This window comes from Meleagris gallopavo, chromosome 5 (genome assembly GCF_905368555.1).
Source record: "Meleagris gallopavo chromosome 5, MGAL_WU_HG_1.1, whole genome shotgun sequence".
In the NCBI taxonomy this organism is placed as follows: Eukaryota; Metazoa; Chordata; class Aves; order Galliformes; family Phasianidae; genus Meleagris; species Meleagris gallopavo.
Window position 1 is genome coordinate 20,931,846 of NC_139408.1, and position 144,179 is coordinate 21,076,024.

General features: G+C 42.9%; 2 protein-coding genes across 2 annotated transcripts; both read left to right on the forward strand.

Moving 5' to 3' along the window:
- The first annotated feature begins 35,239 nt into the window (after positions 1 to 35,239).
- API5 (apoptosis inhibitor 5) lies at positions 35,240 to 50,667 on the forward strand. Its single transcript, XM_085224593.1, has 14 exons — positions 35,240 to 35,451; positions 38,528 to 38,689; positions 39,669 to 39,762; positions 40,672 to 40,737; positions 41,068 to 41,219; positions 42,142 to 42,348; positions 42,865 to 42,969; positions 43,619 to 43,708; positions 44,289 to 44,470; positions 44,621 to 44,714; positions 45,502 to 45,558; positions 46,493 to 46,569; positions 46,928 to 47,064; positions 48,555 to 50,667. The coding sequence occupies exons 1-14, from the start codon at positions 35,383 to 35,385 to the stop codon at positions 48,632 to 48,634; spliced, it is 1,572 nt and encodes a 523-aa protein (XP_085080719.1). The 5' UTR covers positions 35,240 to 35,382; the 3' UTR covers positions 48,635 to 50,667.
- An 820-nt stretch (positions 50,668 to 51,487) lies between these two features.
- On the forward strand, positions 51,488 to 103,765 carry TTC17 (tetratricopeptide repeat domain 17). The gene is made up of 25 exons (XM_085224592.1): positions 51,488 to 51,718; positions 63,440 to 63,529; positions 65,258 to 65,427; positions 66,371 to 66,482; positions 67,603 to 67,734; positions 68,383 to 68,492; positions 68,758 to 68,902; positions 69,280 to 69,419; positions 69,650 to 69,810; positions 70,408 to 70,520; positions 71,598 to 71,738; positions 72,108 to 72,223; positions 72,736 to 72,910; positions 73,463 to 73,540; positions 75,578 to 75,802; positions 77,749 to 77,935; positions 90,768 to 90,935; positions 91,348 to 91,595; positions 92,190 to 92,355; positions 94,870 to 94,990; positions 95,310 to 95,469; positions 95,948 to 96,031; positions 98,120 to 98,239; positions 100,101 to 100,244; positions 102,654 to 103,765. The coding sequence occupies exons 1-25, from the start codon at positions 51,503 to 51,505 to the stop codon at positions 102,783 to 102,785; spliced, it is 3,654 nt and encodes a 1,217-aa protein (XP_085080718.1). The 5' UTR covers positions 51,488 to 51,502; the 3' UTR covers positions 102,786 to 103,765.
- Positions 103,766 to 144,179: the final 40,414 nt, after the last annotated feature.

Here is a 144,179-nt window from a genome sequence, read left to right on the forward strand (position 1 = left end):
TTTACACAAACTTGATGTTGACTTCATTTTCCTGGTTAGTTAACATGGGAGTTTTCTATGTACCAGCTACCATTGCTACTACGATGATCAAAATCGTTAGCTCAAATTATATTTCACTAGCAGCAAAAGTTGCTGCTCAGCTGCTCGTAAGGGAAAGACCAGAGTGGGATCTGCATTTACGGTGTTGAAATATTGGCCTCTGAACAGCCTGGAGCAATAATATGATACACAGAAAAGTACCCAGCTGCTGGTTGTGAACAGAATCTCAAGTGAAAGATCATGCAAATAAAACCTGTTTTATCACTGGCAGTATCAAAGATTACAGAAGGAACATTCACTGTGCTATACAAAGCTGCTCAGTCCTGTGGATGCAGAGGAATTAACCACAGGAACATTAACTGACAGAGAAAAGCTTTCTCTCTTGCTAAAGAAGTGTATTTGTCTAGGTGGCTGAAAAACTATCCAGAGGACTGTAATCATGTCTGTGGAAAATATTTTATATTATCCATAGATATCTATGCTTCAGTTCATATTTAATTTCACTTAAATTAGAAATTACAGCACAGTGTTGAAATACTAGATTAATATTTATAGATGTTTACTTAGCATTAACAGCAAGTAACCGTGTTGAGTATATCTCTTGTGAATATAATAAAGGCTTGCAAAATCAGAGGCGAAATTGAACTCATTCTGTGTGAAGACAGCTCAGAGTGGGTTCCACCTATTTTGTGTCTTTCATTCCTCAGGTAATGACAGAATACCTTCAATCACATTGTACGCCTCTTCAGTCTCCAAGAGAAGCCTCCCCCATCTCTTCAATCAGAATAATTAGCTTCTTCTTTCTCCGCTCTCCTCCACTATCAATTTCCTTAGTCTTTTCCCCGAAGGTATGAAAAGTTGGGCACTGCCTAAATAAGTACTGCGGTATCTTTTTGAAAATGTCTACACATGTTTCTTCATTTGCTCAAATTCTTCAAGGTGCGTTTAGAGAACACAAAACAATCAGTCACTGTCAGCAATAATCAGAGGTACAGCTCTGTTTCTCTTTCCTGTGTCCAATCAAAGCTCATGGATAAAAAAAGGTGATTGAAGTTGAATGCAGACAAGACAGACCAAGTGGCTGACAGCACAGCTCATGGATTACGCCGTTATGGTGCAGACAACTTAGGCAACCGATATAAAAGCACCTTTGGTGAAAGGTCTGCATAGAGAATTTTCTATGTCCTCACTCACATATGCTGAATTCTCACAACACTTCTTACAGAAATCCAACTAGTAAAGAAAGCTACAGTACATTACCTCAGCCTCAAGGGTTATGGGAGATCCACCTACCAGTCTTCAGCTGTGTACATGAGCTTCCCAGAGGACATAGAATTAGTTTTTAGTATCGGTCTCTATCCTGAACTTGTTCAATGATTTGAGGCCAAAATAAGCTAGAAGCTAGGCACCCAGAAAATGAGAAACACAAATGCTGTGTTTAAAAGAAAGCAAAAACCTGGTTTAAATTACTTGTCAATTTCATAATAGAAATTTTCTATTAATATTTTTACACAATAGATGAAGAAGCAGAGGAGCAAGCACAGAATCTGCTTCTGTGCTACCATGAAAATTTCCATTTCTTTATGACACTTGTCTTATTGACTGCACTTAGGTTAGCATTTCAACATATGACAAAAGCACTGTACGTGAAATGATTTCATGCACTGTTTAAGCCTGACTCAGTCTACAAGCAGGGCCCCTGTTGTGCAGTGAATGAGATTCCGTGAGAAAAGGTATGCCATATCATCATCAAAGAACACATCCTAAAACATAAAAGAATTACAGACAAGATTTCAAGGGCAAGTTTGGTTACATCTACTTTTCTTGCTGGGGCTAAACCCTGTATCCAAGCTTTCCTACTTATTTTGACAACTTAATGACATACAGTCAAAAAGTGAGCAAATACTATACAATACAGAAATCAACTTATTTGGTCTTGAGAGTCACCGAGGCCCCAATTTATTACAAAAAAATCCAATTTTTTTCAGTATTTCCTAGTTCTTTTGTTACCTGAATTCACAGGTTTACTGTTTTTCCTGTCTTGTGTAGTCTCAAACTTTCTTCAAAAAATTGTTACCAAAGAGCAGTAGCTGTAAAGCAAGTTTTTCTGTGGAGGCAAAGCCAGGTGCTAAAAGAGAATGATCATCCACCAAGGCTGACAAACTTCTCCTAAGAACCTTGTCCCAGTCCGTAAAATTATTACTTTTTCCTCCTGTATCTTAAAGATATCTTCAGATACCTTTAGATCTTCAGGTACCCTCAGATACCTCTTCAACTCTGTCAGATACCACTTTACACAGGATAGACACCTTACTAAAACTTGTTTGAACTCTTTCAATTCATCTAAATCTTTTTAAAATTTATAATTTGAAACTCCACATGCTGCTAGTATACAGAATCAAAGGTTTCTGTTTCTCCTGTCCTCCATTCTCTATGTTTTCCTTCATATCTTCTCTAGGATATGTCAGTGCATTGATAGAGCAGAAAACAGAAAATGTCCAAGGTACTCAAGTGTCTCCAAATTTTTATTGCAGAAACAGGAGGTAATAATCATGCCTCTGCGCTCACTGAAACAACTGAGTCTAGAGGGATTTACCAATCAAAGAAAAAGGCAGTAAGTAATTTCCCTAACCATCTAAAGGAGTTTGTGTCTTGGTGACAGCATGTTAGAAATATTTCAGAGAAGCTGCTTGTATAAAATCACAGTATATCAGGAGCATCTTTTTTCCATCCAGTGGTGTGGTTCTAGTTGTTGAGCTGCCTTTCAGCCTTCTTCTAGTAATGTACAGCAATCCTCCAGCGCTGAGCCTCCCTCAAAACCTTTCACACTATGGCCAGCTGTTCTGACCATGATCTGCCAGATGCCAGTTCTTTCCTCACTCTGCTCCTGCATATTTTTTCCTCACTGGATGAGTGCAAGGGTGCTGTGATTCCTCAGCCCAAGGCTAATAACGTCCAGTGTCAGGCTGAGAACAAATGTTGCAGCGTATGCCCAGCACTCATGAAAGCATAACATTTGCTCCAAACATAGCAAATAACTTTGGCTGTATGTAGCATGTCTTGGCAGAGTAAATACCAGTCACTGAGGCTAGTGACATTTTGTCTGCCACTTCATACAGATGCTCACTTGTTACAAGAGTTGTGTTTGTCTCCCGCTTTGTATTATTTGTCTCTTTGCTTGGATTTCAGTGAAGTGGTCTGAAAAGACACAATGGTTCATAGCAAGAGAGCGACAGCTTAAGAAATGGGTTTGATGTCAGCCCAAAGAGCCATTAGAAGCAAAAGAAATGCCAATCCAGAGCTGGCAGGGTGTTATGAGTGCTTTGAGTGCACACAACTGCGTGATGGACATGACAATCAGATGATGCCCCAGTCATCCTTTCTCATTGAAAAAAGCTTAAATGCACCATCATTCTCCGGGAGATAAAACTATTCTAGGGCAAAAAGGTTTTGTTTGAGGGTTGAGAGGATACTGAACAAGATTAAACTTATTTAAAAAAATTATTCATAACCATTGTTTTTATTAGAAATTTGCAAGGGAAGATGAAATATAGCAAGAAGGTGCTAAAAGCATACGCATGAGTTTAAACCTCTACTGAGATAAGAAAGCAAGCTTATGTAGCTTTCCTGATATACCTGATATAATTTCATGTTTTCATGAAGACCAGTCCCTAAATCATTTTGGTTATCCCGGCCTCCAGAAATGCATACAAGAAAAATAATATTTTTTATCAATAAAATGATGTTTTTTGATCAGCCTGTGAAAATTTCAGATCGTAATGTTCTGAATACTACTATGATGATTTTTTCTAGAACAACTCGTAATTTGACCTCATTACCTAGAAAGACTACTGAACCCTGAGACAATCTCATGAAGGGCCTTTTAAAACTATTTTAGCTGACTCTGGCAAGGAATTCCTGGAACTGCTGCCATCTCCACTGAGCTTCTCCAGTTGTCCCTGTGGAGCCCTCTCTGGTATATGGCAAAGGAACAGATGCCCACACATATTCTTCATCCTTCTGAGGGAAGAGCTATGCTGCTATAAGCACAGCTGTGGATTGAGTATACAGCAGGCATGGGCATATTCTGATTTGATTGAATGCTGAATTTTGCTGAGCAGAAAAATATGTGTAAAAATATCTTTGGCAGAACATCATCCTACAGTGTTAATCCTCCCTTCCATCTCTCCATATCTCTGCATCTGAGGTTCTCGCCAATGTTATTCTAATGCCAGAAATCTTGCTCGTGTCACAGAGCTTTTAGAGAAACAAACACAAGTGCATGTATGCATGTGTAACAAAACTTGGAATATCTCCATCATTGTCCATGGAAAGGTATCAAGAAGGGGAGGAACTGGTGAATTAATCACCTTTACAGAATAAAGTATTTGCCAGAAATTCTCTTCTTTAACACTCCACAGCCCTCTCCTTCCCAACCTATGTCAGCAAAATGTGCTTAATGGATCATACTGAACCTTTACATAATAGCAGCTGCTCATTTTACAGATTTAATAAATTAAAGGACAGATTCAACGTGCTATGGGTCTGCTAGCACCAGACGTTAATTGTTCCAAAAGCACATGCTAGAACGCTTCTGTGACTTTCTTTTTTCCCAGACTACTGGCCAAGAACTTGAGCTAAATGGATAGCCACAGCAATAATGAATTGAGAGTTCATCAAAATCAATAAAGAAGGTCCAACACTTGGAAACCAAGCTCAGTCATATTCATTTTATAGTTACAAGGTATATCCCAGTTTAGGAAAAAAAAAAAAAAAGTCTGCATTTATTTAACAAAGGACTTGTACTATTTTCAGTGGATTTTGAAAAAATATTTTTTTTCTGAGAATTGCCTGAGTCTCTCTGGTTATCCACTCTTGAGCTGGGTTCTTAGCCAGAGAAGTCTGTGTGAGCTAATAATGATTTTGGTCCAAGGAAGCACTCAATCACATCCTAACTTTGATATTATGACTAGTCCCATTAGAATCAAATGCACAGCTCAAATGCTCAAAGGTAGACACACATAAAAGTATTTTCCTGCCTAAATCTTCCAAATAAAGAGCTAACATTTATAAACAGTAGGCAAGCTGAATAAAAGCACAAAGAGATCCAAAAATGGAGACTGGCAAATGCAGTTGCAAAGTGTTTCCAATCAAGAAAGAAAGTAGAGAGAGACTGAAGGGCTGCAAGACAGATCTCTAAATGTAGAGTAGGTGTAGTAAATGAACTGCTGTAGTACTGACTGTACAGCTGAAGGACAACTTTCCCCAAATGCTTGGCCACAGTACTGCCACTGAGGATGTAAATAGAATTAGATTAATAGGAATATGAATGTCCCCTTTGAAAATATAACTGCTCACGTACACGCTTGCAATTATTTTGTGTTTAGCAGAGAAGAGAGATTTGTATGTGAAATTAGCAACAAGGAGAACTATTGCAAAATAAATAGGATGGGAAAGTACAAACTGCACAGTCAATGCAGCAAAGATCCTGTGTTCAGCCTGTGACTCAAGGAATGAAACAGAAAAGTTAAGGGCTCACACCATGAGCTCCCAGCAGCATGACTGTTTATGTGCAACAAAAGGACTAAGTAAATACAAGGAAATGGGGAGAAAAAAGTTTCATTAGCAGTTTTTAACCATATGTTTTCTAATGGAACAACCTGTCATGGAACTTTAGCTCCACTTACTGGCTGTAAATTAAATTCTTCATACATACACACTCAAAGGACAGTTGTCAATTTTTACTGCTTTCTGTCTGAACTCCCTCACTGTCTAGCTGAGCCACCCAGACTTTCCTTGATGCAGCACTCTTCAGAGGCACAGCAGCCAGCAGAAGTCAGTGAGGTCCACGTGTGACTGGTCATAACAGAATCCATCATATCTGTGGTGCTCTGAGCCCCCCTATGCTACCTTCTGCTATTAAGTGAGTCCACGATTGGCAAGACAAAAGAGCATGCCTGGGTATGCAACGTTGCAAAGGCAAGGCAGGATGGATGCAACCACAGTTCATGAAACAGAGAGATCATATAAAAGCCCTCATGCAGTTGCAAGACATCAGTGTTTATCAGCATGATGCAGTGGCCTCATGTACTCAGCAGAAAGAATCATAGAATCATGGACCGGCCTGGGTTGAAAAGGACCTCAGAGATCATCTAGTTTCAACACCCCTGCCACGGGCAGGGTCACCAACAACTAGATGAGGCTGTCCAGAGCTACAAAGAAGACAAATCCCTTATGAACTAGGGAGAGTTGAGAGAAAAATACAAGCTATCAGTGGTCAGTGTAGGGGCATTGCGTTATCCTAATTAAGATTGAACATCAAAGGTCAAAAGTGTTTTTACAGAGCCACCTTTACAAGCAACATAAGGTGGACTCAGAAAAGACTGAGACAAACTTCTGCCATAAAAGCACACCCTTGTGATACCTGTTACATCATCCTTGAGAACAGAAGCAACTTGCTTAGTCAACGTCCTGCTCTTCATTACTGTATGTTCTGGACGTGTGTAGCTTCACAGTTACCAGTATTCATAAACTTTCTTCTGACCTTCAGAAGGGAAAAAAGGAGAGGAATTTCCCGATACAGACTCCTAGCTGTGCCCTGTGGGAGGAATCTAGAGTGAATTAACCACCTGCTCTTTTAGCTCACACTCACATTCACCTCACAAGTGCCTGACGCCTGTTGCAATTTGGGAAGCTGTGGTGGTATGTACAGGCAGCAGGTGAAGAAGGAGCATAGGTGCTAGAAAGCACTGCTGTTATGAACACTGTAGGGAGTCAAGACTACCTCTTGACTTGCTCAGTTGAGGTAAAAAAACATTGCAGCACAACTACATTAGGAAATTGGTCGTCTTTATGTCAGAGTTAACTGCACCCAACATACCCTTATTTCTGCTCATTTTTCTATCCTAGAAAAGCCCAAAGGAATGATGCAAAGTAACATGCACTAAGAGGGACTACCTTGCAAAGGTTACCTCTTCATTTAATCATACATTTCAGTTATTGCTCAATTAACATACCTCATGCATTTTCATTCCTTTATTACAGCTGCAGTAGCTTTAGACTTGAAGTTGCATGGCTCTGTGCCAGGCATTTACTGTTATCTGTTCAAATAGGTAAATCATTTTCTTTTGTGTAGACTGTCAGCATGTATCCTTTTGAAATGGAGATTAATTTCTGTGGTCTTTTATGAGGAACTATGTCCGGTGTGCAGCACAGTGAGAGAACACCTGCTTCTTGTCAGCTCCGTCTGCACTAGGGTGGGGAGTATGCCCGACTGTATGCAGGTTTGGGACCCGTAACAGAGTAAAATCCTCACCTCTAAGGTCTTCTGCACATCAAGAATTTTTGTCTCTACACAACTGGTGGTATCTAACCTCTCTGCCATTTCAATGAATAAGACTCTTCAGAAGTTCAGAAAGAATGATCAGGAATTTCATAAGCAGAACATCTCTATAATACATCAAATTACCTCAGGTCACGGAGTGAAAGATTTTGCTTGCTTATACAATAGTTTGTCATCATGACTATATTGCATCACACACTAGAGCACACAAGTGAGAAGAGATCCCTAGGCAGAATAGTTTGGCAGAACTCTGGAGAGAATTAGCTATACTCATTCTGAGCTTCTTGCTAAGGTGGTCGAGCTGATGTCAGGGCAAAAGCCAGTATCTCCAGACAGGGCTGCACAGCAATACAGCCTGCTCATTGGTTATGCAGAGACCTCAGCCCACACTGCAAGGCATTGTAGATGAGACTTCTGTTGCTTACGTTCTCAGTGAAAAGCATTTGTAACCAGGGCAAGTGAGTCACAGTTTTTGTCTAAAGTGAACTCTGGCAGCATAAACTGTATTTAGGGCATCTCCTTTTTCCTCTCCCAGTGAGGCTCATCAGTCACTTCAAATTCAACCTGTCCTGTATCATGCACGCTACAGCTACTGCCCTAGCTGCTTGTCACTGTAAGAGGCTGAATCTTAAATGTGGTGCTATAGAAAATATAAACTGGGTTTAAAACAGGAATTCTACAATATACGGTATTCATCCTTTGGAATATCATCTTCCATAGGGAAGATCCATAGGAAAAAACTGCACATTAAATAATAGATGCACAGTGATGCAAAGCTACTTTGCACAAGCAACTACTGTGTTCAGACCCACAGGGCTGTTTGACTCCATTGCTAAATTTGAGATGATGCTGTTACGGGGAATGGCTTCTATGACTCCATATGCAGAATTGAAGGCCTAAATCTTACATCATTTTCCTGGATAGGGCACAGAGTTTTTATGCTAGCAGTCTCCACAGGGAAGAATTATCCTCAACAAAAGCCAGGACAAAAAACACAATCACAAAAGTCCCTCTAATAGAAATGCATTGGCATAAAGGAGAAGAAGAAAAAAACTTTGAAACTGAAGATGGCTTTGCTTGCCCAGAAATACTTAGCCATTTAATATGAACCCTCAGGAAGGAAATGCAATAATCTACAATATTATCACTGAACTGCTGTATTATCTAAAGTATACATTAAAAAGTCACCCTGCTGCGAGACAAAAAATCATTAACTTCCTGATCTTTAGAGCAGCCAAGTCCTGCAAGGGATACTTAATATCAAAGCAAAACATATCTCTTTCAGCCAAAACAACGCTCTACAAAGCATGTGAGAAAAACAGGCCTTACTTCCATTAAGTATGAAAGCTGAAAACTATAACAGAAACTTTTGATCTTCCCATAGCTCTGAAATAAAATAACAAAAGAGAAAGAGAACAACTTCATCAAGAAATGGTCCATCTTTTCCTTTCTTTCAGATTTACTTTCTTAGCGTTTGAAATATCAGTTTTCAGTTGGGATATAATTTTCCTTTTCACTTTCTTTTTTTTCCTTTTGTTCCTTCCCTGTGCATTCCTTCTGGTGTTTCAGATAAAGTTAACAGTGATGAAAATGTGCCCATTAGGTGGAAAAGCCCCAGGAATGAGTGGAGGAAAGAATGGGATTCCCTAGGAGAAGATGAGTGAAATAAATAGATTGTAGGGCACATACTTCACTACTTATGAATAATTAGTTAGATTGTGATTCAACTGGCTCAGAAATTGAGCTTAATGTCCTTGAACTGCTTAAGTCTTACAATGAGTATTAAAATCACATAGCAGCTTTGAGCTGGTCAAGTGCACAGCCATTCATTCTGAACCCACTTCCCACCACCCTGGTCTTCCACTGCAGCATCACAGGTAGCACCCTGCCTTTATTCACCAGACACACTTCTGCCAAGTAAGGTGATGCACAGAAATAAAAGGGAGAAAATAGAATTTTGTATGAATATGAGGCGCTGTTCCATGAAGACTGCTCAGAAATGTCACAGTTTGTGAAAAGATCGTGGTTCTGTCTTGATTATTACTAATAATGTGGAAAAGACTGAAATGAATAATACAAAGATGGAGCAAAAGAAAGACTCGGTTCAGAAACCAGCATAAAGAATGAATGAACCATCTTTGTATGCCACCTGCCAAAGCAATTTGCAGCAGTTATGTCACAGCTCCACCACAGCATCAGGAGCAGTACTAGCTGACACTAGTTAGCTAAACATGAAGGCTTTTCTCTTCTTGAATTCTTGGTCATGCTTATGGCTGCTGTATAGCTCTCACTCCTACAAACTGAGATCTGACAGCCAAAAAAGGGCTGTGGATGAATTTCACTTTTTTATATAAAGTCTCAGCTAATTCTTCAGCTGTCACATGGGACCTGAGCAGTACATAGACCTTTCAGGGCTCTCTACAAAGAACAAATATCACTTTTTGGTACTGTATAGTTTACTGTGGCTGATTCTGCCATTCATCTGAGAAGTCAGTAACAGAACTATTAATAATGGAACTATTAATATCAGTATAAAATAAATATGAATGGAAATAGGAAAGCATCAGGAAAAAAATGTCAGGAAAAAGGTCAAGGGAGTTATGTGTGTTAATTGTTATGGTACACTGCAGCTGTGATTTTGTGCAAGTGGACAAAAAAGGAAGAGAAGACATGTTTCAACATAAGGTGGAGATGGGAACAGTGCTGGAGCCATACAATTCTCAGATAAGTAAAAGTCAAAATTCATGAGTTTTATCTAAAGCACATATAGGGCCAAGAAAAAACATGAGTCAACTGTTATGAGCATTATGCACTCCACATAAAGACACATGTGTTTCTTACATTCCTACAATAACCTGACACTGCCCAAAGGTTTCAGAAATAGTCCATATATATTTACTTCCTTACTCATAAGTAAGTCATTTTCTCCTTCCCTTTATTATCTGGTCTCATTCCAGCCTATCAGCATCCTCTCTTTTTTGGATGTCAAAAAGAGGAAGAAGTATTTCCAGAATTCCTTCTGTACACACTCTCTTCAAAAAACATACTCTCTCATCTCCTTGGGTAGTTGCTAGGTTTGATGCATAAGTGGGATCCTGTAACAGCAAACAAGTCATCCCCATCTCAGTCCAGTCTAAACAGACGAGCAGCCAGCTGCTAGGGAGGTGGAGGCACAAGAAGCACTCCATTTTCCAGCCTTGTGAACTCTGGGAGAAGAAACCATTGAAGTATGCAGGAACAAATGTGTACGTGCCTCCAGGTGCAATACGCAGCCCATTGCTTTGCTGTTTCCGTCTAGCACTGGAGCAGTTAAAGAATTGGGACCCTTCAAAGCAATCAAGTAACAGAAGACATTGTTAAGTTTCTTTTAAAGATATAATTGAAGACAGAGTGGGTTTGGATGGCAGGTGAAACACAATTCATTCAGGAAAGAAACTACTTATCCCACTGAATGTCATGTTATTCCGGCCCATGAAGGAGACCACTTATTGACTTAACAAAAGAATATCAGGAAAGCAGTGGGTTAGGAGCAAGACTGAGAATGATGGGAGAAGCAGAAGAGATTGATCTCTCTGAAGTCCACTGCCACTTAACATAAGGTACTCAAACTGATGAATGGAGCACATTGTCACAATGGCTAATGCTAATGGCTATTCCTCTATCTGTAGCTACTGCAGTAATTCAAGTTTTGACACCGTGGCTTTCTTTCCTTTTTGTTCTAGCCAAAGCCCAGGCAGGACACAATGTTCCTGCAAATCCACAGGGTGCAAAGAAGCAGATGGGGACAGGCCTGTTCCTCCTCAGTCCTGATGTTCTTGGTTACCACATCCTCTCCTGTGCTTTGCTTTGTGCTGTTAGAATTCCTACAAGGAAGAGACAGTTGCTTGAAACACCAGCATAGCTCGTGAGCTCTGATTTTTGTCTTTATTTCCAATCCAGATACCTGAGTCATAGGATATATGTTAATTCTCAAAGCAACTTAACCGCTTCAAAAGTAACACTTTTGAAAATTAAATCTTCCATTTCTTCCATCAGTTCAGCTCTTCAGTATCTCTTTTAGATTTTTTAAATTTTTTATTACAGTTCAAATCAAGACAACAGATTTACTGTCATGACAAGATGGAAGACTGACAGAGACACTCACACAAAGGCTGGTTCCTCCATGCTTGGACTGGAGCTGGATTTCTTTCTTTTTCAGTGCAAGGTTATATAAAGTAATACACATTACCCAGTTGGAGAAGTTTTCATGAGGAAAGCCCATACTGAATACCATGGCATGCTTTCTGCCACAATTCCCCAGCTGGTGCTGTTTTCACATCTCTGTAGACTCTTGGTGACACTAACAGCATGGTAAATCCAACAGAATTACCTTAGTTTCTGAGGTATTAGAAAGATGGCAGTTTTGCAGCCTAAGCTCACTCTTTTTGTACATTTTAAGTCAGCTTCTTCTATTTTATTCTGGGATATGGAACAGAAGGGAGAATACCAGATGATTTGCCAAATGGAGAGGAATTAAACTGTGCCAAGTGCTTTCTGGAGTTTACTCACAGACACATACGCCCATTTCACAAACTGTCTTGTGGCAATATTTTTCCACTAAATCTAAAAGTGGTGCAAGAGGTGTTACTGTGCATTTCTTCATAGATTACATGCTTCATATGCACTCAGATGCCATTATATTGGTAATATGTGCCCTGCTGTTTTGAAACATGCATTGATGTGTCAGAATGTGGATGACATATATCAGTAATGAAAGCGTTAATGTCTCAGATACAATAAAGCTTCAGAAAAGTTAGCACCTTCACCTACTCAAGTTTATTCCTTAGAATGCAGATAATACTTTTCTGATCATTTTGACTAAATTCCTCAGAGTTCCTTTACAGGAACCCAGATTTTTTATGCACCACACCTCAGCAGCAGCTGATCACATGCAGTGGTCACCCCTCTGTCCTGCAAATGAAGAGCATTTGCAGGCCTATAAGTATATTAGAGATGGCTGGGCTTTCTAAGCTGGACTTGTTCAAATGCATAGCTCATCTTGTAATTGACTGTCAGTTTGATTTACAATGGCAGTTTTGATGGGTTTAGAGACTTCAATCCAAAATGCACTCTGAAATAAATGAAGGGAAAAATCAACCCAGTGAGGCAACTTGATTTGTTAATATCATCAAAGAACAGGAAACAATTTAGGCAACACATCAGCCCCAAACAAAAAGCACTCAGGATAGAAGCAGCCCAGAGAGAGGCAGTTTATAAAACAAACCACAACTGCTGTAAAAATTAGAAGCAGATGGAGGAAGGAAGGTCAGAAAGGGGAAATAAAAAATCTATCTATTCAGAAGTGAGGAAAGAAATGAGCAGCAATGTTTAAGTTCTGAAAATTTTGACTTTTCAAATGCCTTATGTCATTTGTGGAAAAAGCTCCATTTAAAGAAAAAAAAGTATACATTATGTATACATTATGGGCTTGAATTGGTGCATCGCAAATCTTCCAGTCAACCACATTTTGCTTCAGAAAAATTGTGCCTTACAATTTAATTTTTGTAAAATGCCTGGAGCCCTGATTATATATTAGGAATAGAAGTAAAGGAGAAGGACAGAAAATGCTAATGAAAAGTTCCAAGTTCTTTCACTGTTCTCTGGAACAACAGCTGTCGACAATTTCTCCATCTCAGACCCTATAGTAATACTTTGCCTGATACTTCTGTATGGAAGCAACCTTTCTTTATGAAGGCAGCTAAGGAGCGTTTTCACATTGGTCTGTGAAAAGATAAGAAGCCTAAAATGAAGTGATTTTTGGAAGAGGAGCTGGGTTATTTCCAAATGCTTTTCCGTAAGTCTACAAGTACTCAGTAAGTGAAACAATTAGCCACATCAGCAAGCAGCTGGCTGGAAATAATACTTAATGCACACCAGTTTTGAACTTGACATTGCAAACTGCAAGTGCTGTGGTTTGTGTTTAGGTGTACCAATCCTATCTGTCAGGCAGGTTCACCTCTTTGGTAACTAAAGCACACACAAACAAACATTTGCTTTCAAATCGTGAGTTTCTCCAAAGTGAGCTACTGAATAACAGGGTCACCTTTGTTCTCCTGCCACCAAAGAAGGAGGACTTTTGAATGCTTGATTTCAGTCAGAAAGGGGACTGTATACACATGCCCTGCATACAGGGCAAAGTCCCATTCCTAGTTTCTGTCTTTCCTGCATACCAATGGCACTCTTCTCACTCCTTGGGAAGGATTAACTATTTCTGGCTTTAAAACCCTTCATCTTCTTTCTATTTACTCGACTGAGTTGTAAAATTCTGTCCATATTGTTTACAGCGACAATATTTACATATACGTTTTTCTTTCAGCTAAAAGGAGTGTATTATTTAAAGCAAAAACATTCTGTTCCAATTTCTGTTGAAAAATATTTTACCTTTCGAAATCAGAAGTAAACATAAAACACAAATTCTGTGAAAATGTGTTTCAAGTAAACCAAAATATGAAAAACAGATGGTGCTTTTCATCAGTCTTAATTCTTTCTTTACTTCAATTTCATCCCTGTTTCTCTCATTTCCAGACAGCCTAGTACAAGTTCATTCAACTGCATGACCATTCCCTTTCCATGACTGCCTATCTTCTTGGCTTCATTAAAAATTCTTTTACCTTTCCGCTCCTTTCCACCTCCTATTCTTGTTTTGATGTCTCTGTGGCCCTCTACAGCCAGTGCCGCTCAGTTCAGGTAAAAAACAGTGTTCCTAGCTTTAAGGTTCTATTACAGTTTCTCCAATTTGTATGAGCTATGGCAATGTTCCCTGTAATACAAAACCTGATCCATAACTAGACATTTTCTTGTGATGCCCTTGACCTAACTCACTGAATTTGGCCCTTAGATATTATCACTTACCTGGCAAAAACCTACAGGATTTCACTAAAATTCTTTTCTTTTGCCCTTCTTCCCAGAAGAGAATGTAGGACAACCATATTAATTAAAATATAGATGGATCCCAAATTCCCAATAACATACCCCATGAGGAACGTGCTCATAAAATTCCATCCATTCACATTCCTCAGGAACTGGGTTATTTTTTCAGCTGCCTGTAGCCCTCCTGGGATTGTTAGCTGGGGACTGTCTCTGAGGAATGCAGGAACTGCTGCAGCTGCATAATGCTACTGAGACAAATCTGTTAGCGCATTTCCATACATGAATTACTTTATTAAAGTCATTTAAACAGAGCTGGAGAGGCTGAGGTTGAAAACCTCCTGAGTGGTTCAAAAAAGCACTAAGATGAATATGGGATTTGACAACAGTGATCTTCAGGGCACTATTACAGAAAGGAATAATGAAAAGATTCAAGAATGGTACTTTGGGATGGTAGAGAAACAAAGGAAAAAGTATAAAGGAAAAGAATAGGACAGAAGATGTGGCTAAAATGGAAGTTTCTAAAAATACTAGAAATCTTTGGAGACGATCTGAGTGAACATACATCAAACATGGCATCATCTGTGTGTAGGGATCAGGGGGCTGACTTAAATTAGATTTAAATATGAGAAAGTAGATGCTCCCTCCATACAGTTGTCCTTTGGAATCCAAAGAAAATTAAGAGAAGGGGGAAAGAAAAATGAGAATGGATAAAGAATAAAATACCTAGAGTTCCCTGAAAAGATGAGATGTGATGAGACAAAGCCACTCTGGGAAAGCTTTCTTTACAGGTTTCTGAAGAGTCACTGCTTTTTAACAGAGAACTCTGCTCCCCAGGAAACTCCACTACTCAGGTCTGTCAAACCTGCAGCCTGGCTAGCAAAGTGCAGCTGCCTAGAAAGTAAGTTTCACTCTGATGCTGAAAGAAGGGACAGAGTTCCTACTCTAACCGTGCTCTGTTCAAAAATGCAAAGAAGTGTCTTGGACTGAGGAACGCTCCCATAAAAGAGTGAAGGATTTCAAAGGGATGCACAGGAAGCCAGTAAGAAGGAATGGATGGCCAAAGCCTGCTCTCCACAGAGTACTGGAAGCCTTTGAAAAAACTTGGAAAGAACACTCATCATGTTTGGTAACATGAAGATCTGTGCAGGAAAAATTAACCTTTAAGTTCCTTACCTCCTTTGGATCTATCTGCTTGATTACTGCATCTAAGTTGTTACTTCTGCTGAAAAGATGAAGAGAGATACAAATGGAAGTATATGCTCTACAGAAGGTTATTTTGAGCATAAAGGAGGGAGAACTGAGGGCCATGAATTAGCTCAGTGCTCAGGAACAAAACCAAAGTTATGCCATTGGCAACTAAATGAACATTCCTTATTCTGCTGCCATAACTGAGAGCAGAATCCAGCTTCAGCCAGTGATGGCCAAAATATCATCTGCTGTAAATGTGTGTGCCAGTTCTGGGCATGTCCATCATCATGGGACAGAGTCTGCACTGTGATTCCTGTTTGTCGGGCAGAAAATAAAAATAATCTGAGGTTTCTGAAGCATCAGTTTTCATATGCTGTCTCTACAGGAGTCATTGCTCTCCAGCTGAGGCAGATACTCTCTTTTATAATAAATGGAAATGAATGTGAGCCAGCAACCTGCTTTTCCACCTTCCACTCATCCTTCCTTCTACTCATCTATGTGAAGTACAGTAGGAAATCCAAAAGGAGAGGGCAATTATAGAAACAGAGTAACAAAGCAAAATCCTCCTGAAGAGGTTTGAAAGTACACACAAGGAAAACAGGCAAATGATAATTGCCCTAAGGTTCTACCTCCAGCAAGGGAGGGAACGTGGCCAGGATGCACTGGATGCTGTAAAGCTGAGCCTTTATTGCCAGAGGGAATTTGCAGTTGTGGCTAGAGGTCTCCCAACCCAGATGTTCCCAAGCACAGCTCTCATCCTCTCAGCATGTGTGTGCTGTTCCACTGCCTTCTTGTCTCCACAGGAGGATTTCTGCAACATATGGGAGCATTCCTGAGTGGGGAGCTGCTGGAGAGAGCAGAACAGAGGGGTTTGTATCTGACACTGAAACAATTCACCAGGTGCTAGCTTGATTTTAGGGATACCACAAGCTTTTTTTTCTTCTTTTTTAAAAAATTATTTATTTTATTCCTCTTACAAAAGAGAGTGGAACTTATTCAGCTCTAGTGGAAATCCACTGACTCATTCTAGGGATAAATTTGCCTCTTATGACCCAAAAGTAAGCAGACAGCATTCTGGAATGATGCAAGGAAACACGCCTGAACTGAGAGCTGAAACCATGTCCTCTGCTCCGGTACTTACAGGATCTCTGAAAGTAACATCTGAGTTTTACCAAGGGCCTGTAAAAGCCCTTTTAGCTAGTATGAAGCTTAAAAGATTAAGTTGTTGATTAAAAGAAACACTGTTGAGACTAGATTGAGATTCTCCTGATTCAGCAGTACTCAGTGTTCCTGAAAGTGCTTATAAATTTCATCACTCAGCACCTACATGGATGACAAATGGAGATAGACAGACTGGTGACAGCAGAGGTGGGAGGTGCAGTATTTCTCTTCATTTTTTGCTCCTCAGTGAAACAAACGGCAGCTAAATAACACGCTCCAAACTCCCTCTTTTCTGCAAGGTAACAGCAGCTGCGGGATGTACTTATTCATTAGCTCAGTGGTTTGAAATGTAACTCAAGGGTCGGCTGGTATTTTTCACATGGAATGAGGCTAGAAAATATAATTGGAAGGCTTGGTGACTGCTTGAGCCTGATCTCTTATTTCTGTGATTTCAGCTGAGAGCTAAGTGCGACATTTTGCATACAAAATTATATTATAGAAATAATGCAATACAGGTGACTGTGGAGCTTTTAAAGAAGCAGAAGGCAATGAAACCTTAGTTCTCACATGTTGGAGTATTATTAGTTCTCTTGATTAACTTGTATTATTGACCACTTTTGCCAGTATACTAATTTTGTACTGGTAAAACATAACAGAGCAAGATTCTTGTAACTCTGAATCCTCTATCAGAGAATAAATAAGTAACGTGCAGCAGCAACATGGCCTCTCCATCCTTCACTATTATTGTTTTCTTATTTTCTTTTGTGCAAGAAGCTGCAAAACAACCTCTATCCTTTCTTTGGGCTATATATATCCTCAATGGGTTCTTTGGGTGCAGAGTGAGAAATGCCAGGTTTGCTCCGTCCTTTAAGTTGCTTCTCCTTAATGAACTGTTTTTAACCCATGGTCCAGCTGTGCTGGCCTGTTGTCTACATCCTCTTCATTCTCTGTGTCAAAAACACTTGCTATAGGTGCCCAAAATAAGTCTGTTTGTCTTTTTTCCTACTCTGGATAGTTGCATTCTCCCAGCTTCTTCCTCTGTATCTATGCATCTGTTATCATTGACCCTGTCACTTTCTACATTTCATTCACCGTGAGCACATTCATCATATAGTTATGGCAATTGTGTTTCTTCATATTCAGCAGCTGTATCTCATCCCAGCAATGTCTGCATTCTGCAATCTGCATCTATGAAAACACAATAGTAAGGGACAATAGTAAAAAATCTGTTGCTGTTTGCAATGGATCTCATTTTCTGTACTTCATTGGGTTTTCTGCTCCTGAAGAAATTATTTTCTTTGCCTTCTTGGAAGATAAAACTTTGCTATTTTTATGGTGTTCTTTTGCTCATCTCGGTAATGGTCTGTTGTTATTTCCCAGAAGGGAGACCCAGGTGGGACCTAGGCCTGAGACATCAGCTGTTTAAACAAGCGGAACGGCTGTCATTAATCTTTGCTTCTGGAGCTCATAACAGGAAAATGGAGCAAGCAGGGAATTGGTTCTCAATAAAAGAAGCGTCCTTCAGCCTTGCACAGTTTCATGTCCAGCCACTAATCAATATATATTGTTCCCATAGATCACAACAGCAGCAGGTGAGAAATTGCTTGGACTAGAGGCTTGTGTATAGTGGACATGTGAGGATTTCCCATGCACACTCCAGACAAATCAATCTTGTAGAATAAGACTCAGAAGAAGTGTCAGGAAAAGGCAAGAGATGACACCAAGGATATTTGAGAACAGACCCCTTGGGGGAAATATTAAGACAAGAAGAAAGCCTTGCTCTTCTCGTAAGAGTTCTCTTGTACTGCAAAAATCAATACAAATATGTTAGAAGATAAATCTTTGCAAAACTATTGGTAGCTCAGAGCTAACTGAAAAGTGTCACATGGCTGCACAGTAGGATCTCTTTGTGTCAATGACTTTCTGGCTAGTACCTCCAACAGCTGCACCTTCAGGCCCACAAGGAGTATCTCAAGCCGCTCTTTGCTCTGACCAGCTCACCCCTGCCCCTTACTTCTCTCTCCACCAACTCTCTCTTTTCTACAACAATGCTACATTCATCAATAAAAAGTGATTCTACTTGCTCAGGACAGTTCCTGAGTGCTGTGAGCTGACCCAGCTTTCTTTCTGCACTCATAAACTAATGCAGTTGTTGAAAGTACAATTTACAGCAGACTATGAGAACAGCCCTGAGATCCAAAAGGCCCACAGTGCTTAGATAATGGAATGCAATCTTCAGGATACTGCTCTCTGAGAGCAGAGCTGGATTCAGTGTGGCTGAAGCAGTTCCCATCATGCTTCTGGTCCTTTTTTAACAGAAACCAATTCTCTAGAGTTTGTGTACTACATTTCCTATTAGAGACTTTGGCTAAAAAATAACTAAATGAATGAATAACCACCCTGCATCATTTAATTGGATTGAATTGCTGATGTCACTCTGTGCAGTGAAACGCTATTTCATGGCCCATGGTCCGCTGTTGGACAGTAGCACAAGTCAGAGCTAGCATGCACTGAACTGAGCATCCCTGCAGGAGAAGTGTAATGGGCCTGACGTCTGTCTTTTCTGTAAAGAAGAGAGGGCACCTTACAGTGGGCCATGATGGAGAAGAAAGGTTTTAATGGCTAAAAATGTGCCCAGTGGGTAACACAGCCCCTGTGGTTTTCTTCAGCTGTTGCACAAGAAAGGTTAAGGCAACAGGCATTTCAATTCCCAGAAGGAAGAAGGCATTTCTGATTATATTACCAAGAGAAATAGTGCTGTGAAATCAGTTCTGAGAGACAAGAATTGGTCCTGAACGACTGACTGAGTAAATTTTCAGTACAATTCAATTCATATGCTCGTTTGGTTGTGTGTAAGTCTTATTTTCTGTGTGCATGAACACCTCCACTCCTGTTTTAATCCTGTCATTATTTCACAAGGGGTAAGGCACCCAGCATGCTGGGGACAAGGACTAAGCCATCCTTGCTCCTCTGCTTTTGAGCACTTTCTAGCAAGCACTGAAAGCAGGGTGCCTTGACTGCTGGGTTGCTAAAGCAAGCCTGAACCCTGACAGTGGTTTTGAAGAAGACATTTAACCTTTTTTTTGCTGAATGTTGTGCAATGAATAGTCAGATATGGAATTATAGAATCATTAAGGCTGGAGAAGACCACTAGGATCATCTAGTCCAACCACCAATACATCCCACCATGCCCACTAACCATGTCCCTCAGTGCCACATGTCACTTGTCACATGTCACTCATTGCCACATATCCTGCAACTGTTAATATAATTGAACTTGTTCATCCTATAAATGGTAGATGGTAGCACAACCTTATCTCATATTTTTAATGAGATTCGGTATCTTTGATGCTTAGATATTTCTATTGCCCTCTCAGGAATGGAACTTCTATTGATTCATTTTATAAATGGCCAATATATTATGATCATGATTGCTGAGTGATTGTAAGCAAGTTTTTTCTTTTGTTTTCTCTACTTTATTTTAAATTACTCCAAGGAGCATCTCATTGAATGGCTTATATTTTCACTGTCTGAGTAGTCCTGGGATGAAAAATGCTTGTTGTCTGCTAGCTGTGAGAAAAGCAGACTTTTATAGCCACATTGGTATCAGCTGTACTCCGAGCTGGGAATTCACTGATGGTTATTTTCCAGATACTGTAACAACATTGTAAATTGGCTTGGTTCCAGCTCTGCTTTGGAAGGAGTGCATAAACAGTTCATGTCGTTCAAACATACCACATTCCAGAAAGCTAGTTTTGTTGGAAATTGGGGACACAGAGCCATGTTGATGCATCTGTATGGCTTCTGGACTACAGGTGTTATTTCAGTTAGCTGTCATGTCCTGTTAATTTAAAGGATGTTCCTATAAAACTGCCTCTCACTATCTAAATCTGAGTTATTCTCTGAAGATTCCTCTCCTTCTTTCCCTTGACTACAGATATCTTGGTGAATCTCAGTTCCCAGTAAAGGTACCTAGCTTACAAATTTTACTCTAAACAGAATGCAGCCAGTCATGTGCAACCCCTCCTTCATTAAGAGCCATGAAGACAATACAACTCTGATGAATTCAAAGAGATTAAAGCTGTGATTTTTTAGTGAGATTGCTAAAGTGTATAGCCTACATCAGACTGGATCCACAGTTTGAGAACCTGAATATATTCCCATTTTAACAAACATTATAACTGGACCAGAAGTGGCTTGGCCATCCCATATTAACTTTAAATGTAGTTAGACAACCAGTGCAGTGAGCAGTCCATTGTACAAACTTCTGTGGTATTTGGGGTTGGAAGATATTTTAATCAATATTGGCTGTTTTAGAGTATAAAGCACACTGTTGCATCATCTCCACCAACTCCTTGGCCCTTGCAGGTGATGGATTGTGTCTCTGTAAGGTTTCTTATGGCCACAGGCTGTGTTAAGGGTTGATAAGCATGGCTTTTCCCTCTTTTGCAGTCTGCACTGGCTTAGATCTGAAATGCACATGCTCAGGCCTTCCTTCAGTTTCCCTTTATGGCAGCAATGATAAAACCTGAAACACGTATCAAGGATGTAGCATTAAATTATTTTGACAGAGCTAAGATTACTTGCCCAGAGTGTCAGTCGGGAAGAAGAAAAAAGATAGTGTGAGAAGTACACCAGCCAAGGCTGGGGTCCAGAGAAGTGACTTTAGAGGTGAAAAAGCAGCAGCCTGGGCACAAAGCTTCTTAGAAGAATCAGTCCTGGTAGTATCAACAAATACTATGCATTGAATCCTGAAAGAGTCTGAGCGTCCCTGCCCTTTGAATATCTATGAATGTCGAAGATAAGCAAGACATGAGCAGTGGTAATTAGCATCTCCCTATCTTCTGTATACTGTCACTGATTTCCCGGTACCATGGTACATGCACCCTAATGCATTACTGTTTAACAATGACTAAATCAACTCTTATCTGGATTTCCATATGTTTGTTATAAATATTCATGTATTTAGTTTCACAACAAAGCTATAAGGTACATAATTTATTATTCCCATCCTGTGAATAAGGATCTTTCAGCCAAAAGAACATCATTTCTGTGTGTGGCTCCAATATACACTTTTTAAATGTCTTAAAGGAACATAGAGTCATAGAATGGCTTGAGTTGGAAGGGATCTTAAAGATCATCTAGTTCCAAACCCCTGTCATGAGCAGGGTTGCCACCCACTGGATCAGGCTGCCCCAGAGTCCCATCCAACCTGGCCTTGAACACCACCAGGGATGGGGGGACACACAGCTTCATTGGGCAGCCTGTGCCATTGCTTCATCACCCTCACAGTGAATAATTTCTCCCTTATATCTAATCTAGACCTACCCACTTCTGGTTTTAAGCCATTGCCTCTTGTTCTATCACTACATGCCCCTGTAAGAAGTCCTTCTCCAGCTTCCCTTTAGATCCCCCTTGGAACTGGAAGGCTGCAATTAACTTGCTACTCCATGTAGCAAGTTAAAATATTCTGATAAATCTGTCAGGTTAAAGCTCTATCTGCATAAATTCGTTAAATATTTAAAAAAAAAAAAAAAAGGGGAGGTGGGCTGTAACATATGTTTGGGTTTTAATACAAATAACCTCACAAAATGCAGTTGTGGATAGATAAAAGGGTGGAACTAAGGGGTTATGAATGCTTTCTACCTATTCTTGAAGTTGGAAATTCGGTCTATAGCATTGCCATTAGAAAAATTACTCATTATATTTGTCATTAATTCTAGTTCTTTTTAATGCATTAGCACAGAGTATGTAAGAGCTATGGGAACAGAGACATTGGAAGCTACTTCTTACACATCAGTGAAATAATGAAACACTGTGAACTAAAAGAGGAACATGAGTTTAAAAGAACAAATTGCATCTGGAAATTTTATTTATGTATCAAAACTAATTATTGTAAGTTCCACCTCGGTAGCACTTGAGGATTTCATTACAAGATCTAATTGGACTTATATGTTCTATAAAAGTTTTTCATCTTTTAATTGGTAGCAGAGATCAAAGCAAGAGAAAGAGAGACAAACTTGGTATTTGTTCCAAAAAACTCATCTTCTGGCTTCATTTGCATTTACATGGATCTTTGGAGCCACTCACAGCGCAGACTTGTATTAGCATGCCAAGAGAGAATCTGCTACTGGTCCTCCAGTTCAGTGCTTCAGAAATTTGTCAGTCATTCAGCTAGTCAGATCTTAATTACCAAAGGATGTTGCTTCAAGCTCTCCTCAATCCTCCCAGGAACATGTTTGGTGAAAAGACAAGTAGCAGCTGTTGTGCTATTTTAATGCACTGTTGATGATGGAGGTGCAAGTCTATTTTCCCAAGGGTGAATGAGTCCTTGGAACAGTTCATCTGAATTAGGTTTGTGGGTCTGGACCACAGCCCTTTTAACTCTCACCCAACCTGCCAGCATGAATATTTTTTTGGTTCTACCTTAAGTGTAGCCAAGCTCAAAACTCCTTCAGAACCCATGGGTCTTGAGAATGAGAATGGCTAAATTCTGCCTGCACTGTCCAGTGCGGTTTTGTGCACTCCACTAATGCCAGCCCATCTAACACCAAAACCAGAAGCATTCTTGCTGTTCAGCTTGGATGATGGTGCCTGGATGCTAGTGTTACTGACATACCATACAACCAGATAGAGCAGTGGGTATAGTTGGCCTACATGGAAACATCTCCAATATTAGAAGTGGTAAAGAAGGAGTGGATCACTTTAGAGCCTCAATGATGAAACCAGTGAGAGACCAGACATTGGTGAAACCAAAGTATCTACTCACAAAATTCAAGCAGCATTCTTCATCTGAGCTCAAGTTAAACTGGCCAGAGTGCATCACTGGACCTTGCTAATATCCATTATCAAACTGTAAGTGGACACAGCAACAGAGAGGGGAAAAAGTTATATAATAGGGTCTTTTGAATGTTGAGCATTCATGCTGGTAGGTTGGGAGGCTGAATGAAAAACAGCTGCCCAAGAGACTGAAGATTTTGAGTTGTAATTAATACTCAAATGTTCCCGATTTGATTTGTTGTATTTTCCCAAATAATAGGTCTAACCTTTCTTCCTTTAAGCTTCTGTTTTATATGCAAACTCGATGTTTACAAGGGAATTATTGACAGTTGAGGTTTCAGCTGAGAGGTATATAATCTTCCCAGTTTTCTGTGTGTTCGAGCCAGTTTTGTGCTACAAGTATAAAAAGCCTACACTGATACTGTCCACCTAGACTGGAAGAAACCTTTTGTGTTAGAAGTGTATCACCTCCCTATTTGAAACCATGCATGCTGTCAGACTACCTTTCTGGTCCTCCAGCAGAAAACAGAATAAAGATTTTCTGAATCTGCAAATAGAAATGACCATCAGGTTGCATTTACACCACCAGCTGAAGTAGAGAGGATACAGGAGCATTATTTTCAGAAGCTGCTGACCTCCTTGCTGTCACCTTCCTCTGCCACCTTGTGGTTTTTTACTTTGCTGTATTGAAAAAGGAGACCACAATACTTACACACTGTTCTCCATAGGGCAGAAAGACTTAACTGACATTGTTCAATTGCTTTGGGAACTCTCAGAGAAAATGACTCAGGAAAGACAAAAGATGACGCTGACCCAAATGATACCATCATTTTATCTTTATGATGGTCCTAGGATGGGACCTCCAGTGAAAAATAATCCTGCTCTCCTTGTATCTGAACATAAGAGAAGTATTAAGGAGAATGTCTCTGAGAAAGCCATTTGATTTCTCTTTCTCCAGCTCATTCTAGCTCTTAAAATGGCCTAATGGTTTCAATAGTAGATTCTTCCCTTTCTTTTCAGATATTAATTTAAAAGTTCAATCTCCAATTCATTTGTTATAATAAAATAACCAAGAAGTATAAAGCAATCTAATTTTCTGTAGTCCACAGAGGCCAACAAAATGATCACTTTGGGGCTTTAACATAATGATAGAGTTTAAGAGTTACCTAGAGCCATGCTGAAGATTCACGTGTTTATGTAGGTTGTGGGTGCTTTATTACTTCCTCATCACTACAAAAAAATTTCTTATTCCGTGATGAAGAGTTCCACAGTGACTGAAAGCAGCAGATCATGCTTTACGAAAGCACTTGCAAAAGCAGCCAGCATCTCATAGAACGTATGTGCAGTTCTGTCTCTAAATTAATAGTTCCTCCCAGCTAAACAGCTGCAGAACTGATCGTGGTCTGTGATACAGGTATACGTGCGTTTGTTCCCGAATCATGACAGCACGCTGTACTAAGACGTATGAATATAATTCTAAGTCAAAGAAAGGTTGCTGCTTCCCTCTCATGGTCAGTCTGCCCCAGTGGCAATGCTGGGAAGTAAATCTCATTCTTAACATATTTTTTCCTATCTGAAAAAATATATTTTTGAGATACGATCATCCACACTCAACATTAAATAGTCTATATTAAGAAAACTGACTGAAAAGCCTCACCTGCAGCTTGTACTTTACAAGATTAAAGAAAAAAACAGCCATGACACACAAAACCACCAGAAAAAAAAAACAGACTCCATTAGTTCCTTTGCATTCATAACTCCATGTTTATTTACTGTGGTAAATCTCCTGTAAATAAGCTCTTCATTGCATGAAAGTTCTCCTCATTCATAATCCTCTGCCTGGAAAAACCTTCATCCTTTGTTTGCACAGGGATGACCATACTTTGAAGGGCTAAACCACTGGAAGAGGATACTTCACAGACCAACAGCCCAAAAATGCATTTGGAGCTTTGGTGTATCAACATATATATGCAAGCTGATATCCCCCTGCCTGGGCAATCATTTTACATCTGTGCAAAATTAACATCAGGCTTCTCCATTCTAATTAGTTGAGTTTCAACACTCTTTATGAGTTAGTTTAAATGACAACCTAAGCAACAAGACAACAGAAAATCAAACACTGTGATATGGATATGCCAGCTCAAAATGGATAAGGCAATAATAAAACAGATTAGCATTGTGGTTTTCTTGCCAGGAATCCTAACATAATTTACATACTCAACAGGAATCACAGGAAAATAGATAGGGACAAAAGATTGGCAGGGACTGCTTAAGTCATTGAGTCCAGTCCCCTGCTATCACAGGCAACCATGTCATATAATCCCTCTCATAAATCCTTTGACTTGCCAATGAGATGCAGCGAACACAGGAGAGAACACTGCAGCTGTTCAGTAGAGCACAGAAAAACCCACAGCCTATTTACAATAAAATATTCAATTGAAGTCATACAGGGCTTTAATAGGGATGAACATAAATGTTGGTTTAATTGATCTCTAACTCTAAAGTTTTCTGGCAGGTGTGAAAGGGCTGCATATGAGTATCTGATGCAGGAAAGTCACATTCCTCTTTCACATATGAAGAAGGTCTATGAGAACTGAGTTTGGGTTGCAGCACCAGGATCGATTTTGAATCATCAGGACTGGCCCAGTATTCCAATTTATATATCACTTGAGGCATATTCAAGATGAAATTTGATTGGGTTGTCTGCTGGCTCCAGGAAAGCAAATACAGAAGGGGGAATAGGCCTGGTCCTTAATTCCTATTCTGAGCCAGATATCAGAGACATTCACCTGTGACCTGTAGAGTTCTGAGAAAACCACAGGTTTTTTCTCAGAAACTTGGAAGCTTCTGTTCAATATGTGTGTCAGACATTTATTTTTGTCTTGCTCTTTTTCAAGATACGAATACTTAAGCCAGCTGATGTGGCTGCCAGAAGGGCCAAATTCAGTGGCAAGAGAAAGGGATTAGGGGGAATAGCTCACTGAGGCTGATAAAACTAATGAGGAAACAGTCTGTATTGTTCGTTGCTATCAAGTGCACATTAAGCAGTTTAACTTTTTGCTGTCTCCTTGTCAGTGGCTGATATTTATGTCTTTATCTTAATAGGATAAGCGTAGGTCTCTCTTTCAGAGCTTTTCATGCTCTGGGATGTATTCTTAGCAAAAATATGAGCAGTAAATAATCGAGACCTTTGAACCAGGATAGTTCCCTGAGCAAAAGGGAGCTGTTATCTATTTATTCCCTGCGGAGGCAGTTGATATCATTCTGAATGACCGAGGAAGAGATGCATAACTGTGGAGCATCTTCTCATCTATCTTTCCAGGTCTGGACAGAGAAGTGGCTGCTTTGGTCAGCAGTAGGTAAGGGCTAAGAATTCATTGGTGACCCATTGTCATAAGTCTACTGTGGAAAGAGGAGTGTGTAGGAAATGAAAAAAGTTTATCTAGTTCACAAAAGTTGCCATTAAAATGCTCATGCTCAGTTACCTTCACTAGCCACAAGTTTGAACCATTTTAAAGGCAGAACTGAGATTAATCCCCTCCAGTTGAGCCCTTCCAAACTGCCATGAGATAACATGGTGGCTGTAGCAATGTTCTTAAATGAATATTGCACTTTTACTATATATTATGCTCTTTTTCTTACATTGCGTGTAAGGTTATATTGTGATTTCAGGTTTCCTTCATGAAAGGATATAATTTAAACTACAAAAACAGTTTATTGGGATTCTCTAAAGGACACAGGGAGAAGAGTGGTGCTACATCAAGGAGCGAGAGTTTGTTTAGAATATGGTATAGATAAGATGAGGAAAATAGAGAAAAATGGCCAGTTCATAGAGCTGAGGTACCATTCTTCCAAAGATGTTAACACAGATGTGTACATAATGAGCTATTCTGGCCTTTGAGCATTGGAAAAGAGGTGTGAGAAACAAAGAATAAATGTGAGAAGTAAAATAAGAGTTAAAACATTGGCAGAAAATGATAAGCAAATGACTTCTATTCTGCTAGTGCCAAATATATCCAGAGGGTTTCAGTGATGGCCTGACTTACCAGGAAAGCCCTCTTATACTCACCTTGCTCAAAACACAGAATGTTGATGTTTCAGTAATTTGTGGATGTTTATATTCAGTAGACTAAACTTTCTGCAGCATTCCTGACTACTTATAAAAGTTAGATAGATTTTAGTGGGTGTTGCTTTTTTTTGCCATAGGGATGAACAGGACAGAGTGGTGACAGTTTCCTTGCCTTTATCTGTAGACCCAAACTGTTTGCGTACAGAGACCATACTCTTTTAAGGGAGGTCAAGAAATTCAAAGGTGAAAAACAAAAACACACAGACAAGTATCTCTAAAGTAAAATAGTAGAGTTTTTTGGGGGGCAAACTAACTGCAGAAGGAGTACCTAAATGCAAATACAAAGTCTGGAGAGGTGTTGTCAGCCAGCAAGCTTAGTAAACAATAACATTTATTTAAGAAATTCATGAAGCTTTATGTCCTTCTTCAAAAGCTTTAAAACGTTTTGAAAAGCCAGAAGTATTTTCTTAAAAACCTTTCATTGTGAAGTTTCTTTGTTCTTATTTCCACGATTGAAACTTACAGCATCCTCTTCACCAAAGCATGTCCAACAGCGCACAGAAGTTATTTCAATCTCCTATTAACAGTGAGTCTATATTCGCCACATTTCCCTGTCACTTGCTAAGGTCCATATTTTAAGGTCCATGGAGGACTTTAGGTCCATGTCCCTCTGAGAAAGCAATGAAAGTCAACCGTGTACAGTATTCCTAGCAGAATCACAAAATCTTCACTCTGTTGCCACAGTGGATGTAATTAATAAGTGTCCTGTATCTTCTGAGCTGACCGGGTGAGGAGCTGACAGGCCCTGGTCCTGTGAGTTCCTGAGTGCCTTGGGATACCCAGACAGATATGAGTGAGCGCATCAAAGGGACCAGAAATGCAAGAGAGAAGGCAAATAAACTAAACTGCATAACACATATGCACAAGAACAGGACTCCACACACAGGGCAGGAGTGGCAGAGCCCTGCAAAGAAATGTCACTGCTGATATATCTCAATGGCTGCTGGTATTTCCTGAGATTAAAGGTTGGGAAGGGATGATTTCTAACAGCAACAAAAAGAAACAGAATTTAAGACAAGGACAAACACTCACTGCTGCCACATATTGGAGAGTAGAGAGAATAAAAGAATAAGGGATAAAAGAAGCAGTAGCTAATTAAGGAGTAATGTACTTCGTGTCTCTCCCTCCTCTAATTACGGTCACGCTGGCAACTAGCTTGCTCCTCTTCCTCTGCCAGGAAACAGGAATGCTGACAAAATGCACTTATGAAGTGAAGGGTCCCCAGTGCTTTCCCTGAAGTGTGGCATCATCTGTCCGTGGAGAAAGCACGCCCTCATCACTTACAACAGAGGCACACTGTGCTGTTCTGAGGGGAATGAGACATCACCCGTTCAGTCACTAGCTTCCTTGCTCAGTACTCTCATAAATGCACCAAATGATACTAACAGGGGTGGACTGAGAAGGGAAAGGACTTGTTTCTCCCCTACCTTTCATCCTGCGCAGCACTGCTTACCTGCTTATATGACATACTAATACAGCCTGCTGATGGTTGCAACTAGTCTACCTCCTTCTGGGTAGAGTTGCCTTCTGTCTGAGGTACAAGAGCAGAGCATATTGCAACTGTGAAAATGTCACCAAATTACAGCAAGGTGAGCATTTACAAGAGAAAAAAGGAAGAAAAAGAAAAAAGACCTGCTAGCCAGCAAGCATTTTTAAAGCATGTTAACAAATACGGCTTATGTCACATGCCAGTTCTCCCCCGCCCCATTCCCATTCCCACTGAATAGACACTAATTGAAAATTATGTTTTCAATGTGAAGCCTTTTTCTAATTTGGTCTTGTTTAGAAGCATTTAGGGATCCTATGGTTTGTTGTATTTCTGAAGTGGCTTGCATGAAGTCCCCAGGGAAGCCAACAAAGGGCACTGTCAACACTTTCTGGCAGACAGCAAGGCTTTCAGCTCAGCACAGAATATTCATGTGCTCCAAGGAGGACAGATTTCTGGGGCAGAGGATACAGATGCAGAGCTCCAATACAAAGCATTTAGCAAAATGTGCATACAGGGGGAAATGGTTTCAGACTAAAAAAGGGGAGATTCAGGTTGGATACAAGGAAGTTTTTTACAGTAATGTGGTGAGGCACTGGAACAGGTTGCCCAGGGACCTGATGGATGCCCCATCCCTGGAGATGTTCAAGATCAGGCTGGACAGGACTCCGAGCAACCTGATCTAGATGCAGGTGTCCCTGTTCGTTGCAGGGGAGATGGACTGGATGGGCTTTAAAGGTCTATTCCAACTTAAATGATTCTGTGTGTTTCTGGGAAAATGCCACAAAGTCTGTCCCTCTTCAGGGTTTGCAGTCTTCAAGCAAACCTAAATTCCCTGGTATTCAAGGAAGAACTCAGCATGCTGAGTGTATTAAAATATTAAAGTATTTTTTTAGTGAAGAAGGTAGAATTACCAATGCAGTATCATTAGATATGCTCACAAGGATGTTTCATAGTCTTTAAATCATGTATACACATAGCATTGCATATGCAAAAGTCTTTTCATGCATTTATATACACTTCCACAGAGTATGACAAATGAATATACAAATTATAAAACACTTTGTGTTTACCCAACAAAATATGAAGTCACACACTCAGACATGCATTACGCATATGTCTAAATATTTGGCATGTGCACACCAGACATTTTTTATATGCGCATATATGTGCAGTGCATTATACATGAGCGTCTTCCCTAGTCAGACAAGGCACAGGAGCAGCACGCACTTGTAGGATCTGCTTACCATCAGCCCTCCCAATAAATTTCCAATTGGTTATACCTATATGCATTAACAAAACCTGTGTGGTTTACTGCATCTTCAAATCTACACATATGCAATAAATGCCTGTATATTCATTTACTTAGTACAGCATGGTAATGAGGAGAAAAGCACCAGGGAGTGCAGTGAAGACTTCAGAAAACAATTTATTAAACAGAAAGCCCTGTTCCTATTTTTGAGTTTTCAGATTAGTGTGGGAACTGGTCTACATCCCAAAGTTCTGCTGGCACAGCTAAGTTAAGAAGATAACAAATGAGCACGTTAATTGACATCCCCATGACAACAAAAGTCTTAGAGCTATGCCAGAAGAAATCTCCTTGACAGTCTAATTTCTCTAGCTCATGAAATGGGAGAAGGGAAAATCACATTTTCCTCTATTTTTTTAGGATAATTTGAGATACAAATTACCATCAAACTTTTTCCAACTTAACAAAGACCTGAATCTACTTAGGATGATTTCTCTCATTAAAATGGCTCACAGTGTTAAAGGAATGTTATTTAACTCAAATCTAGTCAAAATCTGGATTTCTGTTCAGATCTGACTGCTCCCAGACCCTTTTCAAACTGCAGTACAAGAACAGTACCTGTTGCAGGCTGTGGTTTCTGTAGCCACGCTCACACAACTTGCTGCCTTATTTCATCCAGGTGACTGGGACCTTTCATAAAGTTTTAAGTGCTATTTTAAATGGCTATTCCAATTATTTCAGATATTCAGCCCTATATGCTGGGATTTTCCTTAAGTACCTCTGGAAAATATTTCCAAAGCCTGCTAAGAACAAACCTCAAATCCTCCTGACTCTTTTCTCTCTTTTGTCACCATCCATCTCCTCCCACACAGCCCGCACCATTTTCACAGTCTCATCAGCCAGCACAGATGAAAGCAGTGCTTCATGCCATTCCAATTGCCACTGCAAACACACAGAAGCTGTGGAGATGTTCTCACAGGTAGCTGCCATGTGGCCTTTAGCTCTGTAACCTGCCACCATGCTGTGGGTCAGCCTTCAGGGTTCTGGACATGGTTACAACAGCTGTTCCACCAGCTCAGGAGTGCTGGAAGATGCAGGGGACAGGAGAATCAGCATCCATGGTGGAAATTCTCTTTTTGAATGTATAATTCAAGAGACAAGTGGTAGGGAATGTCCTGGGACAACAGTCAGCATCTGTTGGGTGTCTGGGTAAAGATAGGTCAAATTTTTGGATGTCTGTGCAGGATTCGGCTCAAAGTCACTGCCACCTACTTAAGCATCAGAGTTCCTGAAGGTAAACATGCTGCCCTTGTTTGTCTAGGCTCAGTTTGGTGCAGACAGATGGGATGCTCTGCTGGAGGTGGGCAGTGACATGAGAAAGGTGGTGCCAGCAGATGTTACAAGGCATGCCGCTGCTCACAGCTCACTGAGGGCTTTGTACACACATGGTTTGGAGTTTGAGAGAAAAAACATTGAATGCTCTTACTCCTGCACAAGGTGTCAGAACCTGTTAGTAGAAATGGGTACCAATGCATTGGGCTGCGATATCTGGATGAGCACAACAGCAGGCTTACTAGTGAGAATGCAGATGGTCTGGAAACCTTCATATTCAACGAAACTGGTGATCACCATTGCAGACATAAATGTTGTTCATATTCTCCCCATAATTCCCTAGACCATTTATGTATGATTAAATCTTTTACTCAAAAATGTACACATTAGAAACAAGTTGTTTAATCATTTGTAGCTGCAGGATAATATTAGAAAGCATTTTAGTATCAAAAGAGGAAATGTAGCTGCCTCTCAGTAAATGGGAAGACCATAGAGGGCTACCCGTTGGAGGCAGAAGCACTGAGTTTTCCCAGTACTTGTGAGAACAAGGTGGAAATGTGCTCTGAGCACTGTGAGGTAGCCATGCATAATTCCTTCTCCGAAGTGACAGCTGCCTGGGACATGTATGCAAGGATTCCTTATGTTCTGATTTTGTCCTTTTGCTTCATTAAACTTGTAGTTGCATTGCTTTCTTTATGCTTGGTGTAGCATTCCATCGACACTGCTATGAAATTTCATGAATTTAACAGAGTATCAAGAGACAATGCTTCATGGATGGTAGCACAAATGTTTTACGTAGTTTCACGAAATATTTCACAAGACACCTGATGAGCATTTCGTATGGTCTGATTTGTGTGATTCCAGGATTATGTCTTATTCAAGCTGTAGAAACAATCAGAATGGCAGGGAATAATTCATGAAATATTGCTTGAATATTCATATGAAACTGCATGAGATGTTTCATGACTAGCCATACTAACATTTGGGAAGAATTTTTTACAAAGCTTTCTTTTTGTACTTTCCTCAAAATATTACTACCACTTTTCAATTATGCTAATGTTTAACTCAAAAATACTTTGAGAACAATAGCTTTCTTTCTTAATGATTGTGTGGATGTGAAAGAGTTTTTCAACAAGTGTGAAACATAGGTACAGACATTCGTTTAGTTTCCCAGTTCATTAGAGCTTTCTAAACATCTAAACATTTCCAGTTGGGTCTCTGCACCTCCTCCTTCTTCCTGGGAGTCTGGAAACAGCCAAAACTAAACAGTGGGTGCAGATGGACAGCTGCTGTCCTGCTCCAGCATGGTGTCTGCAGACCAGCAGTACGGACACACAAACACCTGGAGGCAGAAGGAGATGTCTGCCCGAATTATTTTCCGTAACCAGTATTGTATACACATGGATCTTTATAGTACAGGTAGAGCAAACCTAAAATAAACCAATTATCCACCTCCCTTTCATAGATGTCCTTTGAGTTGTACAATCTGTAGCCACTATCTCCATTTTTAAGTTGTCTTGCCAAACATTACACTTTACAGTCACATTTTTCTGAGCTTTGGGATGTTTGCTCTCTATTACTACTCTATGGATGGCCCAGACAAACAAAATGCAATTGGCTTTGGCAAGTGTTGAGTTTTCAATCTTTACATGGCCTTCCCTATGTCGAAAGGCACGCAGCATTATGGGCTCCAAATAATAGTGCCAATTAGTGATAGTTAACACGCAAGGCACGAATGCTTGATGCCAGGCCCTTAGTAGCTTTTGAGGAACAGAAGAGAGCAGATTACTACCTGGCTCACAAATCCTTAGAAGGATGTTCTGCAATTGCTACTCAACGCAGTGAGGTAAGTGGTAAAACTGATATCATCAGGCTGCTATCACACATACAAAGTCCGCAAGCTGGAAAAATAGGAAAAATAAACATTTTATTTCCCTTATCTCGTTCTCCTGCTGAATTTGGCGATGTCACCGGGAACAGCCTACTGTAACGCTTTTTCGAACAGAAATGCAGCATGGTTCTCAATGCTGCATAGAAATCATTTAATAAAGACTCAGTACTGTTCTGGCAGGCAGCCGAGGAAATAACTCTTCGTCTCTCCCGGGATGGCTGAGCTGCCGCCGGTGAGCCCTTCCCGACGAGAGCGGAGGCTGAGACACCCGGCTCCATCCGTGGTGGCCGAGCGCCCCCTGCTGCACGGCCCGGGAACCGGCGGGCGGGCGGTTAGAAGAATTAGAAGAATTGGGGACTGGTTGCTCGTCTGGCATAAACGGATAAATGGAACGGGATGATCTCTAAGGTTCCCTCCAATCTAAGCCATTCTATGATTCAATGAGTTGACTGCGGTCGCTTTATTTTCCAATGGGAACCCGTCCCACAGAAGCTTTTCAGCCCTGGTCCCTGAGGATTCGTGCAACTAAACAACTGTTCCTGTGAGAATCTTTTATGCTTGTCCACGCGTGGTCATAGTACAAGTCTGTTAGATGCAGCTTCATCTGGTCTGTTCTTCACCAACAGGCAGGGCAGCTGTGGGACATGAGCAGTAATGTTTTATCCCGAAGAAATAAACAAATTCCAACGATTTCACAAGTAAATTGTTTTTCCTATGGAAAACCCACTGAAAATTGTGCAGAGGTCTGCAATGATGTCAATGTTTGGAGTTTAGTGGACAGTGTACAGGAATGGAAGTCAAATGCACAATGGTAACAGTTCATTATCAAATATCTCTGTAACTTACCATAGGGCAATTGCCACTTGAACTGGTGCAAGGAGACTGAGGAGAAAGAAGAGACAAAAATCCTGACTGATTGATTACATCATTTGAATCCAGGAGGCATGCACTGCACTGTTAGAAGCTATGTTGCCACTCATGGATATGCATTTCAAGCTTTTGAGTTTCTAAAGACGCATTTCCAAAGATATCTCCGTTTTAACAGGCCAACAGCTGCCTGATTAACATTGAAAAATAATTTCAGTATCTCCTAGACTTGTACCAACTTCAGCTCTTGGTTCATTTTCTTTCCATATTAACAGTAAAGACTCGCAGTAACTTGTTTTAAAGTTCCATTACAAATATGTATATGTGTGTAAGGTGGAAGCTAGAGAGTGGAAGATGGAAATGGTTGTAAGGAGAGGATGTAGGCACTCGGGGACATGGCACAAAGGGACACAATTAATGGGCATGGTGGGAGTGAGCTGACTGTCGGTCCAGATGGCCTCAGAGGTCTCTTTCAACCTCCATGAGTCTGTGATTCTGTGTATAACACTGCAGTAATGGTGCAAAGCAATAGGAAAGTAGATGAGGAAAAAAAAGAGAGAAGGAAAAAAGTGATGCATGGAATGAGGAAGACAGCACCAGAATAAGACACAGAGAACATGTTCTTCTAACGTGGCTAACGTGGGAAGCCCCTTCTAAAGCCTGTTGGAGCAGCCTTGGCCCCCCTTCTGGAATCGATGCGATTTGTCGGGTACTGGTGATTTATAAACGCAGCCAACGCTGCACCCGGGCCCATTTCGTTTCCTTTAACCGCCGAACGCCGACAGGTTTCGCACGGCGGGGCAGAAGGTCCGCCGGCAGCCGCACAGCCCTGCAGGGGGCGCCATGCGGGCACCGCTCCCGCCGCGCCTCGCCGCGGCCGCTCTGGGACTTCCGCCTCGTTGGTGCTGACGGCGGCGGCCTGCGCGTAGCGGCGGCGGCCCGAGCGGCGGCGGTGGCGTCAGCGGCGGCCTCGGTTGCAACGACGGCTCTGCCCCTTCCCCGCCGTGCCATGCCCACCGTCGAGGAGCTTTACCGCAACTACGGCATCCTGGCGGACGCCACAGAGACGGCGGGCCAGGTGCGGAGAGGCTGCGGCCTGCAAGGCCTCGGCAGGCCTGGGGCTCGAGTGGTGCGGCGGGGAGCTCCGGGCTGGGCGGGCCGGGCTGCCGCAGGGGCGCCGCTGCGATGGGGGGTGCCTCCGTGATGGCTGCGTGCGGGTTTCCACGGCTCGGGGCAGGTTGTGGAACGACCTTTACGGCTGCGATCCCGCGGGTGGGAGGGGAAGGGGCTGGAGCAGCTCCCGCGATGGATGCTCTTCGCTTAGATGCGGCGTCCCGGCTATTTAGGAGTCAGTAACTAGAAGCGGGCTGCTCGTGGCATGGGGACCGCGGGGTGTCGCCTGCCGGGTTCGGGCCTTACGGGGGATTTCGGTAGCCCTGCTGGTGTGGTGAGGTGCTGTTCGACACGCTAAGTGGGAAAGTAGCTTTGCGTACTCGTAGCTAGCAGTGGATTGTAAGTATATACTACGACACAAGGTTATTTGGGCAGTCCGTTAAGGTTTTGTAGTTTGTTTTTAAAGTTAGTTTAAACTCAAGTCTGTTGACTTTGCTTGTGTAACTGTGCCCCAGTGAAACAAAGATGCAGGCAGGTCAACAAAAATATGAGTTGAGAGTGATGATATGGAACTAAAATGTTGGGAGCTATGAGGAGAGAAAATAAGTAGGTGCCATAAATGCGCTGTATTACAAATGTGTAGTCGCTCATCATTTTGACAGTTGTGGGTAGCTCTTGTAAGACAGGCTGCATGGGGTAGAGCAGACTCCAGAATGGCTACAAGTGCTGCCTATAGCAGGGATCAGTACCCCCAGAGCTGCCAGAACCTCTCAGAGTCAGAAGAGGGTGAGTGGAGAATGATGGATCCTGGTGCATTTTCCACTTACAAGCTTCCAGAGCCTCTTTGTGATTAGTGTATTGTGCTGGGTTGATCTTCACTAGTCTTCTCTGACATTTTTTTTAAGTGATTGTATTTCTGGCATATAAATGTTCTGTGACAAAATGTTCCGTTGCTTTGTGAAGAAATTACCTTCTTTAAACTTCTCATTTCATAATCACAATGTCTCTTATTTCTGGATTCTGAGAAGCAATGAGTAATTGTTCTTTATTCATCCATTTTATCCCTCTCTATTATCCGTTAATAACCCTGTAAATGTGATGTCTCACATTCTTTGACTATAAAAAAAACTCATAGTCATGCTGTCTCAAAAATGAAACTTTGAACATGAGGAAAAGAGCAAGGAGACCACTAGAAATATAACACTGAATGGAGTAATTTAAAGCACCGGAAGTATTCATCTTCTAAAAGTGTTTCAGTTGTGAAAAAGACTGATAGGATGAGTCTACGTCACAAGTAGAAAGAAGGTGAGAATGTCAAAAGAAAAAAAAAAAAAACAACTGTCAAGAAGTGGTTTAAAATAAAGAAGACAACGCACTTTTCTATAACACTTAAACTTGTCATGAGCTGTTATGAAGTATTAATCAGTTCAAGAGCTGATTAAGAGAAATCAGTGGATGAGTGTCAGCTTTTAGTTGTTCAGAATCTCAGACATTCTTGTGTTACTGATGGGGAAGAAATGCACAAAAGTGTGGGATTACTCTTTCTGCAGTTGGCTGCTCTTTCTTGGGCATTGATTGCTGCTAGATAGGTGGTAAGACAAACTTCTGCCTCAGCTGAGTACTAGGAATAGTTAGCATGCAGTAATAGAAATTCCTGAAACCCAAGCTACTCTATTTCATGCTTTTGGGATGCTTTTTAAGTATATGTGAAGTTTAAGCAGTTTGTTTCACAAAAAGTCATTACTTGCATGCAGTCTTTGAATTTGTAAGTGTAACAATATGTATTTGATCATTAATTTGTGCTGGCTCATTCATGCGCATGCTGTGCTGTACAATGTAGGGCAGGTCAGATGAGGGTGTGGGTCAGTTGGAAAACAAACTTTCCTTGGTAGTTTTCCTTCCACATCAGTGTCTTTGTCTGGTTCAGAATCTGGCACTGCAAATGGGTGTCAAATGGAATAAGGAGAGTTTAAGCAGCATTGGTCCTGAATATTAAAATACAGCTTGCTATAAAGGGAGTAAAAGCAGCATATTGCTTTGTAAATTAGTATCTCTACTTGCTGCAGGTGAACTTCTGTATGGAGTAGGGATGATGATATATGTGACTCTTAAGAAACTCAGAGCAGATAAAGGAAAGCGTCCTGTACTGTTGATGTTGCTCTTCGAAGTGGAATACACTGCCTAAATATTCCTTTCACAACCATGAAGAAAATTAATGATAGAAGATGCTGATTTCTCCTGGCATCCTAGTGATAGTAACTTTTATTTCTAGCAGAAGGTCTTCCTCCTCACGGCAGGGGGTAGAACTGGGTGATCTTTAAGGTCTCTCCCAACAAAAACCATTCTGTGAATAGCTAACCACAACAAAGGCTTGAATTTATCATGAGGGTTCGGTCAGAAATGCCTGTGTGATTTGGTTGGAAGAGCTGGATGGAGACTTTCCACACTGTTGCTTAAGGGCCGGTTTTTCCTCAGTATTTCAACTGCAGCTTCATTTATTTATCGCATCCAATCTTTGCTAACGGATTTTTCAAAACCCTCATACATCAATTCAGCTGTTCAAATAGATGCCGAAGATGCTTCAGAGCAATAAATCATAGAAATCACTCATGATTTGTTACAGTTGTACAGTTGTTGGGAGAGGTAGCCTCTGCATAAGAGAGCGGACAGAAGCCAGAAACTTGTCGGGAAAATAATGCTTAAATTCAGTGAAGAAGGTGATAATGTAATTCCTTTAGTCTGCGCTAATCTAATGACAAGTGGCATGTAAGAGCTGTTAGCCTTAGGGCAAAGAGTTTTTGAACAGTAAGCACTTGAACAGGTACTGGAACCAGAAGAACGGTACAGTCAATAGGGACAAATTTTATTGGATCAGTGAAGTTATATTGCTCTAAGAGAGAAATGCACTTCTTTGTATGAGACTTGAATAATTCAGTTCGTTTTAATAGGTGCAATAGAAGAGGAAAGAGAAAACTCTTTCGTTTCTTAAGAATACACCAAGATTTTTTCTATTTGCATATTCTGTTTTTTTCTTCTTCCAGCACAAGGATGCCTACCAGGTGATCTTGGACGGTGTGAAAGGAGGCGCCAAGGAGAAGAGACTTGCAGCCCAGTTTATTCCAAAATTCTTCAAGCATTTTCCTGAATTAGCTGACTCAGCTATCAATGCCCAGTTGGACCTCTGTGAGGATGAAGACGTTTCTGTAAGAATGGGGACCAGAAACTTCTATCCAGTTGCTATGACGATTTATATTTTGTTCTTATTTTCCTTTCTTTTTTAGTTTCTTAGCCTGTGTCTAGGAGGGGAGGGTTGGCCTCTGGAAGCCTTAAACACGTAGTTGTATTCCTGCAATAGAAAAATCTATTGTGTGATGGTATGGGAAGATAAATCATTTTTCCTTTGTCTTTTCACTCCCATCATTGATCAACAGAATAGTTCTATAGAAAGAAGCTTAGATATGGTTTCTTTGAGTATCTATTGCATTTCTCCTTTCAAAGCACTTTGTGATAATGGATTCCAATAAATCTTGCTGGAAGGCAAGAAAATTTCCTTTGCACCTGAGAATCATAAGGTTGTGATTCTGGCTTCACGCAGAAGTCTTGAGATGCTTTGTGCTGCTTCTTGTTTTGAAATAAGCTGAAACATCTTTGGTGGCTGGATCTTAAAAGATGTGAGCAGATGATTGAAGGAGTTTTGGCCATGCTGGGGAAAAAACATCATTTCTCTGCATACGCACCATTGTAACAGTATCCTTTCCATTAGCAAATAAGACTCCATAATAACTCAGATTCCAGCCCTCTGTTGTGCTTGTTACTTAAACTGTTGATCAGATTAATTATTCTGTGAATGTAGTTGCTGGTCAAATTGGCTTTTCTCCAGTTCTGCTTGAATCTAAGAAAAATATATTTTTTTCTTCTTCCAAAGTACTTCTTAATAATTTTATAGCAAAGAGGGTGGTTGGACTGTCATCGGAGTCTGACAGATGAACATCACTGTGAGGATATGATGCTCATGCTAAGAGGATATGTGGTCGTTTTCTCAAATTTGGCTGATTTTCTTTCCGCCGAACTTGATATGGGAGTTAAAAGATCCAAGTTCTTTTGTACTCTTTAATCTTTCTTTTTGTGGTACTTTTCCACAATTTTCCATTATTTTTTCTTTTGATGGTGCAAACTCCACAGATCCGGCGCCAGGCAATTAAGGAGCTGCCTCAGTTTGCCACCGGAGATAATCTTCCCCGGGTAGCAGACATACTGACCCAGCTTCTGCAGTCAGGTAAGAGATGCTCACCTGGAAATGTATGCAGTTGGTTCTGTTTTCAGTTGATTGATTATTTTGCTGCAGAGCAGCCTGTCCCAGTGGCACTCACACCCAGCTGTTGCTCCTTTTCCCCTCTTTTATTTACTCTCCCGTTATGCTGCTACTCTTGTGAATTATTCTGTGAATTTTTTGTGAATTATTATTGTGAATCTTTTTTTGTCTTGAACCTTTCTCATTCAAGTGCTTTTAAAGCAGGTGAGGAAGATAAATCTGCAGTTACAGACTGTGCTAAACTACCTTCTGACCAAGAGCTATTGGATTTCTAATCCAGAAACCTTAACAAAAAGATGGAATGTGTTTTTTACACAAAATATTGAATTTGGAATTTCATATACAGTGTTTTTTTTAATAATTCAGTAGGCTTATGGAGTGCTAAATATTAGATGTTCAAAACTGTATTAAAAATGCATGCTTGAGTCTCTACAGTATTGCTTCTCAGAAGAGAAATATTTTTAAGGGACATGTACATATCTTAGTTTAGGGAAAATTGTTTCTTCCATTGGGAAATTCTGTAGATTAAAAGAAGGTATTCGTTTCTTTTGCCTGAATTTAATAAAGGCAGCCTTATTCAACTGCTCCTTAAAATTATCAAACTTAATGTGTTAAGACTTTCAAGTTTTCAAGCGTGTCACATTTGTACTGTTGGAGTTTTGGGGGGCAAGAGGATGAGATGCCAGATGGCCTTTTTTCTTTTGACTCCAGCTTTCACAACCATGGCTATTTCCAAGTCTAATAGCAGTTAAAATACAAGTTACATTATTTATAATGCTGATGATAGAATCCTTCTTGTTGGATATCAGAAGTCTTTCTGCATTTATGTTTGCTTTTCAAGGATATGAATGTGTTGTTTTTTTTTCTTTGCAGATGATTCTGCAGAATTCAATTTGGTGAACAATGCTTTGCTGAGTATATTTAAGATGGATGCTAAAGGTAAAGGACACATTTTTCTGTAAATGTATTTGTTTAATACTTTCTATTACCTAATGCAGTGAGAGCTGGACCAAAATTTGTGCAGTTTTAGTGCAGTGCAAAAGTTAGAGATGTATTCATTACTTTGTTTTGCAAACAGTACTGAAATTTGCAATAGTTGTGGATCTGAATTATACAGAGCAGTAAAAGAATGGCATCTCTTATGTCAAACTATGAAAATTATTTTTAAATGTTTTATGGGGTCTTAAAGGAAACTACTATCTTCTGTATGGATGGCTCAGCTGCTAAGTTTCAAAATAATCGGTGTTTCCTGATTCATTCTCCTTTCAGGGACTTTGGGAGGCTTATTCAGTCAAATTCTTCAGGGGGAGGATATTGTGAGAGAAAGAGCCATCAAATTCCTCTCTACAAAACTGAAAACCCTTCCTGAAGAGGTACTGAATAAGGAGGTTGAAGAGTTCATATTAGCAGAATCAAAGAAGGTGAGCATCTTATGCTACAGGTTAGATATTATTAAACTATCACTGGCAATGTTTTGGAGGTCTGTTATTTAGAACCGGACACAGTAAAGGCTTAGTAAAAAGTGTAGCTTGTAGTCTTGATCACATGCTCTTACGAATTGGAATACTGCTGTTAGGTACCACCTCTCTCCATTCCTTTACACTGAAAAAGGCTCCTTAAGCTCTTCTCTTAGAGCACATGTTCCAGACACTGATGGTCTAGGTGGCTGGACTTCTGAAGCTTATCAATAGTTTTCTTGTGGTGAAGGACCCCCCTGCTAGGTGCAGTATTCCAGAATCCTCTATCCCCTTGCTTTCTTTAGCATACTGGTTATGCTTTTGCCAAAGCCCGGGATATTGTTCATCACTCAAAGAATGCTCTAATTCGTGCAGCCTCCTGTCTCCAGATTCCATGGTACATTTGCAGCAGAGCAGTTCCTCAGGCACTTGGTTCCCAGAATGTGTGAATGCAGGGCAGGAAGTTTTTCCCAGGTGCAGGACTTGGTATTTGTCCTTGTTAAATTTCATGAGATTCCAATGCACCGCCTAAGCTAAGAAAATAAAAATGTATTAAGACAATGGATACGAAATAGATAATCATTCAACATTTATTCTGCCTGAAACATACAGTTCTTTTAGGTAGGAAATTTGCCATAAGGTTAGTGTTCAAAAAAAAAAAAAAACAACCTGATTTGTGTGCAGGTTGATGGCGGTTACTTTGTCTCAGAGATTTGTGCAATTATACTGTGTGTTTTTCTGTGTTCCTTTAAACTTCCTTCTAAATAAATAGGAGATGATTTAAATGTTAGATTGTTGCATGCTTTATCTTTTCAAATCAAGTAGTTTTGGCTTGGAGGTTTGCAAATTACTACAATGGAAATATGTTTTCTGGTGTTTTATTAAGGTACTGGAAGATGTGACAGGTGAAGAATTTGTTCTATTCATGAAAATATTGTCTGGATTAAAAAGCTTACAGACAGTAAGTGGAAGGCAGCAATTAGTGGAGCTGGTAGCTGAACAAGCTGACCTGGAACAAACGTTCAATCCAGCGGATCCAGATTGTGTGGACAGACTTCTGCAGTGTACTCGACAGGCAGTGCCACTCTTCTCAGTATGTATTTATTTCTTTCATGTGAGAAGTAATGTGGAAAGTTGATAGCCGTAGCTCATCTTCAGTATTCTGAGTGATTACATTAGAATGAAAACATACCAATACTTCTCTCTGCCTTTCACATTTTAGAATGTTGGAAGGCACCCTTTAAGCCCACGAATAAAGAGCTTTTATGTATTCAGATGTTTTCTTTCAAATTTAGATGTTATAGTCAATTATGACAAGATTCTGACACTAAGTTTGTATATGTGTTTGATTGATTCAGGTCTGATGGCAGGCAACTGCAGCATGCATTGTCCTTTTACCATGTTACAGGCAATCTTTTCAGCCCTTGTTGCAGAATGCCTTGAAGCGTAAGCTACCTTAAAAAGTCTTTGCATTTCAGAGTTAAAGATAAGTTGAATAAAGCTTTAAGGTGTATCTGTCTGGTAGACATTTACAAGGCTGGCAGAGTAATGGAGGAGAGTATTTAATTCATTCAAAAGGGTCATCTGAAGCCTGTCTTGTTTTCTGCAGAAGAACGTTCATTCCACAAAATTTGTTACTTACTTCTGTGAGCACGTGCTTCCGAACCTCAGTGCTTTGACTACTCCAGTGGAGGGTCTTGATATCCAGTTAGAGGTAAGACAAGGTTACAGTGTCTTTGAAATCCTGAGAAATATGCATCTGTACTGTTGGAAACCTATCTACACTAGGAAAATAATGTTTGCTGTATTGAGGCACAACTGAGCATTGACTTTTAAAGCATGTCATTTGTCCCAGCTTTTGAGACAAGGCTAGAATATAAATAGATCACTGTAATCATCTTTATATTGCTGTCAATTTTTTTGTAAGCATGTAGCATTTACTGAAATTATTGTTGCGTAGCTTGTGTTAATTTAGTCTCCTAAGGGAGTGGCTTAATGTCAGTAATTTTGCTTACATTAATCAGTGTTGCAGTTGCAGTTAAATCGTTATGAATCTCCACGTAAAGGTGAGCTATGCATGAGAGAACAAGATTTTTCTTTACAGAAAAGTGTTAGTATTGCTTGCTGAGACTGGACAGCAATACCTGTGTTTCTGTTTGGGCATATGAACAGACTGGGCATATTCCCACTCAAATTCTTTCCTGAGACCAGGAGTTTGATTTTTTTTTTTTTTTTTTTTTTTAATCTGTTGTAGCTGACCTGTACTGCAACAACAATAATGATATGGTGATTTCATTTGGTCTGAAAGTTAAGCTTCCTTTCTTCTTTATTAACACATAAAAAACAGCTGTCCTTATGTGTAGGTCTTGAAGCTTCTTGCTGAAATGAGTTCATTTTGTGGAGATATGGAAAAGCTGGAATCAAATTTGAAGAAGCTATTTGATAAATTGCTGGTAAGACTAATTCAACTTTTTACTGGTGTAAACCACTAAAATAAACACTTTTCATCACAACAAGTTACGCTAATCCATTAATCTGTTTATCCTTTTCAAAAGTGGCTGTATCACTGGTAACATTCTCCACAATACAAAGACAAACAACATTTGCTATTCAGAGCCCTTCTGAAAGTAAAGAAAGGAATGTTGGTCTTAATCCAGTATACTTACAGAAAAAGAGGGAAAAAAAACCAACATAGCAATGAGAGACTCATGTTGAATCTCATTAAATGCTATATCTGTACTGATAGTGTTATACAAATTCTGCACTATTTCAGAAACGTTGATGCAGTTTGCTGTTGCTTTCTGTAGTAGAAGTGCTACCACAGTATCTCCTATGACTCAGAGGTGTCAGGGAACGAGTGTAGGCTAGCTGCATGCACCAGGACTTGTGGAGCAGCTCCACACATTAGTGTGGGGATAGGAAATTCTTCTTAAATTGTCAGCAAAAATAAAGCCTCCAGTTCAAACATTGCAAGCGAACTGTCAATCTATGTAAATGTGCCTCATATATTTATTTCTCCTTTCTGTTCATTAGGAGTATATGCCGCTTCCTCCAGAGGAAGCAGAGAACGGGGAAAATGCTGGTGGTGAGGAGCCCAAGTTGCAGTTCAGTTATGTTGAGTGTCTCTTGTATAGCTTCCATCAGCTGGGTCGTAAACTTCCAGACTTCCTCACAGCCAAGCTGAATGCAGAGAAATTGAAAGATTTTAAAATCAGGTAATTGTTTAGGGGCAGGTGTTGGAATTCTGTTAAGAGGTGTTGCTTGAAGGATTTTTCTTCATGGAAAAATGTTTAGAACTTCATTTTGCTTATACTTTTATTTTATAGGAATATGTAAAATTAACCACTTGCTTTTCAACTTTCCAGGCTACAGTATTTTGCTCGAGGACTGCAGGTGTATATTCGGCAGCTTCGTCTAGCACTCCAAGGTAAAACAGGAGAAGCCTTGAAAACAGAGGAGGTGAGTGCTGTGGAAATAGTGCCTATATAATTGAGCATCCAGAAATAACCATTGGTGCATAATGGTAGGCTAGCACCTGTTGTAAGCATGCAAATAGGTGAAGGGAACAATGCTGCTAATATCTATTGGTGCTTTCTCTTTAAACTTACTTGTGTTACCTATGTATTAGATGATTGATATAAGCTCAGCTTGTCCACTAATTTCAAAGACATGGTTTTATTTTATTTTTTGCAAATGAGATTATGGTTCATTATTAAAGTTCAGTTACCAACTACTAAACTTTATATTTCTGAATCCTCTCAGATATGAAATAAGGGAAAAGGCTACATTTAAATAAACTGAAAATGTTGCTTGGCATTGAGGACACTGCCTTCAACTTGGTGTGAGTTCTGCAGATTGACCAGTTTCAAAATAATCAAGAAGGCTTTGAATAATACTAAAGCTCTACTGGGGCTGCAGTTGTGATAATGGTTCAATACCCAATTGGGTTATTGTTTATCTTGCACAATTTCCTGAGCATTACTCCTGCATTGTTTTCAAGTGGGTCCTCTGGTGTAACTGCCATCTAACAACAGAAGAATGCACTTGGAGGAAGGGAGTGGGAATTACGCTGGAACATAACAAGGAACTGGCTGTTGTAGAGCTGCTGGAAGCCTAAAAAACTGTAACCTTGAAAGTGTGCACACGCCTTTCACTACTGCTACAGCAGCTCACTGAATAGCAACTGGTATAATTTTAAGCTACTGAAATAGCAAGTATTCAGTGGTAATTTTTTTTTTTTTAACAGAACAAGATCAAAGTGGTTGCTTTGAAAATAACCAATAACATTAATGTTTTAATCAAGGTAAGTCTTAACATTATGAGGAAATAATAAGTAGATAAGTACAGTAACCTAAGGAGAAAAAAGGGAATAATTTGAAACAAATTGTATCATGTTAAGTTAGTCTTTGTTAGTCAGCTGAGTGTGCTGCCTACTCTTCTGGTTCTGAAGAGACGTGGATCTGCTGCTTCTGCTCCTATGCTACTGCTTGGAAAGGGTATGTATTGAGGCCCTTTTTAGTGGCAGCAGTTGCTAGCAGGCGTAGATAACCTTGTTTTAAGGGAGTGTGGATTATAGCTGAGCCTTCTTTCCTTCTCATTCCTGCTGTGCTAGAGACACGTAAGGAATAGTTCAAAGAATTGCAAAGAGATGTAAAGGAAGGAAGAAGCAAAGCAAACTGCTGTTTAGAGCTGTTTTCTCCAAACAGTCCGGAAGAGATGGGCTGAAGAAATATACTTTTATCCACAGACCTTGAAAACATTCTTATTTCTTTGAACAACGTTTTTAAAACTTCACCAACTTCACTAGCTGCCTTTCTTCATATCCTGTCCCTCATCTTTAACCCATGACCACAAACTAAATTTTGCCCATGCTATCAAGAAGCTTTTTTTTCACTTTCACAACTGGGATATCAGATGTGCCTGCAGGAGCCATTTAGTTCTTTAAAAGATAGAGGGTTTTTTTTTTTTTGTATTTTTTGCATAGGTAGAGAAAGTGTATTTTTGCAGTATAAGGTGTGATTCTGGTAATTCAAATCTCTTTTGAATTTCCTACTAAAGGATATGGAACTAAGATAGTTAGCTTCGGTTCCCTTCTCTGCCACAGGATTTTAAAGGTTTGAGTTTTAAAACTCTTGAAAGGCAAGTGCTATTCTGGAGCCTCAGTGGGCAACTAAAACTTTGAGTGCAGTGGATGTGGATTTGACTGAAGAATGAACTGTCCAATTTTGTCTCCACAGGATCTCTTCCACATTCCTCCTTCTTATAAAAGTACAGTCACACTGTCCTGGAAACCAGTACAGAAGGCAGATGCAAAGTAAGAGGTTTTTCGTTAACAGCAATGATGAAAAAAGTGTTGTTAACTTCTGCTGTTCACAAAACACAGATTCCAAGCTGTGCGTTTATATACACAGCATGAGTTAAAAGTTTCACAACCAAAATTGAAACCCACCCTGAAAGGATTTAAGGCTGTGATAAAATAATCTTGGTCTTGCTTTAGGGATATGATAGACTGAATCAACTAGAGACTAGTCTGCTTCCTCTTCAGAATTATTATTCAGAACATCTTCAGTAGTTGCTGCTAGTTTACAGTCGTTAATCTTTGAAGCTGAATAGTCATTCCTGTACTTGTCACCACAGGGGTAAAATGATCTGTTTTTGTTTTCTTCTGTCAGTCAAAAAAGAACAAGTGAAGATACAACCTCAAGTTCACCTCCAAAGAAAGCTTCGGCAGGACCAAAAAGGGATGCCAGGCAGATATATAATCCTCCCAGTGGAAAATACAGTAGTAACCTGGGCAGTTTCTCTTACGGTGAGTTAGGCAGCTTGGAAAAACTTTGTCCAGTTACAGTTGTGCCTTTTGGGGTGGGGGGAAAGGGCAAATTAAGCACATTCTTAGAGCGTCACATTGTACTGTCACCAATTTTTGTGTGTAATGACCTTTTCCTAATTGCTGATCAATTAGTGTTTGAGTGCTATCAGCCTATATAGACTGTAATGTGACTTGCCAAGTTAGTTTTAGTATTGTTTAAGTACATAAGCTTTTTAAGGTAACTGTTTCTAGTGCTTTATCTCATAATTGAGAACATACCCTGAATTTCTAAGTGGCAGATCAGTTTCTGCAAGTGACCCCTGTCTGTCTTATGACTTGACCTGTGTTCAATTTTTCTTATAGTTATTGCAACGCTGCAGCTCTTTTCCAAAGCTTTTAGGATTTGTCAGATGTGCTGTGCATGCTCCCAGTGTCAGAGTCAATCTATCTTTCTGAAAGTTGTTTTTGTGGGTGAAATGGGAGAGCAGCTGCAGGCTGGATGAACAAGTGCAACAGTGGCAGCAGCCTGTTCTCACCATCTTATCCAGATGTCTGTTGGGCCTACTTCTGCAAAGTAAATGGCTTGCCATGACAATTTATCACCTATGCCCATAGATTAAAAGAAAAAAAAACTGATACGAAACATTGTCTTACATCTAAAAGAAGAAGGGGAAGTCTGAGGATTTTTTACTGCAGACTTGAGCTGATGCAGTTTTGTACTTTAATATAAGCTTGTAATTATAGCAGTTATAAAAACTAGAAACTGCTTAGTTTGCTACTGGGTTGTTTTTTGTTTTTTTTTTAATATTGAGATGCTCAGGCCTCTCATCCACTTTAAATTTCTGTACATTTTAAAAATATGCCCGTGGTTCTCCTCATAGATTAAAAGACTGTACATGAAGAGAAAGCATAGAAGAGGAATGAGAGTTTCATTCACTTTTTTTTTTTTTTTCCACTGTCATCAGATTTGCTCTTCACAGGGAGGAACAAAACATCTTTTACAGTATAGAAGATAGTTTGTGTGGTGTCCAGTTATACCTAAGATCTTTCATTTGGATATACATTAGGGTACCAGCCTAACAAAGAAACTTAAGTATGCTCATAACTTAAGGATAGAAAAAGGCAGGCTGAAGAAGTTGTGAGTTTCCATCATTTTATAAAATCCGTAGGAGCAAGTCAGGTGAACGTATGTCAAGATCAGCATGGTGTTATTGGACTGAAGGATGAACTACATGGCCAAGTGAAGTTATTTACAGCCCAATTTTCAGGGCTAGCTCAGTCACAGTACACAGAAAGACTGTGCTTAGTTTAAAGAGGCTGGTTCTCCTGACATCCTTTTACAATTAGCACTCCAGAGCACAACTCAGATCTTAACAAGCAAGATTAACCTCAGGGACTGAAGTCAGCCTTAATACCTCTAGTTATTGCTGCTTAGTTCTCATCGGTATACAGCATGAAACCTGTATGAAAAGTTTTGATTTCTGTTTCAGAGCAAAGAGGTGGTTTCCGGGGTGGACGAGGAAGAGGCTGGGGAGGACGTGGCAATCGTAGTCGAGGAAGAATCTACTGAGTAGACCGGTGTATCTTCCCTGGTCCCAGTGGGCTAAGGCGAAAGTACGCTCAGCAAAAGATTGCTTGGAGTATTGTTTCCTTCAAGGACTGCCTTCCGCTAAGACTGATTTAAATGTTCTTTATACCTTTGTATGTATGATCTACTTTTCTAACGGACTACAACTTGTCCATAGTGAAACTACAACCGTATTTTTGGATGCTTACAGTCAGCAGTTTTGGGTTCTTGTTTTTGAAGTGTCTTCAGGATTTATTCAAAATTGGAAAAGAGCATAGATGTTTTATCAAAATTTACATCTTGATTGTTTGCATATTAACCTAAAAATCAGCTACCGCGTTACTGATAGTATGTAATTGATTTTATGTATGAAGTAATGGAAAGGAAAGGCATGATTACAGAGATATGTCAGAAAAGCTTAGCACCTAAAGTAATCCTTTCCTAGTCTGTAATCGTATTTTGCAATATGTGGAGAAGAGTACCATTGTTAGATTTGCTTTTATCTACTTATAATGAACTTGACTGAGAGACCTGCTGGTTTTTTGAAATTTGCAACTTGGTTGGAAATTTATTTTGCTTGTAGCATGAAGCAGTCCTTCTACTTAGAAAAATGGAGAGTGTGGTGTTCTTTTGTTTTGTACATCTTACTCTTCTCCGTGCATTGTAATGCAAAAGTGGTGTTTTGCAGAGGAATTTTAAATGTTTGATATGAGTACGTGCATATAATTATGCCATGAAATTACAGGAAATGAACAGGAAAAACACAACAATAAATCACTAGAATTGTTCCAGGAATGGGTAAAGACTGATGCAGTGATTAAGCTTTGTAGACTGGAGCTGGACCGTAGCGGTACCTGGCTCTTGTCTGTGTTTTGCAAATTTCTGGGTTAGTTGGTACTCAAGGGTTGTGTTTTTGTTTTGTCTTTTTACCAATACAGTTGCATTTAAAAATATATAAATAAAATTGTATTTTGGGTAACATTCAAAAATTCCAGCAATGTAGTCGAATTCAAGTGGAAAAATTAACAAATCCATGCTATTGCTTTTTTCATAGCAACTTGGAGTTCTTATTTACTGGTGTACACCCAGAAAATACAATGTAAGAGCACAATGCTTTTTTTTTATTCTCACCACTTAAAATTTTTACTTCTCAGGTCACTCAACATTGTAAAGGGGTTAGCTGATAGTAAAAAAGAAAAGAAAAAAAAAAAGTTGGGGCAGGGGAAGAGAATTTCTAACAAGACTTCCAGGGCATGTTGATGTAAAATAGCTTAGGTTTTAGAAGAATGAAGATCTTTTCTTATCCTCCCTATTTTTTTTCTGCAGTCATTTGCTATCCACATATGAATGCTTGAAAGTGATGTTTTGCCACCTAGTTCCATTTGTATTTGCTTGTGAATCTGACTCAGGTGTCTTCAGTAACACTTCCATATTTATCACTGCAATCAAAAGAGCAGAATACCAGAATTATGTCAAAGTTGGAGTTATTGACCAAATTGTGAGTCTTTTTTTGCTCAACTCTGGAGCAGCAGGCATTAAACTTAGGACATTCCAAGACATGGGAGCTTACTTGTACTTATGAATATATGCCAGCTGCAAATCATATTTGTCTCCAACAAATTTAGCAAAGCATTTTTCAAGTACAAATTCATGAGATCGAAGTGTCACTCTGAAAACAGGCACTAGATGGTAATAAGCTTTCATTGAAGGAAAAAATACGTTTTGCTCTTGTGGCTATAATTTGTTGTCTTGAGGAGATTTAAAAATGTAATCTCCAAGCCTAAATGTAGCTTGCATTTAGACTAATAGCTAGGCTCTAGCAGCTTATTTTCTCACTGAGTTTGGAGTCAGTTTTCATGGGGCTCCTGTTTTCCAGAGATGACATGCAAAGTTCTTGTAGCCTCAGAAGTAGTTAGATTTTCTCCCTTTCGTACTTAATTTTAATGCAGTGAGTTCTTGTGGAGACACCTGTTTACCATCTTGATGACTTGTAAATGTTCCCTTATGCTTTTGGAATAAATTCATTTTGTAATTTTGTTTGGCTCATTGTTTTACAGTTACTCTGCAGCATTTTATGCTGGCTTAGTAGCAGGGTGCTGTGCTACGTTTTGGTTTGGTGACTCACTCGTGAGATTGCCGTAGATGTATTGGGCTGTTTGTCATTAAGGAATATTTATCAAGACTGTATTAGCTGCTTCAATGTGAGTAATTCAACTTAAATACAAAATCTTGGACAGGCATTTAAATATTCAGCACAAGTTGCGTGTCTCACAGATCCATTATATTTTATTTGGGAATGTATTGTGAAAAGGAAACATCACACTCACATAATATTCTAGATGTTGGCAGTGCAATAAAATATGTTGGTGTCTTGACAGCAACAGCAGCTTGGAGTAACGGCCTGATTTATTTGGTGAGGAGTGCAGCATGCCTCATGTGAAAACCTGGGCAAATGTAAGTACCACAGCTGTGGGACTGTATTCTCCATCTGTCTTTAAGGGAACGCAAAACCTTGTGTTAGCCAACTGCTCCGTCAGCATTTGTGAACTTTTTTCTTAATTGTAGGTGCTGGGCGTGTGTTACAGGCACGTTTTTCTGTTCGGCAGGGCTGAGGAAGGCTGGCGTCCTGAAGGAGCGCAACTGCTCGCAACTCGGCTACAACGGAGGGAAAACTGAATGTGGAAATCCTGGTTGGGCCTGGGAAAGCGTGACTGCAGCTGAGCCGGTGTTCCTCGTGGTGAACGTGGATGCCGTCAGCTGGAATGGAAATGAAAAGTAATTCAAAAGCATTCGAAGTAAAGGCGGACTACCTCCCGGACGGCCGCCTCGCGAAGCCCGGCCCCGCCCTACTCCCGAAGCCCACCTCCCAAAATGGCCGAGTGGGTGTTTCCGGTTCCGGGTGGTGCGGGCAGGCCGGGATTGGGGAAGATGGCGGCGGCAGTGGCGTCCGGGTGGGGCGGGCTGGGACGGGCGTGGGTCTTCTCCGGCTGGGCGCTGGGCTTGTGCTCGTTGCTGGCCTCGGGGACGCGGCCCGCCGCCGCCACCACGCACTGGGTGGTCACGGAGGACGGGAAGATCCAGCAGCAGGTGAGGCCGGGAGCGGGGGGCGGCCGGGAGCCGCGGCGGTGGGGGAGTTCCTGCCCGCGCCGCCCTTCGTCGCAGCCTGAGCCCCTCACGGCCTCCCCGCGGCGGGGCGAGCAGCGGGAGCTCTCGGGCCGGCAGCTGCCCTACTGTCTTTTGCCGCGCGGCCGTTGCCAGCCGCCGAGCCCCGTTAGCTCTGGGAGCGGCTCTTTGGACGCGATCGGTGCGGTCGGACTTCTGAATGAGTGTGCGATTTCTCGTTCCACCGCCCCGCCCCGCCTGCTTTTTGCTTCTTCTGGAAGCAGAACGTTGAAGTGGCACCATGGCAGCTGGCTGCAGAGGTGTATTCTGGCCTCCTTCAGTTCTTGTGGAGTACTCAGCGTGCCTTATTTTGGTGCTGGGCCGTGCCTCACGCGCGCTGAGAATGTTTGGGTTTCATGTTGAAGTTCTGTCGTACGGGCTGTGATCTCTTGTTCATCTATTGCGGTGTCAGATGTGCTTTGGTTGTAAACATCACTGCTACGGCTGTCCTTGGCTGGAGTGGGAGGCAGTCATTGCAGAAAGCTATGCCTCCATCATTTTTTATCAACAGTAGAACAGCGTGGAGCAATGAGAGTCTGTTAGCATCGCTTTTCTTCTGAGAGGCTTTTGCTGGGTTCTCCTGTGCTCGTTTGTAGTCCGGAGGCAGGTGGAGCTGGCTGCCTGGAGGAGGCCCTGCTGCCTCCATCAGCCTTAGGCTGTGCCTCATGGGCTGCCTGCATGGATCCCAGCGCTCTAACCTCACTTAATCACAAGCTAATGAATGACAGCACTCAGTGTTATTTCTTCTCCTTTTCCCACTTTCATGAGTGGGGAAATGATGAAAGTATATGTTAATGGGCTGGAAGCATTCGTGTGTGTGTATATTAATTGTATATTATCAATTCTGGGTGAAGTGTTGATTTTGATTATTGCATGAAAAGCAGCTGCGACTTGAAAAATCTAATTAGCCAAAATGACTGGAAAATCTAATTAGCTAAATCCAGCTCTGCTTTTAAGAAGTGTCTTTTTATGATGTTGCATAAATGATGGATGCATTTAGAAGCTTCCACTGAACCGCTCTGCTGTAAGTTATTTAATTGCATTAGTCTTCTAACTAGTGGCATTCTCATGTTCTTTTTGTAAACTACTTAAAAACTAAGTTGATGTGATAAAATAACAAGTTAACTTTTTTTTTTTTTTTTTTTAACTTGTGCTATCAGAATGAATTCACCCATTACCAGTAAGGAAACGCAAATTATAAATACGGTATACTTGGGATATGAGAAGCTGGGTTCCTCAGTACCTGCGATGCCATGCTTCTTTTCATGAAGCGGTGCTTATTCTCCAGTGTGTTATTTATAATAGGATGTACTTCAGCATTTGTTTGCTTTTTCTCTCTGGATCTTGAAAAACTGGACCTTATCTTTGTGTCTATTGCTATCGCCACCCCTGCAGAGTACCTCGGACCTTCACTTTTTCCATTTATTTGTGCTGGAAAATGAGAAATGTGGACGTTTTTCTAGAGTGAGTTTATGTTTTAAGTGTGTTTGCGTGTGTGTATATACATATACACAGATATAAATACATATTTTGCTGCAATGTATGTATGTGTATTGCTGCTAAATGTTGAACCACGATAGATGACCTCTTCATTCACTGGTAATGGGGTGATTTGCAACAGATTTATTATCACTTCACTGATAGAAGCATAGTATTCCAAAATAACTTGAGTTCTTAAAACAAAGATGTAATTACTTTTAACAGAACTTAAACTTAAAATTTCCCTTCAAAGCATTTTTCAGAGTATCCTTCATTAAGTTGATATTTTTATAAGAATTTCTTTTTACTACCACATTTAGCCATTCAGTCATCCTTTCTGGCTCTTTTTTTATTGTGCATTTTCAGTGGGGCTTTCTTCTGTGTTCTTGCAGACCGTTGGCTGTGCAGCTGCTTGTGTTTCTCTGCAGTGTCCAACATTCAGCTTCCCAGTGTATGTGGAGCAGTACCTGTCATCATACCAGTTTCTCTGCTGGCTTTAATAAATCTGTTGGGTTTTTTTGCCGAAAAAAATATTGCTACATCAGGATTCTCTGTATTACGCCAGTCTTTTCCTTTGAACTTTGAAGTAATGATTCGTTGTGATAGTTCCTGCTAATGTGCATGGCAGTCCATGTTTGGATTTTGGAGGACCTTATCTACTAGATGACAGCATGTAAGTGAGGACTCACATTTGGAACAAGCTTCACCTGCTGCTGATTTGAGTATAAAAACCTATAAAGAGAATCACAGGGCAATGCTGCCTTCCTTACAGCTCAGAGCAAGGGCAGCTAGATAAGTTCACAAGGTCTTGCTTGGCTGTGTCTATGGATGGAGATTCAAGGGCACCTGCTCCAGTGCTCAGCATTTCAGAGTGTTGTTGTGTTGGTTTTTTTTCTTTGCTCATTAGAATTTCCTGTCCATCAGCTTTGGCTAATTCCTCTGATTATGGCACCACAAAAAGCATCTAGATCAGTCTTCTCTGCACCTTCTCGTGAGGAAGCTGAAGGCAGCAGCAGTGTCTCCCTTTGGCTGGCTCCTTGAGGCTGAGCCTGATTCTCATCCTTTCCACGTCGGTTTTGTGGGGCTTGCTCAGGTGTGTCCATATATGGTACCATGCCATGAAAGCTGGTGCACTCTCACAAGTGCTTCACTTTCCTTGGCCTGCTGGCTCCAGTCTGCAGCCCAGCATGCAGCTGACCTTCTTTGCTCCACAAGCATGTGCTGCTGACTCATCATAAATTTTTCCCCTAGCAGAACACACACGTCCATTTCTGCAATGCCATTTCTATTTGGTCAGCCCTTGCCCTTCCTCGTGCAGGGGCTGTCCCACGCTGGGTGCTGTATTTGCTCTTGCCTTCTCTGATCTGCACAGTGGCTTCTCCAAGCTGTGTTGCTTCCAGCCCTTCCCTCTGCAGTGCCACCCATGTTTGCAGAGGGCGCCCGGCTTGCTGAGGTTTGGATGTTCCCCATTTATGAAGACATTAAACAGTGCTGGCCTCAGGATTGATCCCCAAGGGACGCTGCTGGTGACTGGCCACCACTGGACTTTGTACTGCTGAGCACAGCAGACTTACACTGGAAGTACCCAGTGCTGTCCGGTAACAAACAGTTGTGGCATCAATTAGTATTTGTATTGTTAGCTTTAGTAGGAGTGTTAGCTTTCTCAGAGTCTGGAATGCATTAAATTGTCGCCTTTTTGGGAGCAGAGAGAGTTTAATCTTCACTTGGACTACTTATCTGAATGAAGCCCAAATAATTAAGCTTAAGTGATAGTCAAATCCAGGCATTCTTACTGTGGGGTGGTTCACTAGCTGTGGAAATCCAGAGAAGTGCCAGTGAAAAGAGGTTCCCTGCAGCCTTGAATTTGCTGCGGTGAATTGTATTCCCCTTGTTACCAAAGCACACTGTGGCTTGTGAGTGGAAAGGCTGCAGGTTCTGACCTGAGACAGTCTGAATCTGAGGGAATCATTTATACTATTACCTTAAAATCTCCATTAACTGTTTTCTCATCATGCAGCAAGTATGTAAGCCTTTAATATAAGACTGTGTTCAAGTGTGAATGATGTTCCTGTGCTATAAGATAGTTAACAGCACCCTGACTGCCACTTCTTCTGGAGCTCCTGGAGATACAACCACCAAGCAGGTGGCAGAGCTATGACAGACCCAACAGATTGCAGTGTATCAGCAAGATCCCATGCAATAAATAGGAGTGTTTGCTAAGTAGGCACTGCTGTTCCAGTGAGCATTTCTGAATGATAAGGCAAGTTAATTCTCAGCAGTGCATGTAACATTCTGTTGTCTCACTAAGCCATCAAGTGAAAGCCATCAAGCTCTGTCTTTTGCTCTAGGAGCTGTTTTGAGGTCTAACACATCTTTCTCACTCAGTTCCTGTTCTTTTTTTGATCTGAGTCCTTCAGTTTTGTGTTCCTGGAGAGCAGGGGACAGACCATTTATTGGAATGATATCTGCACAGTATACGTGTTTATAAACCTTTTCATTTCACAATTTCCAGTATAAAGTTCAGACTGATATATAACCTGTTTTAGGCTGTGCTTGTCTGATAGCAGGAAGACTGGCTACCCTACTGAAGTACAAGTGTCCTTCCAGATAATGGAGAAACGTGGCACAAGGAGGATGGATTAAATACAACGCTGTAAGCAGTTCCAGCAGTCAGTTGTGGCTCTGCTGGTGCAGACTGGCTGCTTCCATGTACCAAAGACGTATCTGAGCTGAGGTGGATCCTTGTAGATACCGTGTTTGGGCTTGGTGGAGACAGCTGCAGTCCAGCGTGTTGTGGGGAGACTGGAAGAACTGTCCTCATGTGGTCCTCAAGTTAGTTCTGAGCTCCTAGACAGATGGTTCAAGGCAGGGCTGAGGCAGTATTGCCAGGAGTAGAGAGCCTCTCTCAAAGCCTCTGAGTTGGCAGAAAGTCATTTTGCTTTTGATGTACTGTTGTAGATTTTGAAGTTTGTTAAGAGATGAACTGGAGACCAGCATGGAGCTACAAGGCTTTGGCCTGTCCAATGCTGAGAATAAAGCCCTTCAATAGGAATGGCACCTGAATTTCACGCAGAGCAACATTGTGTTTGATTCTACTTAGTTCATGAAGGGAAGCATTACCCAACAGTTCTTCCTGTGGAGACAGGTTTGAACATGAGTGAGCCCTAAGCTGTGGCATGGCAAGATGGCTCATGGGTGGCTGTAAAGCCCACGAGCTGTAAACCCAGCTGCTACTGCTTGGCTATGGACTGATGGCATAGCACAGGGCTGGAGCCCAAGTTGTGTCCATGTGTACACTCAGAGCAGAGAAAAAGCAGCCTCCAAAGCCAGGGAAGCAAAAATCTAGTGCAGACAAATGAAAGGTATTTGCTGCTTACAAGAACATTTTCTGTGACACATTAAGCAGTTGCTCAGTCTCATCGTGAGAATGATGGGTGGGTGTTTGCTTTTCTGTTTCTCTTAAGGTTCTTTTACTTGTCCACATGACCTTTTTCTTGACTGAATCTCTTATCCTGCTGAGTCTGTTGTGTGCTAAATAAAATCAATTCCTCTTTCTTATGGAGGTTTGTAGTGTAGCTTACTTCCCCAGTATAGTTTCCAGACTGGGTGCCTCCTGACTGATGTGAGTAAAGAGGCCAGCCTGGACATGGTAGGAACCTGCCCAAGAGATACCATCAGACCACAGAAGGATGAGGTGAAGTATGATGTTGTTGAAGTGTAGGTCACCTTATCCTATGGAAAAGGGAGACTTATTTGTTTTAGAACTTTACCTCAAGTAACAAAAAGGCTGTGGGATTTCGGCCTTTCTCTAGTGTGAAAATTTTAAAACAGACAAATAAAAACCTTTCATTCTAAATGTTTTGCCTTTTCATAATTCTGTCTGAAAGGCTTGGACCTGAGCAGTTTGGCATGCTTAAAGAAAGGGTGAAAATGTAGTGTCGAGGAACTCCCATCATTGTCCTGGATCAGGTGCTTCTGTCTGAGAGCTGCATTGTGCCAGTGCCATGTGCCTACTAGGCAGGTGAGGTATGGCACCTGAATCATCATGCATCACTGTGATGGTCGTGGCTGGTCAGAACTTGGTTGGAGTAGTCCTTGTGTTGGTCTTCATCAATGGTAGCCTCACACTTGGCATCCTGGCCTCTCATCCTATTTTGCGCCAGCTTTACGTAATTGTAGGACAGGCTGACGAGATGATTCCAGTCAACCATTCAGAAGGGCCTGTTATGTAGTGAAGGCCTGCCTGCTGCCTGACAGGTTTTCCCCATACCATGGATGTCATAGCAGAAGTGCAGCCAGGAGTGCTTCAAGCAAACATTTTCAGGAAGGACCTGTGAAAGCTGAAAGAACAAAGTCAGCTAGACTGTAAAATCTATGGGCTTTTCTTGTAGCTGGACTTTTTTTTTTTTCCATATAAAACTGAGTCTGTATGTACTTCTAACAAGCCAGCTGAGAATCATGGAGTCATTAAGGTTGATAAAGACAACTAAGATCATCCAGTCCAACCATCAGCCCATCCCCACCATGCTCGTTAACCCAGGGCCCTCAGTGCAACATCCACATGGTTCTTGAACTATGGAACCAGTCTGCTGTTCTGAAAACAAATTCTTACTTATTACAGATGTATATGGGTTATCCCTCCATCTCTGTTTTGCTTCAGTGAGCATAGACCTTACTGTAGAAAACAAATTTCCAATATGTACATTCTAGCTAAAGTTTGTTTTGTGCCTGTAAGCATGATCACCAAAACATTGGTTTTACAAAAGAACTGTTGTTTTTCTTTGGTAGGTAACAGATCTAGACATCTATTGGTAGCCTGTGTGCTCTGTTGAAGTGATTTCAGTTGAGCAAACCTGTTGGATAATACTGAAACCTTGTCATGTTTCGTGTTTGAAGTGCTACGCCTAAAATTTCTCTATTCACTGTAGCTCTGCTCTTCTTAATAATACCCATATGGCTGATGCTGCTTTTTAGCATACTACAGCTGTAACTTTTTAAGTAGCTGAATATTATTTAAAAAAATCAGGACCATTTTTTCTATATGAATCTTTGTGACATCCATTGGAACCTTCTTACACTCCCTGGTCATCATTTAGGTAAGCCACAGAGTATGTCTTCCAATTTAGTAGCTTGTCTTGCCTTGAAACTTACACAGAAATTTCTGCAGCTTTTTTGGAAATACCGTGGTCATATCACACTGTGTAGAGCATCTCCTGTTGGCAGGAATATAACAGAAGGCAAGTGTCAGTTTTTAAGATCCTTCTCTCTTCCTTGAGGCCACAAGGAGTTGGTCTATTTGAGTGGGAATTGCTTTTATTTTGCAAGTGACGTGACAAAAGGTTCAGTATTTATGGTCTGTATGACAAGGAGCCCATTTTGCTGCACGCCATAGGTGAATGCAGTGCCTTTTCCAACTTCTTCCTCTCATCATCTGCTTTCTGCTTATCATAGCTTTTAGGGTGTGCTCAGCTGTTCTGATTTTGGCACTCCTGGACCTCAATAAACAGTGGAATTTCTGCATTATTTTTAAGAAGAAAAGAGAGTATTACCTAAAAATAGTTGATTGAGGCATTAATCTACTCTTTATCTAAAAAAAAAAAGAATTACCTCCTGGTATAATGTAACTGTACTGTAAGGAAAAAAAATGTTCTGGAACAGTTGGGAAACATTACAAGCCCAAGTGTTCAGAGGCTTTGATATGTGCAGGTAATATAGGAGGCTTTCCAGAGCTTGAGGGTTTGATTCAACTCCTGTGTCTTTTTTTCTGTTGCACAGGTTCGGTGTGTCTTGCCGAATCAGGTTCTGGGTGTACGTTGTGACAGTGAATAAACCTGAACTGTGCTTTATAGAGAAACTTTCTCCTTTGGGCAAAGTTGAACAGCGAACACTTATTTTAGAAGTGGTTTCCTGGCAGGATTTCTGCAGCGTAGCTGTAGCACTCATTAGAGTTCCAAGGAAGGCTTTTCAGCACTATTTTTTCCCTGTTTACTATGCTTGACTCAAAGTCAGATTCTAGCATTTCAAGCAGTTTGTCTTCAATGTCACCGTTTCGGCACTCCAGAGGAGGAGTAAATGAGCACAGAGCTCTGCCACCAGCCAGGTTAAAAATAAATAATTGGATGGAGCATCTCTTCTGGCACAGGAGTCCCTGCTAACCTGAGGTGTTCTGCAAGTTGGCTTCCACTGCTTTTCCGCCTGAAAGAGCATTCTGGGGAGCTTTGCAGGAGATGAGCTAAATCTCAGTAACCACCTGTGGTTTTGCTCTTTGTCGTGATGAGATGAGAGGGCACGTGAGGTGCAGGCGTTGAAGGGGTGAAGGATCTGTAGCATTGGCAGGCCGCTGTCCGTATCGCATAAAAGCAAACTATAAAAGCCAACGTTTTCCAGTGCCATTTGAACGAATGGTAACATCCTCAGCTCCTCTAAGTCCTGATAGTTTTCCTGGCTAGATCTGAGAGGGGAAGGCTGTGTGTTCAGGGCAGCTCCTGAGCCATACTTCTGTGGGGCGAATGGGAAGCGATGTGCCTGCTGAGGCCAGCTTGGGCTGGTAACCAATGAAGCAGTCCTCTTAAATTACTTTGTAGCTGAACTGAGTTAGCTTTCTCACAGTAGAGCTAGATTACAGATAGTAACAAAAGGGAGGATTCCTCCACCTGGCACCAGGGTGATTTTTTTGGATTCACCTAAGCAAGTCAGGGAACAGCAATTCAAATTCTGTGACGTTCTCAAGCATGAGCACCATCATCCTCCAGGCTGATGCCTGGTGAGGACCAGGCCATTGCAATTTTTCTGATTGGTAGGCAGGGTCTCTCTTGTAGTTTTCCATTAAGAACCTGCTTTTCTTTGTGTCATACGGTGTTCCTCTGTAGATCCGGATGCTTTGTGTTTCCTCAGTTAAAAACTGAAGAAAAGTACTGATACATAAAATCATAGAATCACAAGATTGGAAAGGACCTGCAAGATCGTGTAGTGTAACTGCCAATTGCATACAATTCCATACATTGCATTAAATCAGTTTTATGAGCCAACAAGATGATTTGAGCACTTGTATGTGCTGGAGTTTCCTTTGCAAACCTGATATTGTCTGATGTTGCTGCTTAATTTTTTCCCATTCAGGTCGTTCTTCGAAAATGATTGGATCTAAATGGAGTTTTATTTCTGGGAGCCAATAGTGAGTCTCTGATAATTTCTTACAATGGAAATCTTGACATTTCGTTGTCAAAAATAGTGAAATATAGATGTAAGGTTAGGTGCACTACTGAGGTTTTGGTTTTAGAGCTCTTTGTTCTGACACTACATTGGTCTTAAGAAAATAATAGCTGGTAACATTATTTCTTAGTTATTTTCTACTAGGTTGAAATCTTTTGCTATTATTAGAAGGTTCTCATTTCCAGGTGACAAACTGAGGTCAGATCTGAAAGCAAAAATCTGAAGACTAAATAAGAAATTCTTGAGTGCTGCTTAAGCTTCTGAACTTGATAGCATTTCCTGGTGGATGACATAACTTTTGAGTGAATTCAAGGATATTGCTGTTCGGATGCTTTTGTCGCTTTTGTTTCTGCTGCCAGGTATCATTTGATAGGAATGTGGAACCACTCACAGTTGTGGACCTGTCAGTGCTTTTCTGTCAACCTGTGCATGCATGGCTGGTATAGAACCACCCCAAATTCTCACACCCTAATCTCAGAACTAACTCTGATAGGATTGTTTTGTCAAAAACTGAATGGAAACCATTTCTCAATATCATTCTCTTTCTGAACGAATGATCACCTGAGATCATTCAGCTTTCTTAATGAGGTTTTTAAATGGTGATGTCTGTATAACGTTTTGCAAACAGTCACTCCCCAGGTGCAGTTAGTCACTGAAGGCAGAGCTCGTTGTTACCTTTGCTCTCAGCAACTATAAAGTATCATGAAAGCAGCCTTCAGTAGGCAGGAACAGTCCTCCTATTTTGGAATGTGTAGTTAAGTGCTTAAAACATTAAGGTGTAACTTTGTTTTCTTCGCAGAGCCATACTTCATTTGTTTGGATGTACCACGATAGTTCCTCTAGCAGATGAGCTACAAACCAGTACTTCAGTCATCACAGAAACTCAGTTTTATGAGCAGTCTGTTCAAAGTGAGGTGGAGCCCATAACAGGAAGTAAGAAATACAGCTGTAGGCAAAGTTCTATGGAATTTAGTAATTCAGCTGACAGTGTTTTTTTCAATAGAGTATTTTCTATGCTTCTGGGATCATTGTGGATAATCTATCACCCTTTGGCAACAGTGAAATCCATACTCTCCAGATTCATAGTGTAAAATCTAGCTGGGATCAATTATTACATCATCTGATAGTATAAGCATTAATTCACCAGGGAATAAGATGAGGCATGCCTGAGTATCTGGGCTGTGTAGATAGCCACCCTCCAAAATGTCTACTTGCTAAGGGAAGCAGTTCAGCTTTTGATTTGAAGAGGAATTGAGCCAAAAGTAACATTGCGTAGATTGTTGTTTTATTTTTGAGGTAGAGGGAACACAGACAAATGTTTGTCTTTGCCTAGGGGATACACGTCCTTGCTTAGTAAGGGGGTTTGTAAAGAGGTAGACATAACAGTTAGGAGTCGAGGGAGAGTAGTTCTGAGCTTCTTACTTGACTTGTAGCCAACAGAATCTGGCTCAAGGCTTGATCTGTTGAGAGGTCACTTTAAAGTGAGCTAGCAGTTTGCTGCTGTCCTGCTGGATCTGCACTTCTCTGCAGTAAGAGAGTTCCAGAAACATGCCCAAGTTGTTTGGAAAGATGGGGGGGAAAAAAAAAAAGTGAGAGCTCAGAGGTTCTGCTGCACATGTGTTTGTGGTAGGCTTTTCCATCCAATTTCAGATAGACTACATAAAGGCAACAAAAAGCAATCGCTTTTGGCACAGAATGTTCCTATTATTTCAGCAAATTAAAAAATAGGAACAGATTATGGCAGGAAGTGATGGGCAGCCCTTGTAGGGGAGGTTTAAGTGCTAACACAGGCGGTGTGTATGTCTTTATGCAGTAGCTGGTTCCATTTTCTGAAAGCTTGAATGGAAGCTGAGCAGACCCATGGATACCTTTCTGTGGATCATCTGCCTTAGCAGAGGTACAATCCTATGAAATGGGATGAACTCATCAAAATTCAAAAAAAAACATGTTAAAAATTGGAATTCTTGCTGTCCTCGCCAGCCTTCTTCTGATCCTGTCATCACATATTCCCATCCATTTCCTTTTGTTCGCATATTCATTTGATCTTCCTTGAGCTAATTTTAATTTACTAGTTCGGATAAAGCAGCCAACAGCAGATGATGTCCTGTTGAACTAATGAGCTCCAGAGGTGACACAAGGGACTAACTGTTGTTGCGGTGACAGAATGGGGGATCCAGGACTGAAAGGCTGTGGTGAGACCCACAGAGCATCTTTTCCACTGTTGGGACTTTCCCCTAGCCTGGGCTTGGCAAGGAGACAGGGCTGGGATATTTCAGCTGCGGAATGAAGAGCTGCATCTTACTGAAGCCATTTAGGGACCAGTAAAAGTCAGCATATAACCTCTCTTGTCTGTCACTTATCCATAATGTCACACTTTATTGAGCTGCCAGTTCCTGTATGTAGTTGTAGAAGCTGTGGCATGGTCTTCTCTAATAGAGTTTTCAATCTTTGTCTGATTACCTTTTGATTTTGTTCATTTACTCCTCAATCCTGAATGCAATAGAACCTTGGAAGACTTAATGCTAGGCCAGTGTGTTAAATTGGTTGTACAGAGGAGTTGACTTGAATCTGAAGTACTTTCTGCCTGTTGAGAGACTTGATGGAGGAATTTTAAAGCTGTAAGAGAAAATAGATTTTTGCAATTGTGTTTAAGGTTACCTAGTACTTCAGCGGTAAGTACTCATAGTGACGTTATTTTGTGAGGGTTTCACTTGCCTCTTGTGCTTAGAACTTGTGCACCTGAATAAACTAGATTTGAAAATAAAGCATGGGTTGAATTGGATTTTCAGATCACAATGCAGTTGAACATACAGCTTAAAAATCTAGGTATATTGTGAATGCTAAGTGAGCAAAAAGCCTCTGAAATAACAAACTGTAGCGGAATGAGCATGAAATCCTATCTTTTCAAATCACTTTCTTTGGGGAATGCCTTACTCAGACTGTTGAACTGTCTTGCAGGTGGATTCACCAATGAACTTGAGGAACCCACATGATTTGGTAATACTAATGAGACAAGAAACAACAGTTAACTACCTCAAAGAGCTGGAGGTAAAGCATAACATTAACCACAAACATTTCTTAAGATACAGATTTTTCTTGTAATGGTGTTAGTGATAGACGCAGACAAGGAACAAAAGTCATTATCAGCACAACTCCAACAAGTGGATAAAGAATTCTTCAGATTTCAAGGTTTTTGTGGCTCAGGTTTGTTGAATTGGTTATCATTATCCTCAGCTGCATCTGTGTGTTTGAACTTGATTTTATTGCTGGCTACTGTTTTCCAGAACTTTTTATGGAAGTGTTCTCTTAGATTTGTTATAGCAACTACTGAGAGTATGTCCTGTGGGCAGTGAGAGTACGCACACAGGAGACTGGAATTTCCTTGTACACCTCTCTGGGCTGGTCAGACCATTTTCCCTGCTCTGTGTAGGACATGTCACCACTGTGACTTTATTTAAAGCCCCTTTAAAGCTTCAGAGTGGCTGAAGTTGGCAGAGACTTCTGGGTCCATCTGGTCCAACCCAGAGCCAACCAGAGCAGGTGCCCAGGTGGCTTCTGAATGTCTCCAAGGACGAGACTCCATGGCTTCTCTGGGCAACCTGTGCTCTGTCACATGCACATCACAGAAGTGCTGCCTGATTATTGTTGAAGTGGATTTTGAAAACACTGTTCTGAAAAGAGCTTCAGTGAACTTTTAAACTGATAACTTTCATGGGAACTAAAACTTAAATGCCTAAAGCTAATAGCACTCAGACTTTGTTTTGGCCATGCATTCCCTCTTCTTTCTCTTGTGCCAGCTTGCATTTTGTCAGATCAGAGTAACTGGCTACCTAAGAAGTTAAATGAGCACCAGAGATAACCTCAGGCAAGTAGAACAGAGATACAGGAATGAAAAAAAAGCAGGACTACCCCATATGAGACTACATTCAGCCAGTCTTTCTTATTGAGGTATACTCATCTCTGTGTCATTGGGCATTTTCACTGTGGATGAAAAAGTTACTTTAGGCTGTTTAGGGCATGGGTTGCAGGTTTGTAAATGACTAATGCACAATTTGTGCCATACAAATGACTTTCAGCAAAAATGATTTAAGATTTTGCACAAGATGTCATTAATGTAAATGTGTTGATTATTGCATGTTAATGTGTTAGCAAATATATATGGCTTTAATTAAAAATGCAAAATTTCTTCTCATATAACACATGCAAATTGTGATGTTTAACGGATTTTCAGTTTGCAGATCTGGGTGAGAATTAAGTACAATGTAATGTCCTGGGCAGAGCCTCTACTACTTACAGGAATAAGGTTTCTAAAGTGAAGGGTAGCCCCAAAGGCACACTGTAAGCTGATCTGCAGAAATTATTCCCTGCTATTCCTTTTAGCCTGCTGCCTTAGTTATAGTTTGCATACTGACTGGTTAAGAGTTCATTTGTTTACAGTCTCTGATACTAATTTCGTGAGGTTTTGAAGTTTAAGAGAAGGGATAAAATGTGACAAAATTGATAAGTTGTTAACTACTACTTCATTTTCTGAATGAGCAACAGTGAATTTGAAATCCTATAAGGCTTCTTTCTAGGTACAGCAGGAAAAACAAAAGCCTGTTTAAGTTGCATTGTCTCTATTGAAAGTACTCATTTTCTATCTAAATAGAACTTTTTACATATCCTTGAAATTCACTTTGATTTAAGAAAAAAGCTGAATTGTTCACCTGTTCGCTACTGTACGGTTTGCTTTTGTCAATATGCGTTTTTCTATTTTCCTTTTTCTATTTCCAACAGAAACAGTTAGTTGCTCAAAAGATTCATATAGAGGAAAATGAGGACAGGGACACGGGGCTGGAACAAAGGCATAATAAAGAAGACCCGGACTGCATTAAAGCAAAGGTGCCCTTGGGGGACCTAGATCTGTACGATGGCACGTACATCACCTTAGAGAGCAAAGATATCCGGTAATGAGCTGTTTTGTATTTTAAGATCTTTACTGAAAGGAAAAAAAAAATTCTTGCAATTAAAAAGAAAAATACTTTCACGAGACTGTTCTTTCGATGACAGTTGTTTTATTTTATATTAATGTGAAATAACATTGAAACAACATCTACCTGTAGTTACAAAAAGGAGGCACTGTCTCCCTCGAACTCTGTGGTGTTAGCTGTCACCTGAGACTTCTCGTTGCTTTTCCCAGGCTCCCAGTCAGTGTAACTCTGTAATGATATGAGCAAATGGTTGCTTGAGTGTTGGGGATTTTTTGAGCTAGGTATGCTTCTTGTAGTGGGAACTGTCATAAATTTGTGTGGAAGACCAAGATGTTGAAGCCCGCAGTCAAATTTTTTCCTATGCTTTTAGCAAATAAAGGCTGTATGGGCAGTCTGATATGCAGCTCTGTTTGTATTTTTGCTTCAAAGCTAACTGTTTTGATTTTGTACTTCTGATTTTTTGAACATGAGGTGGGAAAAGATGAATTTTGTCCTCAGATAATTTCATCTGCACCTGTAACTATCTGTTTGTCCTTGTTTGATTGTGAAATTCAGTTTGGGGGGGTGCAGGGCACGTTGAATCTGCATGCATGGTCATTTGCCTGGCATATAAATCATGAATCATACCACCAACACTCATTAATTGTAGCAGTGATAAACTAGGTTGAAGTGGTGCATTTTGGCAACTGTCCAAATGTTGATATCTTCTCTAAAGCAGATATCAATTTATTTATCCTGTGGTGTTGGCATCCTGGGAACTGGAGCGTGGGTAGGCTTCAGAAGTGGTGTAGTGTGTGGAAACACAGCTTTTGTAACAGTAGATGAAATCAGAATACTGTGTCTGTCAATTACATCATTGTATCTCTGAAGGTGTAAGGTATCTTGATGTGGAGTCCACTGTGTTATGTTCTGTCCTCAGGCCTGAAGACTATATAGACACAAAGTCTCCAGTGCCTCCAGACTTGCAGCAGCCAGATTGTACAAAAGTTCTTGATCTTCCATACAGCATTCATGCTTTTCAGCACTTACGGGTAAGTGAGCAAATGGAAATGTGCTATTTTATTTTTTCCTCTATTTGGAAGAGAAACAGTGAAGTCCTAGGGGCAACTGTGAGTCAAGGCTGAAAGGTAATGCAGTTTTTTGAAGGCTGTCTTGGTCTTCTTTAGAATCATGATTTTACTGTGATTGAAGTACTTGATTATAGGAGAATGCTTCTGTCAGATACACATTTGTCTCTTGTTTCTACTGGTCTTATTTTAGAGAATGTTCTTAGGATTTTGTTTTCGTGACATGTTTCATCAGTAAAATGACAGTTTTTTATGTGCATGTTTAAATGTTTCTATCTTGTGGATTGTTTCAGTTGCAAATTAGAGAGGAAAATGCTGAGCAGGATCATAAAGGTGTATGGAGATTGAGTTGTTTGTATGGCTGTCAACATTTTATAACGTAGCTGACTGTCGCCTTGATATCTGAACTCCAAGCTCTAAGCCAGAGGATGACATAATTGCTCTTTGCTAATACAAAGTTCATCTGCTATAGTATGATCACAGCTGAAGTGTGATGCAAAAGTTGCTGTGGTCAACAAAATTGGTTGAGCAGATTTTTTAACGCAGACCTAGCTTTAGCACTCATCTCGTTATGTTTATTTTATTACTAGTCTCAAAATCAGTTTTTCATCTATGAGTAAGTATTTTCTCATAAAGAAAACAGGAATGGAAGTTTTCTAGTTCTAGTCCTGGGTTTGGTTGTACCTCTTCTATTCAGAAAACAAGAAAACAAGAGAAGAGGGCAGTTCTATAGTGTGTAACCTCACAAACATGAGTTAAGTGCTTCAGTGATGACCAATGACACCGATAGCTACCAAGTAATACGAAGTTACCAGAAGTTAATGCTTATCCTATAGCATTCATCGTGCAAAGACTGCTCTTGGAAGAATTGGTATTAATGACTGCTCGAGTGTTTTCTTATCAATAGTAATATATGGTATTCATCTGGCAAAGGTGACACTATCCTGTGAAGTCACAGAGATCTTATGAGAGGATGATAGGAATGTGGAATAGTAAAACTGGAAATTTTCCTGGAAGTCATGTTCTTGTGTGTATTTCTCAGGAATTTAGTTTCTGTAAAATTAATCTTCATTTTTTCTTTTAGGGTGTCCAGGAAAGAGTTAATCTTTCTGCACCCTTATTACCTAAAGAAGATCCAATCTTCACATACTTATCACGGAGGCTGGGAAGAAGTATAGAGGAAATAGGTCATCGTATTTATGATGGGCTAATGAAGGTATGAAGCTGTAAACTTACAGTATGTTGAAAAAGTGTGCTGGAAAGTACTCAGAGGATTAGATATGCCTAGGACATGCAGTCACATCCAGTACTAGCCTTTCACATATATTCTGGTTTTATGTTTCAGTTACAAAAGGTAGAGTAAAAACATTTTCAGTAAGGTAAGCAGAGACAGGAGAAAGCATTAGCAAACCCAGTAAACAGATACTGTCACCTTTTATGACTCTCTTACTTTTGTGGCCTATAGAGGCCACATTCATTATTCTGTTAGGATATAAGAGCTTTTAAACAAAAATGTGGGTACTTAAAGGTCACACGCTTTTTTTTTTAAATGCCTTCCTGCAAGACACAGGAATTCTGTTCCAACTCCGTGAAGCTGCTGTTGTGTAAAATTCCATCATTGCTTGTTTCGTTTTGAATTTTCACCAGTATAAAATGCAGCAGTTGTGTTTCTTTCATACACCTATGTGCTAGCTCATTCTTCCTGAATATTCACAGACGTTGCCAAATGCCAGCTTTCCAGAGGAAGAGGAAAACTTAGAGCAGATTAATGCTCAGTTTTCCATCCCTTAGTAGTTAAAGCCACGGATGACCTTTTAGTTCATCTTAGATGATAGTACAGTTCTTGTGTTTCTCTTTACTGCAGAACTCTTCTTCCTGGGTACTTTATAATATGGCTTCTTTTTACTGGCGAATAAAGAATGAACCGTACCAAGTAGTAGAATGTGCCATGCGTGCCCTTCATTTCTCTTCCAGGTGAGAATTGCTGGTGAAGATATTTTTTGTCAGATTGCTTTTCTAGTTGTCCTAATTACTGAGCAGATTTTTAAGAATGAAAGAAATAAACACTGTTAAATATTCTTAGGCATATATATGATTTAGACACTTGATTATTTTTTTTTTTTCAAAATCCATATTTAGTATGTAACTGAAGAATGAGTGTGTTCTTGTGCACAATCCTTACCTAGTCTGACCTTTTAATGGTGGTTGGTTTTTTTGTTTTGTTTTTGTTTTTAATTAGGCAAAATAAAGACATTGCATTGGTAAATTTGGCAAATATTCTGCACCGAGCTCACTTCTCTGCGGATGCTGCTATTGTGGTCCACGCAGCTCTGGATTACAGTGACTTCTTTACCAGCTATTACACTTTGGGAAATATATATGCAGTAAATATCATCTTTACTTTTCAATACCTGGAGAAAAACAATACTTAATCTTTCTGGCCTAACTTGTAATGCTTTAGTCTTTTACAGTGCATTTTGTGCTACACACACTACATGCTTGATGTTTATATTTCTGTTTAAATATTTTCACTCAGAACTCTGTCTTTGCCAAAAGTTTTTATTTGCACTTAGAAGTAAATACAAGGGAAATTTTCCCACAGCCTCACCTTAACAGATAGAGTGGCTTTAATTTCTGCAGGCAGGCCACTCATTACTGCGGATTAAATTTTGAGTTGATGACTTATTTAAAAATCAAGAAAATTGATTAGATATTACAAGATAATAGCTCATTCTCTCTTTGTCTTTCCATCATTCTTCAGATGCTCGGGGAGTACAACCACTCGGTCCTGTGTTACGATCATGCTCTACAGGCCAAGCCGGGGTTTGAGCAAGCTGTGAAAAGGAAGCATGCTGTACTCTGTCAGCAAAAATTAGAGCAAAAACTGGAAGCTCAACATAGGTAACTAAAGCACCATCGTAGTGGAAATGTCTCAATTTATTGTTCTGCTGCATCAATTCTTTACATTTCCAATAGAATAATAGTGGTTTACTTTTTAAATTTCTTAGGCTGCATGATAAAATTAATACTTTAAGCAACCCAGAACAAGGCTGAAAATATACGGTGTTATGGGAAAAGTTGTTATTTGAAAAACATTCAAAGCGAATCTTTTCTACTGTCCAATTTTCAAGATCGCTTCAGCGAACCTTAAATGAATTGAAGGAATATCAGAAGCAGCATGACCATTACCTCAGGCAGCAAGACGTTTTAGACAAATACAAGCTCATCCAGGAGGAACAAATCCTGAGGAACATAATTCATGAGACCCAAATGGCGAAAGAAGCTCAATTAGGTACAACCTTTCAGAGTTCATGCTTATTGTAAGAATGAAGAATTACATGTGTTCAGATTAACCACATAGAATCTTTTGTGTTGGAAAGGGATCTTTAAAGTCCATCAAGTCCAACTCCCCTGCAGTGAGCAGGGACATCTAAAGCTAGATTAGGGTGCTCAGAGTCCTCTGTGGGCAGCCTGCTTCAGTGCCTCACCACCCTTACTGTAAAAAACTTCTTCCTTATGTCTGATCTGAATCTCTCCCCTCTTTTAGTTTGAAACCATTTCCCCTTGTCCTATCACAACAGCTCTGTTGAAGAGTCTGTCCCCTCCTTTTTTATAGATCCCCTAATGTTAATTTCAGGGTGTAACTTCTTTGAATATTTTGGTGGCCCTGAGTTGCTGTTCTGTTTTGCTTACTAAAACTAGTGATCATGGCCTGTTCTCAAAATAAGTACTTTTTGAGTCTTTACAAGATGGAATTCATGATGAGTGGGTTTAAAAAATAAAAATAAAAAATTATTTGGGAGGAAGTGGAGGTTTTTTTTACTGTACACTTCTCATCTCCTCAATAACCTCACTTAGACTGTAGAATAACATGTTCTGTGCTATGCAGGGAACCATCAGATTTGTAGACTGAGCAACCAGCAGCACAGCTTGCACTGCCAGTGGGACCAGCCTGTTCGCTATCACCGTGGAGACATTTTTGAAAATGTGGAATATGTTCAGGTTTGTCTGTGAATTGATACTGCTCTTTTAAGTTGCGTCCCGTTTTCCCCATTAGCAAAATAGTGGAGGTTTTGGGTTGTGGAGTTTCTGAGCTGGTTGGATTTTGGGTTTTTTTGAGGCTCATCAGAAGAGGACGTACCTTTGGAGTTTGTTAATTATAGTGAGAAGTGGCTTAGTCCCCTTTTGAGAGTTTGAAGTATTTAATGCTTGTTTACTTTGCTAGTAGTGCAAGCTGAGATCGGTAGTAGGTTTTAGGAATGTCAAGCTCTTATTAAGTAAGGCTTTGTTTTACTTAAAAAAATAAAAATAAAAAAAAAGGATTATCATTATTCACTTTTTTTTTTTCTGAAGTTGTCTTTTTCTGGGAGATTTGAGCCACTTCTGTAGTCTCCTCTGCATTTTTAACCTGTATGGAACAGCTAGCTGGATCTTTCTAGGAAGGACGAAGATTACTCACTTGAGAAACTACAGTTTTCTCTCATTTAAATGTACTACTTTCAGGCATGCTAACAGGAGTAAATGTTTAACTTGCTTTCAAAGAGGACAGGAAAGAGGCAAAGATTCCTAAGGACTTCATTTTCTTAATTTTCACTGATATGCTAGCGCTACACGTAAAGATTGTTGTTTAATTTCTTTTGTAATTTGGAATGTGTTGTGGAGTTTCCTGTCATACGGTTTAAGAAAACAGGAATATTTATTTTTAATTATGTTTTCTTCTTGGGTGTTCTTCCTATTTAGCTTATTGAGATGGGCTTTGTAAGCCGTAAGACTTAATAACTCCAACTTGAATTATTGAGATACATGGTGTAGATATGTTTTTGTATATGACCTGCTAGAAATGTTTGCTTGATACATTTTAGCATTTTTTGCTTATTTGCAGTTGTATTTTCATTGTTGACTTTTTTACAATATTAGTATTTTTCTATGGTATGAGTGAATCAAGCTTAAATTTCTGTTTTTTAATGCTACCCAAATTCCAGCTCATTAGTGAAGTTTAACTACGTAAATAGTGGGGTATACATTCCACTTCTTTAGATAGACATCTCTCTTCCTTATGGAATTCTGTTTTGTTTCTAGTTTGGTGAAGACTCTTCGACTTCAAGTATGACATCTCTGAATTTTGATCTTCATACAAACCAAAGTGGCCACAGCCAATCCTTGCAGTCTTCCCCTGTTGCTCGTTCCATCGTTTCAGTGTGGAGTGTAGAATCCAATAGAGTGAGTGAATGGCATAGATTTTGCTCTTTTGCTCTTTCAAAGAGGTGTTGTCCTTGTTTGTATGAAACTTCTTAGCACTTCTTTAACATGCTGAACGTCTCTGTAGTTTGTGTGGACCAGTTTCCAGTCATTTGAAACTCTGCTACAGCACAGACAGAGTTGTTCTACGGCAGCTGAGAAGAAGTCTGCTGTAAGTATAGCAGCGCAGCTAGAAAACTGAGCTGCTGTTCTGGAAAAATTTGGAAAATAGTAGTTTTAAAGATGTCTACTCTTTTGTTCCTCTAGATTATACCTTGTGTTCTTATTTGCTTGTTCATTAAAATATTGAAAATGTTGAGAAAATAATTAAAAAATTCCTTGTCCCTTTAGGACAAACAGCATCTTCTTTGGCCTCAGCGTTCTGAGTGTATGAAATCTTTCCCCAAAATTCCTGATCCAGAAGAGCTGCCAACTTATTTTCTGCCTCCGGAAAATAGGGGATTCAGGCAAGTATTAATTTTATTTTTAAATATCTCTATTTTAGTTTTATAATTTTTGACACTTAATGTCTTAATGAACATTTTCTCTCTGGATAGGGTGGATGCAACTCGTGTTCAACAGCACAAGTGCTTTCAGATCTCTTCCTTTGGCCATCCCAGTGAAGGAGTGATTTTCCTTCACTGTTGTTTTTTCTATAACTGTAACAGACCCAATTTCATGGTGATTGTTCCTTGACATTTTAGTACCAGGTGAATGCATGAAACATCTACAATATTACTAAAAGAATGAGGATTTAAGTGCAGGTATGAACGTAGATTATTCTTTTGGGACAGAGGTAGAAAAACAGCTTAGTTGTGGAATAACCTACAGTGCTTACTATTAAATAGGGGAAAATAAAAGTGTCTGTGCTGCAGTAGCTACTTCCATAGTTCATAATAATTTTATACTGTTCTATTCTCTTAGCACTGCAGTGGTGGTAGGGAAGCTATTGATTCGTCTTGGTTCTCCTTATTGCTAGAGTCCAGTCAATCCTAAATATCCCAAGAGAAGCTGTTGGGCTTGAAGACACCCAGGTACCAGACTGTTCTTCCATTACTGATGCTCGTAACAATGAATCTCTGTACCTACTTGTCAAAGAACTAGACGATAATCTAGATTTGAAAATGAAGATGCCGGATGATCAAGCAAGACAAGTAAGAGAAACATCTCACTGCTTCCCATCTGTTTTAAATTTTTCCTCTTTTTTTGCCTTAGAAGTCTTGTTCAGGAAGTCAGCCATTTCTGATGTTTAAAAGATGACTTGCTTGCTTCCCTTTCTTTTTTGGAAACGTGGAATCAAGTGCTTTCTAATATTGCTGGAGGAAGGGAGAGCTTGTCACTCAGCATAAGGCTATTGCCTGTCCTCTCTTAAATGCTGACCGAAAGCACACAAAGAAAGAAAATTAATTTATTTAAAATTACTGCTTTATTTTGAAACTTCTAAGAGTTACTTGACATGATTCAACTTCTCGGGATTTCTAGTATCTCTTGTATTCTTCCAAGTTGGTAACTTTAAGGTGAAATTACTCCTTCATATTGTTTTTTGTAGGTTGGCTCCTTATGTGATGTGAATATATAATGATTGATTTAGGAATTACTTAGTAAACTAAGTGGAATACTTAGGGAAGTGAGACTTAAATGACCAGTGTAGCTATATTTTGTAAAATTTCATTAAAAAAAAAAAAAAAAAAAAATCCTTTGTCCAGATCTTGCATTCTCGAATCAACAATCAAGCTATTACACGGGAGAAAATGGAAGCATTTCTTGATCATGCTATGAAAAAGGTAAGTCAAAATTTGTAGCACAAGATAAACAAGGAATTCTTATTTAAAACTTCTTTCTATACTTACAAAATGGTCAGGTTTGTTTTAGAAGTAAAGATTTGATGTGCCTGTGAGTGAGATGAAACTAGCTTGACAATTCAGGTTTGTAGGAGAAGCTCAAACATATAGCTATTTCCTTTAGCTCAGTATATACCACAGAGCCCCATGGTTACTTGTTCTTTTTGTGACTGCAGGACATTGAGCATCAATGTATTAGCTAATCCTGGCAGACATTTGTTTACATGAACAAAACAGCTTGCACCTACTCCCTTTTCCACCTGTCTGCCTTTTGCTCTTCCTCCTCCTCACTAGCCCCCCAACCCTGTACTCCAAAGGCAACCAACCCACTGTCAGTCTTCTGTCAGGATAATTAGCACTCTGGGGCAGAGCATGTACATCTGTGTAACACCCTGCAGAATGCCACCTCCATCTTGCGTGGGGCCTTTGAATCATCACTGTTCAGCTGACAGGAAGCACCGAGATGGAGGTTGACTCTTTTTGACCTGTCAAGCTGATCTCTCTCAAATTAAGTATCTTTTATAAATTGTGTCAAGGCAGTGTATGTATGTATTGTTTTGAGTCTAAAATCAGTAGTGTTTACTATGTGCATCTGTCTTACCCAGAAGAAGAAAAATCAGCAGTAGGAGTTGATTTGTTATTAGGGTGATCAGAACAATCCTGTGTATGTCTAATGTGTAACTGTTGCAGTGCATAGATATTTTGTTTCTAACTGTAGTATTTGGTTGCCTTCATGCTGAAAGTCTGAGCTTGTTCATTTTTATGCTGATACAGAAACAGTGCTGTGCCCATGCCTATTCTGTTAATGATAAACTCTTATACTGAAGAAGAGCAACAGCTGACATCTTTGTACTGAGAAAGACAAAATGCTAGTAATTTGTTTGGGATTTAGTCAGAGGACATTAAGACCTCTGTATGGAAAGTAGTTCAGTGAGGAGTTTGTGAATAACATGCGAGTAGTGGTATGTATGTGCATTGCAAAATAGAGGCGTTAGGTAATCTTACAATTACTGATTATTATGTAAGGTACTCGTGAGAAAAGGTAATGTATCCTACTGATATCTTCCTATGCATCTTGAACCATGGGAAGAGCCTTTCTGTGTGAGGTGTCTGTAAAATCTCGAGTATCTTTCTGTCAGTTAACTTTTCCAACACATATAACTGGGTAATACTGAAAATACTTACAAAACCAAAATGGAACACTGATGTTTCTAGAGCATTCTATCTGCTCTGTCTGAAAGAAGTTGTTGTGTTGTTTTTTTGTTGTTTTTTTTTTAACTCTGCCTACTTGTCAGGATTTTAAAATTTTGCTATTTCTCCTCTAGGATGAGTGTTTGTTTCCTCTGCCATAGGTCAAAGAGGAGGAGGAGGAGTTCAAGGTGTATTTGATGCTTTCTCTGTTATTACACATGCCTTCACTTGTCACTTGCTGTTTTATCTTTAAGCAGCATCTCATGCATGTCATGTTGACATCTACTCGTAAAACATGCAGAGATAACTAAATTTAAGAAAAAACAACTCTGAAACCTTAAATAAAACATCTTGATGTAGGACTTAGGACGTGGAAGCACATCCAACTAGTAGTTGGAAAGTGCTTGACCTTCAAATTGGTAGCATCTTTTCACAGACCCATGTTGATGTAATTTTAAGACTCCAGAGTGGCTCACAAATGTTCTTCTGAAGCAAACTAACCAATATCAGTTGTGTGTTTTAAGGGATTTTGTGGTTACGTTGTAAGATGGTCATACAAGTAAATGGTGTGAGGATCAGGTCCTACTGAATTACAGTGCAGACTGTAAGTTGCATCAGTTCACTAACTTCTCTGCCCTGATAAAACTCAAGCTGTGAACAAAGCAAATTGTAATGTGGTATGTAGTTAGACAGTGTGCAGAGGTGAGGTTTTTACCAGACAGCAGGCACTTCTGTCTCCCTGAAACACCTCTGTGGGTATTTTCATCCTATTCCCTAATTCTCCTGTAGCCTCAAGATCCTCTGTGGCTTGTGCTTAATGAAGCTGGATTGTACTGGCGTGCAGTTGGAAATAGCACCTTTGCTGTCACCTGTTTGCAAAAAGCATTTAATTTGGCTCCACATGAGTATCAGGACATCCCTCTGGTCAATCTTGCTAACCTCTTGATTCATTATGGTCTTCATTTGGATGCCAGCAGGCTCTTGCTTCAGGCTTTGACCATCAATGCCTCTGAGGTAAGACGATGTTTTTTTGTGTTAGTTTAGCAGTAGGTGCCTTTCCATTACTTGATTACTTCTAAATACATGTTATGTAACTGTGCTGACTTACCTGAAGTATGCAGTTTAGCTTCCAGCTTGTGGTTTAGAAGGAATGTTAATTTTTATTTACATTCGTGTTCTAACCGGTTGGTGCTGGTTACTGAGAACATACACATCTGGAACATAATGCTTCCAATATAGATGACACGTTTTTGTTTCCAAAAACCTGCGTCACCAGTGGTTCAAAGGAATCCAATCATGATGTTTTGGGAACTCCGTCATCTTAGAACAACAGCATCATAATCTCCTTTTATCTTGGTTTGAAAAAAAGAAACTCTTAAAGCAGCAGATGTGTCATGAAGGTCTTTGACTGCATAGACATCTTTCTCTGCCACTTGTTTTTGCAGTTTTTATTATGTATGATTTTATTTGTTTATTTATTGAGGTGGGACCTGAACTTAGATTGGTGTGTATGCATCTGTGTCACAGCACCTTTTCTTTGGCAAGTGATTTGGTCTGAAATTTGCGATAGTTCTTTAAGAAGTGAAAGCTAGTATTTCCCATGCTTGTGCTTCTGCACTGAGAAAAACAGAGGGCTGTAACCCACCAGGCTGTCAGGCACCTAGCACTTAAAGGCAAGAAGTGACATAAGCCTTTCTAATGTAAAGGGATCTGGCCGATGTGAGTTGCAGGTAGGAGTTTAGAAAGGAGTTGTAGAAAAAACTTAAGAGGTATGTCTTGGGAGGATCACTTGAAAGCACAACACTGAAAGTTAACCAAGGATCACACTGCATGGATTAGGGCTTTCCTCAAAAAATGTTTGTGAGTCTTATCTACTACAGTAATGCCTGCTCTTACTTTTTTCAGTCAGTCACAGTCCTATAAAAAATACTGTTTAAAAAATTGGCAGGAAAATCTGTGCTCAAATGAAACTTCCTGGAATATAATGAAAAGTAGATATAAATCAAAATGAATTACAGATGCAGGGAGTTAAGTGTGTGCTCTGTGAGCAAAAATTCATAAAAAAAAAAAAAAATTGGAATGCAGTTGCTCAAGTTGCATGTTTTTCTGAATAATGCTTAATGATAGAAGCTGAGTGTGGCAAATCTGAAGCTGTTGGTCAGTCTCCAGATTTTCGGATAATGAATGTAACATTACTTATAAGGGGAAAAACGACTGCTACGTTACAACATTATAGTCATTATTGTAGTGTTATATTAACTATTATATTTTTTGTGTGTGATTGTTTTCAGTCAACAAATAAACAAGAAGTAATGTTTCACTTTGTGCCTATGTTTGCTGATTAAATTCTATCCAGTGAAAAGGGTGTTTGTAATCTGTACTTTACCAATAGATGTTATGCAGAGACTTGCCAAAAGCAGAGAGCAAAAATATGAAGTTTTATAAAGAGTTGAAAATAAATGTTCATCTCTAAGCTAGTGTGAAATTGATGTTTTCAGAAGCCCAGTTCTGCTCAAGTAAGTGCTGAATATTATTGACAAATGAAATGCATCTGTCCTTCTAGAGCTGTACTAGAAATTTTGCTGACTTCTAGTAGTTCTAAGATATCTTCAAATGTTTAAGTTTAGCTATTGCTGTTCTGTGCAGTGACCATTATGTTTGTGATGGTTTGTAGATAAATATTTAATGCTTCATCTCAGCGTGTGTTTAACAGCTGTTTTTCATCGTGGAAAGTTGGAATCCAGAACACAACCTTATGTCAGAACAGCTTTTGTTTAGCACAAATACATCAAGCTGTTAGTTCTGTGTTTGAAGAATAGGCAATCTCTATTGAAGAAGTTTTCCAAATTCCTTCCAGGCAAACTGGGGAAGGTGTGGGTTGGCAGGAGTTTTGCCTAGTTAGTTTCCAATTCAGCTGCTAAACATATTTATGCTGAGGTGTGTTGCTCTTTTCTTCATAGCCCCTGACTTTTTTGAGCCTGGGAAATGCCTATCTAGCTCTGAACAACATTAGTGGAGCCCTGCAGGCCTTCAGACATGCGCTAGATTTGACCACCAAGTGTTTGGAGTGTGAAAGCAGCCTGAAAATGATCCGCTGTCTGCAGTTCTACCCTTTTCTCTACAACATCACCTCTTCTGTATGCAGCGGTAAGCAGTTGCTGAAAGATGGACTGTGAGTGAAATACTGTCCATCTGCCATGAGTGGTGCACTTGGAATCCATGTTTACTGTGCTGTTTCTTTTCAAGGATTCTCCTTTTTGCTTTGTAGTGTATTCTCCCCATTAGGACCAAAATTGAGGCGCTGCTTTTAATGGCAAAGTTATGGTCCATTAAGAAATGCTTGAGGATGTCTTCTTAAATATCTAGAGGGCTACCAATGAGTGCAAATTACTTCCTGAGTATGTCAGTAATACCTTAACAGCCTGACTGATAGTTCTTACTGGTAAATGAGGAATGCTTAGAGAAATGTACAGCTGCTTCTGCTCAGGTACTCAGCAGCCCCTTTGTACATCCTTTCAAATTTTACAGTTGGATGGATTTGTTTTGTCAAGCTGAAGAAATTGGCAAAGAGCAACTCTAATTTTCTTATCCTTCCACTGTGTTCAGTCCATTGGATGTCATTTTATAGTGTTCAGTCTTCATGCAATAGACTGAGTCGTGTCAGTATTATTTTGTTTATATGGAGTCTGTGTTCACTGCTTCTAAACTCATAAAAATCTGTAAGAAGAATGTCTTTGAACCCAATCTCTCCCAGTTAAAATACTTTTTAAAAGTTGAGGTACAATGCTTTATTGTTCTTAGTATCTACTTGAATAAAATCCCCCACAAATAGCTTTTGGAGGCAGGTTTTGTTTCTCTAGGTCTCACTAAATATTTTCAGTACCTTCCCTGTTCTTGCACGTAGCTAATATGCTGGTCACAAGCAATCTTAAGCATATTCATAAATGTTCTCAGATCTCTTGCAAATTATCACTAGGGTATCTTCTCCTTCCTTTGTGAATGAACATGTGAGAGTAATGCGTTTGATTTTTAGTATTACTGGGACTTTCTCTGTTGTTTTTATTTGCTGTTGTTGTTCCTTGTTTGTTTGTTGTATTGTTCTGTAATTCTACATCCAGGGGAGAAACATGGAAAAAGCTTTCTTTGATTTATCATCTAGAATTAGGCTGCCTAGATGCAGGCAAGAAGCCTTATATACCTCCTAAATATGGATTATTTCAGTGTAGGTGCTATTCCAGGACTGTGTAATTAGAATAATAATATGTTTTATGGCCTCCTGCATTTTCACTAATTTACAGCATGTCAGTTTTGCAGAAAACTGAGTGCTATTTGGTTAAATGTAGCAATAGGTATGAAAGCACATCTTGAGGGTCTCTTTCTGACTCAAAATTGTAGTATTTAAGTATTCTACTCTTTATTTGTATTTTTGCTTTTTCATGGGACTCCTTCTGTCTTAATATTTCTCTCTCTTTCATTTTTATCTCTAATACCCTTTAGGTCATCTTTTGTCTGGGTGCAAGAAAAACCTGAAAGCGTGAACCTGACAAATAGTGTAAATGTTCTTTGTACTTTCTTCTGCAGAGTGTAAAATAAACACGCTGGCTAATTCAGCCTTGGTGATGATTTGTGGTTTAAATAAAAAAAAATGAGAATTAAATGAAAACGCAGACAAATTTTATTTCCATATGGTTTGGGGAAATATTTTCCCCTGCTCTCTTCCTCTCAACAGACTTGAAAGGAAACTTGACAGGCTATGGGAAAGTTGAAGGTGAGTCTCCAAAACTGATATTTTCCTCCTCCATCTCCTTTGAGAACTAAAGAAGAGCTGTTTTGCAGTACCTGGTCCACTGAAAAAAATCACCCAGAAATGGGAATATCAAGTGTTGTCTCTGGTCTAATAACTTACTTGAGCATTTCTTCAAGATTTTGAAAGGAACGATAATAGTGGGGCTGCCTGTGCTTTAGGCTGCACGCTCTTGCAGCAAATGCTCGGGGGAGTCGGGTGCATGGTGCAGTGAATTGAATATAGGATCAAAATTTTGAATGTATGATCTGGTATTGGGTTGCATTATGTGTTATGGATATTTCATATAAGTGAAATGGGAGTTTTCTGAAGCATGCTGGGACATTTGTTGTTAGTACAGGACTTCAAGTGTGCTGCACTGATGCTGACTTACTGGATGCTTGCTAATATGTTCCTGTCTGCACTGCTGCCTCATGCTGGTTTTTTTCTGTTTCTGTTTTAGACATGTTTGTTTCTCAAATTCAAGTCACTTCACACATGTGAGAGCTCATGCCTTTATGTTCTTTTAGACAAGATCAAAATTCAAGATGTTCAACTTATTAGTAGAATGGTATTCCAGAATGAAGCGTAACATGCTTTAAGCTTTGAGCGTCTCTAGTCTTACTATTTCACTACTTGGTAGGATAGTGCTTTTACAAAAAGCTTTGTGCTACCCTTCTGGAAGTAGAGGCACTGAGAGCATGCTAGGAATTTCTCTTTATATACTATCAAGATCTCCAAGTACTTGTACGTAGTGAGTATGTAAGTTTCTAAAAGCAACGCATACTTGCTCACATTCTGAGCTCTGTGATGTGTTCAGCAGTTGGCTTAGCAACAGTGCTTTGAGTGTGGGCTTAGTGCCCTCTTGTGGTGCAAATACCCCATACCGTATGAAATCATAACTCTTGGTTTATTTCATCTGCTTCATCTTAAAATAGAACACGAGGAAAAAGATATTTCAGCACTTCAGTGTATACATTTTCCTTTATCTCCTAGCACATTAAGTCCTACAAAGTTACTAAGTTCAGACCATCAAGCACATAGACCTGACAAGGGAGAGGCTCACCCAAAAAGAGAATCTCTGCTTAAAATCCCATTTGTTTATTTATGGGCAGATTAAATAACTTAATTAAATCAACATCACAGTTGAAGTCTTCAAATCTTACCTTAATAGCTGCAATTGCTTCAGGTTTACTTATAGCAATTTTGGCTACTCAAACACTAAGCAAAAGCCCCGATATGCCAGGACAAACATACATTTCCTTTACAATACTGTGTGCTAAAACAGAGATGTGAAATACTCATTTTGTACGTTCTTAAGCATTCTTAACTTAAGTCCGGAATCTATGCTAATTGAATAGAATTCTGGAACTAAACACTACTTTTGCTTTCTTTATCTTGCTTGTCATGTCAAGGCGGAATTCTTTAGTTCTCCTGAAACATGTTTAAACTACCATTTAGTGTTAGTACCTTCATTTATTTGAGTACATTAACGGAAGGGATTGGGTCTGTGACCATTTGGTTTTGTGTTGCTCTTGCTCTCACTGCAGTCTTATGGGAAAGTTCATCGGTGCAAAAGGAATGGTCTCCCACAGTAGATTTTTCAAATCAAATCAAGGGAATTCTACTGAGCATGCAGAGTGCATGTTAAAGCTCCTTGAAACACATCATGGCAGATGTTTGTGTTACCACTTAATACCCTGGTAGCTATATACTGGAGAAACTGGGTTCTGTCCTAAACAGGCGCAGTTCTGAAATTACTCTTGAAGTGAAATTCTGCTTGACTTGTTTCCACACCCTCCCGTGCACACAAGTAAGGACGCTGTGTCCAGTGAGCTTCATGGGGATCTGAGAATGGAGCTGGAGTCTTTCTCAAGTATCCCTGGCAACAGAGATAAGGTCATCTGAAAGAGCTGTTGATGCCATCCAGATGGAATCTAGGTCACCTACCTTGAGTTCAGCAGTGCTAAAGGAGTAAGGGAAGGTTACAATGTACTCATGTAGAATGAAGGCATGGCACCTGATGCAGGCAGGTGGGAGACAGAGAAAGAGGGCCACTTTTGGTGAAGGTGTCTGCTACTGTCAGATACACCTCTGACTGGGAGGTCCATACAAAAACCTTATGTGGGATTCTGCTCTATGGCAATAATGAGACCGAGTTCTTGCTTCAGTGTTGTGTGACCATTTCAGCTCTACTAGCACAGCAAGAGAAGAATCAGTTCTTACTGTCTGACTTTGCTGGGGTATACGTGGAATTCATAGAGTATCAGTGCTGTGATCTGGAAGATTTTGAGTAGATATGTTGTTGTCGGAGGATAAGTCTCTTTTCTAAGCTTACAAACTGTTGCATTTAGAAGCATGTTTCTTTCTTTGGGGGCTCTGTGATATTTCTTACTACTTGATTTGGTATCTGCTGTGTAAATTAAAACTTTTCCTGAAAAGTCTTCATCTGACTTCTCTTGAGTCGCTGAAGGAAGTTGAAAGTGAAGGAACTTGCCTTACAGAAGTGTGAAAAGCCATGCTGCTTTGAAACAAATCTTTACTTTCCAATGCTCCAACTGTTTTTGTCTTTAATACTGTGCAGAGAAGTATAGATGTTGATTCTTCGCCTTAAGAATCAAATAATGTAGCACTGTTAAACATGGCTACTACACTGTTTCATATTCTTCGTAGTTCATGCACACTGCTTCCAAGCTACTGCTTGTTGGAAAGCTGTTGTGTACCTTAATGGCTCCTGTAACCACCAGACAATGCGTGCTGTTTTAAGATTGTGTTCCTCAGATGTCCTTCTCTATTGCATTTGTCAAACAAGCTGATGATGTGGGTGAACTTGGTCTACAGCTTCTTTTTATGCTCACATCAAATGATTTCTGTACAGTGTACAAAGTCTGTCTCGCTAGCTTATGTGCTTACTCTACTTATTTGCAGGATAATGGTGTATCCAACAGCTGCTCTTGAAACTCACTAGTGTCACTTTATACCACCTGAATATCTGCAATTCTGTATTCATTCTGTCTTTTCTCAGGACCAGAAGACCACAAACTGGCAGTGGAGGAAAGAGAAAAAAATCATTCTCTCAGCTGCAGGACTAAGGAGATGGGGATAGCATGGTGGAGAGTTCAGTGAGAGCTTATTGATGCAAAACTATTATCACTGAAAGGGAAAGTAGTGTAGTATTAGATTAAATATAGTATGACAATTCCCATTTTTGTCTGCCTTCATAGCACAAATGATTCTTCCTCATATACTATTTGGATCTTTCTGTTACTTCAGCATAATTACATGCTCATGTAATAGGAGAATCGATCATCAGGGGTTAGGATGAAAGAGGAAAGATGCCCTTTCTTGACTGAATCTTTTAAAACTTGATACCTTCATTTTTAGTTTTCACGTGTATTAATGTTTCTCTGCAATGCTCTTGGTGATTTTTTTTTTATTTTTTTTTTTGTGCTGCTGTCTGCCTTCATCTCCTTTTAGGAGGCTGCATGAACCAGTGGTGATTTCTTGCATGCAGCTAGACCTTTTTTAAAAGCTCCATCAACTACATATGTTTGAAAGGCTTTTTAGGGGCAATGGTAGTTCCCTAACTACATCTCAAGGCAGATGTGTTTGTGTGAACAACTGTGTAGTAAAACTGCATAGACTGAATTAGTGAGTTGGTTAAAGCATATTTGGAAGGAAAAGAGCATGCAGCCTGGCCCCCGTGTATGGGGGAATTGACAAGACATTGTTTAGTCTCATTAACAACTTGCCAGTACCTTGTAGGCTGTATTCACTTGGCTTAAATCTGAGAACTTCTAAAGTGGTGATGTGTACCTTCAGCCTGTAATGAGTCATGTTGAGATTGTCTCAAAGCAGCATGCGATGCCATGTGTTCAGATTAAAATGAGCACTGCATGCTGAGCCATGGAGTGCCAGGCACTTAACTACCCCTGATCTGTCTACTTTATTGATTTGTTTTTCCTTTTAAGGTTGGTTGCCCGATTCATGTGAGAATCTGCTGTGCTCTGATTATCCTCAAAGCTTGAAATCTATCATCCGTTCTGGTTACTAGTGACCAAAACTAGGACAATTCCAGTTTCCCCAGAGGAAGAAATAGAACTTCTTGGATGCAGCAGTTCAGGGGAGGCAGGAAATTCTTCCAAAAATCCCTGTATTTTTGCAGGGCCTGTTTTATTGTTTTGTACAATACTGACATTGGGAGGAGAGTGTTTTCCTCTTGAATCCTAAACTGGTGCAATGGGCAGTATTCTTGTTTAACTTCATTTTCTGCAAGAGTTTTCTGTCTGGATTCTAGAAAAGGCTAATCCAATTTCTGCTTGTTACTCATCGCTCCATCAAAACCAGGATTGATTTTTGTCTATTTCATCTGGAGCAATAACTTTGCTCTTTTTAAGGATTTGTGTAAAATATAACCTGTCAGACAAACAGCTGAATACTTAGAAGCTATCTTAGATTAGTAAGGGGCATGCTTGCCTGGCAAGTCAACACCTTCCTTTGTTATTTGAGTGTGTCTGTGTCTTTGTGCTTTGGTCTTCAGTAAGGAGGAAGATTGTGCAGATATCTGTCCCAAACAAATCTGTAAATTGTTGTGGGTTAGTATTAACCATTAATCTGCTCTGGTTAAGGAGTGTAATGTAGAGAAAAGATGCGCAGATGAACGTAAAATACAACATATCAAAACTATTTTCTTAAAAATGCAAAATCAGATCACTCCAGAAACCTGTTTAAATTCACCATGTAGCGCAAACCTTACAGAATGTGGTAGTTAAATCTACGTGCATAACACCATTATACACCCATCAGGCTTTCCAGTGTCTTGTGGTGAGAAAAGTGGGAAGTTAGCTAACCCCATGACGAGTAACCGCTAGCTGTTCTAGGGTTCATTTTTAAGAGTGGGCTACTCCAGTGTTTAGTCCCTCTTAAGCTTGAGTTCAAAGATGTTGAATTCATAAATAGGGGATCTAGCAGTTGGACTTGAGTTATGCAAAATATTTAATGTTTAGCTTGAGAGGTATATAGGGCTGAACATGGAGAGAAGACAAGAAAAAGAGCAAAACAAACATGATTCAGCGTCTCTGCTTCATGATAACAATACTTAAAATAAGAATTTCCATTGCTTAATCCAAGTCTACTTCAGAAGTGTATTATGTGAAATCAAGGAACCAAATACTGGCCATTGACATGTCGTCACAACATATGTTATGCTATGATCTGTTGTAGGTGGACATTTAATGTTAAGAAATAAGTAAGTAGGTATTTTATATGACATTAGAAAAAAAAAATACCCAAGCATGCAGGAGAACTCACTGAGGACAAACCTTAATCTTTGGAATTGATATGTACCTGTTTCTCTTATTTTCTCTCCCCACCTCTCTCTCTCTATCTCTCAAAAAAAAAAAAAAAAAAAAAAAAGGCTATTTCTGAAGCACAAACTGAAATTCAGGCTGGCATGCTGCTTACCTTGGTAGTCTTATTTAGTACCATCATACTCTGAATGAGATATATTCCAGTCTATCTTACCTACTGACAAGATTTGAGAATTTCGATTTAGATGTTTGTATATTTTGGATACTATTCCTAGGCATCATAGAGCAAGTTATGGCTTCTAGGTATGCATCATAATAAAGCAAAAGCAAAACCTCTTAGTGTAGTGGACTGTGAGGAAGGAGCACAGGGAAGGCTTTAGATAGTCAACCTCCTTGATTTTTCCCTCCCTGTTCTTAGTTGTGAAAGAGGTGTTTTGGAGTTGTTTAGCTTGAAAGTGTTCTATTCGGCTACATGGTATACTGCTGAATTCTTCAAGACATTTAGCAGGCATGTCCTTTGCACTGTGTTCAAGTTTAAACAGGTTTGTCTTCCTATTTTTTGTGTGTGCGTGTATATATTTAATCACTTATATTTCATAAAGAAAATGTGTGTGTCTGCATCAGGAACTAATCTGTTACACAGTGTTGAGGTTTTTCTGTCAGCATGAAGAGATCTGGCCTTGTATGGTTGGCATCTGTGTGTTTTTAAAGCTTTACTCAGAGCTGTTGTAATGAGACAAATAGGTAATCTTTAAATCTATAGCTAAGCCAATTTAGAGGCATCTTCTGGTTACAAATCACATTTTAAAACTATTTTGCTACAAGTGAGAGCAATTGTTTTACAATATAATCCTCTTAATTGAAAATCCATTATTGGAATAAATAATTTAAAAAAAAATGAATGCTTCATTTTGTGTGCATGAGTCTAAACTTTGACCGTGTAAATTGTTCTGTTGTTTGCTATGCATCAAACCAAAGCTTGTTATGTAGTGCACTCTTATGACTACTGGGTTTGAGTATGCCCCCCTGCATCTTTGAGGAAGTTGCTACTGACTGCTCATCTAGGGGAGGAGTTTAAGATGAGGTAGGGATTTATGAAACTTTTACAATGCTTGCTACTACTTTCATAGAGCTTTCCATTGCTGCTTGTTAAGCTTTTATCCTATGCTTAGCAAAACGTCCTGCTGTATGTCATTGAAAACAGTTTTTTTTAGGTTGTTTTTTGGGGGGGGTTGGGAGGAGGATGTCTGTTTTGGTTTTATCCTATAACCCCAATTTTGGAAAGGAGGGTTTTTATGAAAGGAATAATGCTTAAAATAAAGGATGCTTCCGTTTTGGCAGAAAACATATCAAAAACTTAGTCCAATTGTTGAGGCACGGCTGCTGTCATTCTCAGCTAGTATCAGTATTGATACCTGACTAGAGATACTTGGCCTGAGAAGGAACTTAACTACTCTCTGTCCTTTGTTATTCCAGAATAATAATGGTGGTGATACGTGGATAGCAGGTGCAGTTTGTAGTGATTACTGGAGTATGTTACAGCTGTAAAAGATACTGGAGGTACACTTGTGTTATGTTTGCAAAACGTAGTCGTGCCTTGTTGAATCTAGCAGTGGGCAAGAGTTAACTGCTGAGTGGACTGCTTTGCTTTTCAAGTGTGCAGCAAGACTCCTGGCAGTTCTGTGCTGCTGAAGATGCAGGCTGCCCTTCTGCTCTGTGTCTTTTCTGAACCCTAGAGCATAGAGGGAATATGTCATAAAGCTTGGGTATTCTTCCTCAGTTAAATATAGACCCTTTGAGCACTCATATCAGTATTGCATAGCCAGGTAATTGTTAATTAAGAGCTTCTACTTTTCTTCCTACCTCCAGTTGTCACTGTTAATCACTTTCTCTAAAAATAAACTGAGAATCCCTTTGTTATATTCTGTTGTTTTTGCACTTCAGTGTGTGGTAAGCACAAAACTTCAATACAGCTACTGGAGTACCATTCAGTCATGCAACTTGGGTGGATTTGTTGTGTTTCCAGTGACAACTCTGTTCCATCATTGCAATATGGTTTGCAGTTTCTGCTTTCCGAGCTCAATCATGGGATTTTATTTTATTTTTTGAAGTGTAAATGTGTATTTTTTTTTGTAATTCAAACAAAGGAAATGAGTAAGAAAATGAATACATGAGTTTTAGAGCAAAAGTCCTAATAGAAGCATAATAATTTATAATTCAGTCCAGCAGAGCAGCAATGGCTGCTAAAGATATGCCTCTTCTCTTGTTACTGCTCACCCTATTGATTTAAAAAACTCATAAAATAACTGGCCTGGATTTTTTTTTTTCCCCTTAACAGATTTCTAGATCTAAAGATTATCAGTTTCTTTTGCGACCAAATATCTGTTTGTATGTAGGCAGAATAACACGTTTTCTGCTAATAGCTCACAGGAGCTTTATGAAATGATCTGTTCACCTTGAAACATCAAGGTAATTGTGTTGTGCAGTATGTAATCCCTGGAGTTATTATCACTGTCCAAGCCAAAGCTCGTGTTTTAGATGTTGCCTGAAGGAGGTTTCCTCAAAGAGCACTGGACGGGACTTGTCCTATAAAATGATAGATGACAATTCTTCAGTTTCATTTCTCTAATGAATATATTTAATACTAAAAATGCAGTACCACTGAAATAGGAAGCACCCCCGAAGTTTTCATGTGGTCTAATGAGATTATTGTTATTAATCTTCATGTTCAAAGGGTAATAAAACACTCTCTTCATAAGAAAAGATAGTTATTGTCACTGCATCTTTCTGTAAAGAATATGGTTTTGAGTGTGCATCAGGAAACATGGAGTTTGACTTCTTGCTGTGGGGTTCTTTAGCTGTAATGGCTGTAGTAGGTGCTAAAGCTTTGGTGGAAATTAAAGAGGGGCCCTGAAAATCAAGATGGTCAATTTTAGATGGAAAGGATGACCTTATCAGATCTTTTCTGTACTTAAAATGTATGACATCTCCCATGGCAGCATGGTTGAGACCATGTGTTGCAATAGTGCTGTACAAGCACTTCCACATTAGCCCCAAAATTAAGCAGGTTAAAATGACGTGAGGAATAGAGACTTCTAGTATATAATACTGTTTTCTGCTTTTCATCTTTAGGATCTCCATGCTTTGTTTTAGAATCTATATTGCTTTTTCTATCTAGTGGATTTGCTTTATAGCTTATGAGCTTTTCTCATTTCTTTTTCTCCCACTTTTTTCCTTAAATAGGCACAGTCAGACTATTTATTTGTCTTATTTCCCTCTCTTATGAATAATAATAATATTTATATTATTATTAATATTATATAAAATGCAGAAGATTACACATCTGTTGTTCAATAACATCTTTGTTCCACTAGCTGGTGCATAGCAACAGAGTCTTAGAATACATGAGGTAGAACAGCCTGATACACTTTTATCTGGACTTTCTGAGCTCGGATATACAGTCACAACATCTGCTCCCAGAAAATGAATGAGCAACAAAGAGATCCTTCTTCAGTACATTTTTATGCAGTAAGCTGGAGGATCGAGTACTGTGAAGTGGTTTTAAACTCAGGTTTTGTAATTGTAATCCCTGTGTCTGGACTTTACAACCAAAATTCACATGTGCACATTTGGACAACCAGAATATTTGTAAATAAAAATGAATATTGTATTACTGAGCATTCCTAGAGCAGCAATCTCTTTTGTCCTTCACCCAGGTGTTGTGCAGTAGGTACTGAAATGATGTGGGTCACGCTCTGCTGCCAGGGAACATTTCTGGAACCTAGAGCTACATTGTTCCTGTGGTGGAACTTGTACTGGGTGTTCTTCCCAGTTGCTCTGCAAGCATGCAGCTGATACAAGCTGTAGCATTCTGTGGGCAGTGTTTCCATACCACCACCTCGGTGGTAAGCTCATCCAAGACTTTCTCTTCTTTTTTCAGCCAGCCTTTTTTTCCCTCCTGTGACATCAGGCAACTGAAAGCAGTAATTTCAAAAAATCAGGCCACTCGGATTTCTATATATAGCAGCTCTCAGATCCCAAGAAAACCAGCACTCTCATTTAGCCTGTTTTTAGCTGCTTGTGTTTGTAAATTAATATTAGCAAGGTTAGTCTTAAGTAGAATTGTGCCTTTTTTCCCTCTCACTTGCTATTTCTTTTTTTTTTTCCCCTTTTTTTGGGTGCTTTTATCTCAAAAATAATTGTCTGTATGTTGTTCCCTTTGCTTTTTTTTTTTTCTCCCCCTTCATACTAATGATGAATTGACCTTCAGCAAAGGGAGCTGTGGTCATGACATTACTGAGTAGCACCTGACTTGCATCAAAATCAGACTGGTTGTGATGGCAGGCAGGGGGACTTATTTCAGCTTTAGTGTTCTTTGCACACCACTCTTCGTGAAACAAACATAAGGATCTCCATAGATTGAAGAGATTTTTTTTTTTTAATGAAACCAATGACTTTTTTATTGACAGCACAGAGGGAGATGTGGCAGGATTAAAGAAAGAGTCGCTAATAAGATAAGTAGGAAGTGAAGAATATAATTACGTGATAGATGTTAGGGCAGTTTCTGAAGTTACCAGCTTCTGGTTTGAATGTTTGCTTATCTAATGGCCTTGTTTGTCTTTTCATATTTGGCAGAAAACTAGTTTTTACCGAACCTTTTTCTGGAAAATTCATGAATATAGTTATTAGTTTGGTTTTTTGACATCTCCAAAGGTGTTACCTGAATGTTGACAGATGCAGAAGTACAGAGCATACAGTGTATGTTCCACCACTGACAAGTAGTGGAACAGGTGACACCTATCTGAGAGTTGGGCCATCCTCTTCACGCTGGCCTGATGAAGAGCGAGGCATTAAAAATATTCCTTTGTAACATGGGATCATTGTGTGGAGAAAACTGCTTTATTCATATTCTTTGTAATTCTTGCTGCCAATTGGAAAAATAGTGCTTTCCATATGCAGTGTGCAGGACAGTTAGTTTTCACAAGGAGAGCAGGGGAACATACTTGAGGATCTGGCATTTACCGTGGGCTCTTTGATTCGCTACGTGCGTCTTAATTCACTTGTGTATGTAAGCTGTGTTCACTCGCAAGAGATTGAAAGGAGAAAGGAAGGATTTTAGAACAGTAGCTTAGTGCTTGGAATATCTCCTTTACTTCTCAGTGACAGGCTTCCCGTGTCTTGGCTCTGTAGCAGTGCCACAAAGTGAGGGCAGCTCCCAGCCCTCACACCGCGTGGGAAATGCACGTCCCTGTATCTGTGGAGTTCTGGGGAGGTGAAGGGGGTCAGCCCTTTAGATGCTGTGCCTAAGAGTCTGACAGGGAAATCTGAGATCTTCAGCTAAAATGTATTTGTGATCAAAACCATTGGTAAAAAGTTGCAGCTGATTTAGATGACTGTCTTTTAGAATACCTGATAGCTTAACAGTGTGTCAGTGAATGATGCCTGAAGGAAAGTTAGCATTGCAAGCTGGCTGGCTGTCTTTAGGACGACTCATTGCAGCTCTGTGTTTGAATTTTTCCGAATGGACCCCCATATGCAGTGCACTGTCACTAAAAATACACTTTGGAAACAGTCATTGAAAATGCTACCACCACACAGTTATTTCTCAAGTACTGTGCAGCCTCCCATCAAAAGATGCTTGTGTTTTCTTTCATTAGTCATTCACAGTGTGTAAGTAAAAACATTTTCTGTAACTTTTTTAGGTAATCTGCCTTGTCAAAAGGCAGAGCGGGGTTGCTTTGGTTTGTTTTTGTTTTCCACTAAGCAATGGCTTTGATACTTTGTGAAACTGTAATACTAATCTGTGTGTAGACAACTACAGGACTGCGTACTTAAGACTGCTCCTTTTGGTCCTATGTGGTGTATCAATAAATTCCTCTCTTTTCAGGTCACTGTCATGAGAAGAGTCCAGAAGGTAGTCATGACAAGGAGAAATACTTTGACCACCATGAGTCAGTCACAGAAATGGCAGAAGGACACTCTGGGAGAGGTACAGAAGATACAGAAATCCTTACTCAGCATTCAGTAAGAGATCCCTCCATCTTGAAACTGGAAAGTAAGTCAGCCTTAAAATTCAGTACTGACAGGTGATTTTCTAGACTTTTTGGAGGAGCTGTCTTCCTTCCTCCAAGGACCTACATTATTCCCTTCCGCCTGTAATGTGGAAAGTGATCCTTAAAACTTACTTTGTTGTATTTACTGTTCTTCTCCAAGCCTGGCATGAAAATATGTAAAATTAAAAAGGGAAATCAAAGGTTAGGATGTTTTCCAAGGTAAAGGATATAGTCTGCACTCTCCAGTCCCTTTCTCCATATGCAGCATGGAGTGAGTATTTAGTTTGTGCAAGTGAAAGAGTCAGATCACAGGGAAAAAAAACAAACAAACCAACCTTTTTTTTTTTTTTTTTAATTTAAATAAAACTTATGGATAAAACTAGGAAAAAATGAGGTTGTGCTATTCCCTTCTAGACACTGTTACTGCAGAAAGCAATAATTCAGGAGTGGAGAGTTTAGAAGATGATCAGATGTCTGAAGAGATGCTGGCTTTGGTGGATGAGTTTGAAAACTCATGGCCTCAAGAAGCTTTTGAAGGAGCGCTGGAAGTAAAAGGTCGTCGAATGGACTTACAGGGAATCCGTGTCCTAAAGAAGGGAGCTCAGGATGGCCTGGCAAGCTCCTGTTTTGGGGACTGTGGTGATGATGATGAAGCTGAATGGGTAAGTTTGGATGAGTTTGTGAAAATCTTGTACCAACTTACTATTACAGAGGGAAAGACTAAGACAGTTTCTGGGAACTTCCCCTGTAGGTTACATGGAGCCTGTTTGTGGTTTATGTGAAATGAACTACTAGTTTCAGTCCATTCTAAAGGAAAGGCTTCCACTAAAACTAACATCATTGATTATCAGCAGCAGATGCTTGGGTGTTGTATGTTGCTGAGTTCCTCCACACTACCTGTACAGAGTTACAAAGGAGACAAGATTTTAACCAAATGCTCTAGTTAGCATGAAGATGACAAAAATACCTGTAGTCATCGTGTTGCCAACAAAATATGTAATAAGAAATGCATTTCAGCTCTTCAGCAGTCAAGTTGGTTTTCTCTTAGGTTAGAGGTTGAAATTGTATGTTGTTTGCGTTGTGTGATGCATTGAAAATGAGCAAGCTCAGAGAATGAGTTGAGATGGGGAGGAGATGAGAGCTCATCATAACATCTTTGGAATTGAATCCTTGGGCTAAAACAGGTAGTGTGTTAGAGCAGCTAATACTTACGATGTTTCTTAATGTTAACCTTGCCAATATTGTTCTTTTGGTAGATCACTTTTCAGGTCAAACGTTTAAAGAAACCAAAAGCTGATAGCTTGGATCTTCAGGAGACAAATGGGAGAAATGGAGAAGAAGGGACTAACGGAGAAAACGAAAACTTCTACCAAACTGCCTTGGAGATCAGTGGACCAAAGATACCTTCTCCTGGACCAATAGGTAAATTGCCACTTTGAGAGAAAGCAAATCCCTAGCAGGTTTTGAATTACTGTACAATCATATAGAATGGTTTGGGTTGAAAGAGACCTTTAAGATCATCTAGTTCCAGCTCCCTGCTGTAGGCAGGAACACCTCCCTCTAGACTGTGGTTTATTTCATGGCAACTTTTATTTTACACTGGTTTATTACTATAAATATGTGCCACAAAGATGACATAGTGAAATACAACTTCTAGATGAAAATGTGGAAAAACAACAGCTCCAGCTCTCTTCCATGAGTACCTTCTACATGAAGTACAGCATAACTTCCTCCACTGTATGAAAACTTTCTAGATAATAACAGAATTTCTGGAGATAAAGTGGTAAAAGTGGAGAGTGAAAGACAGTGATAATGTCAGTAGAAGTAGTAAATGGAGTGGGGAGTTATTTAATTTTTTTTGTTAAAACTGAATGGAAAGAGAAATTTTTTGTTGTTTTTTTTTTTTTTAACTGAATGAGAGATGCTTTCAGGGACAGATATGGGGTAAAAGCTTTAATTTATTATTGACTAAACATAATTTACACAATTTGAAAACAAAACACAGAAAATTTGATCTAGTAGAAATAAATAGAACTTAATGTTCTACAGTGATTGATTTGGTCATATTAGAAGGGAAGATTTAGATGCTGTCTTCCAGAAGAGTAGAGCTAGTGAGGTGCGCAGTCTTGCACCAATGTGGTTGTGGAGGTTTGCAGAGAGAGAGAGAGAGTTTTTGCTACTTAAGGAACAAGTATTGTAGAGAGATCTATTAAGACAGTGCAAGTTAGTTCCATCAATGCATTCATTTGGACAGAAATCATCAGCACATGATTGCTTTGATTAAAAATTTGGAATTTCTAGAACTTATTGATGCCAAGGAAGAGAGGATGAATAATTGTTCCCCACACATTTCATCTTACTATGATTTCAATTGATGTAAAATTTTTATGTTACGGGCATGAAAAAATGTGTTCTCTATATTCTAGTCATTGACAATTTGATGACCTAGAAAGTAATTCACGTTTTTGAAGGCTTTTACGTGGAGTCTTTAGCAAGCTTGTGAAGTTATTAGCAACTAACAAATACAAGTTATTAAATAAGGAGGATTGCATGACAACAGTAACCCATTTGTGAGGATGCACCTTTCCTTTTCTCAGCGTGTGTTCTCTCCTGAGCTACTTTCTTGGCTTTATTAACAGCATCCCTTAATTGTAAAGTCATTAACTTTCTCACACTCCTGAGGCAAGGTCTGCTGACATCCTCTTTGCAAGAACTACATTATCAAAAGTTTAAATAATGCCTTGGAGGTTTACCTGGGGAGTTCCAAGCAGAACAGGGAAATGACTGTCCCTGTCTGACTGGTACTCTGATAACTGATCTGTCCCTGTGTAACATTTTCATGCCTTTCAGTATCTTTTCCTGTTCATGCTGGTAGTAACTCTAAATCAGGTACTGCACAGTGCCGATGACAAAAAATGATCTTTCCCCTCTGCAATTTCCTCAAGTTTTTCAAAGTTGATTTTCCTTTAATCAGAATGTTTTACAAAAGACATAGTGTTGCAGGCTTTATCATCATTTTGCAAAACTGTGGTGAAGCACTTAAACCTTAGTGAAGCACTTAAACCTTGATGGGAAATAGATCTTGCATCTAAGAAGTCCAAATTTTAGGTAACCAGAAATAGGTACTAGAATACTGCGTATGTAGCTGATCTGATAGACCTTCATGTTTGTGAATTTGACCTCTCACTGTGCAAATTTAAGGCTACAGTGAATTGTTTTTACCTTCAAAACAGTTCAGATGATTTTGATGAGAGAAGCATGTTTCCTAGCAGTTAACACGAGTTGGATTTGTAGGATTTGGTATAAGATCCATAAAATGTGAGGGGAAGATTTCAGTGGATTTTTGGATCAAATGTGAAGATCAGATTCCTAAAATAAAGTGAATTATTTAACCTTTGCCTTCCTTGGTTAACTCATTTCTAAAATGAGAGGTTTTAAGTGTACTTGCTAGTTTCAAAAATGTTGCTGTCTTGAGTGTGAATGCAGTAAAACCTTTACTCATGGATAAGAAATGGCAGTATTTTTCGTCTCGGATTGTCAGAAGATGGAGTAATCAGCTTTTATTAGTTCTTACTGTAGCTATACATCATAAATGATAACTCACTTAAGAATTTTAAGGAGTTAGAGATATTACTTGTGAACAAGAAAGGCGATTGTTTTTAATCTGCAACTATTGAAAAACTCTAACTTATAACTTGTATCTTAAAACTTCGCCTTCAGATCTATCTGCTATGGCATCCACTTCTGTCTTTGGATCCCACAAGTTCCATTCAGTATATTTAGATATGGAATTGTTCTTAAAGAAATCTGATGGCAACTCTGTGACTTTTGTGTTGTAGGTATTTACTGGTGTATTTTGAAATTTATTGTACTAAGTCTTTCTGCTTGAAAATAATCCCTTTTATTATTTCTTTTTTTTTTTTTTCTTCTCTCCAGGAAAGAAGCATGACTATCGTAGCCTTGGGTGGCCGAGTCCTGATGAATGTCTGAAACTCCGTAGGGTAGAGCTCACAACTGTGGCCAGCACATGGCTTGCTGTTTCTGCTAAAAATATTGAGTAAGTATCTTATATATGGACCTTCAGCCACTCACACAAAGCAAGGCAGTTGTATGGCCTTGAGTGTACATTAACTGAAGATTTTATTGTTCATTAAAGTAAGAAGGAACTATGAGGATTACAAAGACATTTGAAAACATGATGTGGTATTTAACAGTAGACTTGCAAGAAGAATGCAACTTCAGACTGAAGATCCAGTTTCTCTGGCTTGTCAAGCTGTTCAAAGGAGATTCTTCTGTGCAGTTTACATTCACTAGGGAACTTTGTAATGACTCTTCTCTCTTCTTCTCCTGACTGATTCAATTTATTACCTTTATAGCATTACAGAACACATTGATTTTGCAACACAGCTGCAAGAACCAGCCATGGAGCCCCTTTGTAACCCCAATCTGCCAGCTAGTATGCATACTTTGGACCACTTGCAAGGTGTCTCTAGTCGAGCAAGCCTGCATTACACTGGAGAGAGTCAACTTAAAGAGGTATGCCACAGTTGAAGACTGTCATACAAAAACATCTATACCATGGCAGATTCAAGGTATGTTTAGTGCCCTGTCTCCTGAAGTGCCCTGCAGCACATGAACACCTGAATAAGAGTGTAAGAATGATGCAAGCTGAAAGTGATTTTTTACCAGAATGTTTACCAGACTGGTTTCCCCATCTTCTGTGATCTGAGCTGAGGGAAATACTAAAACACCATTGCTGTCTTGGTATTTATCACTCTAGATAGATGAGTTGGTAGAAGAAAAATCAAACAGCTTATACACAAACTTCTAGAAATCTCAGTATTCGATAGCATGGAGTTAAAAGATTCTATGATGATAGTATTAACTAGTTATACAGTGATGTTTAGGTTCAAACAAGTCAGTGAATTGCAAAATGCTGGGTGAAAAGATAGCCAGCAAGTGAAGGATATCTTTTCTCAGTTTCCTTTAAGTATTTGTCCTTTCTCTTTCACAGGTGCTACAGAATCTTGGCAAAGACCAGTACTCACCACAGTCATTAGAACAAGTTGGTACTCGAATAGCCAAAGCTCTGGAAAAGGTATATATGAATGTGAGAAGAATGATGTCTGGACATACTGCTTGGCTTAGCAGTCAATCGAGTCTCAAACCATCTGTCTGAAATAAGGAAAGAGTTTGTACTTGGGCTTGAGATTTGTGTTTATTCAACATCTATAATGCCCTCACAGGCTTTTACTTGAGCTCTATATCCTTTGCTTAACATTTGGGAGTCCCACTGTCAGGTCTTTTGCCCGTCTTTCTACAAAAACCTAAGCTTGTAAAATTTCCCAGTATTTCCAACCCTGTTGTGAGCTGTATTGTTGGCTGCCAATGCATATTATATACAGGAAGGATGCAGAGCTGTTGGAGTGGGCCCAGAGGAAGGCCATGAAGATGATCAAGGGTCTGGAGCACTTCCTGTAAAGAAAAGCTGGGAGTGCTGCACTTATTTAGCTTGGAGAAGAGAAGGCTCTGAGAAGACCTCATTGCAGCCTTCCAGTATTTGACGGGAGCTAACAAGCTCCCAACTTTTTACACTGTCTGATAGTGACAGGATGTGGGGAAATAGCTTCAAACAAAAAGAGAGAAGGTTTAGGTTAGATGTTAGGAGGAAAAATTTTACTGAGGGGGTGGTGAGGTGCTGCAGGAAAGCTGTGGATGCCCCATCCCTGGGAGGCGTTTGAGGCCAGATTGAATGGGGCCCTGGGCAGCCTAACCTAGTGGGTGGCAACTTTGGCCATACCAGGGAGAACTGAAACTGCATGATCTTTAAGGTTTCCTCCAACTTAAGCTATTTTATGATATTAAACTGTTTTAATAATTCTCAGTCTTTATTCAGATGCTACATTCACTTGGAGCTTAAGGAAAGTCAGAGTTAACCCATGGCTCAGCTCTTCCAATTGCACTTTTGGCAGGCAGAGAGTTCCTCTCTTTCCTACCTATTTGTTTTTTCTCTATGTAGTATTGAGCTGAAGTGTCAGATGCATTCAGGCAGTGGTATAGCACCATATGCAAGGCTGCACTTTGTGTTCCCCACTGAGAAAACCAAGCTTCCTAGCTAGATCAAAGCTGCTGAGGGCCTCACCTGGAGGGGATGCTTAGTGACATAATTTTCCCATGATATACAAGGCAGATCAGGATGCAGTGATTGCTGTATACTTCCAGTGTTGTTAGGAAAACTATAACACAAAAGAGGGTTCTACCAGAACAGTTTGGTGCCCCTGGCCTATTCTACTGAAGGCCCTCTAAGGAAGTTATTGTGGTTTGAAACTGAAGTCAGTAAGCCTTAATTGTTCCCAGAAAGTGAAGATATTACTCTTAAGTTTGCATAGTAAGCTTAGTTTCTTTTGACTTCAGGTATGCTAAGTCTTGTCTTAAATGCTACACTTGACCCTGCAAACAGCAAGCTTTGTCCAAATACACGGAAAATTTGCTACTAACAGAAGAGAAGCAGAATTTTTCGTAAGGCTAGCTGTGATGAAAATAAGCACAGTTCTTCTGTCTACCAATCTCATTCATTATTCACAAGAGTTAATCAAATCTAGATGACTACTTAATTAATTGCACATGTGAGCATAAACATTAACTTTAAGTATGTGAGTCCATTGAATTCAAGCACATAGTATTTTCCTTTCTAACATGTGGCATGGGAGTCAGCCAACTGGAGGCAACAAACTTGATCAGCTGGACTGTTCAGGCTTTTGCTTTGAGTTGCATCCCAGAGCATTCTTTCTCCTTATGGTGGCTACAGAGAGCCCAAAGAGAACAATCAGCCATCTTCGCTGGTGAAAATTGTTGATTTGTATATGGTAATGTATATACAATTCTAGATGCTCGGCACCTGACAGCTGGTTAGAAGATATTGTGACTGTATTGAGATGTTGTTACTGTACAAAAGATGAAGAAAATGATGTTGTGCTTGGAATTTGTGTTTTATTTGGCAGTCTCATTGATGAGGCTATTGCTTATATGTTATTAGATAAATTCTTAATATGCTTTAGAATAGTTGAATGTTATTTTTAAGTGAAGCATCCTCTATACCAATATACTGAGTAAATTCGAAGAGTGAGAGACAGGAAGGTTGTTAACTACAGGTGTCTGTATGACTTATTTTTGTGTTCTCTTGCAGAATCAGACTTCATGGGTCCTCTCTAGCATGGCAGCTCTCTACTGGAGGGTGAAGGGCCAAGGAAAGAAGGCGATTGATTGTTTACGGCAAGCATTACACTATGCACCCCATCACATGAAGGTGTGTACACATCTGCCTGCTACACAGATAAAATAATGTTGTCCTTGTGAGATAGCTACTTAATTTTCACATACGATTGTTAAAACTAGAATTGTGCATATTCTAGTTTTGCATATGAAATTTCAAGACTTTCATCACCTGTGAGTGTGGGCTGCAAAAGAGTAATTTCCTGCATTTCAGTGGGTTTAACACTTCTCTACTGGGCACTACAGGCTTAAACCTCCTTCTGTCACGTAGGGCTTTGAATCTTTGTCAGCCTCATCTTGTACAAGTCTTTTACCCTAAAATATGATTGTGCTTTTAAAGTGGGGGAGGAGGTGAGATCCGAAAGAATAATTTAAATGCTGAAATCATAAATGTTTTGGCTGACTAGTGCCTGATTTTGGGTGGCAGTTTTGTGCTTTAATCCAAACAAGGTAGTATTTTGGACATAGCCCACTGTTTCAGTTGACTGCAATGCTTTGCACCCTTAGCAGTGCCCCATGGCGTGCTGAATGTTATGTCTGTTCTTAGACACCAGCTTCACCCTTCCAAACTGGTAGATGCAGTATGCAGTATAGGCCCCTAACTCAGCATTGGAGATTTCACTTTCAAATTGTGCAACATCGTAAAATGTAAACCACTTTTTAACTCTTGGTCTTAAGTTGTTCTCTGAAAATCAGAAGACAAAGTAGTTTACACTGTCAGGTTACTATTAAGAAGATTTATCCGTTAACCAGAGAAAGGCCCCAACTAAGAAATGTTGATCTCTTCCTATTTCACATCATTATTATCTTTTGTCTTCTATAGTTCTGTCTTTTTATCATCATCCTTTTAAAACAAGGTTGGAACCAAGGCCCAGCACAATAAACCTGTCTCCCTATTATGGTGTAGTAGTGCTGACCGTTTTCTGATATTATGATATAAAATTGACTGGGACTGGCTTACACCAAATCTGTGCTTAGCTTTTGTCCTGGCTCCAGAGAAGACTCTGAGTCTTGTTTGTAAAGATACAGCTGCAACTTGGAATTAGTGATTTAGTACTGGATGAATAGCGATGTATTATTTTGTTTAATCCTCTTTTTTGGCCTTGTGTTCCATCTCACCTTTTCTCATCCAAATAAGAAGTAATTTTTTTTCCTGTGGGTTCCTTTTGTGATTCTAGCTTCCATAGTATCTGCATGGCATCAGGGAGGAAGGGATCAAATTGCATCCTAAATTTTTAGATGTTCTGTTGAATGTATCTGCAGACCACCTCTGATAGTATTTTGTCCTTCCTAGGTGTGAAGTCCAGCTCCCTGAGAGCTTGTTACAGCTGTCAGGGCTCCATGCTTTTGTCAGTCAGACACAGTGTGGAAATTCAGGAAATAAAAACATTGGTGACTACCTGAGAAGATTTTTATAGCTGTTAGCATCTTATAGGAAATCTGTGTCAGGGATGGGATAGAAAACAGCATGTGAGTTCCATTAATGTTTAACTCTTTTTTTCACTTCCCTACTTTTTCTTTATTCATATTCCTTTTGTGCAGCTGCTGAAGGAGAGGGATCAAAGAGCTTCTCTTGTCTCTCAGAGTACATCTTATCTTTGGGGGAAAAGTAACAGCATCTTTAAATATCCAAGCACATACATTTGTTTTTATGTGAGCTAATTTTTGAGTTATTTGTCTATGCAAAAGCAATGTTTGCTCACTTTTGTGAGCAGATTTGTGTATATGAGTTACTGTTTTTGTTCATAGCTCAGGGTCAAGTGCCTTTTTTCTGGTAAGTGTAACTCATCACTTTCAAAGTGACCAGGTGGTGGAGCCTTCTGTCAGTCTTCTCGCTCCTGAAACAATTTCAGTGGAAAGAACCTCACTGTTGATCACTTTCTCTTCTCTTAAAGGATGTACCACTAATAAGCCTGGCAAACATCTTCCACAACGCCAGACTTTGGAATGATGCTATCATTGTGGCTACCATGGCAGTGGAAATAGCACCGCACTTCGTGGTTAATCATTTCACACTGGCGAATGTCTACGTAGCAATGGTGAGCATGTTTGTTACTCTGATGTGTCTTGTTTATGACACGTGGAATTCATCGTTCCACAAATAATTTTGGAGAAGCAACATTCATGAAATACGGGGAGTGTCAGTAAGAAAATATTTTTTTAATATACTATTTGGAGCGTCAAAGCTTTTTATTACTCATTTAATACATGAAGGCCAGTGTTGTTACAGGTTGGCTTCAGGATGCTGCCTACAAAGCTTTGATAAGACAACAGCAAACAACTGATGATTTTGACTGGCTTCCATTCTAAATAAAGTTTTTGTTACACTGGGAAATTAATGATAAACTGAGTTTCCATCCTGAAGAGCTTAGTTTAATGTAGTTAGTAAAACCCAGTTTGCAGTTGCAATAAACAAACAAAAGAGATGTTTATTTTCACTATTTGGATTATCAACACCAAAAATAATTTACAGATTGAATTCCCAGTTCTTCGTACTTCCTATATATTCTGATCTGTAATTCAGCTTTTGCTGTTTCACGCGAATGCAAAATGTTCATTCCTTTTTCCTTACAAAAGCTGGATTGGTTCTTGGGTGCTTTCTTTTCTTTAACAGGACCAGTATATTTCAAGGGTAAGAGAGGCACCATTAAACTGGAACGTAGTTGATGTGTATATTCATTTCAAAAGTATTTTCAATTTCATGTGTTCTATCTATCCCCGCCAGTATTTAGCACTTGTCATAGATCTGTCTGTAATGGTTTGCTCTTCTGGTTGGGGGGGGAATCATGCTGATAACAGGATAAGTTTGAGAGGTAATGGTGTATTGTGGTTATCGGGGTTGAAAAGAGTTGAAATGTGTGGTACTGTTGAACACACAGTAGAAACACACTGAAGAAAGGAATGACTTTGTTCTCTTAAGCTATTGCTTCTGACAGTAGTTTGAAAGAAATGAAGTTTTATGCTTGAGTTGTCAGTGTCTTTTTCAAGTGAGCACAGTGCCTAAGGATAACTTTATTCTCCTGGATCTGAGAGATTTCTCAGTGAAGCCACATATTCATTACATGAATTGGTTAGCAACAGGACAAGACTTATCTTCTGGATCAAATTATACTGATATAAAAGTGAATTTATTTATTTTGTATTTAGGAAGTTCTCTTTAAGAATTGAGTCTGCCCAACAGGTTGTTTAAAAGAAAAAAAAAAATTAGAGTAATCAAAAGCGTAGCGTTACAGAGGCCCATGTTCCTTAATTTGCAAGACTTTTCATCACATTGCCTTGAAAAGTGGAAACCGTTGGCCTTGATAAACATTGAAAACTCTGGATGGATGCTATAGAAGAAATCTAAATGATTGTCAAAGTAATACCAGATCTCAGCAGATTTGAATATAAATGATTTCTTCTAAAAATGGAAAAATCTGCTTTTTTTCATTTCTGTTTGTCGGTACTGCCATAAAGTAATATGGGATTTTCATTGTAAGTCCTCTTGACAAGTGTATGGAAATACGCTTTTTAAAAATCAAGGCTTTACAACTCCAGCATTGATGTAGTTAGTGTTTATAATGTGGCTAGAAATGAGCATTACCTGAAGTGTACAAACAAATTACTGAGAAAAAGGAACTTGACTAAAGCTGAGCTAATGCTTAGAGTGAGATCCTGGGGAGTTTCAAGTAGGAAGCAACAGTCTGCCCGAAGTTCTGTCGTCTTTTATGTGTAAAGGAAATTGAGAGTCTAGAAGTGCTGTGCCACTTGCTGTCTGCTTTCACGTGGGGATGTTAGTTTAGCTCTTTACCATCAATTCATCAATAGCCTTTCCATAGGAAATACTGAATATGCTGTTTAAGAGGAAAGGTGCCAAAATCCAACATTGGTTTTATAGCTCTTTTGGGGATTCCCTTTAGAAGATTCAGAAAAAAAAAAACCAAAATAAATCATGCACGGTCCCAAAAATATGCAAGAAGCTCAGTTGTTATAAGGAGAAAAGAGGAGGAAAAACGTGCAGAAAGTGGCTGAAATGAAACATAAGATTATTTGAGCTGTAGGAGACCTTTAAAGGTCATCTGACCCAACTCCCCTGCAGCGAACAGGGATACCAACAGCTAGATCAGGTTGTCCAGCTTTACCTTGGATGTCACCAGGGACAGGGCATCTACCACCTCTCTGGTCAACCTGTTTCAGTGCTTTGCTGCCATTTTAAATAAAAGAAAAAGTTGTTATATTCAGTCTAAATCTTGGGTTTTGTGTTTGTTTGTTTGTTTTTAACTATTTTACACCAAGAGTACTAAGATTATTAAAAAGAAAAGGCAAAAGAATTAGTCGGTAATGTTCTGCAGTTATTTGAATCAAGAAAATACTGGAGTTATCTGGAGGAGGAAAAGAAAGAATAAGAAAGTTAGTGTTCACTGTTTTTAGAATCTGACTTTATGCAATCTTCTGTTCTTTTTTTATAGGAAGAGTTTGAAAAGGCGATGAAATGGTATGAGTCAACATTAAAACTTCAGCCGGAGTTTGCCCCAGCAAAGAATCGAATCCACACCATTCAGTGTCATTTACTTATGAAAAAAGAGCGACGGTCTCCATAGAGATTGGTGTTTTTTCTCTTTTTTCCTTCTTTTTTTAAAAAGCCATTCTTCACTACTCTGCTTTTAAGTGTGCTAAGATAAATTGATGAATCAAAATTTTTAACAAGACTTCTGAAAAGAGATGGGATTTGGATCAAGGGTTCTTTTATCTTTTCTCAGATATAGAGGCATCTTTGGAAAATGTTTCACAGACAATAATTTTAAAACATCCATGTAAATATTAAACCAAGGAAGTTCCGTGAGTCCATAACCACTTGTACCAGGACCCAGGCACCGTTAGTTTCTCCTTAATGCTCAGATTGGCAGTGTCCAAAATGACTTGCTTCATGTCTTATAATCTAGGTCAATAGAAATGCAAAGCACACACCCATACCAAATAGTAAGAAGAGATAATCAGCAGTTCATCCATGTGAAACTCCTGCTTTGTCCAGTCCTGTTTACTCCATGCAACATTGCCTGCTTTTTGGGAAGGAGAGGCACAGAATTTCAAACATTTATTTAGAAAACAAAATAAAAAGGAGTTAGGAACATCTAGCATTTTTTGAATAATTTCTTTTTGTTGGACATGAGAGAATGAAGGGTGGGGAACAGCAGGACTCTGAAGTCAAAGTGTTTTTTTAATCTTATTTGCAGGGAAAAAAAAAAGAAAAAAAAAAAACAGTAGAAATCCCAATAAAATGTTTTATATTTGTCTGTATATTCATAGCCCTCTGCCTCCCTGAATGGTTGTTTTACTGATTCTTTGTTCACTGTATTTCTAGTCATTTCAGAGTAAGGTGCAAGTCTCTGCTCTCTCTGAGCCATACTTTCAGCAGCTCAGGAAGGAGCAGGGAGGCATTGTCAAGGTCTCATGAGCAAATGAGTCAGGTGGAAGATTTCCAAATCAGTTTTCTCTTTGTTTGGTGGAGGACGTGATTCTCCATACATCATTGTTGAATTAACAAGGGCACATATTTGAAATAAATTGTTTATGAACAAAACATGGCTTCTCCTCTAATCTGTGTGTCACGCGCCGTTTGAAGGAAACTAGGCTTGGGGAGCTGCTGCATTTGTTTTGGAGCAAGCAGAGCTGGGAGTTGACACAGCCTTTAACATTCTTAGTTAGATAATACTTTGCTACATATCTATGGAAAACTCCTCACCCCTCTTTCAGTGATAGGAATTAAGAGCCAAAATGGCACTGGTGGAACCTATGGACATCAATGTAATTTTTGTAATTTACTGTAGCTTTTCAGTTCATAAAATGATCCCTGAATATTTTTATATATAATTGAAAATGAGTAGTTATAATGCAAATGTTTACCTCTGTTTTACTGCAAGTAATTTTTTTTATTAATCTAGAAAGTCTCACAGAGGTATGAGCAAGTACTGCTGTTGGGTAGATTTTTATTAAAAACGTGTGTGTTGAATTTCTGATTGTCATCTGAGCCAACAGCAAGTCAAATTGTATTCCTTTCCTAAGGCTGTTTGGAAGCCTGATAACATTGACTGGAGGTCTGTCTGCGTAAGTTCTATTGTTGAGAGAGTCAGATCGCTTTCAGGAAAGTCTAAGACAACACCATGAGGATCATGGACTGGGAGAAGGAATTGCGGAGACTTCTCACCTGGAGTTTTGGAAGAAGCCAGTAAGGTAGGTGCATGTTAAAGGAAAGAAGTTCCATTCAAGTTAGAAAAAAAAAAAAATGTAATATATAAAAAGTTTTCTTACCTAAAAGATCCACTTTACTGCTTAATGCTCCGATGTGTCATATGGTTGAATCAAGTGACTGCCACACACACTGAAGTTTCTACTGTGTCAGTCTCACCGGTGATGAGCAATGTCAGGATTTAAGTTAAGAGTAAGGCTGGTCCGTAAGAGCCTAAAGCAGCTGTATGTGGGGCACAAGTGGGCAGTAGTGGCTTTCACAGAATTGTAGGGGTTGGAAGGGACCTCTAGAGATCATCGAGACCAAAGGTGGCTTTGTCAAAGGTGGATTGAAAGTAGACTTTTTCTGGATCACGTAGCATTGCTCATAGACTACACTAATGCATGCTTATAATTAGGCATTAATACCCTTGTCAGTTTACATCTTGCTTACAGCAGTTGGGTTGGTTGGTTGGTATTTTCTTTAGAAGTGTAGCAACGAGCGTTGTATATAGACATCATACAAAAGGTAGGCAGGTGCCCTACATTTTGTGTGGTGATCATACCATAAATTGGTGTTGCCACAAGGAGATAGCAAGCTATCTCCTTCATCTGTTTGCATTTCCAAAGAATTCATACCTTGTAATGGTTCTTCAAAACCGCAGTAGTCTGACTTCATGTATTTTGTTCTGAATATTGGCTAAGTCCTTCAAGGGAACGTATGTTACCTTACTCATAAAACATCCATGTACAGCTGTTTATTTGTTACTCAGCTGTTTGTTGCTGTATCTGCCGTGCAACTAATTATGAAATAGCCCCTGCTTCCCTGTTAACCGTCTTTTCATAAATTTTAGGTAATTCTTTGAAGTGTTGTAATGGTTTCCATCAGCTGCTTACAGTGCATAAAATTGATGCAGAGAAGAAAAGAATTTACTCAACCATAAGCTTGGGCTAATGCCAGCAGTAAGGCATGTGTCCTAAAGATTCCACTTTAGGCTCTACAAGGGAGCACCGACTTCCATCTTGAAAAATTCAGATGGTTGCTCTTCTTTCTCATTTCTGTCTCTTAAACCCTGTGGCAAAAATATGAAGGATAGTGATTTTGAATGTTCTGGTTGTGTTCAAGTGTTAGGGAAAAACTAATGATGCCCATCTTACAAGGAGAAGACAAGTTAGGCAGCGTGTTGGGAGGGAAATAATGAATTTGATGGAGCAGAGGTGTGGTTCTTTGCAGGATGAGCTAGCTAGTTAAGGATGAGCTCTCCTTTCATTTAATCCATTTTAAAATAAGCTGTCTAAGCTTGTTGTGTGCATCTTCAGCAGATAGAAAAGATGATTATCTCCAGAGGTTGATCCACCCTCCCTGTGACAAGCAGTCTCTTTGGTCAGCCTGTTCCTTCCCTTGACTGCTCTGTACCTTTAACCAACTACCGTATGATTTCTAATGATGAAGCTTAGTAACACGTTTCACATTGACTAGTTCTGCTAAATGCATCACCTAAGTTGTCTAATTTAGAGATGGCAAAAACCATGGGTTAAGAGCAAAATCCTTTTTCACAAAAAAAAAAAAAAAGTATTCTCCCTGGTTTTCAGAGTACATTCAAAAGTTGAAGTACAGATGAGGAAAAAAAAGTCCCTTGTTTGCAGATGGCATCATGCACCTAACATCAAAGGGCTTTTGAGGGCAGAACATTCGGATACTTTCTGCCTACAGAGTGGTGGTTTTGATTCACCATTGATGGCACAGTTGTACTGATCAGGGCTGCAGTGATCCTATACAAAGAAGAAAAATGCAAAGTACTGTGTTGGCTCACAGGCTGGGTTTTTAATTCCCGTCACCTGCAATCTCTTTTTATCACCTTTGATGACCAACTTTTGTAATAGACTAGAATACAAATCAGAAGTTTTCTGATGGAACTTACAACCTGCTTTTCTCCCACTCCCAAACCCTCGCATCTTCTCTCTTAACCTACAGGAAGGAGAATAAAAAGGAAGAAAACCCCATGGCAATTGTACAATAGCCAAAGCTGCTCAAAGATGTTGTACTAGCTCTATCACAGCACTGGGATGCTGCTCATGGCATTTTGCTTCCTGAGACACTCAGTGTCTCCCACAAACTTGTCTGGTTAGCAATTTTGGACCTCCTGGTGGTTAGAGCTGCTTCACAAACAGTAGTGTTCCCAGTCCTGTCCTCCTGTGTGACTCCAGGCAAAGCATTTCCCCTTCTCCCTGTACTTCTGCCTCCCACACATTGTCTGATGGCTTTGTAGAACATATGGCTTTTTTGGAGCTGCAATCCTTGCTGTTTATGTCTTTGTATGAGAAACGGTTGTAGTGCCAGGGAATGCAAACAGTTACAGCACAGATTAAAAACAACTGCGTGAGAAGCAAGAAATGGGAAGAGTTTAATATCCCCTGGATTGGCACTGAAAGAGTGAAAATGATTTAGAAGAACTTCTTTCTGCATTCAGAAAACTACAAGCTCCTTTCCTCCTCCAGGGAAAATCAAGATGGTACTCCCATCTCAGGCAACACTAGAGGTGTCCTTTGGGAGTTCTACAGGTTGCCTTGGTTTCCTAGAGGAGCTGTCCAGCAAGACTCCTCAAAGGCATATCCCAAAGAGAGAGGTTTGTCACTTCGGGGTTGTCTCTTGTTGATTTTCTCTCTTAATTTGCCGAGTGTACTCAAGCATGCCAGTATTGATTCAAACAGAACAAATGGGTCTGCGATGCTGAGGCTTATGAACCTTTCCTATCAATTTGTGGTTTTCTGGCTGCCGCCTGATGGCTGGTGTGTGTGTGAGCCAGCAGAAGTTGTCCTGTGAGCGGCTAACGGGAAGGGACGGGCAGGGAGCTTGAGTGTGTGTAATTATTATTTCTCTATTAGGAAATCTGGATAGGACTGATTCTATCTATATTCTGTATTTACAGTGTTAAGAAAGCATGGAGTCTTGCTGAATTAAATGAGAGTGTTCTTATACTTACAGCTTCTCTCAGTTTTAAGTATCAAAAAGAGCAGGATGGCTTTGGAGCTGTGCCCTGGTAAGGCTGACTGCTTAAAAAAGCAGCCCTTAAAACTTTGGTTAATTGTTGGCTTTGAACCACTTATGCCAACTGCTAGAGCAAAATTAATAGTCACCAATTCCATTAGTAACACAGGAGATACAGTAACAGTGCCACAAGAAGAACCGGTTCAAACACAGCTGGTTGGAGTTAGCTTTGTGATGTTTTTGACGTAGAAGGATTGTCTTAAGATAGGTGTTCCGATTTATTAGTATTATTTTCGTTAGTTTCGGACTGTTTCTTCCATGTTCAGTCCTTCAGATGCGGGTTATTACCAGCCTAATAGAGTTTTGCTATTTATACCTATTTGTGCTGGTAGCAGGCCAGATGTTTCACAACGAGGCAATCTCTGCTCTGAAGAGAGCGCAATCAGATGCAGGCCCGCAGGAAGCTTCCCACGGCTGTGGGTTGTGTCAGTGGAGTTCACCCAGCGGTCAAGGACCAGGCAGCAGCTCACCAAACTGCATTGCCTGCAGTGCCCCAACAGGAACATCGCTGCGCTTCGAAGTGTCTGAGCAGTCCCCGTTCCCCCTGAACAGAAGGCAGCTGCCTGCCAAGCCAAGCAACCGTCGTCCTTTTGCATTCATGGAAATCTCTCAACTAAATGCATTTACTGTTCTCTATGGTCTTAATTTGATATTACCTGCTCTCTACAGTTTTGTAATTCTACAGTAGTTATGAAAGAAAACAAAAAGAAAAGAATCCCAGAGCTGCTGGAGCTACAAACCACAGCATGACAGTGTGAGTTACCACCTTGTGCCTTGTGGCTGCATCTCGCTGTGCCCTGCCTTGTGTCCCACATGCTGAGGGGCAGAGACGCGATGTCCAGGAGTCACCCAGAGTGATGTGTGGGCAGATGAGATCCAAACAAACCAAACGGATGCAGGAAGCCAGTTGTATCCAGCAGTGCTGCCAAGAGCTCAGGTAGGAAACATTTCTTCGGAAATGGGGGAAAGGGACCCAGTGTTGGTGATGGGACCCTGAGAACTGCAGGGAAGTGCAGAGGCTGAGGGTCCTGTGGTAGCAAAAAACCCACTTCTGACTGTAGAACTGGGCAGGGTGAGAAGGACGGGGGCAGCCCAAGCAGGGTGGGTGGCTTCTGGTAGTCTGGAGAATCAAAGTGAGAAGGGTACCTGATTGCACGCTGTAGGTTCTGCAGCTGCATGGGATGGCACAAGCACTGTTCCCACATTGGAATGCAGTGTGATACCATTTGGTTTGCTTCCATAGTGTGATCAGTCCATTGTCTGACCTTCCTAGACATCTTAGTGTCCATAAGCACTTACAGCAGGGAGTTCTGGTATTAGTTTGCTTTTTGGTGAGGAAGCTGTTTGTTTGTTTGTTTTATTATTTGGTCCTGCTTGTTCCTGTTTCTTGGATTAGAAGAGACCATGCACAGTTGCTCTCCTTCACCTTTTCCACTTCATGCTCATCTGTGACAACACTGAGGCCTGATCAGACTTGTTTTGGCTTTTAGCCTAGTGCCTCTTCTTTGGGACTATAGAACACTTGCTAAAAATTGCAGTTTCCATCATGAGTGCGTACTCCTTTCATCATCTGTAGTGTGCTCCTTTTCCTGCTTCTCCACCTGTACCACAGGCTCAGGATGTGCTCAGGTAAGCGAGACGCTGGCCACACACTGGATGCAGCGAGGTCTGCATCTGATCACACAGCACAGGGATCTAGAGGGTCAGGGCACTGGAGGAAGTGTTCTGAGCAAGCAGAAAGTATAACAGCTCCTGCAGGGTGCCCTCAGTATAGCGATGGTATGCCCGGCTGCATTGGCTCAGGGGTGTAGCAGCAAATATCTTCCTGACTGCCCCCTGCCCCACCACACCAATCTCTGCACTGCAGTACCTGAAGGCGCTGCTGTACTGCCATGAGAACCAACCCCGTGGTTGATGGTAACCATGGGGTATGAAATTGAATCACTGATTCATCCACTAGGCTGGGGCTGTTCGCAATTAGACTGCAATAACAGAAATCAGAGCTGCAGCCTTAGTAATCTGTGTGTTATCTATGGGCAGTTGTGTTTCATAGCCTGCTTCAATGATCCAACAGGGGAGAATTAAGTGACCTTCCAGATCCTAATTCATTAATGGCTGATTGTCTTCCCAGGACAGTTTTAATTATTTGGAGCAGCTTGGTCAGCATTAGGCTGCAAGAATTCTGTGAGAGTTCATTTCCTAGTCTTTTGCAGGTCTACGTGGACTGTCCTTGAGATCTCTGTGGTGACACCTCCTGTGTGCACACTATCCATGACGAGAGCACACCCAGAAGCTCTCAGATACTGCAGCCCAAACTATGTTCTCCTGTCTAGACAGGAGGGGCTGCACTCCTCTGCGCTGATCAGGTTGGTGTACACTGGTACTGGTGTCCCGATCTCCCTGTCCTCCGTGACAAACAGGATATCGTGTGCTTGTAGAAACCCAGAGTGTTTCCTATGAACCACTTTCCCCTAAACAGCTTCAAAAGCATTTTGACCAGAGGAACAAACAAGTGGATGTGTTTTAGTGCTTTGATGAAGCTTTCATTCTTCAACAGGAGGACCTGCAAGATGGAGAAAAACAAACTGGGTGACAGTTTCCTTAGAAACTTCCAAAAAGAAGCAGGATGAACCCTTTCTGTCCTGTCAGCCCTTCTCAGTGCTGGGCAGAGGAGCAGAGCCTGCCTGTGAGCTGCAGGGAGGGATTCCATTCAGCTTCCCATTGGCTGAGCCCTGGGCTCCATTTATACTTACATACGTGTATGTGTGTGTATGCATATACCCCTATATACATATAGGGGTAACTGAGTGACAGGTGTGGTTCTTTCGGCCTGGATCATCTGTCCTGGTGCACCAAGTGACTTTGACTGTCCAACAGGCAGTCAACCCTTCAGGTAGTTGACTTTAAGCCTCCGTTGGTGAATGTGAAGAATGACACTTTCTAATTCTGTCAGAGTGCTGCTAGGAAATTTTGTGAAGGGAATTAGGTGTGTAGCTGAATTCATAATACTAGTTTTAAAAAAGTTGCTATTGAATTGCATGAGCTACATGGGTGCAGCAGATGAGATGGAATTGAATGCATCCTTGTGATGCTTCCTTCAACATGCCACCAATCACTTTTGGTTAATACCTTGTAGCTATGCTGTGCTCCTGATGTCCCTGGAGAAATGTCCCTGGATGGCATAGCTGTTTGGGGAGGGTCAGCAATGACTTCTACTTTTTTTTTTCCTTGATCGTGAGATAGCTGCTCCCTCCCAGAGCCATGATGAGTGGCCACATCTCCCAGGCACTGCATTACCCTGAGCTATGCAGCCTGCTCACTGCTACACATCCCGAGCCGGAGGAGACTGCGGGTATCTGGGCCTGTGGTGCAACAAGGCTGTGGCAGCTGTCAGCCTCTCCTGCTCCTTGCTATCTCCTCCAGCCTCTCAGTGTGGCTGTGTGGGAGGAAAGAGCAGCACCAGCAGCTGGAAGGAGGTGGGAGGAAGAAGAAGAAAGTGCATTTGGGGGCTGGGAGCCAGCCTGGGTACCTTCTCCTCCACAGCCTCCCTGGCCCTCTCCTGTCATCTGCTGGGATCGAGGAGCTGGGGCATTTTTCACCTGCCTCGCCTCTGCTGTGCTCCTGCCCATGTACCAGGATGAGAGCCATGGATGATGTGAGCCACCCCAGAACTGTTGCTGCCTGATTCCTGGATGCTCTGAGCTCCTGAGGGGGCAGCTGAAGTGGAAATGAGAAGTGACCAAAGGCAAAACTGCTGCTGCCTCCTCTCCGAGCATATTGGACTGGTGTGGATGGCTGTCTTACTGGTAGGAACTGTCCCATCCCAGCACACCCGTCCTATTCCATGTGTGACCTGAGGTGGCAGCATGCTATCACCATTTTGTGGCTCTGCCTGTGCCAGCCCAGCCAGCACCAGGTGGCCCAGGCACTGTGGTACCCCTCCCCGCATCTCCCCATCCCCTGCCACCAGCCTCAGACCTACGGGCACCTCCTTTTCTGCTCCGTTTCCCACAGCCCGTCTCTTCGCCTTGCTTTGTTCTCACACCCTCAGCCCCGCACCTTCACACCTGCAGCCCAGGCACCGCGACCCCTCTACTCTGCCCCCAGGGCTCAGCTCCTCACCGCTCCCTCCTCCCCACCCGAAGGGGGGCCCTGCCGCAGGCTCGGCCCGGCGCTCCCCGCTGCGGCCTGCAGGTGGCAGCAGGAGCCCGGCGAGAGGCGGCGGGGCCGGGCCGGGCGGGGCCGGCGCTGCGGGCCGGGCCGCCCCGTCGAGGCTGGAGGGAGAGGCGGGCGCGGGGATCCCCTCCCACGCGTATTCTTGCCGCGGGTATTGCGGGAGGGATGTGGCCCCTCCGGGACGGCGGCTGCTCGATCCCGGCTCCCGTCGGTGTAATGCTGAGCCATTTCCAGCGCGTCCCGAGAGCCGGCTCGGGGCTGTTTCCTTAGGTGTTCCCCTCGGACTGCGGAGCTGCGGGGTGGAGAGGGACGGGGGAGCCCCGGCAGCGGGGGGCAGAGCCGGAACGTTGCTGGGGGATCCCCGCCCGCTACACCCAGAGCCGGGCTCTGCCCCGCTCTTCCCCTCCGGAGGCAGCCGCGCTCCGGGCACGGTGTGCCGGGCCGCCCGCCGGGGCAAGGCTCGGAAAGAGCCGCGGAAGCTCCCGGTGCGCTTCTTGGTATGTAAAACTCTGCGGTGCCGCTCGGCAGGGCGAGAGCCGCGCCTTTGTTCGGCGCTGAACAGAGCGGAGCTGCCCGCACTCCGGCCCTCGGCGGCTCGGGGGACAGATGCGGGTGGGACCGGGGGAATCCCGCCGCCTGCACCGCCTCCGCACCCGTCCGTCGGGGCCGTCCCGCAGCCCTCCGCCTGGGCACGGCTGCGAGCGGGGGCGCCCGGCTCCCGTTCCTGACTCCGCGCGCGGCAGGCGCTGTCCAGCGCTGCGTCTGTCCCGAAGCACCAGAATCCAACCCAGGCTCCGTCCACCTCCCGCCTCTCTGGCTGGATCCTCAGCCAGGGAACAGTGACACCACTTTCTTCCAAACTGATTTAAATTCAGTCAAAAACCAAACGGGGGAGTGATGCCCAGAGACGGCTTCGGCTCGGGACTGGCACAGCTCAGGGCCTTCGTCCTTTGGCCCCCAGTCCCACTCGGGTGACGGCTACCTGCTGGCAGACCCAGAGGGAAAAGATGGAGAGGGGGTACCGCTATCAGCACCCCGTATCCCATCACCATTCTCCGTTTCCTGCTCAGCCTCCAGAGAGCTGATGGGCAGTAAATGGGGCTGTGCCCCTGCAGGGTGTGGCAAGGGCACTGCGCTGAGGTAGGCACGTCAGGGCCGCGCTGGGTACTTGTCCTGCACATGCCTATGTGTTCTTTCAATAGCTCAGGGTGCTGAGGGGACTGCAGTCTACAGGGCTCTCAGTCTGCCCCCCATTTACCAGCTTGAAATGCTCCTTAAAATGTATTAAAAAAAAAAAAAAATCCAAACACTCTTAAATGCAAAGAAATCATGAAAAACAACAAGGAACAAAAGCTCTCAATCCTAGCTGAGCACTGCACAGACAGGAACCTGCTCTGACGTACATGAGCACCCCATAGGGATTAACTCTCTCCTGCCCAACAAAGCCAGCCTCCTGGTTTCTACTTTGCAGTGCATTCTGTGTGCTATGAATGTATTTAATCTAACCAGATAGAGAGATTAAAAGGTACAAGCTCAGTACCTTGCTGCAGTTGCCTCCACCCAATTAAAAAAGAAAAAAAGAAAAGAAAAAAGAAAGAAAAGAAAACTGGTCCAGGATTTTTCTGCCTCTATGACGTATCCAAAGAAATTTCCCCTGTGAAGCAGACACAAGAAATAGGCAGCAGAAGTCTGAAGCAAAATGAAAAGGAGATGCTCTTGGAGTCATTTACCCTTTGCCCTCCCTTAGTGAACATGCAGGAGGGGGTGTTGCATGCCTCCCCCCTGCCAGTTTGCATTTTGCTGCCCTCACCCCCCTATGGGGGTTCCCGAAGCCCTTTGCAGCTCCTGTTCTTGTCACCCTGCTGTGGCCATGGGCAGGGGAACCTGTGAGCAGCCACCTCCCAGGTAATGCCTGCAGCAGGAATGAGGAAGCTGCCGTCTCAGCTCTAACTTTAACCTTCAAGTCGGTTTTCCTCCTTTTTCCACACCTGCAGTGCCAGACCACTGCAGTATCAGACATGCAACAGTATCCTCCATTTTCTTGCCATTGTTGGTGCCACGATGCATACCCTGCAGCCTGCAGACCATCACTTGCCTTCGAGGAGCCTGCCTCTAGAAAGCTGGGCTAGGAGAGTGTCACTTTGGGCTACCTGCACTATCCTTCACTTCTACAGGAATGGAGCATCATTGCTGAGAAGGGTATTGCTCAGAAATGAGTTGCTGTAGATACGGTGGCACTGCACACGTCCTATGCCTGAGCACAACCAAAAGGTCTTGTGTTTCTCCTGCCATACCGCCTGCTCCCAGCCCTCTTTGTTCTCTGCATCTCCAGGCAATTCCAACTCTTTCCATCTGCCCAGGGATGCAGCCCTTAGCAGGTCTTGGTTGTGGCTGCAAGAAGAAAAATGGGGAATGATGTAAAGGAATGTTCCCATTGCCGTTAAAGTCAAGGCTCAGCACTGTGTAAATGAGCACTGTAATCAGAAAAACTTTGGTTTTCTTTTCTTAATTTCAGGCCTGATTGGACACAACCAGCACCCTTGGGTGCCTGATGGGTATCTGTGTGAGAGAGGAGTAGGCATCACCCCTCTCTTTCCCCAATAACCAGTTACTGTGGTACAGCACAGGACATGAGCAACTATCAACAGAGTCTGAGATGGCAGTGAAACACTCACTGGACAGGGGGTGGGTCCTTGGAGACAGGTAGGTGGCAACAGGTATGATGTTTTCTTTGAGAAATCCAAGTCTCAAATATTTACCTGTTTCTGCTCTACTGCACTTGAAGGAAATTACAAAAAGAAATTGAAGAAGTGAAATGGCTTCCTAGGAAGGCTGGAGTTGTGGTAGGGAATGCCTCATATCTGCACATCCGTTCTGGAAATGGAAAACATTCATGAGCTGTATCCAATCACTGTTGAAATCCTTTCCCAAAACACCACCTCTGCTTTTCTTGGTTGTGGGGTGGTACGATTCTGGATCCGTGTTCTGAGTTCATCTTAAGACCACAGTAGGCTGAAGATGCCCGCTTAGCACTGCAATAATGGGACACTAAGCATGCAGGTGTTACGTGGTACGAAACATGTGGTGTACAGATATTGAATTCAACAGCATGCCAGCAAGTCTCTGGCCAACCTTACCAGTCTTTTTTCTTGTGTTTAGTGCTTTTGCACTCCTCACACATCAATGCAATGTAGAAATGTTGAGGAAAGTGCCACAGGTGACGTCCTGGATTTTTCTGAGCCTTCTCAGTTTCTCTTGGGACTGAGGGTTGTAGTCAGTGCCTGGGGCCTTGTCCTGTATGCAGCCCTATAGCCCTGCATGTGAAGTTTCAGAGCAAAGCAGCTGAGGTTGTTGTGGCACAAAGTGGGGGAGCAAAGCAGGGAAAGCAGTAGCTGACATTCAGAATGTGTGTGTGTGTGGGGGGGAAACCAATATCTTTTGAGGGTCTGTGTTACTCAAAAGCCACTGTTCAGTGACATTTGAAGAGAAAGGAGGACTTCTGTACTAAGACCAACCAGTCATCAGCATGGTTCAATGGCAACTGCACACCATAAAAGAAGGCTTAATGTCCCTGCGGTGCTCCTCATTTCTTGACATTCATCTAACTCTAGGAAGCCTGGCAAAGGCTGGTTTTCATATTTTTTTTAAGTGCTCTACAACTTGAGATTGAAACCTAAATCCTCCCTCACCTGTGGCTCTCCTCTCTGCAGTGAGACCACAGCACCACAGATGCTCTTAAGGATCCCACCTTAAAACTGCTCCCTAAGCACCACTCCTCTCCTTGTCTCCATTTGCTAATTGTGAAATCTGATAGCCAGAGCCCTCATGCTTGAGCCTTACAGATCTGTAGATTACACGGTCATAATTAAATTGAAGAAAGTGAAGGGAAGGGAATTAATATATTTATTAAAAAAAAAAAAGAAGAAGAAAACAAAAACAACGACGACAACCTGACAACCTAACCCCCAGAAATGAAATCTATGACAATGAGTTTAAATGTATGGTGTGTGGCCAGTGACATATGAGTCACTTAAGCCTATCTTTATAAGAGTTGCAAAGTATGAATAAAGCAAGCAGCTGGCGTGGTGCCACTGTCCCTGTAGATATATCAGCACATGACAGCAGCCCGCATTGTCAGCTGAAGGCTCGTTGTCACCAAGGCCAGTGGAAATGTTAGTCCTGGTGCTCAGATAAGGGTCATCCCACACTCCAGCCTCCTCTTACAGCTCTTTTTCAGAGCCCACCTCCATAGCTGTATTCCTCTTCACTGCCTTTACACCCCTCCCCGTTTGATATCATGTTCAGTTTACTAAAAACCAAAAGGAAGGCCCCAGGCGCCCTTTTCTTGCAGTTGCACGGCCCACAGACATAGCACCTCTATGGAGTAGGTTCAACTTGAATGGGCCTTTGTGTTTCTGTGTTAGGGCAGCAGCCAGCCAAGGTGATGGAAATGATGCATGGCAATGAAGTCCCTTTGACGTGGTGTGAACACAGGCTGCAGCCAGGCCCGGTCAGGCTCTCCAGCCATGGCCACCGAGGACCTTTTTCACTGGGGTTAGATGCAGTGGTCTCCCAGGTGAGCCATAGTGAAGTGGGTGAACTTGTCTTGGAAGCACGAAGCAGAGTTCTGCTCTGTGCAGTGTGTGGGGTGTCCGTGAGGGGATCCCTCCTGCTGGAGACTGCTTCTGGAGTGTCCTGGCCTGTATGAGGCAAGTGTGTGGGGCTGCTCAGTTGTTGTTCCTCCTTGCTTTCAGCTCTGGGTAGATCCCAACCACGCATATCTACGTGAAGGCAGGTTATTCACAAATGTTTCTGCATTAGCCAGAAGTGCCCCAGTGCAACCACTCCTCTTCCCCCCAGGAAAGCAGGTGCATCCTGTTGCCTTTGCTGTGCCTGTTCACAGGGGAGTTGAGAGGGAGCACTTGAATGTGCAGGCTGAGCATTCCAAGCTTTAAAAAACATACAATGAACACCACCCAGACCTCCACAAGCCAAGAAGCAGACGGAGGACTGATACTGGGATGGGGCACAGCTCTGTTCCTTCCAGCCTACATGGCTGCATGCGCACCACACGGGCTGGGACACCTCCAGTGGGAACTTCCAGCATTCCCAAATTCTGGCCTCTCCCATCCGTTACAAAGTAAAAATGGATTTTGCTTCATTGCTGCCTTTCCCAGCTGTTCCCACCCTGCTCTACACAACTCATCCAGGTCAGACCACGGCAGAGGCCAGAAGAGCCTGAGAAGTACTACTTCCCCATGCTGTCCCACCTGTCAGGCCGTGCCTTTCCCTGTGCACCCAGGTGGGTACTAAATGTGGTGCCCAGGTGGGCTTTGCCAACAAGCAGGTGTGTATTGACCTCTACATTGCATTGACAATTAATGACTTTGCTTCTGAAGCTGCCTTGCCTGGGAGATGGCTGAGCAGAAACACCAAGGAGGAAAAAAATAAAGCATCATCATCTTGGTTGCATGGCAAGTATTGCACCAGGATGGAAAAGCGGTGATGCCACAGCTTCACTCAGTGGCCTTGGGTAAGTCACCCAGCATTTATATACTGATGATAAATTAAGCACAAAGGTCTTTCTCTCCTCTTGTCCTCATTCTTTTGTTTTCCTTCTCTTCCTCCTCTCTTCATCTGTTGAGTTTTCTTGTGCAGTCCTTTACTGCCAGGCATGCATCGCTCCCAGCATGTCATGGTGCAGATTTCCATGGGTTGTTTGCCCCATCTCCTCATTCACATAAAAGTCAGGATTGAAATCCCTGTAGAAACTCACAGGTTGGGAGAAGTTATTTCAGGAAGGACAGGATGAAATAAAAAAAAGGATATTGCTAAAATGCAGGTGCAGCCCTTCCCAAGTCTGGCTGAGCTCACATCCCACAGTCAGGTGGTCAATGCCACTTCTTTCCCTGTGCTCACCAATGCTTCAGCCACAGTGAGCAGAGCCTTTCTGCTGTAGAAAGCCTCGTATCCTCAACTGAAGGGGAAAACAGAGAATCAAACAACCCCCTGATACCAGAGCTCTGTTCCCACTGTGGAATCCCCAACCAGGAGCTACGGGTGACCTTCTGCTGCAAACAGCCCCCCGGGTCAGAACATCAGCACAACTGCAAACCTCTGGGCGATCACTGCTCAATTGCAAAATATTTGCTCTGCTCCTGCCCTGCCCTTTATCTCTGGGGCCTCTCTCTGTCACTAAAGCATCACTTGACAAGCCCTCTCCAGGGCCGTCTCCTTCGGTGCTCCCCACCGTTATTAATGGCGACAGGCTCCATGGCCAGGTATTTAAAAATACCCCTTCTCTAAATATAGCCAATCTGTGTGCACTCAGCTACTACGGGGCCGAGCGAGCGAGACCAAAATATTGACACGCACTGGGTGTGGATAATGTGTTTTGATCCCTGCGCTCCCCCCCTCCCTCGTGCCCAGCTCCGCACGCTGCCCGCACACCTTGATGGAAAATCTGTTATTATTTAGCGGCAGGAACGCGGCTGCCTTTTGGAGCCAGAGTTTTCTTTGTTTATTTTTCCATGTTCTGTCCAAACGGTGTCAATGGGAGCGCAGCTCTCGCTGCTATTTATAGCCCGCGTGCTGCAGGCACCTCCCGCACACTGCAGCGCGGCCACGGCCGTGGGGGGGACGTGGGGACAGCCTGGGGACAGCGAGGTGGGCGACGGCAGTGCCAGGAATGGAGCTGAGTGAGGGCTGGGGAAGGAAGGGAGTGCTGGGAGGGAAGTGGCCGTTCCCTGGTGGGGAAGGGGCTTTGGGGGAAAGCATCCGTAGTGGGGCAACGCGCCTTGGGGCTGGGGGCCTGAGGGGTGGTGGCAGGGAGCCCTGGGAGGGAGCCGGGGGATGCAGAGACATCCCAGCTCGCCCGCTGCACAGGGAGACTTCAAAGGAAAGGGAAGGCAAAAAGAAAGGGAAAAAGAAAGCACTGCTGAGTTTGTCACTTGGGGAGGGGGTGTTGGAACCGACTGGAGTGATACTGGGGTCTCTGGGCAGGCACGGGTGGTGCTGTGGGGATGGGGTGTAGAGTGTGCTCCCCCCTTTCCCAGCCCCACCTCTCCTTTGGGGTGCAGGCGCTGAGCTCGGCTTGGGGCGGGGGGAGGAGGGCAAAGGGGCAAGCGCGACCGACCGGCTGCAAGGGGACTTGGCTGGCGGCTGTATCGCGCTGACGTTATGGGCTTGCCCTTGGTGCAGTGTGCAGGGCGCTGGGTGCTGAGCAAGGAGCAAAAATGCGGGGGGAGGGGAGTGGGGAAGGGAGATATGCTGGGGAGCACGTGTCCCCGCTCTCCCCCAGCTGAGCACCGGGGTTTGGGGGCCCCCTCGTTTTGCTGCTGGGGTGCGGGAAAAAAAAGCTGCAGTTTCTGCTTGAGGAATTGCTGGAGCTGGCAGGGAAAGCAGAGCTGGCCAGATGGAGGATGAGCGGGAGGCAGGGAGGGAGCGAGGCAGCAGCGCAGGGAGGGGGAGCAGGGAGCCAGACACCTACGCAAACACAGAGTGAGAGGAGATCCTTGGATGCAAACACAGACACAGGCGTCCTCCTCCTCCTCACATGCCCCTGATTCATTTCCACATGCCATACACGTGACATGCTAATTCAGGGCTACTACAGAACTCCAGGGCGAGAGAGGAACGGGGGAGAGAAATAAAACCCAGCAAGACGCCAAACCGCAGTTTTTTAAGGGGGTTTCGGTGCGGTTTAGCAGCAACCCCGCTTCTTGAGTGGGCGGGGGGACTCGCGGCAGCACTCGCCTCCGCAGCGCCCGGTTCCATTGGCCACGCGTGACCCCGAGGCGCACACGGCACGGAGCCGCGGGCATCGCGCCCGGCCCCGCTCCTCCCGGAGCCCAGCTGCCGCAGGGCGGGAGGACGAGGGGGAAGCACGGCTGGGGGAGAGGAGGTGTCATTCCGGGCGGGGGGTGACTGTGCTCTGGGCCAAACGCGTTTGTGAGCCAAGGGGAATCCCCAGATCTCTCCCCAGTGCTCCCATCTCCGCTGGCATCCGAGGTGGGAGAGGTACTGCCAGCGTCAGGGAGAGCAGAATCTCAGCACGGGCATCTTTATAGCAATACCCTCATTAATTTAGTGGCCATGAGGAGAGGGATGCAGCAGAGTTGCTCTCTCTGCAGCGCAGAGCACCAGAGCTATTCGGGCTGTGTTACAGCCTCAGGATGCGTTCGTTAACCAAAGCAGCCCTCCTGACATCCCCAGCAGGAGCTCTGAACCCTGAAGGGCAAAACTACCACTGCCTCCTGGATGGCGCTGTGCGCCTCGTGCCTTAATAAGGCATAGAGGTGAAATCTGGAGAGCTGAGCTGCAGCCCCCGTGGCTTTCTCCTGCCACCAGGTGCTAACCCCCACCCCCATACTGGGAGCCAGCACCCCCAAGGAGGACATCTCGGGGAGCTTCTTTCCCCTGCTGCAGCCCTGGGAAGGAAGCAGTGATGCACTGGTTGCGTCCGCTCCAGCACTCCCTGCGTGCAGAGGGGCTTTCTCAGCAAGACTGGATGTTTTGAACCAAGCCCTGTGAAGGAGAAAACAGAAATCCCCATTTAGCAGCCTTAGCCTTTATGAGAGATGCTCTGCTCTCTCACAAGAACAAACCTGTGCTGCTTCATGCAAAGAGAGAGTGAGGAAGGTGAAAAGCATTCCTGTTAAATATTCTACCCAAATGTTTGAAACTGACAGCCACACAGAGGAAAAAACCCCACACGCCATGTGAGGCTGTGTGAGGCTCAATGCAAAAAACGGCTTCTTTGCGAGGCAGGGGGAGAAAAGGTCACTCACAACACCCACTGCCAGTTGTATTTTTAAACCCTTATTATGTCCGTTCTCAGCAGCCCAATCCATGACGAAGGTCCCAGTGTGTGCGGGCAGCCAGGTGAGATGCCCACCCTAGCATGCTGGTAATGGTGGAGGAGATGATTACATAGGAAGGGGTCACCACCACGCACAAAGGCATAGGTATGTGTGTGCTTCATGCCAAGCACCGTAATTACATTACCACCCGCTCTTCTCTCACTTTAGCTGGTTTCTCATTTGCTGCTTTCCACCTCCTGCTATCAATAACTCAGCCATGAGGCTGCGGGACCTGGGTGCAGCCTGGCAGGGCACGACGCTACAGCAGACGAGGGGCCTTGTGCTCTGGCTGCCCTTGGGAGGTTCACTCCTCTTCTGGTTTCCTTGGGTTTTGCTCTGAGTGCTGAGGGCAGGATGGAACCCTGGCTGCAACTCAGTCTCGCCTGCAGGCCCCGCACTGCTGGTTTTACCTCTTTTCCTGCAGCTGGAGCGCTTTGTCCATCGCCCCCCAAATCAAAGCAGTGCACCCGGACGCTCTCAGGATTCTCCCCGAGGCTCAGATCTCCGGGTTCATTTCAGGTCTCGGCAGAAAGCGGTTCGGGTAACTGAAGTGCTGCTACAACCTAGAAAGCCCCACACTGGGGACGGGAAGGGGTTAGCAGAGGAAAGGCTGCGAAGCGTCGGCTCCACGTGTGCTCCTTCACAAACGTCAGAGCCATATAGGTCAGGCAGGAGCCATTTCCTCGCTGTGCCCGCTCCACGGAGAAGCGGGGGATTGCATTCTGCGTGCGTGTCAGCCGCGCTGCCTCCCAGCCCCATTAAATTAGCTAAGCCCTTCCGAAAACCGTGCAGAAAGCAATAGCCCTTCCCTTCCCCAGCAGCGGCTTTCCTCACGCTGCCCCTGGGTGCATCACTCCCACACCCCGGGCGCTCCTCCCGCACCGGAGTGTCGGTAATGGGGGGCTGCCCCCCGGGGTCACCCCGACGCCGTGCCGAGGGGCCCGCAGCCGGAGAAGGGAGCGGAGGCGAGCCACAAGGGGGCATGGTCTGTTCTAATTCATAAAATGCGGATTCATTGACAAAAACGTGGAACAATCGGTGAATGGTGTGTGTGCTTAAGTTAATGCTGCTGGGGAAGGCACTTCGGTGACGGTGGAGCTGGGCGGTGGGGCTCACACTCAGGGACACTGAGAGGTACGGCAGGGCGATGCTGTCCTAAAATGCACCCTTGGCCACCCCGCCAGCTTTCTTGCTTATGTGGGGACTGCTGGTGGGGGGAAGGCAGGGGGGCGAATTCTGTTTCTGGACTCTGCTGAAAATAAGGACAGCAGCAACGCCAGAGCTGGGGGTGCTGCAGCCGTAGTCACAGGCTCCTGCCTGAGCCAGCTCTGCTGATGCCTGGGGGTTCTTTTAAGGTTTCGTAGCTAATGTGCTCAGCTGCCAAACATTTTTAATTCCTCTGCTAGACAAGATGGGAATGGAGCCTGATGGCTAAGAAGAATATTTGCACATGGAAAATGTATTTGTCGGTGAATCAGATATCCACCTCCATCTCCTCATGGGTGCAACAGGGAGCCGTTCTCCCCCTCAGTCAGCTCCTGTTGCTTCCTCCTGCCCTGCAGCAATGGTGATGGAGTGTATTTACACTGAGAGCACAAGGGATAGACGAGGGGTTTCCCGGGCCACAGAAGTGATTTAGCCCAGCTCTGCCATGACTTCATTGAGTGATAGTGATTGTGTGGGGAGGGGAAGGGCTGGGAAATGTCAGTGGGAACTGCTGGGTCCTGCTTTCCAAGAGATCTCCAAATGCAATGGGCAAGGGAAGAGAGGAGGTGGGCAGAAGATTTTGCTGATGAGTGTCTGACAGTAAATGGTTGTTTTATTGCCTGTGCTAGAGTCCGATCTGCTTGGTCCAACATGGAACCAGGTGAGCTGGAGTCAGTCCCTAACATCTCAGCCTGTGAGTGGAAACGTGCAGCTGGCTGCTGGTAACTCCAACATCCGCCTAGACTTCAGCCAAGGATGATTTTGGTAAAGAGAGGTGCTCAGGACAGCCCCCAGTGCTACCAGGTGTGTGTGTGCCACACCTGCTGCCCACAGCCCTTCCTGCAGAGTGCCCTGGCCGTGCCTCTGACCTCAACCACAGCTCACTGGCCTTTGGCACAGGCTGCACCCCAAGCGAGAAGCAGGGCCACGGTGTGGGCCTGACCCCGCTCTCTGGATTTTTTTCCCTGCCTCTCTTTGACGTGGAGGGGGAGGGAATATGCCAGGCAGAAAGAAAAACTGCCGGCGCCGTCCCCACAGCGTGAGGAGGGGGAATACTGGATTGCTCCATAGTGACAAGTCAGTGCGTCACAGAGAGCACCTCCTCCAGCCGCCTCGCAGGGGAGGACCAGGCCCACAGCCATCATTATTCAGCTTCAAAGATTCAGGCTTCAAACCCTCCGTCTCCCTCATAAAAGGCAGAAAGCCCCCATTGTGCGGGTCAGCAGGCAGCCATGCCTTCTTTCTCCGTCTCTCCCCCGTGCGAGTGCAAGCAAGACGTGGGCACTGCGAGGCTTTGTACAAAGAGCAAGGCTGGATTCACCTGGGGTGTGAAACAGATTTAGGTCTTGAATGAGTTTGTTCAAAATGGCCTCTCTGAGACTTTGAGCTGCAGCGTGGTGAAGGCAGGAAAAACCTGCCCAGGGCTTTCTGTGCTGACAAGCACCCTGGCACAACAGCGGTGTGTGTGTGTGACAGAACTGATGGGGATATCAGCAGAGCTAAACCCAGTCCCCATACATGCTAATGACTGGGAGAGGTACCTCAATGCTGCAGGGGGGTCTCCTGTCAGGAGGTGTGTGGCCATGTCGTGAAGCTGGTAGCAACATCACGCTGCTCTGCGACTGTGTGCCATGGGCAGAGCTGTGCTAAGGGGCCAGGAAGCACGGCTCACCATGGAGTTTATTTGGTAGGCAGGATGCAGGATGCTAGGATGGTAGGCAGGATGCTACCAATTCACTGGGACTCCAATAGTGCCCTAGCTGATAATGACTTTGCTTTTGTTAGGTTCCTGCTAAATCTCTATCCCTTGGGCTCCTTGCACTCTGTGCACAACAGAAGTTTCACACTGGGCTCCAAGTTGCACGGGAAGGAGAGACACTTTCTTTGCCTTGGGGCTGTGCACAGCCCCCCCTCTCCTGCACGCTCTGCCAGCTGTGCAGCTGATGGTGGCCCAAAGTACCCCATGACCATCTGCCACACATCCCACCTGGGCACAAATCACAGGTTCTTCTTCCAGGTCTGACCCCTCCACACTCATTCCCAGTGACTGCCATTTGGATTAAAATGTGGAAAACAACAAGGTCTGTCCATCCCATCTCAATTCAGTAACTCACCTTCCTCATCCTCTTTCTCTTTTTTCTATTGGTCTTCCTCACATGGTGTCTCATTCACACTGCAGTCTTCCTATATTTGACCACAAAGCACTGTGTGCACTGAGCTGTCTTCTGCTGCTGTTATTTAGTGCTCAGAACATTTGTTGCTGCACAGTTAGCGTGGTGCCTCTCTGCTCTTCTAGAAAGCTCCGATATCCACAGGACTGCAATGCCCGGGAAGCCAGGAATGAAATGCTGAAAGAAAGCAATATATCTCCCCAGCACCACCTTAACTGTATCCTGCTGGCATTAGCTCCTGGGAATGGCACAGCAAAAAGTGAGGAGCCTAATAAATAGACCTGAGACACTCTCTTTGGGTGTGCTATTATTAGAAACACAGACAACAAATTGGAAATCCGGCATTTATCTGCATCTATTCTGAGTGGATTTACTGTGTTGACTGTGGTTGTATTGATTATCAGTGGGAGCAGCTCGGAGAAGCTGAGATCAGGATACAGCACAGGGTCTGTGCTGGGGAAATGGGAGCCTGTTACTTGCTCTGCCCATGGAGGTCTGTCCCATGTGCCCATGCCAATGTCCTGCAGCAAATCCTGCCGCATTCTGGGCCATGCAGACTTCTTTGGCCCCGTCCCTCCACACAAACCCACATGAAGAGTCCAGCTCCCTGTGTGGCTCACTGCTTCCATGCTGCTCCCTCTGCTCTCCCCCTTCCTCCCCCCCAAATGTGTTCGGCCTTGGGGAAGAGCAGGGGAGCAGCCTTGGGCCCTGAGCACACCTCTGGGGATGGTGGAGGAGATAACAGAAGCATGTAATCATAGAATCACAGAATGGTTTGGGTTGCAAGGGATCTTTAAGATCACCTGGTTCCAACCCCCTGCTATAGGCAGGGACACCTTTCTCTAGTCTAGGTTGCTCAAAGCCCCATCCAGCCTGGCTTCCAGGGAAGGAGCATCCACAACCTCTCTGGGCAACATGTTCCCGTGTCTCACTACCCTCACAATTAAGATTTTCTTTGTAATATCTAGTCTAAATCTACCCTCTTCTAGTTTAAAACCATTTCCCCTCATCCTGTCACTACATGCCTTCTAAAAAGTCCCTTCCCAGCTTTCCTGGAGGTCCCGTTCAGGCACTGGAAGGCTGCTATAAGGTTCCACTGGAGCCTTCTCTTCTCCAGGCTGAAGAATTTAGAGAAGGGAATGGACGTGAAGGGAAAGTGTAGGAGACGTGAAACGGTGCACTCCAAATCCCTGTGAGGTACGGATGGTGGCTGAGAAGTTTGCAAAGCCCAGCTGGTCTGTTTGTCCTGTTCCTCTCCACCGCTTTCAGCCCTGAATCCCTTCCTTCCAGCTCTTTCTTATCCCTTAGCATTCTTCAGTGCCTCTGACCTCCCCATTGCTGCAGCCACACCCTTGTCCCTCTGCCTTCTGACACCTCCTCTTCCTCTCCATGTCTTCTCCACTCCCACACCATTGGCAGCTCTCCTCCTTCCTCCAACACACCCATTTCAGCTGTACCCTTCTCTTCACCCCCCTCTCGGTGTGATTTTGGAGCTGTATGGGGACACAGCATCACACTTACGCTGAGACAAGTGCCAGGGGAAAGAAACCTGAAATTCAGGAGCAGTCTGTGTGAGGGAGAGTTGTGGTACCAGCACCTTTGGGGGCAGATGACCAAGCTAAGCTTGTTTTCCTTGGACTGCATTAACTCACCTTGCTCCAGGTAACCCAATCTAGATTTTAATCACCTTCCATCTTTCCTCACTCAGTCATTGGTAATCTTCCTGACGACTTAGGCTTCGAGAACAAAACCTGACTCTTTATTTTAGAGCAAGTGCTGTCTTCTAACCCAGAGATAGTGGAACTCGGCCAAAGACACTTTTGGGAAACCCAGGTGGTGCAAGTATTGTGCAGCTCCTGACGGCTGCGGAGAGAGCAGCCCCCATCTCGGTGCATGGGTGCATCTGAGGTCTCACGAGCATCATTGGAGCCACTGAGGTGTGGTACCTGCAACCTGCCTGGAAACCTGCCCACCACGCTGCTCTGCTGTAGGTCGTGTGCCACCAGCTGCTCTGGGAGCTGGAGCTCGGGGGTCTGCTGCTCATGCTGAAGTGCCGTTGGTGGGGGCCGTGCACCAGTAAAATGAATGGCAAAGACAGAGCAGCCTGAGCAGAGCGTCTGCTGCGAAATGAAGAGCAACGTTTGAAGAATGAATGAAGCGTTCAGGTCGCGGCCCTGTTTTCCTTCTTCCCCCAGGAGCGAAGGTGGAGCCTCCGTGCCCTCCCCTGCTAACCCTCAGGGAAGCGGCAGCCCGCGGGGACAGCTGCAGTGCACATGTGGCCGCTGCGCGAAGGGAAGCGGCTCGTGAACCGCCCACGTGAAGCAGGCTGGGGGCCGGGTCCTCCTGCTCAAATGACCCTAAATCCACGGCATTACCTCCACGAGACACGCGGGCAGCAAAGCACCGTGCTGGAGCCCAGCAACCCGGAGGCACGGGACGGAGCGGGGTGCGGCCACGGGGCTGGGAGCAGAGCAGGGTGCACCGCGGTGCTGCGGTGGTGGTCGGTCGGACCGGCCTTGTCCTGCAAACGCGTGGGAGTTTAATGTTACTACTGTGAGTAATCCCCTTGATTTCCAACTAGATTAGTCACAGCCCTAACACTTGGCACGTGAAGAAATGTTTGCAGGGTGAGAGCCTTATTTAAGGCCTGATCTCGCAAATTATTACTGTCTAGCGCAGCGCTTCTGTTCCTGAATAGTTTCACTGAAGGAAAAACGCTTAGGTATACATTTGTATGTAAATCTTCAATCAGTGGAATGGTCTTGGACGGGACCTCTCCTGCACGAGGGACAGCACAGGTGGAGGTGGCCATACGCGGGGTCTGACCCCACACCCTCTGCTGTCACTGCGGCCCCAGGGTTCGGATCCTCCAGCTGCAGCGTCAACGGGATTTTATTTTCTATTTATTCTTAAAGAAAGGGGAAAAAGAGGATCGATCAGTTTTGCTCAGTTCGGGCTAAGACGAGAAGGAAGTGCCGAGCGGCTTGCCCACGTACTCCAACAGCCCGATCGGATTCCTCCGGGCTGCGGTGTCCTTCGGGTGGAATAAGGCTGCATCGAGGGCCCGCGCCGCTGTTTGTGAATGTACCATCGCCGCGCATTACCGCCGCTCGGCTGCATTGTGTCCGTATGAATGGGGGTGACATGTGCTTGCCCACAGGTCCACGTGAGCGAGGTGGGGTGAGGAGGGAAGGATATTTTTAAAGCGAATCTAGAGGGAGAAAGCGGGAGCCGCGGCTCGGCGGCAATGTGAGCGCTATCCTAAAATAACCCCCGGCCCCCGCCCGGCCCTCCGCTCGGTACCGCCGCCCGGTTCGGGGGTCCCGCAGGGCCGACGCCGCCGCCGCCCCCGGTCCCTCGCGGCCGCCCTTGGGCAGCGCACGCGGAGCTAAAAACGGAACGATGCAACACAAAAGATACCGCAGTCAGCTCGCGGGGGCTATTTTTAGCTCAGCGGAGGGAAAGGAGGGGAGAGAGGGAGAGAGGAGCGAGGGAGAGGCAGCGCTCGGGCTGGCGGTCTAATTCGGGCTCTCTTTCCTTCCCCCCCCCCCCCCTTTCTTTCTTTCTTTCTCTCCTTTTTTGATTCCATCAATGGTATTTTCCATACAATCCGATTTCCCCCCGCTTTGCCGGGAGGGGCCGGGGGGGCAGGGAGGCAGGGAAGGGGGGGGCCGGGCTGAAGATTCTGGAGTTTTATGGCTCATTCCAGCTAGTGGCTCCTCTCTGCCAGCTGAATTAATTTGATACTATTTTTGAAAGTCAGTGTTTCTAAGGGAGACCTAATGACGCAATGACGTCAATGCAGGTCAATAGCACACACTGGAGGAACTGACTGTGCTGCCGGGAGCCAAGGGCTGCGCGCCCGCTCCCGCACCGCGGCTCCCGCACACGCAGCCCCGGCCCCGCGCATCCCCCTCCCCTCCCCCCCCCACACCCCCATGAAGGAAAAAAAACACCCCGGGGCTGCGCGCTCCCCACCCTTCTACGAAAGAAAAAAAATAAAAAAATAAACCGACACGACGAGCCGAAGCGTTCAAAGAGCGATGAGACGCAGTGCAGAGCGAGGCGCGCTACCTGCGTGCCGCCCACGGAGGCAGGCAGGGACACGCGTGTGCCCGCGCCCGCCGCGCCGGGCTATAAATAGCGGCGGGGGCGCGGACGGCGGGGGCGCGCGGGGCCGCGCTGTTCCGCCCGCGCGGGCACCGGGAGGTGCCGGGCCCGGCGGTGCGGGGGCGGCGCGTGGGCGGCTGGGCGGGGGGGGGCGCTCCGGCTTCGAGGCGGCTGCGAGCGCCAAGCGGGGTGGTGGTGGTGGTGGATTTTTTTTTTTTCCCTCCTCTTTTTTTTTTTTTTTCTCCTCTTTTTTTTTTTTTTTTTTCCCTTTTTCTTTCTTTTTTTTTTTTTTTTTCGCCTCTCTCCCGGCTGAGTGCAGCCACACATGACGCCAGCCCCCCAGCCCGCCACGCGCTAGTTCCCGGCCGGCCCTCCGCCCCCCCCCTCCCCCATAGCCCCCCCGGCCCCGTTCCCTAGAAATGCAGCCGAGGCGCGGGGAAGAGGGGACGCAGTTTTGGCGGGGGGGGAAGAGATTCTTTTTGTTCTGATGGGGGACCGCTTCGGTTTGTTGTTTTCCTGTTTCTTTTCTTTCTTTCTTTCTTTTTTTTTTTTTCTTTTTTCCCCTTTGCACACAAAATAAGTGAAGAAGATGTGGCAAGGTAGGTTCCTCTGTGTGCGCGCGGGTGCGGGTGCCGGGTGTGCAGGTGTTTTGCTTTCGCCTTTCGCAAAGTTTCCCGATCCCGGCGCGAGATGCTTTGCAAGAAGCACTTTTCCCTCCCGACGTGTGCTGCTGCCCGCCTGGTGCAGGCGTTGCGTCCCTCTCCGTGCAAAGAGTTCTCGTGTGCTGGAATTGCCCTGCTCCTGCAGGGCTGCAGGAGGGAGCTGCGCGCTGGAGACCCCCCCCCTCCTCCCCCGTCCACACACAGACTTTTTGCAGGGGCCGCAACTTTCACTGGGGTACATTTGTGGGGTTGGGGGATGAGGGAGGGGATTGGTTCGCTCGGGTAAGAAGCTCGCAGCTGGGATTTTGGCTTTTTTTGCAATCAAAGTCGGCAGCGTTGAAGCTTCAGGAGGATCGGAGGGAGTTGGCATTTCTTGTGTAGAGAATTCGGTACCTCTGGGAATGGGCTGCAAACCCACGGTGGGGGACGCGGGCAGAATGATAGCAAAGCAAAAGATGAGACAAAATAGCAATTAAAGTGGTGCAAGAAAGTGAGAGGTTGTTACAAGCTCTAACCACCTGTAGAGGGAAATCTTTATACATAGTAATTTCTGATAGCTGATCTATAGAGAAACTAGAGAGGATGGCATGATCCAAACTTTGCTGCTCTGTAATGTGCAGCCCGAGCTGCTTGTTGAATTCCTGGGGGCCTTAGAACTGCAGAGCCTGGACGTGGGGAGGACCTCTAGTTCAGCATCTGCTGAGCCTGTGCCTCCCGTGTGGCAGCAGCCAGCTGCAGTGCACGTTCTGCTCTCCTCTAGTGCTGCTGCACTCGGTATGGTTAGCAACAGCTGCCCTGTCTGTGAAGAGCAGGTGTGACTTATTGCTAATTTCAAGTGGGTTTCTTAATCTGGAAAAGCTGGTTGGTCTTCATCATCTGGGGGAGAAGGCACAAAGTGCTGCAAGATCAGGCTGCTCTGATCAACGGAGAACCTTTCCCATCCCAGGACCATGCTCTGCTCCTTTTGAACCAGAAGACCAATAAGTAGCACCGTGGGATGAGCAGTGCTGCAAGTGGTGTGCTCTGCCTGGTCTATGGTCCTCCTGAAGAAGCTGAGGCACTTTGTAGAGCTGCACCTTGACCCTGCAGGCACACAAAGCAGCCCAGTCCCAGAGGGGGCCCAAGCTGGAGGGTGATGGCCAAATGCCCTGAGGTGCGAGGTAATACTGGAAGCCAAAGTCATGGGCTGCTCACAGCCACGAAGCACAGAATGGTTAGGAATGAGTTGGGGGCTGCAAAGCCCTCATCTCTACCTTTCCAGCATACTCCACCTTCAGTCTGTCTGCCCTCCAAGTATGGAAATGGTAAGTTAGCTCAGCCTCGGGTCACCTCTGTTGTTGTCTGTTCACCCTAGTCTGTCATTCGTACATCCAGCTGAGAAAATATGGAAAACCCATGGTTTATCACTGGGAATATCGATGCATACATCGTTGGAGTCATCTGATTAGTGAGAGCTGCAGGAGCTGAAGCATCATGAGGCAGTGCTTCTCTTGCCTCTCTCGTCTCTCCTCTGCAGAGCTCCACAACAAGTGGAGTCCATCACATGAGAGTGCTGTGTTGGGCCCAACCTGTACCTTCATAACATGCGTTAGTCCTCTGATTCCTGGCTCAATGGCTTATCTCATCTTGTGCTAAAAAAAAAAGCAAATTGTTGTCAACCCTCATTTTCTGAGGTTTGTTCTTCATCTGTTTTCTTCTTAATCCCATCCTTAAGTCTTTGGTTGATCTTGATACCGGAGTGTTCTGAAATGCCACCAGGTTTAGATGCCTTCAGGAGTTCCTCATGTGCTGCCTTAAAGAAGCAATTTGTGGCAGGATGACTCTTTCTGATGAGTTTTCATTAACTCCTTTCACTTTGCCTTCTCTGGGAACTTCTGAGGTCTTACACATGGTCTTCTCAGTACAGACTCTCTCTGACCCAGATATTCTCACATCCACTTCACCTATGAGTCACAGCACTTTCTAGCCTACAATTATATTTGCATAGCTTGTGCAATAGAGGGAATTCTCCAGCTTGCACACAGCTCAGCTACCTAATACCTGCAGTATTGCAGATGTTATTTCTTTTTATGTCAGATGTAGAGGAATTTTCTGTTTTGGAAGAGCTAACTTCCATTTCTTTTTCTGCTCTGTCCTTTGACTCTACTTCCTTGTCCTTCTGCTTCAGCAATGAGTGGGACTAGAGCAACAAAGGATTTTCCCCTGAAAGGGCTTATCAAGGTTCAGATGTTTGTGCTGAAGGATATTCCTGATTAAGGTTCACCTGCTTTGTGTGTTCTCCTGCTGTTCTGATTTCTCATTTTGGTGATACTACTTATCTCGTTTATGCCACATAAACTAATTCTAAAACAAAGTTTTTATTCAAGACGGTGAGAGCGTATGCCACCATGCAACATATTAAGTGTCAGATGGACAGACTTTAAGATGAAAAAACCACATTTCTTCTCAGAGTATCTGTCTGGATTGTCTTAGCAGCAATTGCACAGTACTATTAGAGGTCTAGATGCAACCTTCTTCATAGTAAATGAGCACCTAAACCTGTAGCTTCTTATGAAAATCCTTCAAGGGAGGCAACCACACGCTAGGTCATACTCTGTAGGAATACAAAGCAACTCGCTCTTCTACACAGCTATGTATGTAATAGAAGGACTTGACACAACACCAGTATTGGTGATGTATTTTGATCTTTCATCAGGTGTTTCATGCTATTTTATGGCCATTGATCAGTCAGGCCTCAGTGTTGCTAAATGTTGTACTTTGAGTGGATAAATGGATGGCCAAAGTTTGTCATCTGGATTCACCTTTAGTTTTCAGGAAAACAAACAAACAAACAACAAAACAACAAAAGAAGAAGAAAACAGCACAAGCCCAGAAACATTTTGGCAGAAGTATAGCCCTCTATCAATTTTCTTGTAGACATCTCTGAAAGATGCTCCAAACTTTATTGACATCCATATGCTGTTGTCTTGCTGCCATGTTAGTTCACCTCTCTCTTCCCATTTGAAAAACTAGTACTAAAGATGAGCAGCTCCACTCATCCACATACTCCATGGAGTGTAACGGAGTACTTCCCGTGCTCTATTACACTTGCCCCTCTTGAAACACCCTGATCAGAAACAAGAGCATAGGACTGTCTCACCAATGTTTTGCACTGTATCTTTGGAAATCCTTGTTGTATTGAAGCTGCCATTTCCTCCACTTCAAGCTTCAGCACCAGCTTCCTGATGACTGCTGGAATATGAACAACTATGACGTTTTACATCTTGGTCTGGCGACTCATGACTCTCCATATCAATGTTCTGTCCAACATCTCCTTCCTACCAACTTGTATCTGTCTCTGATCTTATCAGAAACATCTGCAAGAGTGAGACACTTTTCTGCAGACACTCCGCTTGATGTATCTGCAACTCTTCCAAAATGCAAAAATCTCCATGTATCCTTAAGTACAAAATCACACCAAGACACAAGATATGTTCATCTGTTCTTCATGGAAGTTGGTCCTTGTCTGTGCTCTTCTGTTTGCATTGTAACCTCATGGGTTAGGCATCATGTCTCACTCATTATTTTGTACAGTATACACTCTACTGAGAGTGATTAGATAAAAATCTCTCCTTACTGTTCTTCTCCCTTCACCCCACTCCCCCCCTCCTCGAATAAGGATAACTTATTCTAACACCCAAACCTCTGTTTTCAGCTGTCAGACCCTTGCTAGAACAGTCCATGTGATTATTTTTTGATTCTGTGTTTGCATGGCATCCAGCAGAATGAGAGCTAAGTCTGTGATTGTCAGTACATAATAATGCTCACACTTGAAAGTTTAACTAGTGACATGGGTTGCTAATGCAAGGAGCAATCAACTGATACAATACTAAAGTTTTTTTTTTTTTTTTTTTTTTTTAAATTAACACATTACTAATTTTAGCTAAGTAGTCATTGTCAGTCTTGAACAACAGTTCAGGATAGCTTTTATATGCAAACCTTGAACTACCCAGAAAATCATTATATGGAACATAATTCAGACTCTGTATCTCTGTTCATATAGTCCTTACAATAATTGTAATTACTGCAAAAGCAGCACCGAAATGATGATCTGTGAGGGATTTGCAGAAGTGTATGTTTCATCAGCTGGCTCTGCAACAGGCATTTATAGCAATTCCATAATAGCCTGCACTTCTCTGTCGCTCATCTGTGGATCTCCAGCTATTCTACTAATACTCAGTAAGTTATGTATGATACTCACTTGCCCAACCAGCTCATGTGATGAGCTGAGTAAGTATGAATGCACGTTTCCTGACATTAAGGAAATGTGGATGTAGCCACAGGTGCTACCCGTCTCTTGCTTTGGTGTTTCCACCAATGATGGGACAACATGGAGGAGAACACTGTGATTTTACCACACGCGTGGTCATCTGTTGGCTTGGATGGTTGAATATAAACAATGCTTTTGAAGTCTATCTTGAGGGACTGCATTCTTCAGAGAACCTTTTTCTATTGACTTCATGACACCTCCTGTCTTCTCAGTGATATCAGTGGCTGTTGCAGCTTTCTCTAGTGGACCTGATCCACGTGTTGTAGATGTTTCCACTGCCATGTTCAATCAGATGAATTGCCTCCTTTCAATTAATGATCAAGTATCACTATGTTATCAATGGCAGTAGTCATTTACAAGGCAAAGTAAAAGGAATTCAAGCATTGTGTGTTTCTGTAGAGAAGATTCAGCAGCTGAGAAAACAAAAGCCATTGCTGTTTGGCCAGCTGGTCCTTCTGGGACTTCCAAAAGTTCTGCACACACTGATGGTTTGCCAGTCACAGTCAGGGAACCAGTGGCTTAATTTGTAAACTGTGCATAGCTGAGACAGCTTGAATCCAAGCAGAAACAGCTTGGATTTTGGTGCCATTTATAGGGCTGAACTTGCTATTAGCATGCAACATATAAATGTTAACCAGTGATAAAAATAGATGTTCAGGCAAGAAGTCATGTGTCATCTAGGTCTTATGCTCTTCTCAGGTCTTAACTTTTCTTGGTGGTATTGGAATCCATTTTGCCAGATGTTTCTGACTTACTGAATGAGGATTTCTGGAAGTTTGGGCTCTAGCTAGGTAGGAATACCAGAATTTCTGAATGGTATAAATTTGAGATTTTTGTACCCCAAAAGGTAAGTAGAGAAGTAACAAATTCACCAGCCGGTCCTGGTTGGACTATCCACTGGAGTCTCTGGTTGAGTAGCAATTTTATATTGTAACTGTTGATAGCTAGATTGAATTGCGCTGTAAGGAAGGACAAATCAGGGGCAACAAAGTAGAAAAGAGTAGTATGTCTTGTTACAGGATCATCACAGGTCTGGTTAAGACCTTGTAAGGCCATGTCTGGATAACCCTAGGTATCTTGCCTTGTATTTCACCTGATCACCTATGAAATGCAGCTAAATGAGTGTATTTTTTTTTTCCCACCCAACCATCTTCTTCCTTGGGAAGAACTGGATTTTTTTTCCTTTGACTGAATCCTTTGGTTTTGTGTTCTGTTATATTAGTAAACAAGTTTTTCCTAAATTACCTTAATATCACCCCCACCCCATGTCCCATTCTCTCCCTCTGGCTATGATACTGGCTAGTTTTGAATTAAAGATTGACACAGATTTTTGGTATTTCTTCATCACTGCCCTCGCTTCTTTTTTTTTTCTATCAGCACAAGATTCTGTATAATGCACCACAAACTGTGGTCTTACCTTTTGTTCTTGTTCATAACTCTTTCTTTAAGGTGGTTGCCAGATATGTCTACACATTGTGTTAAGGGTTATGGGTCTTATTAATGAAGGTTCCATTTCAAAGGCTAATGAAAATCAAGTCCTAGTGTAAAGGCTCATCAAATTTGCAGCTGAATTCCTCAAAGATTATGCTTCATGTATCTGAAGTATGATGTCTATTCACCGTATTTCTTCCATAGGTTCAACTTTTATTAAAAACTGTTATGATTTCCTTTTGATATCATCCTCAATATTGAGACTGTCATACCCTTTTTCCACTAGTTTCATTCTGCTAATGGTTTTCTTCTTTTCACCCCCACTACACAGAAGTATGTCTCTAGGGTTTGATTTTGCAGCCATTGGAGGAAGATCCAGTTTCTGCCATTTAACATGTTATAGCTATTATATTATTCTTTGCAATATAAGCAGAGAAACTAAAGACAACAAAGCAATCCAGGTATCAAAAACTGTTCAAGTTGATTATTAATGCAATCTGTATGAGATGACATCAGAATGTGCGTTTCTGTTTTGTTGGTTTCCTGGTCTGTGCATCCAGATTCTCCAAAAATTCCGTATAATGAGGTCTCAAGTCTTAATCTTGATCTTCTGAAACAGGTGAGATTTTCTTTACTAAAATATTGCCCAGTCTCTCATTCTATTGTTGGAGGAAAAGCGTTCCTTTCCTTCTTGTGCATCCTTGTGTGCTCTGATCTCTCTGATTACTTGTAATATTGCTGTCTTCTTACTGATGACTTTTATTGATTATCTCAATACTATAGATACCTTCAAGAACATCCTGGTTAGGTAAGTAGGTGTCATCTTATATTCATTTTGTAGGTGGCTAAATCAAGCATGAAGTGATGGGCTCTTCACCTGAAATTTGAGGAGAACCTCAAAAATGCTAAAGGAATAAGCCTTTCAGCAAGAAATTTCAGATCAATACTCATTGCAGCAAATTCAACTTTTGAAGAGGAATATCTCATATCTAGAGGAATATCCCAGTGCTCCGCTTCAGACAGCAATCACGTTTCTTCAGGTCCTATCACTAACTTAGACCTTGCCATCTGTAATAGGCAGTAGATTGCTGAAGGGATGTCACTGATTTATTTTCATTTCAATGCGATTCCTCTTTCCTCTGGGTGCTATGTGTTCCTGTAACAAGAGTTAACTAGTATAAGTTATTGACTGCTCTGATACAAGGTGAATTTTATTCTGAAATCTGAGGGTTTCTGTAACTTCCTAGTGGCACTTCACTCTTTGTTTCTGGCCTTCTTTTGTTCTCTTTATGATTGGAATTCACCAAATGGCATTCAGCTGCCTGGGTGGAGCCTAAGAACAGACTATTTGTGAAAGTGTGTGGGGGTCAGAAGGATTTTTTTTAACAGTTACGTCTATAAATCAATCCCCAGTTCACAGGTCAGCAGAACACCAAGGACTGAGGAACCGAAACATGTTTAGGCTGTTTTACCCTCATTTTGTAGTCTTGATTGTGGCTATTCCTTGTCCTGAAGAGAGAAGGTGAAAGCCACTTTCTTATCCAAAATGAGAAAGAAATGGGACCTTAAACATGGTGAATAAAAAAAAAAAGTGATAAGTGCCACTAAAATAGTTTTTACCTGCAGACTAAACTACTTTGTAACTGATAGATCATGGTTGTTCTGAGCAAGAATTTTGTGCCAGCTAACACTTTACTGTTAATAATAACAATATTATCTCCAGTAGTATCCCCATGTGTGCCACTGTCCATTAGGATGAAGTTTGGAAGGGAAACTTCCAAGGGTGAAGATAGGCCGATCTGCAGATCCCCCATGTTAGAGGTGGGGCTGCTCCCTTTGGCACCCCAGTAGCTCTGGGCAGTGTACTGTTGCTGTTGGGCACGGCACCACTTTGTCCAGGATCTGTAGTATTATTTTTTGGTGCGGGAAATAGTACAGGAGCTTCTGCTTTCATTAAGACTTTGCTGGTAGGGAGTTTTAATTGTTTAGAAACAAAAAGATTGCTGATAACAAAAATATCAAGATAGATGATAAATTTTCCCTTTGGTGCTCCTAATGAGTAGAAATGGGAGGCTGTTGGGTGGATGATTGCCAAACATTCTTTCCAGTTTGGATGGTTTCCATTTATTTATTTATTTAAGCCAGAGATTACCTAGGCACTGGACATGGCTTCCACCTCGCTTTCAGTAGGAGGCAAGCAAGGCAAGGGCAGGAGACAGGCCTGTTGAGATGGTGAGGACATGTTTGGGTGGAGAAGAAAGGAGAGTAAATGGAGAAACGAGATGAGTTGATGAAATTGAGGCTGCGAGGTGATACTACAGCTTCCAGAAAGACATTCCAAACCATGCAGTAGAAAGATTAATTAGTCCTTTCATTAATGTGGGAGAGTTTAGAATACAAAACACTTGTGAGGCTCCAGGGAGAAGCTCGGGAGATAGGGTTCCTGAATGAGCAATAGTCACAGGACTCCTCAGGCCCCGGAGATGCACAGCTTCCCTGTGGGTCCACTCCAGGTCCTGCCACCAGAATCACCCCTTGTGTTGGCACCTTTTCTCTGCAACAGAGAAGAGCTGGGGCTGACCAGCTTTCCTCTGTTCATATTCACGGAGGTGACCACTATGCAGAAGTGCAAAGCAATCAGTTTGTGTGAGGGCAAGAAGAGAGAGAAAATGGCTGCACCCTTCCCTCCCTCCACAGCATACCAAAGCTCTCAAAGGTCTGGTGTCGAAAGAAAGATTGGATGTGCACATCTGCATCCTTAAGCTCCTGTATGGCTGAACATTTTTGTTCATCCAGGATGAACTTCACTGCAGCTCCTCAGAGTAGGTATGTTCCACAGCTGGCTCCTGGGGATCTTGAGGGGACAAGATCTGACCTTGGCATAAGAGCTAGCCCTGTTGAAATATTTCTTCCTGTTCTATCTGGTTTCTGGGCTACAACTACTGGGCCAGTTTCCCATGGCAAAACCATGGACTGGGCTGCGTTTCATTCCAGGTCTGAAGTGTAACATCTCTCCCAGTCCTGTGGAGACGGGTTTGTTGCTGACGTGTGGATGATGATGCATATGGTTGCATCTAACGCATTGCGTATGATTATTTGAATGGCCCCTCAACCTCCTTGAGCCTCATGGTGCCATGCTGTGCCTCCTATACAGGTGTGGTCCCCCCGCTCAGGTGCCGCCCTGTCAGGGGCAGTCATGACAACAACACTGTCTGGCTTTGAGAGAGAGGGAGAGACAGCCTCACCTCATTGATTGCAGCTTATTGACATTAGGAAATTCATTGTCTGCAAAAGAAGTTGGTAATAATTAAGTGAGTTAATAAATAAGGAGTGTGTGTGTACAGATTAGACAGTAAATAACTCATGGGTTTCTTGATTGCCCCGACATTTTGTTCTCCCATTGCATGGGGTGTGACGCGGGTTAGTGGTGGGAATGGTGGTGAGGCAGCCCTGGCCCTCACCTGGGGAAGGGACAGTCCCCACCACCTCAGTGTACCTCGGGGCTCGCCGTGTGTCTGACTGTGTCCCCGGGGGCGGGGAGCTTGGTTAATGCTTTTAGTGCCATTTTCCAACAAATGAGAGAGAGGTTTAAAAATAGTAACAGCCCTTTGCGCTTGACTTTTTTTAGGCATTTTGAGAAATAGCTGCATCCTTTTGTCTGGGAGACAGAGAAGATGACCTGCTCGTAGAGGTCCTCCTTAGCTCCTGTGGGGCTGTGGGGGTGGCCCCACTCCTCTCCCCAGCTGTGTGTGTTAACTGTCCTCTCTGCACACACTTAGTGGCAAGGCAGATCGTTTCAGGGATGTGTTTTGCTTAATGGGAGCTGGGAAAGGTTTGGTGCATAAAGGAAACACCTCTCCTTGTCGGATAAACCCTGCATTTGTCAGCAAGACAATTCCCTTTTGTCTAAATGCTGCTGATGTCCCACGGTAGAGGGGCAGGGGGCTCAGGGGCATGAGTGTGTGTCGGTGTGTGCCACTGTGCAAGCTCAGGTTGAGCCATTTGCGTACAGACTGGAGCAGCATTATAATTTTTAATTGCAATTTCATTTGTTATTCTCTCCCTTTCCCCCACCCCTCTCTCTGTATAATCTGGATCATTGCTCTCTGTAGCTGATTCCGTGGGAGACCAAGCAGAGTGCGTGGGTGCAGAATATAGAAAGCCAGAGCCATAGAATCTGTTATTTGCGTCATTCTAGGAGACGGGGCTGTTTGCCTGACAAATATACAGAATTAATCCTGGTTTTATCAATATCTGTCTTTTGCTACAGTAGCCAAATACAAGTGTAAGGTGGTGGGGGTGCGAGCTGCTGCTGTTCAGATTGGGGGGGTTGGGGAGAGGGGATGTTAAAATATATTCACCCCCCCTTCCCCCCCCCCAAATGCTGTTTGCATTGCAAATATTAAAAACCTGAGTTTTTGCTCAATTGTTCTTTTTTTTTGTTTGTTTTGGTTTTGTTTTTTTGTTTTTTTTTGCTAAAATTGCCATAGCCATACCCAAGGAGGGGGTGGGTGGGGAGGGGGGGGAGATACATTTTCTTGCAGTGTCTGGTTATGCAGATTGCTCTCTCTCTGTCTGTGCTTCTGCATGGGCTGTGTGTGTGTGTGTTTTGAGAAACACCTCCCTGTCCCCAGCGCATAAGATTCCACCCCCCCCTTACAAACACACATTTGCACCCCCCCGACCCCCCCGAATTTTTGTGCAACTGCACAGAAAGCTGCACGCCACAAATATGGGGCTTGCTAATTAACTCTTTTCCTCGAATTGAAGTGCCTTTCTGCAAGCACAAAGCTCTGAGCACAGACATCTTTTATGATGAACTAGTGCCTCTGAAGAGGAGAATCTGAACGTGACGTCAATAGCTGATAACTGACGCAGCCTTGCAAAGGAGTCTCAGGCTGGCTCCTTGCAGCCTGCAAGCCCTAATGATTCTATTTTTTCCCCAGTCCCCCCTCGTAGTGAATTACTAGAACGCAAACACACACACACATACACACACCCTTTTTTCATATATATATTTATAGATCCTTTATTCTCCAAACAAAGGATTATATTTTTTTTTAAGGGGGAGAAAGGCAGGGGGTGAGGAGAGAATTAAAAAAAAAAAAAAAAAAAAAAAAAAAACCAACAGCCCTTCTTTGTGCTGGGTGCATTTCACTGTATGAAGCCACCTCAGTCTCCCGGCAAAGCAAGCATCCCTGCCTGAAACCCACGTTTGTGCACAATGGCAAAGTGGTGCATGGTGCTTGTTGTGTTTTCTCCAAAGCCCACTTTACAAAGACACTGCAAGAAGAAAGACACAGTAATGCTTGCAAGGCAACAGGCAGAGAGACAGACTCAGTACAACTGTGGATTAGGGGTTTGTGCAATAGGACAGCACGGAAGGCGGTCAGTTGATGGTTTTTTGGTGGTTTATTTATTTATTTATTTTCTTTCCTGCAATGATGCACCTAAAGCAACAGTGGATGGTGGTGCAGAAAGAAGCCGGGGTAGGGGGACGCATGGCTGTGTGTGTGTGGGGGGGGGGGTATGGGAAGGGGTGCAGACTTAATGCACATTTAATGTTTTGGACGTAGCGTTCCAGTGAAATGCCTTTGTGTGTGGATTTTTTCCCCAGTACCAGCTAAAAATAGCATCAGGGTTTTGATCGCGTTCCAGAAATAGACAGAGGGTTGCACTTGTATAAAAAGCGAGCGCGGGTGGAAGAAAACCTGGACATCACCGCAGTATTTTTTTCCAACTCCTGTCTGGAAATTAATTGTTGGATTCCCCCCACCCCCCGATCCTCGCCCCCCCCCCGCCCCCCCGCCCCCTCCCCTACCCGAGGAGTTCCCGCTCGGTAAGTAGCGATCTTTCCTGTGCATGCTGCAGCCAGCGGCCGTGAGTCTCGTCTTTCCTTTCTGCATGCTCGGATCCCTCTGTTTTCCTCCCTTTCTACTTTTCTTTAAAGCGAGGGGGCTCCGCTCTTTTCCGTAACGCATTTGCTGCATGCACGGAGCCCGGAGACAGGGAATTCTTGCAGAAAGGGGAATCACCCTGTCGGTAAATCTCTGAATCAATAGCGAGCTGCAACTCTCGCTCTCTCTCTGTCGGCGCTAGCGAGCCCCTCTGCCTCCCGCCCGCCCCCCGTTCGGCTGCGCTCGGGGGGGCGCGGCGGGGCCGGGCGGGGGGCGCGGGCCGAGCGCCGCGCGGGGCCGCCGCCGGGCGCTGTCCGCTCCCGGGTGCTGAAACCGTCGCCGCAGCCGCCGCCGCAGGGGGAGTACGGGGGGGGGTCGGCCCGGTCCCGCCGCCGCGGGGGCCGAGGGAGCCGCTCCCGCGGCGGTTTCCCCGCGCCCGTGCGCGCCGCCGCCGCCCTTCCCGCCCGTGCGTTTGAAAGAGCTGTACCTGATGATGGTGCTCCGCAAAATAGGAGGCTATAGGTTGCTTTATTTGGACTCACCCCTTCTCCTCCCACCTCGTTTCTCCCCGCTAAGCGCTCACACCTTCTGCGGATCGTGTGTGCGCGGGTGTCTGCTTTTATTATCGCCCGTCCTTCGCGTCCTTAGGCAGATAGATCCTCGGCCGAACGAGAGGCGCGGGGACGAGCTGCAGGGTCACGGCGCCGCAGCCCCGCAGCGGGGCCGGCACGGCGGGCACGGCGGGCAGCCCCTGCCCTCTCTGCACCGCGGCACCGCTCCGGAGCCGCCGAGAAGGGAGGAGGCTCCGCCGCAGCCAGAGCTCTGCAGGGGTGGGAGAGGTACGGGCAGACAATAGCCGCGGCGGCAGCTCCCGCTGAGCGCGCTTAGCCGTCGCCTCACGGTACGAGCGAGCTTAGAAAATGGTGCACCTACCGCACAAAGCCCGGCACCGCCGGCGGATCCTGCAGACAATGCCGCGCTGCGGCCGCGGCCGCGGCCGCGGGCACACAAAGCGCCGCTCCTCGTGCCGAGCCCCGGGGAGCCGCACCGCGGCACTCCGCCCACGGACGCCCTGAATGTAGGAACCGAACCGTCCCTTTCCCGAGCGCGCGTGGTCGTATTTACAAACGGACCCGTCCCCGGTTTGTTTGGTTGGGGTTTAAAGGAAAAAAAGCCCTTACAGCACGTGCAGCCAATCGTCGGAACTCGGAAACAGTGGCTCTGTGAAACAGCGATTAGAGCCCAGCAGTGCCCTCCCTCTGCCCCCCGCCTCCCAGCCCTCCCCTCCCGACCGCCGCTCTCCGGCACAATGCATGAGATTACCCTTAACTGGATCCTATTAAATAATTCAATGGTGGCGGTGTAATTTTGGTTGGAAACTGCACGGATTTCCAAGTCGTGACTGTAAAAGTGAGTAATGTGCTCTGGCTGCGTCATGGCTCCAGTCACAGATGGTTCCAAACTGAGGAGAAATCGTGACTTCGACTTGAGACGTCCCCTTCTCCACGAGCAGCGCGGCCAATCACCGCGCCGTCGGGGGCACCGGACCGCTCCCGCGCCGCGCTCCGCGTGTGTGTGCGTGCGGCCGTGTGCCGCTCCGCGTGCGCGCGCGGTGCCATCCTCAACAAGTTGCAGGAGGGGAAGGGAGAGGAGGGGTTAATCCTGGGGAATCTTCTGCACCTAGCGAGATCGTGACCCTCCCACACAGTACAGTAACTTATATACATACCTGGAGGAAGGGACGCTTCGTTTTTGGGCTTTCTAAAAAAAAACCAAACAACAACAACAAAAAAAAACAGTCGTTGGTGATCGGGCACGCGGCGCGGGATCGCCGGAGTGGCCGGGAGGCAGCGCCAGGTAAGTGCCGGGCTCCGCCGCCCCGTGCCGCCGCCCTGCCCGCCGCTCCGTCGCTCGGCTAACGGGGCCGGGGGGCGCGGGGTGCTCGGGGCAGGCGGCGGCGCCGCTCGCGGGTCCCTTCTGCGGAGCGGGGCGAACCGCCAACTTCTGAGTTGCGGCCGAGGTGCGAGGTTCCCCCCCGAGCCCCGCGGGTCCCCCTTCCCCGTGTCGCGCGTGAGCCCGGCGGGACGCGGCGTGGGCGCGCGTTCGCTTTTCCGCCGTCGCCCGCGGGCACCGTCGGGCCGCTCTCTCCCCGCGGGCTGGCAGCGGGGAGCTCCGGAGTTAGGTGCCGCGTCCCGGAAACTTTTCGGAACTGGACGTCCCCGTCCCCGCTGGAGGCGGGGGACGGAGGCTCGCGACCTCGGGCGGTGCGACGGAGGCGGCGTCCCGCGCCTCCTCCCCCCCCCGCCCCAGGAGGGTCGCCCCCGGGGGCTGCCCGGAGCCGGGGGCGGCACGCTGCCGTGCCGAGCGCCCGCCGCGGGTCCCTGTGTCCCCGGCTGCCCGCCGCGAGGTGGCGGCGGCCCGGGGCGCCCCCGTCGGGGCGAGCGGCGGCTCCGCAGCGGGGTCCCCCGACGGCGGGGCGGCTCCGTGCCTCCGCGGAGCCCCTCGGGCAGGGTAGGGCAGCGATGGCGAGGAAAAGGTTGGGGGGTCCCGGCCGCGATCTCGGACGCGCCGTGGTCGTGGATTTGGCGAATAATTAGCTATGGAGATGTTTCTTTTTATTTTTTTTATTTTTTTTCCTCTTCTCGCTCTCCCCCTCCTCTCTCCCGCCTCTCCCCCTTTCGGGAAGAAAAAAAAAAAAAAAAAAAAAAAAAAAAAAGCAGAAATAGGCAATGTGAGGCGCCGCCTGATTGGTGGGTGACGATTTTAGCCCGCACCAATGAGCTGCCCGCCTGCTCTCTATTTATTTAGCGCTCAGGGGGAAGAGTTTTCTCTTTACGCAGCGCCTGTGCCCAGCGCCGGAGCCTCCGCGCGGAGCGGGGCCGCGGACACGCCGCGCTCCGCCACGCTCCCGCGGCCCCGGCCCCGCCGGGGGGTGACGGCCCCCCCCCGCCGCCTCGCCCTGCCTCGCCTCGCCCGGGGCCGCGGGGCTCGGAGCGGCGCTCGGTGGGGATGGGGGTGGGGACCCAGCGTGGCGGGGATGGCGGAGCGATCGCCCGTGGGTCCTCTGGATGGTGTGGCGGCGGCCGGCCGACGGATGTGGGAAGCCGCGGCAGACTTTGTCCTTCGCGAATCTTTTTGCGGTCTGGGCTTGCTGTACATAACTGCCTACCCGGGAAGCCCTTACCCCAAAAAGCATTCGCGGAGGGCGCATTCGCCGAAGGAGCAGCAGCTGCGATCGCCGAGCCTTGGACTTACCTAGACTCTGTGGGCTTCTATTATTAATTCCTGGCTCCTCTCCCTCTTCCCCATCCAGCCCCCCCCCCCCCCCCCACCCCTCCGTGCTGTGCGTATATATCTGTGTGTAGAGATAGAGGGAGCGATGTAGTGGCAGAAATAAGCACCCTTTCCCCCTTCCGATCCGCTCGGTCCCCCCGGGCGGTCAGGCACCCACCGCCGCTTCTCGCCGAACTTTTTAATCGACTTTTGCCTATTGGAGCAGATCACACCTTGATTCGGATAACTGTATGGTCGTTTTTATTTCATTAATGGAAAAATAAAAATAGAATAAAACTTCCGAAAAGTTCTCCGCCCCTCACCTTTCTCCCCCTCCCCTCCCGCCAGGGCATCTCCGTATTTAAAAAATACGGGAGTCCTGGCTGGGCGAGATCAATTCATAAGAAAAAAAAAAAAAAAAGAAAGAAAGAAAAAGAAAAAAAAAAAATCTTCGGAGCGATTCATTAAACGCTCCGTAATCGGGAGCCTCGGCTTCTTCCGAGGTGGGGAGGGTGGGATTTGCCGGGATCGCCCCATAAATAATAGGGAGGGAGGAGAGGGGGAGGCGCGCGGAGCCGCGGCGGTTTGGGGGAGCCCCCAGTTCGCGGGAGCTGCACCAGGCAGG

Coding starts and splice junctions, on each gene's coding strand:
- API5 (XM_085224593.1), top strand. CDS start 35,383: ATGCCCACCGTCGAGGAGCTTTACCGCAACTACGGCATCCTGGCGGAC. Junction 38,690..39,668: donor GTGAGGATGAAGACGTTTCT/GTAAGAATGGGG, acceptor CAAACTCCACAG/ATCCGGCGCCAGGCAATTAA. Junction 43,709..44,288: donor AGCTATTTGATAAATTGCTG/GTAAGACTAATT, acceptor TCTGTTCATTAG/GAGTATATGCCGCTTCCTCC.
- TTC17 (XM_085224592.1), top strand. CDS start 51,503: ATGGCCGAGTGGGTGTTTCCGGTTCCGGGTGGTGCGGGCAGGCCGGGA. Junction 65,428..66,370: donor TTAGAGAGCAAAGATATCCG/GTAATGAGCTGT, acceptor TTCTGTCCTCAG/GCCTGAAGACTATATAGACA. Junction 92,356..94,869: donor ACCTTCTCCTGGACCAATAG/GTAAATTGCCAC, acceptor TCTTCTCTCCAG/GAAAGAAGCATGACTATCGT.